We start from the raw sequence: 129459 nt of genomic DNA on the forward strand, positions 1-129459 counted from the left end.
TAAATTTCAGACCAGAATTTGCACTATACTTTGCTAGGTAGCACAACAACTGTAGCGTATTTCAAAAACCAAGAGAGAGATAGAGAGAGAGAGGGAGAGTGAGAGATTATCTGAATAGTGTTTCATATGCCGGTTGTCCTTGGTGAAGTCCCCAGCCAAATGAGTTAACATAGCATCGAAATCAGTCAACCACTTTAACTTTGACATTTAAAAAGAAATATTTTCATGGGGATCTTTGACATGAAAATGTTTATGCAAGTGGTATGTGTTGTGTACCTCAGACACTACATCATAACGTATTATTGCATTATTTTTATTTCATTAGTTTTATTCATATTGTTTTGCACTGCATCAATGCATCGAACATAGTATTTTCAAAGTGTGTTCTATCATTGGATTCTATGCTATAATGAGGCTGTGATGTTTGGTTTGCAATGTTTTGTTTTGTTATGTAGTCTGTTTTGTCGACTCTGTTTACATGTACAGTAATGATTGTGACATGTATCTGTATTGGAGTCCCTCGAAAACAAGATGGTACATCTCAATGTTGTTGTTTTCATCATCAACACTACTAGAGAGTAGACACCCCATTCGGATGTTGTCAATGGGACATTATCACGTTTAATCAGATTATTGATTGGTCTAAGTAGGGCTTCGTACTCACCTACACAACAAATGTTCGGTCCGTGTGTGATGCCTGATTGCTTTTTGATTGCTGCTCCAATTCATTTTCAATGGGAGTCACATGGTTTGACCAAACATTTTGTTTGATGGGGGGGGGGGGGGGCAATCAGCAATCAGCCATCAAACACAAATGTTTGATCAAACCATGTGACCCCCATTGGAAAAGCATTGTGGTGGCCCAAAAAAAAAAAACGAACATTGCTTGATTGGTGTTTGGTACGTGTGAATGAAGCCTAGGGCTGCGTACACACCTAAAGAACAAATGTTTGGTCCGTGTGCGATGCCTGATTGCTATTTGATTGCTGCTCCAATTCATTTTCAATGGGAGTCACGTCGTTTGATCGGACAAACCTGTCCGATGTGGGGGCGGAGGGCACAACAAACACATCGGACACCTTGTAGTCAAAACAGCCAACGAACAGGGTGGGACTTCAGATCGGACAGAAGGGTGGTTTTTAACCGCCAACTAATAGGAGAGAACTTCCGTTCTTGACAGCACTGGGTGGGGTTTAGGCTGTAGTCTTCTGAGTTACGTGACACAGACTATTATATCGCTTGTTTGTATGTCTTCTTTTGGCTACGGCCGTGCGTAACTTGGAGAGTCCAAGTTGCGCACGGCTGTCTCCAGTGAGTGAGTCCAGAAATACAGGACGATAGCCAAAATAGCCGTCGGGCCTCGGCAGTTGTGAGGCTGCATTAATAATTAGTTCTAAAAGCATGTATTTTTTACGGGGACCACTATTGATTTTAATAGTAGGCCTAGACGCATATATGTCTATGAGTAGCCTAGAGTAGAAATGTAATGGCAGCGTACGAGGTTCACATGCGCAAATATAACAGATGTACAAGTTATCGACACGAATGGTACTTACGGTATGGTACACGATGAAAGCTTGTAGATCTGTTTATTTTAAGCATGCGCCGCCGCCACCACGAAAAGTTATGACGCGCGCACATGTGGGGGGAGAGACCCGATATATTTTATAGCTCTATGGGAGAGACGCAGACAGAGAAATATTTAAAATCATCCTGTCTCGCTCTAGCGCACGGCCGCACGCATAAAGAGCCAATGGAGCAAATGTTAAATAAGCTACACAGGTGGTCCTAAATGATTAATTAATTACATCACTATAGCAAAAGACGTGATATAGCTCAACTGCAGCGGAGCTGTTCTGACTTGAAGCTTAACTGACCAGCACGGCTTCAAGTTTAAACCATAAGATGACATGGAAATGCCCGTCGATTTGATGCGCAGAAATAACAGGCCTATATCGAATCAGGTTAAGGTGCACACATGGAAGAAAAGTCCTTTTTATCGGGATTCGGGGATACTTTGTTGTAGGCTATACGTCTCCGGTGAATTGTATGCACCAGCAGCAAGCACATTATTGTTCAAACACCTGCTCCTCTGTTCATCTGTTATTTGGCTAATACAATTATTAAGAATGAATGCAATTTCAAGTTGTTGCTGCAATCATGATTCATGTTGCTGTTCTCTTCTCTCTGTGTGACTGAAGGTTGCGCCCAAAAATTGTAGACAGTGATTTCCCGCACCCCCTCATGTTATTTTTCCCTCGTAAAATGACCTCTTTTCTTTTTTTCACTATTTGGTTCGCTTAACGTGTCCACGTGTCATTTGTTTACATATTTGGTACGCTTTACAGTCCAGTGTGAACACCAAACGGACCAAAATCAAAATGCAAATATGTGGTCCTTGGTCCTTGATCCGGACCTTCTAAGTGAACTTTGAGTGTGAAAAACGGCCTCGACAAACTATCGCTAGCTGCTGCTGCAGTCAAGAAAACTACACTGAACATATGTGCATCTATTTCCGCGTGTCGTAGCACCGCCCAAATCGCGCAAAGCATTGTGGGACATGGAGGCATCAAATCATAAAAATGTAATCAGTGGTCGGTCGGACAGATCTGTGTGTCCGAAAGGTGTGTACGAAGCCTAGGGCTGCGTACACACCTAAAGAACAAATGTTTGGTCCGTGTGCGATGCCTGATTGCTATTTGATTGCTGCTCCAATTCATTTTCAATGGGAGTCACGTCGTTTGATCGGACAAACCTGTCCGATGTGGGGGCGGAGGGCACAACAAACACATCGGACACCTTGTAGTCAAAACAGCCAACGAACAGGGTGGGACTTCAGATCGGACAGAAGGGTGGTTTTTAACCGCCAACTAATAGGAGAGAACTTCCGTTCTTGACAGCACTGGGTGGGGTTTAGGCTGTAGTCTTCTGAGTTACGTGACACAGACTATTATATCGCTTGTTTGTATGTCTTCTTTTGGCTACGTCCGTGCGTAACTTGGAGAGTCCAAGTTGCGCACGGCTGTCTCCAGTGAGTGAGTCCAGAAATACAGGACGATAGCCAAAATAGCCGTCGGGCCTCGGCAGTTGTGAGGCTGCATTAATAATTAGTTCTAAAAGCATGTATTTTTTACGGGGATCACTATTGATTTTAATAGTAGGCCTAGACGCATATATGTCTATGAGTAGCCTAGAGTAGAAATGTAATGGCAGCGTACGAGGTTCACATGCGCAAATATAACAGATGTACAAGTTATCGACACGAATGGTACTTACGGTATGGTACACGATGTAAGCTTGTAGATCTGTTTATTTTAAGCATGCGCCGCCGCCACCACGAAAAGTTATGACGCGCGCACATGTGGGGGGAGAGACCCGATATATTTTATAGCTCTATGGGAGAGACGCAGACAGAGAAATATTTAAAATCAGCCTGTCTCGCTCTAGCGCACGGCCGCACGCATAAAGAGCCAATGGAGAAAATGTTAAATAAGCTACACAGGTGGTCCTAAATGATTAATTAATTACATCACTATAGCAAAAGACGTGATATAGGTCAACTGCAGCGGAGCTGTTCTGACTTGAAGCTTAACTGACCAGCACGGCTTCAAGTTTAAACCATAAGATGACATGGAAATGCTCGTCGATTTGATGCGCAGAAATAACAGGCCTATATCGAATCAGGTTAAGGTGCACACATGGAAGAAAAGTCCTTTTTATCGGGATTCGGGGATACTTTGTTGTAGGCTATACGTCTCCGGTGAATTGTATGCACCAGCAGCAAGCACATTATTGTTCAAACACCTGCTCCTCTGTTCATCTGTTGTCTTATTTGGCTAATAAAATTATTAAGAATTAATGCAATTTCAAGTTGTTGCTGCAATCATGATTCATGTTGCTGTTCTCTTCTCTCTGTGTTACTGAAGGTTGCGCCCAAAAAATGTAGACAGTGATTTCCCGCACCCCCTCATGTTATTTTTCCCTCGTAAAATGACCTCTTTTCTTTTTTTCACTATTTGGTTCGCTTAACGTGTCCACGTGTCATTTGTTTACATATTTGGTACGCTTTACAGTCCAGTGTGAACACCAAACGGACCAAAATCAAAATGCAAATATGTGGTCCTTGGTCCTTGATCCGGACCTTCTAAGTGAACTTTGAGTGTGAAAAACGGCCTCGACAAACTATCGCTAGCTGCTGCTGCAGTCAAGAAAACTACACTGAACATATGTGCATCTATTTCCGCGTGTCGTAGCACCGCCCAAATCGCGCAAAGCATTGTGGGACATGGAGGCATCAAATCATAAAAATGTAATCAGTGGTCGGTCGGACAGATCTGTGTGTCCGAAAGGTGTGTACGAAGCCTAGGTGAGATACTGACCTACCGACGAGCTCAGTAGGGTGTTTTGTCATTATTCTGTGTGATGGCTACTGTTTAGAGAGCAGATGGTGTCACCCTAAACTTCACTATGTCTCTCAACACCCTCAACACTGTCACCTGCTATAAATAGGTGTGTGTGCACCCCCCCTCACAGCCACACACATGCAAGCACGCATGCATGCATGCACACACATGCACACACACACACACACACACGCACGCACGCGCACACCCTCCTTAGTTGCAACCAATCTAACATACACGTGCAGATTGTACCAAACTATATTGTATATCTGCTTTCCACGATATTCATCGGCCAATACAGGAGTGTCCATCCTTTTATGGAGTAGTCACGTGGGCTTATGCATGGTATGTGTGTTTCGCACTCTGCAAACAATCGCTGCTGTGCCTTGCATGCTGTGTTGGCTTGGAAAACGCTTACCGCAGACTATCAGGGTGAAATACTGCACGCCTCCGCGGGAGGCCAAGGGCACTCGGGCACTCGCACCAGGCTTTTAAATCACATGAGCTGGTACACACACACACACACACACACACACACACACACACACACACACACACACACACACACACACACACACACACACACACACACACACACACACACACACACACACACACACACACACACACACACACACACGTCATACATCTAAATGCAATGTATGTGCAAGCAGTATAGCCACACGTGTGTCTCTCTCTGTATATATATATATATATGTGTGTGTGTGTGTGTGTGTGTGTGTGTGTGTGTGTGTGTGTGTGTGTGTGTGTGTGTGTGTGTGTGTGTGTGTCTCAGAGACTCATGCAGCATCACTTGCAAACAGCAGAGGGCAGTCTCTGAATACCAGGCCACGTAATGTGTTTCTCTATGAGGTCCGGGGACCAGCAGGGAGACCAAATGGACCCTTACCGGTCTGGAACTGTGTAGCCTATACACCCTCAGAGTTAAATAAACACTAATGATTTTAGTGTAGATTAGGGGTCCCAGAGACAAAAAAAAGGAGAAAATAAATTGTATCAAATGGGGGTCCGTGGCCTTAATTTATATCAAACCGGGGTTCCGTAAAGGGCCACTTCACCCCTTTTGCAACCAGATCTTATTTTAATGATGTTTGGGAGACAAGAAACACTTTCCTGGGGTTTGAAACATTCGTTCACGTATCATGGACCCAATAACATGCGCAATGAAAGTCAACGGACCAGCGCGGGCGCGAGCTGCAATGACAACTTCGGCCACTATGTCCATTTCGCCTTAGGCTTTCCTCCGGGTGCCGTCTCTATTAATATATACTATAAGATAGAGACTGAACCATCCCGGTCCCCACTAGTTAAAAAATGATTATTATGGGGGTTCATGGCCTGAAAAGGTTGAACCACTGGACTCAAATGTTCAAGCATTCAAGTGACTTGGCGAGAGTACGGATGGACCCAATTTTGAACACACTGACATTTTACATGTCAGACAGACAGACAGACAGACAGACAGACAGAGCACAGAGAGAGAGCAGCTGCTGTTATGCTGACCTTTTTAAGTGAAAATGTGGGTTTACATATACAAGGTTTCCACCCCACAGTGACGTTATGTAACAGTAACAGTGAAGCTGTGTGCCGATCCGCCACACAGGGGTCGGAAAGGGGGGATTGGGTAGTGGGTTTGTCTGCCTCTCATCTTCTTCCCAGCCCAGCCCAGCTGGACACAACACAACACTGAACCCTAAAATCCTCAGTGCTTATTTTATTTTCTTTAACTGCGAGAGTATACAGATGGGACCAAATTAATGAACACTGAGGATTGGTACTGTGTACAGCTAGGGCACTGCTCCATCTCTGCTTGGCTCTATTGCAGCATCCCTCCCCACTCCGTCTCTCTACCCTGCTCCCCCCCCTCTTTCTCCCTCCATCCCCCCCCCCCTCTCTCTCTCTCTCTCTCTCTCTCTCTCTCCATGAAGGTCATTCCATCCCTTGTCTCTTCTTTGTCCCTCTGTGTGACGTTTAATTTGTGTACTTCCAACCGCACGTTGCCAACCCAGACACACCTCTCTGTGCGTTCGGCACATCGCCGGGAGTGGGACACTCCCTGAGGTGGCCCGTCGGTCCCTCCCCCCGACACGCTCGCCTTTTGACGAACCAAACAACGGACCACAACAAGGCAACTGCAGCAGCATGTGAGACGTTTCAGACCCCGAATATAGTCCAAGATGCTGCTGCCGTTGCTGCATAAAAAAGGATCTTTAGAGCAAAGACAAGATCATTGTCAACCGTTAGACATCCTCACAGACACATTATTACCACGTATTATTTCAGAATATTACAGTCCAAATCATCACGTAAAAGCCCTGTGTTCATTTCACTCCGGTAAGAAATTACCCTTGGGCTTGGCTTGGGGTCCATTTCTCGATTTCTCAGAGTTAGTATGACAATGAGGGTTTTACTGTGCAGCTTTGTGTGCCTACATAAATAAATAATCAATCACATTATTTCACAAAATGAGAGGATGGACTACCGCTGTGTGCTGTGTGTTGCGGGGGTGAGTTCTGTTCCTTTTTTTCTGGGTTATAAACGCAGCAGCGGAAAGCAGCCAGGAATGTTAATGGTCCCAGAATCCCCTCTTTGGGCTGCGACGCACTCAGTGACGTCAGAAAGCCCAGCGCGTCGGGCTCCTCCGGTTTGTGGTGTGTGGGTGGGTGTTTAAGTGTGTGTGTGTGTGTGTTTGTGTGTAAGCCTCGTGCTCACCCCCGCATGGCTTAGGGAGGGAGAGAGAGAGGTGAAGAGGGTGGGTACCATATTACATTGTGATGTAATTTCATGGAAGTGCTTATGTGTTGTGGTGCTGCTGCTGCTGCATGATCCTCCAAAAATAGTCCTAAAGCAGTGCTGCCACAGTGCCCCCCACTGGTGGAGGAAGGGAGAGGACAAAGGATCTGGTCTGGTGATGCTATGTGGGGCGACAGAGCTTTTGCCCTCCCTAAAACACTCAGAGATGACCCCACCTCCAAACCCTCAAAACAGTCCTCTTCAATATTGCTTTCCCTAGCTAACTAATGTCACTGTTTTTAATGTTTTTATCCCTTAGCTTTTAGTGTTTATTCCTTTTTCCTAATAAAGTTGTTCTTTATTTTGTTGCTACCTCTACCCCCCCATGTAAATCGTCTTTGGGTACTTGGGCGCTATATTAGTTTGAGAAATGATTATTATTATTATTATTTATTACTAGAGCGGTGCCCGTGGGGCCTCTACGGCGGTCCCCGTTGGGCACTGGCCTACTAGGAACGATGCAAGTTGGAAATGCATGCCCCTCCCAGATATTATGTGTTGGAGCCTCTACAGTGGTGCCTGTTGGGCACTGGCCTACTTGGAATGATGCAAGTTGGAAATGCATGCCCCACCCAGATATTATGTGTTGGAGCCTCTACAGTGGTGCCTGTTGGGCACTGGCCTACTTGGAACGATGCAAGTTGGAAATGAATGCCTCACCCAGATAATTATTGCTGCCCATATATGGAGTTATTTGTCAGGCATGCCCAAATATGGAGTCAGACGTCAGAATGATGTCAGAACAAGCCAGCTCCATATATGGACACTGGGCAGGGGCCCTGTCCAGAGTCTCTGTGACTTACAGAGACTTGGTGCATTTCTCAAGTTAAAGTAGCCTACCTCAAGTTCGTTCCTCAAAATCCTCAAAAAAGGGCACCCGCTGGCCTAGTGGTCGAGGCACATGTCACATAGGCTCTTGCCTGACAGCGTGTTGCGTGTTTGAGTCCCGTTCATGACGACCTTTGCTGCATGTCTCTCCCCTTCTCTCTCTCCCTCTTTCCTGTCTGGCTTCACTATAACTATCAATAAAAGCACAAAAGCAAAAAAACAAATCCTCAAAAAAAGTTATTTTCCACCACTAGTTACATGTAGCATAATAAATGTTGTAAAAAATGCCCAGTCCTAGTTCTATTACAGCCCAACACAGCCTTTCCTTATCCTGCTAACTAACATTGTATTCAGTCATTCATTTGTTTATTAGGCATTGAACAAATATAGCCCATGCTAGTACCCTAAAATGAACAAAGAGCACCATCTGGTGGTAATGGGGGGGATGTGAGAGTACGTGGTTTACACTTTAGAGGTGGTTCTCAACTTGTTTCATGTCGTGATGAACACCCATATATGATATATGCAGCCTATATCGCTAGAAGTAGAAGCCTAGAAGTAACACAATGGCATGGGAAGATGAGGTTCTTCTAGGCTAAAAGAACCTCATCTTCCCATAGCCTACCATTTTGTTTCTGGCAATAATTAATTAATACACATTCATGAATTAATTCATTAATAATTAATTAATACACAAAAATACATAAATACATCTCTTACTCTCATCATCAATGAGAATGGATGTTACAATGGTACTGTCGCTTAAGGTAATATTAGCATGTATGTAGGCCTATAGGCATGCACTTACTATACCCTACCTCTCTCTCTCTCTCTCTCTCTGCTTCACCATAATCGAATATTATTATGGTTTAGCATTGGTAGGTAGGCCACATGTGTGTTATTATAATGTGTCAAAATAAGCTGCCATGAAAAAGTTCCAATTACAATAATATATTTATCTTAAAACCAGCATAGAAAAGTAAACGTTCCATTTCGTACCTTAGTTCGTTTTCTTTAACGTCTCCATTAGGCCAATACGGTATGTTTTCCTGTAGCCTACTTCATCAAGTTCAGCTGTTTGACGTCTGAAGCCCAATAACTTTAGAGTTGAGATCCATGGATGTGTTTTTGTTGGGGTTTTCTTTTCTTTTTTTGAAGAAATGTTGAAATTAAATCAAACTTTGAACTGAAGTTCAAGTAAAGTCTGCATCAAACAACATAAAAAATGCATGTGGTCTCGGAGGCTAAACAACATCTGAAGCCAGGTTTACACTTCGCCGCATGATGGTGGTGTCCCGAGTTTGGAGAAACCGGTAGATAGGCCTCAGGGCAGGCTATAATTCGTGAGCACGTGAACGGTAGGCCTATAGCCGATTTACAAACCCACAACGCATAGCGGATACGGAGTGGGTGTGATATTTTCGTCTCGAGAGTCGAGCGTGACATCGTTTGAAATAAGCGCCACAAAGCACCAGCTGTAATCTGATTGGTGATTGCCTTAAATTATGACGAATCTCGAGCAGAGCTCTCCAAGTAAAGTAAAAAATGTTCTTTGCACAGTGGGCCCAGTAGGCCTAGCCTACTGTAGGCCTTCATGTTCAGTTGTTCACTATGCAGTAGGCCTACCTACTGTACATGTTTACTGTCTATACTATAGCCTACTACAGGGGTTCTCAACGTTTTTGGCCGGGGACCCCCGGAAATGCTTTGGCAATGTCTCGGGACCCCCGCCCCGCCCCCTCCCGACCCTCAATATAAATTGACTGCTACAATAACCTTAAACCATTTTGGGCGGGAACCCCTTTTGGTGTTTTAAGCATTGTTATAATTTAGCTATTGAAAAATAGCAGATCTACAAGCTCATAGCGCGCCACCGAGTGGCGCGCTACGAGCTTGTAGGTCTGCTATTTTTGAAAAATCGTGAAAAAAAATTAAAAAACAAAATCTTTTTTTTTCTTTTTTTTGAAAATAATTTGGGGACCCCCTAAAATAATTTGGCGACCCCCCCGAGGGGTCGCGACCCACGGGTTGAGAACCCCTGGCCTACTAGTACTACAGTAAACAATATGTAGGCTACTCCTGAACTGTACATGTTTACTATAGCCTACTAGTACTACAGTAAACAATATGTAGGCTACTCCTGAACTGTACATGTTTACTGTCTGTAGAGTAGGCTATACAATGCCTAATAGTTTACCAGTTTACTAGCCTACTAAAACACAATTAAATATTTGTATGCATAACAGGATGTGTGACAGTGTCTCTCACACACACACACACACACACACACACACACACCCCAAGAAGCAGGGGTCTCGGCTCAGGGGGTCTGCCCCCACAAACCTTTTAACAGGGTAGATGTCATTTCCTGTGTTCTGTGAATTTTAGGAGTTTGATACTTTTATCAAGCTTGCTTTACTAGCATTGGGAAATGATAGGTACAGTTTCAGCCATTAAAACGCAAAATGTAGGCCTACAGAAATGTATTTGATGACTGAAGCAATGTAAGACCCATCTTTAATAACCATTCATTATTTAAGTGAACATCTCTGCCAGACCCCCGACATCTTAGTATAGTAGGCCTATAGTATAGTAGTATACTATAGTAGATGTAAGTTCCTGTGTTCTGGTGAATTTGGGGACTGTGATACCAAATCCAGGAGAAATCCATCCAATCCAATGGGGAGGGGCCCTGCAGGAAATGTGGACGAAATGCTGGAGACTTGAAAATCAAATAGCAGATATACATCTTCATAGGCTAGGCCTACTTTCGCTATTTGTCATAGGTAGGCTACGACAAATATTAAAAGTTGAAATATGTAGACAGAGACAATAATAAAACACAGGATAACAAAGAAGTCCCAATGAAATTGAGTTTAATAGATTGTTAAAAATAAGACTATGATGTTTCTTTTCTTTTCTTTTTAGCAAACATTGAGCATAAGGAACTACATTTCTTGGTGTGTGACAGCCACAGACAGTTATTGAAACCCGATGGCGCATGAGGCTGTTCTCTGGGTACTACAGATACACTGATGCGTGATGCATAGGCCTATGTACTGTACACCCCACAACCAAATCGGTGGTTCTCAAACATTTTAATTTCAAGGACCTCCTATAACTCTGGGAGTGTACAAATGGAGCAAAATGAAATGGACCCTTACGAGTCCATTTGGTTCCATTTGCACACTCTCAGGAGTTAGACCTTTAAGGGTCCATTTGGAACACCGTCAAGGAACCCCAGAGGTCCTCTGGACACCACTTTAAGAACCACTGTCCAAAATCAAATGTTCCCATACAGTATCATGTATACAGTACAGTATACACATATTCCACGTGTAGGCTCATCTGCACTATCAAATACACACACTAGACAGCTTCTCTCTCTATATATATATATCTCACGCACACACTCGTGCACACGCGCACACACGCACACACACACACACACACACGCACACACACACACACACACACACACACCCCACCCAAAACGGTGGCAATAAACAGATGTAGCCGACAATATACAGTAGCAGTGTTCTCTTAAAAACCCCAAACAAAACAAAAAACATGCATAGCTTAGGACAATGGATTCGCTGTTCAAGGACCCAAATCATGTTTATGCCTGGGTAGATCTTATCTCATGGTTTGACAAATATTTCCAAAGTAAGTTTCACATCATTCAACCTAAATGAACAATTATGTAAACCCACAGGACTAAAATATATATCATTTTTCTTTACAAGAGGTTCCTATTATATCTTGTTCATGTATAAAGTTACATTCTGAAACAAGTCGGGCTCAATAATAATAAAGGAAATAAAATAAATACTGGAATGGCTACAACATGATATGAGGTTATTCCTTGGAAAATGGAGAAGAAATGGGCTCCTCGCCCACTGCCAAATATAAAAACAAATCTACACACACAAATTATTGGTATCCTGCTGTTATGTTAAAGACCCCACAGAATACGGACTACTTAATAAAAGTTCTCACGGACAAGTAGAAAAACAGCACAATGTGCAAAACGAAACTGAACCAGTAATAACAATAAAGATCATGATAACAATGATAAAAATTGGCTTCAGGTCACCAAACATATTTTGTAACGCAACAAAATATGAAAGAAATGAAGGGAGACATGTCTGGACGTCCATTATAGGTACAACATACACATGTTGCTTTCTTCTAGTCCCTGCAAAGCGTTAAAAATATATATCCTTCAAATGATCATACCGACAAGACTTTAACTTGGAAACGATGACTGATAAAAAAAAGAAAAGGATGTTCATGAAATTGTTCAGTATTTTTCCACAATTCTTCTTTCGTCCTTTGGTAAGCAAGGTGACACGTCACTTGAAATAAAAGAATGTGTTACATAGTGTTCCCTCCACGCGGTTACCTAGCATGTCAGCATAGTGTACACATTGCCACGAGTGTTCTTCAAAACTTCAAGCCACTAACATCTTTTGTAAAGTGCCGACAAGATCTAGCATAAAGGAAGCCCCCCAAATTTACTGGCACAGGCAGATTTCCGCAAAACGAGAACAAATCATTAGTTGAGTTTAAAGGTTAAAAAAGGCAGAGCAGGCAGACAATTGACTGGATTTACAGGACTTCCCCATACAAGCTAATGCTGACAACACGCTCCACATGGGCTCCTCTATACACTGGAAACCCTAAAGTGCGTTCGCTTAGATATAACCAACAACACAAACGGAACGTAAAACCACTTAAAATTAGCTGACCAGGATCCCCCAGGGCTCTGCACTTGTCCCCTCCTTTTTCCCCCTCTACACCATATATATGTCTTTGCTTAAAATAAATAACCAAGCTCAGAACGCTTTGCAGAACTCTCCTATTTTCGCAGAATGTTCACCCCCAGATTAGAATAGAGATGTCAGTGTTCATGTGGTTATGTCTCATCTGCTATTTTTTATACTTTTTGGAGATAAGAGCTTTCTGCCCGACAATGATGACAACGATCTGGTTTTCTAAATAAAATCACACTTAATAATTGCTCATTATTTGAGCCGCCTTGGAGCAGCGAGTGTTAAACTATTGTCTTTATGAATGTCCACTGTATATCCGTCAAAGGGTGCTGCAGCTCAATATTCACCTCTAGGTTGACTTGTTTACCTACTGTACCAGGGTTTGTCTGCTTGTAGAATGTAACACTTTTGAAGCTATTCTTTCAAATTGATCTTTACGGGTAAAAAACAACAAAAACAAAAGTTGACACTTAGCCCTAGAGGTACGGTTCACCACAAGTGTACAAATTGTGCAACAGAAAAAAAAGTTGATCATGAATTCACACACATCTAACGCACAGACAAATGTAGACTCGAGGCATTCATAAAATATACACATTCTCACATCACCTTTCCAGTTATTGTTCCCTCTTTTTCATTTCAAGTTATTTGTAGTCTGCTCACGAAATATATCGTCGCCGTTGGGTAGAAACCTTGTATGTTCAAAACCATTCCTTTTTTATCATCAATAGTGAAAATAGTTAACTACCTTTTGTAGAACTTGTAGTTCTCGTTTGAATATTTGCTACTACCACCAAGTTACTCGCAGCGGCTCCACCCTAGCCTGCGCCCTAGGCTTCCGCGCCACCGCGGCGGCCCTCCTACTCGTAGCCCTCGCGGCATTCCGTAGCAAACGACGCCCGGGTATTTACAGAAAAACATAAAAAGTTGAAATATAGAGATGCAAGGTTTCTGCCCTATACAGCAGCGATATGCTTATGACAATGCTCACATTTCTCTGAGATTGTATCACTCCCTATCCCTTTGTCAACAGCTTACATCACAGCCTTTTTACTTGACAATGTAATTACAGTACTTAAGCTATGCTTATCCCTTTATCACACGTTAATGGAATACTTCGCACCAAAATGCCCTTTTTTCCTTCTATCAAATTCTCACCTCGTGAAGCCTTGAATTCATTGCGTGTTCTCTTTGCTTTTGGATTCAAGGCTTCATGGGATGAGTATTTGATTTTTTTTGGGCGGAATATTCCTTTAAGCTGGCACTTTTCCTATGTGCACGTGGGATTCTGCTGTCCTACCAAGACGGAAGAGGGGTCCCATCATTGGACGGATTCATTAACTCACGGTAGAACGCGTGCCAGCTTCCTAACCAAGTCAAAAGTTTGTAAAGAATAAAATATATAAAAAAAAACAACACTAAAAATGTCTTAAAAAAAACAAAAAAAAAAGTTACCTTTACAGGTAATTATGAAATTAAGGGGAGTGGCATGCGAGGGGAGAGGGTGGTGTTTGGCGACCCTGGCGGCGGACGGGGCGGCAGTCTTTTGATTGGCTCAGTCCTGACAGGCTGTGACCTGCCAAACGATAAGATGGCTGCGCTCGGCCTTGGTGGGGGCTGCCTGCGGCCTGCCTGTCACGGGCTCCGACACGCCGTCCAACTCACTGCCCTCGTCTCCTGGAGGAAGGGGGACAAAGGTAGACGTACTAGACAGTTTAAGACCAAGGGTGTCACACTCATTTTAGTCATCACAGCATGTGACGGTTTGAAAAAAACAAAACCAGTTCGATATTCAATAAAAAAAACGGTAAAACCGGGTTTTTGACCAGGGCGCACTTGAGTCATTTTCGTTTTTTTCCATAGCTGTGACAATAGCTATGATGCATGTTGGATTACCGTGTAAAGACCATAATTTGGACAACAGAGTGACAAATTTCACACATTTGTCTTTATGTTTCAATGCTCACACAAATGGAAACAAGCCATAGTATTTTATTGCCTTCTTGGGCTCAATTCTTTAAGCATTGTATTTGTATTAAACTGTACTTTTTCTTACAAACTGTTATAAAGTATTAAATTAAAAAAAATGTTCTCAAACTTCTCAGTGAGTGCAAATGGACGTGAAAACAAACTGTAAACAACCTCAAATACCAATACAATGCTGCTGATACTTAATCATCAATAAACAATTAACGCATCATGATCTGCACGCATGCATCTCATAGATGCATCTGCGTGTCTACCATAATGGATTTAATAAAGACAATTTGGTCTCTCCATTCATTGTTACGGTCGACACTTATTGCAAACCAATTCACTTGAAACCTGACACCTTGTGTGTGTCCTGGGCTCCTGGCCGCTCTGCAGGCTACAGGCTACAGCAGCCAGCACTGCCTAGCAGCAGTCAAGCTTGAGCACCAGTGAGTGCTGAGACTGCTTCCGTCATTAAACATAAAAAACACGGTTCGATCGGTTTAAATAAATTAATCAGGTTTACTAGATGAAACCGGAACGTACCAGTTGAACCGTAAACCGTCACATGCTTGGGCAAAACCTATAGTGCACGCGCAAATGCATGTGCGATTGCGCGTGTGCACCCACAGTTTACGTTGCCTTGTTTTTTCATTCAACATGCTGTATAACTACAGTGACTCACTTTAGGAATTGTGATTATTATGAAGAAGCAAACAGTACTTTTATGAATGTATTAGCAACTTAAACTCTATACTTGGTTGACCGGAGTCGCTCAGGACTGTTTTCGCTCTACATTCAATATCTTTGCTGAAAAAAGCAGATCTACAACCTAGATCTGCTATTTTCTGTGAAAGATTTCCATACAATGTTTAAGTGGTTAACTTATAGTCGAAAGCTACAATACATTTGTAATGAGAGATATATATTTTAAAAAAAAAGATATTTAGGCTGTCTTTGGAGCCACAACCTTTGCAATTGAACAGTTAGCAGTCTGTGTACATTTATATGCATTGATGGTGTCTCTTGTTCTGTACCAGTCAGGATGATTGTATAGGGTGTATACATCTGTATAATTTGTTTGAGGGCATACTGTACTTCTTTGCCCTGTAGATGTACACACACACACACACACACACACACACACACACACACACACACACACACACACACACACACACACACACACACACACACACACACACACACACACACACACACACAGCAAGGGATTCCTTACCCATTCTGAAGTCGATGTAGCCCTCGCCTCCGCTCATGACCAGGAAGGATTTGGGTTCGGAGGTAGCCGTGTCAGAGGACTCGGATGGCGGGTCATCGGAGCCGGAGTCCGTGCAGCCTGGGGGAGGCATCACCTGACCTGGAGGTGGCGCCAGAGCTCATGTCAGGCCCTGGTGGCTATGTAAGGTGCTAGTATAGACAACATTCAGTCCACTAGATGTCGCACTAGGGCTGCACAATATATCAACAATGTATCTAGGGCTGCACAATATATCAACAATGTATCTAGGGCTGCACAATATATCAACAATGTATGTCATCTCAATATCAACAAACATGCACAATAAACATATCACAAAACTAAGGGCAGTATTATGCATGTCTTAAGTACCAGGTCTTATGGCCTACAGTAACTTAAGACCTGGAGGCGTGATCAATGTCATTTGGCTATTCTGAGTGGCCAAACAGCATTGACCACGCCTCCAGGTCTTAAGTTAGGTCATAAGACCTGGTACTTAAGACACGCATAATACTGCCCTAAGACTTTTACATATCACAAAGGGATTGTTTAACTTATTTCCAGGTTTGTATTCATTTTTAACAACCCGGGTATAAATTATGTTTTTTGTTTAGATTTGAGTCATATCGCCATTGCAATATTCAACAATGTTATGCATATCGCATGTTGTTCTAATATTGTGTGGGGTACTGTATGTCAAACTACAGCACATCACAACACCCCTGTGTGGCATAAGGTTCCTCATTTCCCTGAGTAACAGAGCACAAGACAGCATCCATGCAGTTTGTACCACTGAATAAAGGAGCCTGCCTCCAAGAGTTATGGAGGAAAAAAGGGATCATCCCAACGAAGCAACAGGAACAATGGCTGCCGTGAGCCACATAATTAAACATCTTGGTTCATTATTTCACAATCATTATACAGTATACTTTCTTTTTCTTTCATTCAGGAAGCGACACTTTTATTCCGCACCTTTTTAAAATCTGTGGATGCATTCTTTTCTTATTATTACTCATTTAAAATGTTATCAATATCACCTTGAAGGATTTGTTTCTTCCTACCATGGTCTCGTCCCTCTCTTACCCGGTACGGTACGGTTTCTACCTACAGGTACCATCGTCTCGTCCCTCTCTTACCCGGTACGGTACGGTTTCTACCTACAGGTACCATCGTCTCGTCCCTCTCTTACCTGGTACTGTACGGTTTCTACCTACAGGCACCATGGTCTCGTCCCTCTCTTACCCGGTACGGTACGGTAGTGTTTCTACCTACAGGTACCATCGTCTCGTCCCTCTCTTACCCGGTACGGTACGGTTTCTACCTACAGGTACCATGGTCTCGTCCCTCTCTTACCCGGTACGGTATGGTTTCTACCTACAGGTACCATGGTCTCGTCCCTCTCTTACCCGGTACGGTACGGTTTCTACCTACAGGTACCATGGTCTCGTCCCTCTCTTACCCGGTACTGTACGGTTTCTACCTACCATGGTCTCGTCCCTCTCTTACCCGGTGCGGTACGGTTTCTACCTACCATGGTCTCGTCCCTCTCTTACCCGGTACGGCGGCGAAGAACTTGACGGCGTCTCTGTGTCCGTGGAAGCAGAGCTGGGCGTGGGCCATGGAGCAGAAGGGGACAAAGGTTGCGGGAGCGGTGCTCTCGGTGCCGTCATCGATGTACAGCCGCACCGCAGCACCGGGATGTCTGGACACAATGCCTGTCGTCTTGTTGACTGCAATGACACGGGGACACGAGCAGTGGTGGATAAGGTATATCGTTGATAAATGCATCTGCTAAATGCCTAAATTGTAAATTGTAAATTGTTGATGTCATTCCCGTTTTAATTATTGTTTAGGGGAGATATTACATTTTTTGGTTGGGTCCAGAGCTAAAAGGTTCGGGCACCACCGATTTAGACAGAAAGAAAAAGTCCAAATGCCAGGTGAGGCTTGGCTGGTTGAGAGCGCCAACAGGTCAGAACATGAGCATGTTAATGATGCATACATTCTGTACGCACATGGCAATACACTACTGTAACTGTACCACTAGGCCTGTCACTCACAATGATTACACAAATGCCTGATAACAGATTCACAATGGTTTGACATAATCCCAAATATATAAATAAACAGAAGCACAAACGTGTTGCAATTGTGAGCTTGTAGATGGCTATTTCCACTTTTTTTGATATAGTTTTAATTATTAAATATGGCAGTCATTTCTCAGTCTCAGTCAAGTAATTTGTCATATTTGCCGTGTGCCACTGGCACTTTTGTTTATGAAGCCAAACAGAGTTTTTTATATACGTATTTCAGCACTGAATGCAAAACAAAACACAATTAAACCGTTAATCGCAAGTATTTATAGGTCAAGTAAAATGTCATGATCGTGACAGCCTGGTGAGTGCCCAGCCCTGATTCCTCAGCAACCAGACCAACACAAGACCAAGTTATTAGCAGAGATTACACATACACGACGCACACACGCATTAATACACACACACACACACACACACACACACACACACACACACACACACACACACACACACACACACACACACACACACACACACACACACACACACACACACACACACACACACACACACACACACACACACACACACACACACACACACACACACACACACACACACACACACACACACACACGTTTGTTTGTGGTCAGTATTTTGCATTGCCTAAAGCAGCAGGGTATCAGTACAGAGCGATGACTTCATGGTTCCGGACGCTGACTTGACACCTGAGGAGAGGATCAGATGCCAGACCCCAAAACCATGGAGAAGGAGAGATAGAGAGAGAGAGATAGAGAGAGAGAGAGAGAGAAACCTCTTATCTCCATATTTCAATTTCCAGATTAATTTCTATGTAAAGCTAGTTTCTACAAAAGTAGCACTGTGTGAGCTGGTAGATCAGCTATTTTTGCTATTAATTTCTTATTATTCTTTCTTAACCCATTGATGCCTGATGCAACGTATACGTTGTTCTACCCTTGATGCCGGCGCGCTCTCTGCGTCTCATAAGCTATTGCTATACATGTAGCAACATAACTATTTTAAAAATAATTAATCAGAATTTGAAGGTTTTTAGAAACCTTAGGTCAGGCCCTAGAAGGCGTTCCCAGATTCGGCCTCAGGCATCAATGGGTTAAGTCGTTAAGTCTGTTTGTGGGTTTTATAAATATTGAGCCAATGAAAAGCACTATTAGCACGAGCTTGTGACTAAATAAAAAAAACATACTTTGGGTCCACTGTGTACCAGAGGTTACTTTTCCCAACGCTTTTGGACATAGCTACAAGGTTTCCACCGACAGCGACGATATCTAATGGCTGACACGTTGTTCCCTCTCTTTTGAGAGAGAGGGAGAGGGAGAGGGAAGGGGGTGTGTGGGGGGATTGATGTGCAATGGTACAGAAACTCACCCCTAAGACGTGAGTGTCCATGCTGAGGACCTGTACCTTTGGTGAGAAGTGGATGGAAGAGGAAGGAGAGGACAGAATGGAGGATGAGAGGATGGAGGGAGCGGAGGAGGAAATGAGGTTGGTGACAATAAATTGCTTCCCTCCCACAATGACAAATAACATCTTGCGGTGAATCCTGCTCGTTTCGAAAATGAGTTAAAAAAAAAAAATCAGATAAAACAAAAAATATATATAATAAGAGACTGCACATGACGAATTAACAAAGCTCTTAATAATTTACACTGGTGCCGAACAGACTAATCTAAAGTCGAGCCGCTTATCTGTGTCAGTGGAAACTATAGAGGAGATGATGGTTTGGTGTGCATGGTGTCATGTAGGTCTGGGCGATATGACTTCAAATCAACTATCAACTATTTCAAACGTTCTCGCCTCAATTACAATTCATTAATTCATGTTTTTATTTTTGTTTTTCATAGATCCCCAAGCTCAAAAAGAGCTTGTAGATTCTCTATTTTTGAACACCACCAATATACAACAAAGCATAATACAGGGTTAAGTGGTTAAGACTAGGCGATTATAAGAAAAAGTTTCCCCCAACATTCTCTATTATAAGTCCGTTTTCGGTTCTAAAATATCAGTGTAGATATATTTTTGGCCACTTAAACCCCAGCATCTGTATTCTGGGGAAACCTTCGCAGAACACAATAGCTATTTCAGCATGCAACCAAACTCATCGTCATAAAATGACTTGTCTTTTAGTTCTACTGGATCTCTTCTCCACTAGTCCCTCCCTAACATTTTAGTCTAGTTTTTTGTTGACGAAATTGTCAGTATATTTAGTCTTAGTTTTAGCCATTGTAGCTTAGATTTAATTTAGTTTTTGTTTAGTTTTCCTCTGTGAAAACTGGTAGTCGCCAAACATAGTTTGAGTCGACGAAATCAACGCTAGTATAGAGCCGAGGGACACCGCTGGACTGCATATAATGGGGTTCAAGTGGTTAATCGCCCTGCCCTTGTGCGATGATGCCAGTGTAGAGAAGGGTGCGGTTACCTTCGGACAGCGGGATGGAGATGATGACGCCGTTGCCGGTCCCCACCCAGAGCCGGCTGCATGACACACTCAGAGCCGTGATCCTCACAAAGGAGAAGCCCAGCTTCCCGGTGCCTGGAGGAGCATGCACACAAAGACAGGTATATAAAGGTCAATGCTTTATGTCCTTTGTTTTGTGTTTATTCTGTTTTTGTATTGTGGAGGTGTTTTTTACTTTCTTCTTTCCTGCCTTGATCTCCTTACACCCCCCCCCCCCCCCCCCCATCTCTCTAGTCATATTTTCAAATGGGGGTCCGTGGCCAAATCCATAATAATCTGACATGATAAAAGTTGTATTGCGAGTGGTTGGTTACTATTAGCGGTCAGAAGGCGTACCCAGCATCTTGCTGACGTAGGGCTCAATATCCACGTCCTGGAGGTGCTGGAAGGTGTGGGCGTGGAACAGGCGCAGCGTGGAGTCCAGTCTGATGGACACCCAGATGCCGTCTCCCAACCAGGCCAGCTGGCGCACCTGGCTCTCCTTGCGGGGGTGGGCGTCAAACGACTTCTGCTCCACAGGGTGACACAGAAAATGTTAAAAAAGCCCACACCACATCACAACAAGGCAACATGTTGTGAGTTTGTAGATCTGCTCAAATCCCAGATGATTATCTAGTCACCGTATCGATATAATATTGCTATGTTATTGCCCAGTCCTGGCGATTAGGCAACGAGGGGTTGAGCTCTGCATTTTAAGAATTAACGGGGCCATTTCATACAAGTGGATTTCCTGCTCTGTGTGATCCGCTACGCCCAGGGACGGATTAACCCCCACGAGGCCCCTGGGCCGGTCATTTTTGCAGGGCCACCATAGCACGCTCGCAAACTTTGTGTTTTTGCATGTTTTTATCATCTTTTTGACCTAAATTTAACAAAATCAACGGCCAATGAAGGACCCTCAAACCCAGTACAGCGCGGTCCAATTTCCCCAAAGGGCCCCTGGGCCACGGACCCATTGGCCCAATGGCTAATTTGGCCATGGCTACGCCACAAGATTGAAATAAAAGACACCGTCAGAGGTAAATAAACCATGTGAAAAGGACATTTCTTGTGTGCTGGCTATTCCTTCATTCCTTTTTGTAGCTTTGAGCCTTTTCACCTATTGTACAAGACCTTTTGTAGCTTTGAGCCTTATTGCACCTACAGTATAAGACCTTTTGTAGCTTTGAGCCTTATTGCACCTACAGTATAAGACCTTTTGTAGCTTTGAGCCTTATTGCACCTACAGTATAAGACCTTTTGTAGTTTTGAGCCTTATTGCACCTACTGTATAAGACCTTTTGTAGCTTTGAGCCTTATTGCACCTACAGTATAAGACCTTTTGTAGCTTTGAGCCTTATTGCACCTACAGTATAAGACCTTTTGTAGCTTTGAGCCTTGCACCTACAGTAGCTTTGAGCCTTATTGCACCTACTGTATAAGACCTTTTGTAGCTTTGAGCCTTATTGCACCTACAGTATAAGACCTTTTGTAGCTTTGAGCCTTATTGCACCTACAGTATAAGACCTTTTGTAGCTTTGAGCCTTATTGCACCTACAGTATAAGACCTTTTGTAGCTTTGAGCCTTATTGCACCTACAGTATAACACCTTTTGTAGCTTTGAGCCTTATTGCACCTACAGTATAAGACCTTTTGTAGCTTTGAGCCTTATTGCACCTACAGTATAAGACCTTTTGTAGCTTTGAGCCTTATTGCACCTACAGTAGCTTTGAGCCTTATTGCACCTACAGTATAAGACCTTTTGTAGCTTTGAGCCTTATTGCACCTACAGTATAAGACCTTTTGTAGCTTTGAGCCTTATTGCACCTACAGTATAAGACCTTTTGTAGCTTTGAGCCTTATTGCACCTACAGTATAACACCTTTTGTAGCTTTGAGCCTTATTGCACCTACAGTATAAGACCTTTTGTAGCTTTGAGCCTTATTGCACCTACAGTATAAGACCTTTTGTAGCTTTGAGCCTTATTGCACCTACAGTATAACACCTTTTGTAGCTTTGAGCCTTATTGCACCTACAGTATAAGACCTTTTGTAGCTTTGAGCCTTATTGCACCTACAGTATAAGACCTTTTGTAGCTTTGAGCCTTGCACCTACAGTAGCTTTGAGCCTTATTGCACCTACAGTATAACACCTTTTGTAGCTTTGAGCCTTATTGCACCTACAGTATAAGACCTTTTGTAGCTTTGAGCCTTATTGCACCTACAGTATAAGACCTTTTGTAGCGTTGAGCCTTATTGCACCTACAGTATGAAATGAAATGAAATGAAATGATTACTATATTTACCCAGGGTATCTGGGCTAAGCTCAAGAACTTGTTTCCAGCCAGGCCCTGCTCATAGAACACATTTCATCGTAGTGGTTGATGCCTTGTTCAAGGGCATTTCAGCGGTGGTAATTTTAACGTGTCGGACGGCTGGTTCGAACTGGGAACCTTCCGGTATCTAGACCGCGCCGCTATCCGTTCGGCCACCGCTGCCAGTATAAGACCAGTCATCTAATTTGGAGTGTTGCAGGCTTTCTGCTTTTGCAGTTTCTCTTTCTCTAGGTTTGAAAAACAGGACAGCACTAAAGGCAAAGCCAAAGGCAAAGCAAATGATCGAAACAACCTGAAGAAAAAAAGCAAATTTCAGTGACAGAACATGACACCTTGTGACAAAGAAGAGACAGCTGTACCTCTATCCTCATGGCCTTGGGCTGGATGACATAGATCTTGTTCCTGTATCCACACCAGACTTTGTCGTGGACTACAGTCATACAGCGGATGGAATGGTGAGGCCGGCCCAGGTCCAACAGGTGATAGTTGGTCAGGTCCCACTGACCCTCTGCCATGAAAAATACATGGAATTTATCACTTGTCACTTTACATTCTCTTTTCACTTTACACTACAAAGAGAGGAGAAAAAAACTACTACTACTAATCAAATGATTCCCGAGCGCGGCACGGCTGCAGCTCACCGCTCCTTGGCTGCGGCTCACTGCGCCAAGAGATGGGTCAAATGCGGAGAACACATTTCACTGCGGTAACGTGTGTGACAAATCGTATGACTTTGACTTTGAGGAACGAACAATATAGATGCTGGGTGGTAATGTGATGTATTATAAAGATTGTATATAAGTATGTTGTTACCCACTTTCACAAAATGTTGAATACTTATGGTGTGGCTTCTGTCTGTCTGTCCTGAGGGAATCTCACAAACCGCCGCACCGATCAGCACCACATTTCTTATGCAAAGTCACCAAGGCTGCCGTCGAATCCATATTTGTTCACATAATTATGTTCTATACTTTAGGCCACGGATGACATCATCGGCCAGACTCTTTCAGAGCCAAGCAGTTTATAAGGAAGTGATTCTGCCGTCAAATTGGGCCCGATACCTTTGCCCAAATGTCAGACTGGCGACGTGGTGTCCGAGAAGTCACGCCGTTATTGGACCCAGAAAATAGCAGATCTATAAGCTGACAACATAGTCACAAAGTGGCGTATTGTGAGTTTGTAGAACTACTATTATCGGTGTACGACGGTGTATAAATCAGGTCCCTAAGTGGTTAAAAAAAACGACAAATGATGTGGTCTTACCAGCGCCTCTGTGGAATATTGCTAGTGTCCCGTCTGCCAGCGCCACCAGAACTCTCCCTTTCACATGCCTGTAACAAGAGTCACACCATGGTTTTATAAGTTATAAGTATATGTAAATAAAGGAGACACGAATGTCTGTCTGCACCATGAGCACAGGAGAACATGTAGGCTACTAGTACTCACACAATGTTGAGGATGGAGTCCTTCAGCTTGATGGCGTGAAGACACTTCCTCCATCGAGCCACAGCTGAGTGAACGTACAGGCTTTGAAAGAACAAGGAGAAATTAGCTAAATCAATTTTTTTTTGTAATTTATCTTTTGGGCAAGTGAACATTGACCTTTGGACAAGAGTGAACATGACCTTTGGGCAAGTAGAACATTATCAGAGACGTTAGTGTAAACCCCTGTGTGTTTTATACTGCGGGAGGTACTGCCATGGCAACTGAATCCCTTCCTTGAGGTCGATTCTACAAATGCCTTCCAAATCCTAACAGTTCTCTGAAAAATGTATGTTCCTATATCAGTGGTGCCATGTATTTGACCTCGACCCCCCCCATCTCAAAATATTTGGTTCCAGGAACCACCAGAAGCAAAGATTTGAGATAATAATATACTTTATATTCAAAGATTTGCATAACCTTTCACGATCTACAAGCTTAGTAGTGTGACTTGACACACCAAGTGACGCGCTATGAGCTTGTATATTTGCTATTTTCCACACAGATGCTTTAATGTCCCAGTTTTAATGGGTTAAGATCTATCTAGAACGATCAGAGATGAAAATAAACTTTAGTTTTCCACTTTACTGTGTTGCTGCATTGCTGCATTCACACTATATAGGAGCTACAAAGATACAGGGTACCATTCATTTTCAACAGAAGCCGTCGACGTGAAGATACAAAGATACATTCAATGTTTGCAGCTGCTACAAAGCTATAACAGCAACAAAGCTACAATAAAGTTGAGCTGGTTTCAACTTCAGCTACAAAGAATAGATGCAAAGCTACAAACATGCTTTGTATGTAGCTTTGAATCTTTTTTATATCTTCCAGTGTGAACGCAGTGTGACAGTGGCCTCCAGTGGCCTACACCCTACACTACAGCACTGGGTCCTGTTTGTTGTGGACAATTCTTTTATGGGTTGCTTAATTTTTGGTATCCTACATTATGTTTTTAATTATTATTTCAAAAACTTTTTACAAAAACATTTTCATGAAAATTCATTTTTTTCCCAGAAATTTCATGAAGAAATCAAACGAAAATCAAAGAAATTCCATAAATTAGAAAACAAATGTTTAAGAAGTTGTGAGAATAGCCGCTCTACAAGCTCATCCATCATCCATCTTCAACCGCTTATCCAAGGTCGATGTGTTTCCTCCAACTGCGCCTTGGTCTGCCCCGGGGTCTCCTCCCACCCAGTGGGACGTGCATCGACGGCCTCCCTAGGGAGGCGCCCGAGAGGCATCCTAACCAGATGCCCGAACCACCTCAGCTGGCTCCTTTCCAGGTGAAGTTCTACTCTGCTATTTTTACTTGTTTGGGTCCCGGGGGGTGACATCACATTTCTCTTTCGGGTCATGGGCTAAAAAGTTTGGGAAACCCTGCCCTACAATATCCTCACCATCCGTTCTGAGCTCCCAGCCACATGGTGGGCAGGGCGCTGCTCATTCTCTATCTATCCTTACCATCCGTTCTGAGCTCCCAGCCACATGGTGGGCAGGGCGCTGCTCATTCTCTATCCTTACCATCCGTTCTGAGCTCCCAGCCACATGGTGGGCAGGGCGCTGCTCATTCTCTATCCTTACCATCCGTTCTGAGCTCCCAGCCACATGGTGGGCAGGGCGCTGCTCATTCTCTATCCTTACCATCCGTTCTGAGCTCCCAGCCACATGGTGGGCAGGGCGCTGCTCATTCTCTATCCTTACCATCTGTTCTGAGCTCCCAGCCACATGGTGGGCAGGGCGCTGCTCATTCTCTATCTCACCATCTGTTCTGAGCTCCCATCCACATGGTGGGCAGGGCGCTGCTCATTCTCTATCTCACCATCTGTTCTGAGCTCCCAGCCACATGGTGGGCAGGGCGCTGCTCATTCTCTATCTCACCATCTGTTCTGAGCTCCCAGCCACATGGTGGGCAGGGCGCTGCTCATTCTCTATCTCACCATCTGTTCTGAGCTCCCAGCCACATGGTGGGCAGGGCGCTGCTCATTCTCTATCCTTACCATCCGTTCTGAGCTCCCAGCCACATGGTGGGCAGGGCGCTGCTCATTCTCTATCTATCCTTACCATCCGTTCTGAGCTCCCAGCCACATGGTGGGCAGGGCGCTGCTCATTCTCTATCCTTACCATCCGTTCTGAGCTCCCAGCCACATGGTGGGCAGGGCGCTGCTCATTCTCTATCTATCCTTACCATCCGTTCTGAGCTCCCAGCCACATGGTGGGCAGGGCGCTGCTCATTCTCAAGAGCTCCCCCTCAGGCAGGTCTCTCTCTTCAGGCAGAACCACCTCACCGTCCTGGTCTGGTCCTCTGGAATACACAATACAAACAGACAGAAACGCAGCACCTGCTGCTTTTACCAGGGCTAACCTAAAGGTTTCCATGCCAATCACCCCCAAGTGGATAGCGCTGCAAGGGGTTTCCTAAACCTTTTCATTTCAACCACTCCCAAACTGGAACCAAATGGACCTGTGGGTTTTGCTGGTGCATGAGGCATGTTCTCTATGTGATACAGATAGTGAGAATATGTAACTGAGTGTACAAATTAAGGGTCCATTTGGTTCCATTTGTACACTCTCAGAGTTAGTTACCTGTAAGGGTCCATTTGGAAGCCCCTCAAGGAACGCAGAGGGTCCCTGGACCACACTTTGATAACCATTGCCATAGCCTCTTGCTGTGGCTCTTCTATTGCTATAGTTACTTTTTTTTCCTGAAAATGTTTGACGGCACCTTTATTGATTGACTTTGCTCAAAGTCTTTGTGTGTTTTGACCATTACTATTACTCTCCTATTTTACAAATATTTTACAAATTATTATTATAATTATCATGAGTTAAATTATTGTTAAACATCTGCATTGCTTAATTTACAAGAAGTCTACACAATTAGAGAATGTAGAAGAATTGTTATTTTGAGCAACATTACTTGTTATCTCCACTATGGTCATCAATACAGCATGGAATTGTGGACACAATCTTATCCATCGAAAACAACATATTCGAAGTCTTTGGTCTGAGAGGCAAAATCAAATGGTGGTCCGTGGCTCAAATCCCGAATATATAATGGTCCTTGATATGAAAAGGGTTGAAAACCCATGGTATAGACCAGTGGTCTATACCTTTTTCATATCAAGGCCCATTATGTATGGGTGATGACATTTAGACTCTCAGACCCAAAGCGTAGAATATTTTGTTGTCGTTGATCAAAATAACAATTATTCTTGTACATTCTCTCTTCTTGTAAATTAAGTAATGCAGATGTTTAACAATAATGTAATTCTTGAGTGTGTAAAAGGAAACCAAATGGACACTTTACGGGTCCATTTGGTTTCATTTTACACTCTCAAGAGTTAAAGATCTTTAAGGGGCAATTTGGATACCAACTCTCCATTTAGCTGGGGACCACCTGGAACCCCCTCAAGGACCACTGGTGGTTGAAAACCACTGTTATAGACGCTCGACAAAGTCAAATACCCCTCCTCACCTCTGGGTGTCTGTGGGCGAGGAGGAGTCGGTGAGAGCGGTGCCCAGGGGGTCGGTGAACACGTGCTCCGTGTAAATTCCAGGCTGGCTTTGATTGTGAACCTCCTCCTCTCCCACCTCGCCGGCGCCCGCGCCGCTGGCCTCCTCCGTGGCCTCGGTGGCCTCCTCCGCCGCGGGGACCCCCCCGTCCTCCTTGGGGCTGCTCTCTCTGGACAGCTCCACTGCAGGCGGTGTGTGGGTCAGAGAGGGATGACATGATGAAGCAGGGCTGATGCAAGCTACAGAACAGCAGGAAGGTTGCAACGACGAGCCGACTTTGTTTGTCTTACCCTACGTTTTAACAGTGGCTGAACAGCGGCTATAAAAATCTCCTAGTGGGCATACGGTAATGCTGTCATTACCGTATGTAATGTAAAATATCACCGTTCCACGTGGTGGGTAAACAAAGCAAGTTTAAAACAAGAGGGTTGCGCACATCCAGTCCTTCACTGGTGCTGGACAAAGGTTGATACTATGTAGAAGCAGGCACCGTCGTGCCATTATTGTATGTCGGTGTTTTAAACTAAATAAAACGCTGTGGAGCTGAGCTGTTGTGCGAACTTCCTCTTCTTCTACAGGGTAAACAAAGCAACACATGAATTTGATTGGCTATCACCGGACGATGTCATCCAAAAGATAAAATATTTTCATGTTTTTGAACGACGTTCCTTCACCAACATTTAGACTATATCACCTCTTCGCCTGCTGTCGCCAGTAGTTGCCGCCTTGCTGGATCCCATTGACAAATAACGCACTTCTTTTTGGATTCTGACCTCAGCCCAGCACCTGCATGGTTTATTGTGAGTGGATGTGCGTGCTATTTTCAAATGGCCAAAATGTATATAGGGCTGGTGGTAAATTTATGTTTTGTAATAATAATCAAAATCTACAAAGTAACTACTAGTAACTAATTGTAGTGGAGTAAAAGTACAATATTTGTCTATGAGATGTAGTGGAGTAGAAGTATTGGCAATTGGAAATACTCCAGTAAAGTAAAAACAAACACCTCAAAATTGTACTGAAGTACAGTATATGTGTAAATATACTTAGTTACTATCTACCACTGCTTCCTTGTATGATATGAAATGCACCTGAGCTGTTGACGGCACTGATCTCAGCTGGCTGGTCTCCGGCGCCCGCTGCGTTAGCGGTGGTCGTCTGCGGCTCGGCGGTGGTTCCCTCGGGCGCCATGGTGCCGTCGCTGCCCGCGGAGCCCATGCTGGCCACGCTGCCCGCCAGGGACACTCCGTCACCCTGCTGGCTAGCCTCCGGGTGGTCCTGGGGAACCTCGGCACCCGCTGGATAGTCCGACTCCATCACCCCTGAGACAGAGAAGAAGTCAAAACAGCCTGTAGACCGCAGGTAAGCCGAACAGTGCCACGTGATTGAAACAGGATGGGCTTCACGTGGATCCTAGTCTAGCGTGGCCAGACTGTTGCCTCTCGCAATTTTCAAATGCTTCCCTCATACAGTCTGGAGCAACGGAAGCTCTGATCATGAGTAAAATATAAAGGGGAAATGAAGCCTCCTCCCCACTACCGTTTCGTCTTCACAGGCGTGCAAATGTATCCTAATATAAATCACAATCATATAAGCATATAGCTTGCTGCTTAGCAGAAATGGATATTAAAAAAATAAGCTCTAAAGATATTTTTAAAAATATTTTTGTGAACAGAAATGACAAAACAGATTTCTATACAGATTTCTATACTACTTCCAGCATTCAGAGATTGTGGAATAGTTGTCTGGCTACGTGATACTACTTGGATCCAAAACTAGCAATGCATAGGACGTGGGTGCAACCTACCGGGTACACTAGCGATGCACAGGACATGGGTGTTGCAGGCGTAGAAGCTCTCAAGCAGGTCCGAGGGCTGGCTGGCGTCCAGCACCATCACCTTGGTGGAGGAGTGTGTGCTGGTGCACACCCACACCCTGCTGCACCCTGCTATCTCCTCCCTCTCCCTCTCCTGCTGTTCCCCTTTCTCCTGCTCCTGAGGGGAGGAGAAACGCTTCGGTCTCAAAAAGGTATAACGCTCAATTTTCAGGTCTCAATCGAGCCCGCAAAAGGACATTAGATGGGGCAGCACCGCTCTCCATAGGAAAACACGTCATCAGGCACGTCATGTGTTTACTGTGAAAACATCATGTAAACATGTGTTTACTGAACTATGCACGAAAACTACTGCCTTACTGTGAGCCGTGCTTAAGGTTCTATTATTCATCCCTTCACATTTTAAGAATATGTATGGACACCCCAACTCGTTGTTACTGGGCCAAACTTCACAAATGCATATTTAGCCTAAATATGTATCACGGATGCAGGCTATGACAACATGCAATACAGTGCAATTCCAATTCCCCTAAATGTGGGCTTAGAGTAGAGTAATAAAAGGATAGAGACCGAACCGGATAGAGACCGAACCGCACGTTACGCACATGACGTCACGGTCACTGAACGTCCGTCCACCTCCATGAACGTGCTGCAGTTCCACTTTTCGCCAGTAGGTAGTGGCAGCTTCAACATTGGATAGCCTTACTGGGGGCTTTGGCTTATACTCACTGAGGCCATATTGACTCTCGCGCATGCAGCAAAATGCTAGTTTGTGTGAATGAGGAGCAGACTCATTGGTGCAGTGTGTACGTTCTGTCAGAGTGCCTCGCGCATGCACGCGCACACACACACACACACACACACACACCTTGCTGTCTTGGTCCAGACTGCTCAGGGATCCCTTCCTCAGCTTGAAGGTGTCAGATAACTTTCCTCCAGACAGGTTAACGCCTGCAGCACACCACAGCTGGACAATAGAAAAAGAACACCCAAAAAGACACCCAATAATTTTGTTTTACTATTTTCTTTTTTTTTTACTATTTCTTTCAAGGTAAAAAAAAAAGAAAGAAAGAAAAAGAAAACAGTTAAAAAACAGTTTTTCAATTCAACAGGCTGATGTATATTTGCATGTCATTTGACATATGTTGCCAAAGCACAATTACAATGTACCTTCATAGAAGCATCTTTCTGGTCCAGAGGTCGAAGATAAACTGGCACTGGCAAGTTCATTTTGTTCTCTGGCTGACCGCCGTTTACCACCTGTCAGGGTGCAACCAACACAGAGCCACAGAGAACATCCATTTACATTTGAATGTGCTGGCAGATTAGCAGAGTGACTTTATGTTCTGTGCCCCTCGAGCAAGCTGGAAACATTACCCGAGTGGCATTACTCCGGGCATTTTCTCACACTTTCCGCCGCTCGATCTCTAGAGACACAAAACACTTAAACCAAATGAACTAACCCAACCGACCCTTTCCAGGGCATGTTATAATAGGCAAATAATTAAATGTTTTGGCAAAATTAGCAGATAAATGGTAAATGGTAAATGGTGCCTTTATCCAAGGCGCTTTACATAGATTGTGCTTTTACATTCACCCATTCACACACACATTCATACACCGATTGCGGCGGAAGCCATGCAAGGTACCAACCAGCACATCGGGAGCAATTTGGGGTTCAGTGTCTTGCCCAAGGACACTTCAACATGTAGACAGGAGGAGCCTGGATTCGAACCGCCGACCCATGGACCATTGGACGACCTGCTCTACCTCTTGAGCCACAGTCTCCCCTCAGATCTACAAGCTTGCACCCGGCTAGTTGAACGTGGCCTCCCAGTCCCACCTTGTATTTACTGGGCAGACTCCATCCGTGAGCAGTGACCCGACCATCCTCCTTCTGCATGTGAGCTTTGACCTGTCTGTACTGGGCCCTCTTCTGCTCTTTGCGGGAGGGTGAGCTGCATGGGTCCATTCTGGGGAAGACAGCGAGGTGAGATCGGTTAGCCCAGTGATTCTCAACATGTAGGCTGTGAGGATACGGCAAAAACTTTAAAGATGGAGTGCCATGATTCTTTTCCACCCTAAAACATGATCATCAGGTATTATTATAATATAAGGAGGAAGAATTTTTTCCAAAAAGTGTACAGTATTTGTTAAAATCATGCTTTTATGTGGACACGCCCACCAGTTCATTAAGTATGCCTGGTGGGTGGTGATCCACCTGAACTGAAGCCGCACCCACAGCTGTAGTTGTATGATAAAGGGGGAGGGGTTAGGGGAGGGGCTGATAATGTGATGTCACTATATTACTGTTTATTTCATTGGCCCGTTTGACTGTCAAGGGTTTAACCCTAAATAAAAAGTTAATACACCATTGCACATAAAAATGACTCCAGGGTGTCTAATGAAGTACTGTCACCTCATAGACACATGAAAAACTGGAAAAATACAAAAATTGTGGCACTCCATCTTTAAACTTTAAACGCTTAGAGGTGTGCATTGGCACTGCCCTCACGATTCAATTCGTTTACGATTCACGATTTGTGTATGGCCGAATCACAATGCATTGCTGAATCTCTTAAAGTGGTTCAAATCTAAAATGACACAACCGATGCCTTTCCAGTCTTAATGGGTTAAGATTCCAGCGGTATATACTCACTCCTCATTGAGGAAGTCGAAGGTCTTGGACTTCTCGGTAGGGAACTGGGAGAAGGTGCTGCTCCTCTTCACCAGGCTGCCCGGGGCGTTGTACTTCACATTGGACTGGGCCTCCACCTTCTTTAGGGCAGGGGGGGTGGTGGAGGTGGAGCTAAACAGTCTGCTGAAGCTAAAGGGGTCCAGGCCCGGGACGTGACAGAGGGAGAGAGACAGCGGTGCAGACAGAGAACGGGAAATTACAATTTACAACCTAGGGCATTTAGCAGACGCTCTTATGCAGAGCGAACTTACAAATAATGAGCAAGGTAATCACATACAGTAGAATGCAGGGTAGTGCCCCAAGACAATAAACCAAGAATCTAGCATCTATCTAAACAATATGCTATCGAAATAACAAGGTGTGCATTTAAATGAAGGATACCAGGTAAACGATGGACCTACTGTAGTATCTGTTTAAATAACATGCCATCTAGATTTCATTCTTAACATTGTGGTCACACAAACGAACTTAAGTAACAAAAACATGAGAACGAATGGCCAAGACATGTCTGCATGGTAGCCATATCTTGGTCTATCGTTAGCATCAACGAGGAAGGTGGCAGGAAGGGTTACAGAGAGAGTGAAGAAGTGAGTTTTCAGATCATGGCAGAAAATTGGGAAGGAGTCTGGAAAGAGGGGGATAGCAAGGAGGGAATGAACGGAGCAGAAAACCAAGACTCACCCACTGCCACCACCAATCACAGTACAATAATGTTAGGCATGCAGGGAGCCTGGGCAGGGGTTCTCTGTACTCTGTTCTCTGTTTTATTTCAACTTTGGCATATCAAATTCAAACTTTGCTGAAGCTGCACGGTTGGAAGCAATCATACCAAATGTGAAACCACAGTCAATGTCTGCGTTGTTTTGTTTTCTGTTTTGTTTTTAACAGCGATTGAAGCATGGAGAGAAAACATCATGGAGAAGGACAGATCCAGGTTATCCATGACGGAGGAAGTGATGGGGGATGTTGGGGGCAAAGACAGACTGAGATTACCTCATGCTGCCAATTCAACAGCACATCCCCGTGAACAAACAGAAAAGGAAATGTGAAGAGGTTTTTTTATCATATTTTTTAAGAGGGAATTTAACAGCTGCTAATTTGGAATGGGCGTTATACGGCAAGAGAAGCATATTTCAGAAAGAAACAAAAAGTAAGTCCAGTGAGACAAATTAATTTGAGGGGACTTACAACTGCCAGATGCTGGATTTCTTCTTTTCTGAGAGACCAGGGTTCTCCCGAGAGGCCCTGGGAAGAGAAAACAAGGTTATGGCATTACATTATTTTATAATGGCCGTGTATTTCAAGACATTCTCTAGTAGACTGCTTCTTATAAAGTCAGGGGACAGACAGCATGCCATCTGCAGCATGCTGTCCAACATATTAGACAGCAGTTTACATAGGGGCAAAGTTATCCAAAACCGACAATTGTAGCCCAGGAACTGTAATGTTTATTTTTATCACCCTTTCTTTAACCATTCCTTCAAACCTTGTTGAATTGATGTTCAGGTATAAGGTTTTAAATGGCTGTGTTTAAACATTAGGTTAGGGATGGTTAAATGTTGTAATATACAGTTAAAATTGGTTGTGTTCAGGAAAGAGTTTAAACTGAAATAGTTAACCCATTAAGACCTAAGGCTGATTCCAAAAATACCTTCTAAACCAGTAGTTCTGTCAAGATTCTTAGAAAATGTCCGAAAATAACAGATACACAAGGTCGCAGCGCATCTTTCAAAGCTTATATTTTAAATGGCTAGGTACCAGTTCAGGAGCCACAACCACATTTTCATGAATCTAATCAAATCAATCAATCAATGTCATCACCTGATCATCTCTGTCCATCGCACAGCCTCTTGTAGCTCCATCAGCCTCTCCTTGTACTGGTTCCTCTCCATCAGAACACGGGCCATCTCCACCCTGGTGAAACGCTTCCTCTGGGCAGTCGGCACATCACTCTGTGGCAGCATGCACACAGGCACACACAGGCAGATGCACATGGACAGACACACAAGCATGCACACACGCACACACACACACACACGCAAAAGGGAGGCGTTATGCTGCACTTTAACCCCGGCATCCATATTCCAGGGGAACATTAGCCCAAAATTCCAAACTACAAGGTATATAAGCTATTTTTGTCTAAGACAATTGTAAGGATGTTCCCAAACATTAAGCTAAAAATATATAGGAATATCTGAATCACAGTAGTACTATGTTCATGTTGTGTTTACAATAATTTGAAAGTTGTGCATGGACAGGAGGACACAGATCAAATTCTCTCTCTTATTGGCCAGAGAGAGCGCTTTGTCTGACGATGTGCCTATTATTATTTGCACACAAAAAAGACGGTGGCACATACCACGCTGTTGACTGTCTGTTTCATGGAGGCTCTTGATAATAATAATAATAATAATAATATCGGGAATTTATATAGCGCTTTTCTGAGTAGACATCCTCAAAGACGCTTTAGGCTAGCTTAGTAGCTACAAGTTATTACTTTATTGGTGCTTAAAACCTTTTAATGGGCGGCGACACGTTGTGATGTGAAACTAAACTTCACCCTTTTTCTATGCCCCCCAAAGGATATATAATGAATTGCAGCTTGGTAAAAAGCACTCGGAAGAACCTTCGGTGCTCAAAGGTTATTGTTTTTTTCTTCATTCAAACGATAGTTCGGACGTCCGCTTGAAAATCCCTGCCGAAGCTCGAATCCTAAAAACAGGTCTAGGGTACAGCCTTAAAAAATTGGTGTCGACTGCCAAAGGGGAAAAAGCGGTCAAGGCAAGTACAGTTGTAACTCTGTTTTACTAAGACTCGAGGGTTTAATCGGTGATGAGTACATTGTTTAGACCAAAGCGTGTTACTGTAATACACCTACAGTATGTCATTGCAATTACATACATTTGTTTTTATGTTCACTTACCGTGATTGATTACGGTTAAAACAAAGGCCGTATAACAAACAAGTAGTATTAACGAAATATTGTTCTCAGGGAGTAACAGTAAGTAATAAATATAGTAAGTAAGTTGTTAATTATGGAAGTAGTAATGAGATATTTCTTTTTTTTGTGGCTTTTGCCTTTATTTTTTATATATTTTGGGGAGAGATGAGTCGAACCTATGGCACACAGATGCCTAATTACCATGATATCATGTTCATCTGTCTTTCACTTAACCTGAAGTGTAGGCATATTGTATTGAATATGTACTGACAAAAGTGTGGGGGGGGGGGGGGGGGTGTCAAACAGTTTTTTAAATCATAAAAAACACTCACATCTTCATCATCTTTAGATTTCTGCTTCACTTCCTCCATCTCCACTCGAACTCTGGAAAAGATCACGCATTTAATGTACATGTTCATACTTTCATTATTAATAAAAAATAACAATAAAGATGTTTCCCAGGGCAGCAGTTACAAGCAGTGAGGAAAGCTAAATAAATACTGAATAAAATCTAAACTAAGATGACTAAAACTATGACTAAATAAACTGACCTTATTTATAGGTTGTATTTAGGAAGGACAGGGTACAGAAGTGTCAAAGTAAGCTGTTGCACAACTGCTGCGTGATCGTGCTTCCATTTTTCTTTTCAGGTCAAATATACTGACCGTTTTTTAAACAAATAAAAACTAGACTAGAATCATAGGTAGGGACTAGTGAAGAAGAGATTCAGTAGAACTAAGAAAATCATTTTATGCATGGTTGTGTACGGTTGTCACGCTTAGAAAATAGCCGATCTAACAAGCACAGCTCCGACATGTTGTGAGCTTGTAGATCTGCTATTTGCGTCAGCTGAGTATAAATCAGGAATTTTAATCGCGGCCGGCCAAAATACAATTTAGTTGACTAAAATCTCATGGTATTCAGTCAACTAGACTAAAAGTAAACATCTCAGAACTAAATGGAATTGTATTAAAAAGACTATGACTAAATCAAACATTTCTGTGAAGATCAACAGTGGTTCACAGAGGTTTGGAATGCTTGTTGTTTTTCAGACTGACTTCTTGAGTTCCTCCTCCAGCTCTCGGTTCTTGTCCTCCATCTTGGACCTGGCCTGCAGCAAGGCCTCCATCTCCCCGTCTAGCACCTCCTTCTCACACGACAGCTCGTCCACGCGTGCGATCAGGTCATTCTTCACCACGTTCAGAGCATTCCTGTGGAAAGGAAGGGATAATAAAAGGTTTCGTGTTTGTTTGGCGCAAACAAATCAGGCGTAAGACAACTTAAATATAGTATATAGTAATAACGCTCACATTAATCATATCGCAGAGATTTTAATTTGTTGTGAAATTGTCCGTCATCCACTGGATCTGAGTTGGCACTGTACTTTTAACTACTTTTTTTTTGTTTTTTAAAGTTTTATTTGCAATTATTTTGGGCACAATAATCATAACATGACATTTTCATATCGTCCCCTTTTTTATTTTATTTCCTTTTTCAACTTAGGTTTGGAAGTATGAAATACCTTAAACACTGATGGGGAAGGATTCAGAATAGTTTACCACTTACTTTGTCTCCAGCAGTTGCGTGTTTTCCTGAATTAGATTCTCAACTTCACGGCCCATACCTGAACACAAAACATTACAGTATTGGGATTTTATTGAAGGCAAAAATGACAAGTTATTTCACACCAATCAGCTAGACTCAGCAGGGGTTCTCAACGTTTTTGGCTGGGGACCCCCAGAAATGCTTTGGGCATGTCTCGCGACCCCCGCCCCCCCCCTCTCCACCCCAATACAAACTGTAAAAATAACCTTAAAGGTGGTTGCACACTGGGCGCGTTTTTTGGAAAACAGACGGAAAAACACAGCTAAAAATCCAAAAATGCGTCTAGTGTGCAGGGACCTTAATAATAAAGAAAAAATATCATAAATTAATACTGAAACCAGATATAATCATTAAGGAAAGTTTATGCATGTACTATGTGTACTATGTAAACTCTTCATTTCCATTTTCCAGCCATTCAGTTGCAAAAAAAGTACCCCCCCAAAATAATTTGACGACCCCCCGAGAGGTTGCGACCCACGGGTTGAGAACCCCTGAGCTAGAGGAGTGACTACATTCCAACTGAAGCTGTGCAAGTATAGATAATTCATTCATACACTGACACAACATGGAATGTGAAATATCTTCTGGGACAGATATTTGTATAGGGTTCACAATAAAGGAGCTACTGTACAGATACAGAACCAAGCACAACACTAGAACAACACAAGACACGTCACAACACTGGACTGGAGAAGGATGGAGAGAGCGGGTGAGGTCTTACCAAGCAAACTAAGGTCTGAGAAAACCATGCAATCCAAGTCAAGCACGGAGAGAGAGAGAGAGAGAGAGAGAGAGAGGGGAAAAGAGAGATAGATAGAGAGAGATGGAGAGTGTGAGACAGAGGAATGGATAAACTGATGGAGGAGCCAGAGCTATAGATGTTTAGCTGTTGACTCCATAAGCAATGAGGAAGAGAGGCTGTTGAGTCTATAGATACAACAGAGTCAGTAGGAGAACAAATAAACAAAATCACAGGCACAATGTTAAATCTGTCAAAGGAAAAAGAGTCAGGCCTACTTTATGCCTCCGTGATAAAAATCCAAATATAAAGCCGATATAAAAAAACCTCCATTCAAGCGCCTGTTTAGCATTGCCTCAACGATAGCACTTCTGTGAGCTTGGAAGGATGGAGCATGTGCCAAAACAAGTAGTCAGTTGAAAAGCTTTAAGCTGTGCAGCATTTAAACTGATAGCCAACCGCTATGAAGCAGAACACAGAAAGAAGCTATGAACTGTAGAGATGAGAGGAGGATATGTAAGAAAGAAAGAGAGTGGGGCAGAGAGTATTGGCTATAAAGGGAACTTAAAAGAGAAACATTTTGTCTAAGGAGAGGTTGGAGGTCATACACACCAGAGTACTCCACTGGGATTATGGACAAAAGCCACAGGATGACACAGAGGAGAAAGAGAGATGGGGTTAGCAGCAATGGTAGAAGGCTAACATTCTGTTTTATTATAATATAAGAGCTAGTCAAACGTAGAGTAAGTGCTGCTGTGGCACCTAACTGCGGCTGGTAGCATTGCTACAGTTGCTAGAAGCCGCAAATTCAGCTTGTTAACACTAGCGCGTCGGAGCGGTCAGGCTGACCGATTTTGAAATTTTGAAGTGGATTTTCTTTGCCCATGAAGTCCTGAGAAAGTTCCCCTTGCATGACTTTTTCTAAATGTTCGATTCAAACCATCTCTGTTTTTTTTTTCATCTGAAACGTTTTGGAAATATGATTTTAGACATAATTCTACTAAAATGTCTGCTCTTTTGCGGTCCGTGGGACCGCTCTTAGAGCCCTCACCCTTTCTCCCCCACAAGCCGTGCTGTTCACACCTTCCTCCCGGCTGGAGACGGGCATTGTTCAAGCTAATGTGTCATTTGCATTCCAACCTACATGTGGAAGTCCACATGTAGGCAAACTTACATTACAAACTTACATAAACTAAATGTTGTTTTAGATGTTATATTTCTTATATGCGGTTTGCAGAAATAACGATGTCTGACTTTATTTCTCGAAACGGAAAAAGAAATATGTTGACTATACACACCATCTTTAGCATAATTATGTTGGAATAATAAAGTTTATAGCATTGTGACTATGTCGCGCATATTCATTTCATATATCAGCGCATCAAAAATATTTTTACTTTATTTTTCGGAGGGCACGCTAAACGAACAGTGTAAAAATGACATGAATCAATGACATGAATCATTCCTACGCGATAGACCTCCTTCCCTATAATGTATCCCCTCTATATAAAAATGACAATATATAACGCTAATGTCGTATTTATTTTATTGTCTCAATACAAAGATGGACAGTGTAATTGCTGCGCAAGGGTAATTAATTATAGTGACATGTGAGCGCTATATTGAATATATAGCGCTCAGATCGTCACTATAATTATAGTTTCTGAAATGAAAAAGAAAATATGGTGTGTTGACTGACTGGCGTATTGTTTCCACCTATATCTATTGAGCATAGCTAAATAAATACATGTTGACTATACACGCCATCTTTAGCATAATTATATGGGATAATAAAGTTTATAGCATTGTGACTGAGCTGTGCATGACATTTCCTGTTGGCTGTTTTCAATGAAATGACTTGTGTATAATATGAATAAATGCTACATCCTACATTTATTTTGTACCGTAGGCTATAGTTTTTGAACGAATATTACCATGTAGGCCTGAAATGTTTGGTGTTACATCACAAGCATGCATGTGTGACATCAAATCCTTTATACACATTTTTTGCATCGTAGTTGCAAGGTGACAAGAGCAGGAATGTGCAGAATAGCCCAATCAGAAATCCATTCGATTGTTATTGTGTTGATTGTGTTTGAACTATTGAATCAATCAGTATAAATAATTCTGCACATTCCTGCTCTTGTCACCTTGCGCAAGGGTAATTAATGACATGAATCATTCCAACGCGATAGACCTCCTTCCCTATAATGTATCCCCTCTATATAAAAATGACAATATATAACGCTAATGTCGTATTTATTTTATTGTCTCAATACAAAGATGGACAGTGTAATTGCTGCGCAAGGGTAATTAATTATAGTGACATGTGAGCGCTATATTGAATATATAGCGCTCAGATCGTCACTATAATTATAGTTTCTGAAATGAAAAAGAAAATATGGTGTGTTGACTGACTGGCGTATTGTTTCCACCTATATCTATTGAGCATAGCTAAATAAATACATGTTGACTATACACGCCATCTTTAGCATAATTATATGGGATAATAAAGTTTATAGCATTGTGACTGAGCTGTATTTTAGACTTCGTTTCATTCAACTATAGAGGGATTATAAAGGTAAAAGTATAGTGAGTTTGATTGTTGACCATTAATTCCAGTTGGTTAGCTATCGTTTGCCTGATTGGTAAAACATAACCACGAGGAAACAGGCCTACGTTATACATTATGAAAGCGTTCAGCAGGATAACTGATCAGGTACGGTTCAACTCAAACTAAAGCATAAAGAAAGGAGATGTCGACAATGTTAATGTCATATGTGTCAGTGTCCTTCACTGGCTGACTTCACCCAGATGTTTGTTTTTCGTGAAAACCTAAATCCATCCAGTACAACAAAATAGCAATCAGAGATATAACAAGACCTGCTAAGTGCTACGCCATTATTCCGTTACAGTGCCATGTGCTTTTGACAGGACCATGGTGGCTGCCTGTGTGTTCTGTAACTTGTGTAAACTCACCCAGCAGGTCAGCTCCTTCATCCACGTCCCCTATGAGACCCGTGCCTGCAGACGACAGCTCCTCAAACAGGGAGTCTGTGTTGCGGTCAAATGCCATGTTCTCAATGCCTTTGGTAGGAGTGCTGGAAGAATAATCATTTCAGATCAGTTCTTACTGGACATGGCTTTGTTGTTGTTTGCATTAGCAAAATACGGAGGGGGGGGGGGGGGGGGGGGTCCCCTGCAGGGTTTTGGACTACGACTCAAGACAGCATGGTTTGTGAGCAAAACCAATGCGTGCACGTTTACATGTGAGCTCATCGACCGGTGTGGTGACAGTGTATGTTTCTTTTGGTCAAATGGAAATTGCATGATAGCCTCTCTAGGCTATGGGATGTAAGGGTGTTGTGCAATGTGCAGACAGAGAGAGAGAGGGGGGGGGTGGAGGCAATCAAAACCACTATTTAGAAAAGCATTCAGGACCTGCATTGCTACCCCTGATCAGACAACCCTCACCCCCCGCCAGGCAATGCAACAAGGAAATTAAATGTTCAATTCATTATAATTACATATCGGGACAAGGAAATTAAGCGATTAAGTCACACAACGAACCTCTCTCATTGATCATCGTGACAAGGAAATTAAACAATCAACTCTGTTTTCTAACTAAGAAACAGAGTAACAACGTGTACTCTAAGTGCATGTTCATGCATGCATTGTGTGTGTGTGTGTGTGTGTGTGTGTGTGTGTGTGTGTGTGTGTGTGTGTGTGTGTGTGTGTGTGTGTGTGTGTGTGTGTGTGTGTGTGTGTGTGTGTGTGTGTGTGTGAAGGAATAAGCAAAAGTCGTGATGCGACATTTCCTGGTTTAGACGCTTAGAAATTCCTTCCAGAGTGGAAATCTTTGGAAACTCTCCGCCTGGCATCTCCATGTAAACGGGCAAAGCGATGAATCCGCAAAACGTGTGACATCATGGCTCACGTGGGCTCACAACGCTTATGTTTATTACATTGATGCAGAGCCGTAGGCGATATTTGGAGTCCCAAGAATGAGCAAGCGCTCCCTCGCCCCGCTCATCCTACGAATACAAATGTAGCGACTAGCGAGCTGCTGCATTGGTGAATATAAACCAACAAACAGCCTTGTAATAGTAAGTAGAGCAGAAGTGGTTCTAGTACGCTTGTGTGCCGGGTCTATCTGGCAGTGCGCCACCGCCACCTAGCCACCTGCTACGTTTTGCGTGCGTTTTCAGCCACTCTTTTGTCTGTGTGTAAAAGCTGAATAAAAAATGAGAAGGCATTGGGACTTTGCCGTTTTCTCTGGAGACCGTTGCCATGTAAAAGTGGCCTAGGTGTGGTGAATGTCTCCTCACATTCTTAAACACACCAAACCCATATCTAACCCTTACACTACGCGCTTTCATTGTACAGTATGTGCACATTTGTGCTGTGTTCGTTTATGGGTCGGTTGTTTGTTTGCACTACCTGGATGCCTTGTATCCACTGAGATCCATGTCCAGCTCCGGGGTTGACTCGATGATATCCTGCACATCTGAGCTTTCCTCCTTCTCAGGCAGACCTACACACAACCAATACCACAACAACCAATCAATGAGATTATAGGACAAGTGACCAAGTGAACTGACCTGTTATTGTACATGGAAAATAAATTGCTTTTGATTCTCGCTCTGATGATCAAACAATTACTACACAGTCAAATCCCCAGCATTCACTTATCCATGTGGAAAAACAGAGAGTGCGCTAATGTAAACAGATGCACACCGTACAGGTCCATTTGGTCACTCTCGGAGTTACAGGTGCAGTAGTAGACTGCATTGAGCTACTAGATATCACACTTGCAACAACTATGTTTGCCTCAATTGTTCCATTTAGGGAAAGAAAGTACATTACCCAACAAAACACACTGCATGCTTATGCAGGCAAACAAAAAATGGTTCTTTCACAATCATACTTCCACCAATGGGTGCAAAGAGGGGCACAACCATGGGCCGGGACTTGCCAAAGGGTGAATTGGCCCAATTGTTCATTAAGGAAGGAAGCCGGGTGGCGAGGGTGATATGTGTCACTACACGGATACAACAGCAGTGACCAGTCACATCAATGTGTGCAGGGAGGAATCAATTGGCATAACAACTAAATTAGGGAGAAAAAAAGAGGGTACGAGCAAATAATAATAGAAATGTTATAAATATGACCTTCAACACCTCAGAGTTTTACTGTGTAGCTGTTAGATGTTAGGTGTAGGCCTGTCACAATTAGTACATCATTGTCTAATCTCAATTATTTGATATAATCGCAATTACTCTTGCATAATCATCAATCGTTTCCATGTTGATAAGCACGTCGCTTTGTGAGGGTGTTCATTTCTTTGTATATTCAAGTAATTTTTCATATCTGCGAAGGCTTTTAGGCTTTGTGATTACGAAGCCTATAAGCCATACAGAAAATTACAATCTATTCATATTTAATGTTCAATGCCAAAATGTAACCGTTAATGTAATCGTTAATCGCAATTATTTGTGCAACTTAAGTATGTAATGGTGACAGCCCTAGTTGCTAGTTAGGTGTTTGACTTACCCACAGAGATGGAGCGGGTCCCCGGGGCAGCCTGCACCTCCATGTTCTTACTGCTCCCATCCTCCCTCTCCATGTCCGAGGCTGATTTAGAGCCGCTGAAGTCCGATAGCTCATCCTGAAAGGGCAAGGGGCTGATCAGACAGATTTTATATTTCCCAATGCTGACATTAACTTTTCACAGCCAAATGTTGAACACAAAAACAAAGACATAAGAAGCACACATTGGGACGGATACAGGTCAAGTGGGCACCTCAATGTAAAATTGGGTGTTTTGTCCAAATTGTTAAAAAAATTAAATATGTGATGCAATTTGTAGCAATTGTAGAAATAGTAGACCTTATTGTCAAATGTTTAAGCATATAATGATCATGTGTACTACTTTCTTTTACTTAAGATATTTTTTCTAATATTTAATTCTTTAACATTTTGGACAAAATAGCCAGTTTTACATCGAGGTGCCCCGATGTCCACGGTGCCCAATTGACCTGTTACCATTGGGACACCAGGGTGCACAAGACAAAGGAACCACAACACAAGACAATATAGCTAAGAATGGGAGCTGGCAGGCTGAACATTAGAGCTTGGGAGACTAGCATTAAAGGAACTAAATTACACTAAACACACACACACAACACAGTATCACTGTACACATAGAATAAGAGAGTCCAATTTCTACAACATAACTCATTGCAGAAGCACTACTAGTGAGAAAATGCCCCTAAATATTTTGCAAAGATTTTTCTTCCGGGATAAAGTTCCTTATAATCCTGGAGGATCGTATTTAAATGAAACACCAATATCTCTAGGCAGCTAAGCTATGGAAAACTGTTGCTCAGAAATTGGAAATCCGAAGAGGGTAAGAATAAACACGTGGAAAAACAACAGAGACAAAGCACAGAAGCACCAAACAGACTGGAAGACGGAAGGAGAAATGTACAGAGACAGACGTCCACAGAATCAACAGATAAACCTAGAAACATAATCCATGAATACAGTGGGGTGCGCCATTCTATCTTCTATCACTGACACACCACGACAAAAGACTTACATGAACAGAAAAAAGAATGGAAATAGCAAAGACACGGCCTAGTGCCTCACAAAAACAACACAGATATAAACCACTACTATTAACTATTGATGAAAGAAAGAAAGAATGTTGAGAAATGTTAATATGATCGTGAATATAATTAGCTGTGAAGCTAAAGTAGAAACGTGGAGCCAAATGATGACATATAGCATGTGAAAATATAAACTACCATGCAATTTCACGTCAAAACAGCCAGATGCAACCAGCCCATTTGCAACATAATTACTGATAGTTACTCAAAGTGGCACATTCTTTCCTGTATGCCTGAATTTGGAAAGATCTGACTTGGTCCAAATGCAGAGCGTGGTTGCATGTAGCAATGTAGTAGTGATGCTGTTGAAAAGATGAAAGCAGCATAACGGAGGACTCTACTGCAAGCCCACAGACACAAACACTGCGCTGCTTGTGGCACACGCAAGCACGGTGCCGTCAGGTACTTCTACCAGTCAGCATTCACCCATCTACCTTGCAGTCCTCTGCCAGTGAATTCCCCCAAGCATTGTCCTGGGTACTCTTACCCTCCCTTTTCTGTGGAGGATTGTCCGAGTCCAACTGCTTGGGAGGGGGGAGTGGGGGGGAGACAGTTACAATGAGGCACATGTCTAAGGAAGCAATTCAGCAGGGGTGCATGGAGCAGATGTGTCTCTCTCTGTATATCGATATAAGAATTGTCTGCGTGTGTACCGTAAATGTGCTTGTGTATGTATGTGTGTGCTTTGCTTGCTGGCTGAAAGTCAGAACTGTTAGTCATTATTTCACATTTGCCAATTCTTATTCAGAGGCATCCGGATGAGATTTTAACAGTCTTGTTGTGGGATATGTATGCATGTCATCCATTTGAAAAACAATATATCATGTTTAGAAGACGTGAAAGCCCTTTCTTATGTTCACACTGAGAGATGGCAAAACAACGGACAGGTATGGGTTGTTGTTGTTGTGTGTTCTGCTGTGGTTGAGCAGTTGGACCTGTTGTTTTCTTTTATTATTCAAATCTGACTGGCTATCACAATCCGTTGCTGGATGGCGTTGCATATCGTTGGAAACATCATTAATGGCCAAAACTGTTACTTTTCAGGATTTCAGGATTTTCAGGACAAAAATAGCAAAAATAGCTTGTAGATCGGATATTTTTGTGACTACTACCGCTGTAGTGTGAAGTTGAAATGTTGGAGATAAGAGGTTTCTGCCCTAGGCAACATTATAATGTGTTAAACTAATAGTCGCAGTAGTGTTGTTTGACCGTGTCGCAGCAATCTCTTTTGCTCCGGCAATGGACAAGACTTAGGCCCGATTCATACTCCTATTTTAGAGCCGAATAAATGTCGGTTCGGCTCTGTAGAGCCTACAATGTGACGTCATTTGAGGTTCGGGGGGGGCGGGTACCGTCCTAAAGTCGGCTCTTCGGTGCTACTGAAAATTTCTGACGAGCCGAAATCATTTCGGCACTACAGCGCCGAAACAGCGGTAAAATAGGAGTATGAATCGGCCCTTAGTGAACTACATGGAAAAGTGTTGTTGTTTTCGGCATAGCAAGCAAATCTCAGTGTGAACGTAATATGAAGCTTTGTATGAAGCAATTTGCAATGATTTAGGGTGAATACGTTTTCCAGTGTCAAAAGCAATGATGGAATGATTTATGCTTACATCATGACACCAGGAACATCATTGGCCAGTACTTAGTCAAAGAACGCCACCCGTAAATATGTATTTTACTGTATGTCACCGGGACGCCATTCAAAAGGCCACGGCTCAACAAAGAACTTCCTATAGTGCTCATTACATAACAGCCTATCACGTTCCAGCTGTGCTCTTTCTCCGCCAGTGACTGGCTACGAGACACAGTGGCACAGCTCCCATAGTGCACTGCGCCCCGGAGCTCTTGTCCCAGTTTGAAGAAACATGCAATGGGATGAAATACCAGCATCTCCCTCAAGGTCTCAATGACTGGTAAAAGCTGGTTTCTGTCACTGCTTAGGACAGCACATTACAAAACCATCTTTAGAGGTGATAACCAACACGATGTTTTTAAGCACAGTATGCGTACAAACATCTGTATACCATATGTATGGGGGGAGTTCAAAACATACCCTCTAGTAATCCAGCTAAATAAACTGATCTGAAGGCCTATTATTTATGAATTTCCATAACACAAGACATTAATACTCTACTCTGGTTGCTTAATTGGGGAACACATACACCAATCCTTCAATGGTGTGTGTGTGTGTGTGTGTGTGTGTGTGTGTGTGTGTGTGTGTGTGTGTGTGTGTGTGTGTGTGCGTGTTAGAGAGAGAGAGAGAGAGAGAGAGGGAGTGTGTGTGTGTGTGTGTGTTAGAGAGAGAGGGGGATAAAGAGGGGGAGAGAGAGAGAGAGAGAGAGAGAGAGAGAGAGAGAGAGAGAGACAGGATGTGTGAACACAGAGGTCGCCTTGTTAAATCACTACTAAAACTCTACGCTCTGTCCTTATCAAAGGCTCTCTATTTTTCTTGGAACCAAGGCCATCCTCCTCTGCGGGGTTGCTCTGCAGAAGGACTCCCGCTACCCAGCTGGGGACTGGGATTCCACAACAACCATCTGAATTTATGTTGATATGTAAAACATTCGTCTTCATTTCACTTTCATGTGTACCTTTATTACACACGCGCTCTGGAGAGAGTTTGAATTGTGACTGAGGAAGGCCGCGTGTGACCGAAACGCTGCTTCTTAATAAATAGTGTCATGTACCTTGCAAGCGGGCAAGTGTGCGGATCATTTTAACGTTGTTCACCGTCTTGCTTACACACCTTGCTTTTAGACTTTTAATCTAGATGTGAAAACGTTTTGAGAGTCTACAAATGCAACCAAATGAATGGAGCCACGGTCCATTTGTGTTACTGTGTGTGTGGTGATGTGGTCCATGTTTGGACGAGGACCAGAAGGCAACCGTCCACCCACCTTGAGGCTGGCGTTAGAGCGAGGCTGCGCGGCGTCGGAGAACCTCCAGCCCTCCGTGCTCGGTGTCTCCGCCCTGGTGGCCTGGAGGTCGGGGATTAGCATGGAGCCCGCCCCGGGTGAGGGGAAGATACCAAGGGAAAGGGGGCGCTCTTTCCTGGAGAGAAAGGAAGGATGACCAGATTATCGGCCGGTCGAGCTCTAGCGCAAATAAAAGAAGGGATAAAAAAAGCGTAACGCAGAAACCTGTGGCCCGTCGAATGATGTTACCATAGGTGCACGTCGTTGTTTGATGATGTTGCGTAGAGCGGGCCTAATGGTCAAAAGAGGTGGCTGAAATGTCCCTGAATTTATATTAACTATACAATATGTGAAGACATTGAGGGCGGGATAATAAGCCTAGATCATAGACAGAGTGATGAAGAGCAGGTGGAGTTCTGGTCAGCCTGTGATGAGCTGACGCACACAGTGACGTCACCTCTCTGATTCTGGTAGTGGGATGGTGGTGATCAAAGAAAATAAACATTCTAAAAGATTCTGTTCTCAATCACTCGACCCTATCCTTCTAAAACGTCTTTATAACCAAAACAAACCACAGGCCATAGACAACCAAATATAGACAAATATTATTATTATTAATTTATGTTTTTTTTTGGCACAGAAACACATAATGCATGAATGTAAGAACTGGTTCGCACAACAGCCTACTTGTTCGAGAACAATCGGGGCAGTGGTAATCTGCCTGCCCATGCACCACTGCGGAGGTTGCAGGTTCGAAATCCACCGTGGTGCATTTGGCTTTGTTGAGCTACACAATTGGCCCGTCCGTGTTCAGGAGAGGGTGATATTTGTCACTGCATGTACTCCTACAGGCTGGGGCGGGTACTCCTTACCCTGTCAGTGAAGGGGCGGGAGTAGTAAGATGACGGCTCTGCATCATCCCGGTGGGGGCTCCTCACTGGCAGGTGAGTCAGCAGGATACAACAGCAGTGGGGAATTGATTAAACAACTAAATTGGGGTTACACCGACTTCTGATAGTTCTACTTGATGTGAAATGATGACTCGAGAAGCCTACCTGACAGGTACTGTACATTAATCCTGCTTGTGTTTCAGTATCATAAATATACTGTACAGCTCGAAAAGTGACAGTCATTTGAGCACTGGTTGAAAAGAATGAATTTACAAAGGATTCGATAGTGATTACACCGCCATGCGTAAGTTTCAAGACTTGTGGAGGCAATAACCACTTAACCAGCCTCTTTTGTCCGGCACTGAACTGAAGACCATCAGCAAATATATGTTTTCACATTCAAATGTGCATTTATGTCCCCCCACGTTTGACGGATATTTGACATTCAAATATTGTTTTTTTGGGGAACTAATGGTCATTAAACAGACATTTGTTCCTTGCTCTCGTCACTAGCTCCATCTGCCTGTGGAGATGCTCTTTCTTCTGGGGAAGTGTTTCTAAAACACAGTCATAGGGCGTGGTCTCACCTGACACGACCCAGCCCCCCCGATTCTGCGCTCTCGTTCAGCTGCTGTATTTTGATCCTTTCTACGTGTTCCATGTAGTTATGAATCATCTGTGGAGAACACAACAGGACAATGTTACTTCAATGGTAGGTAGTAGGCATGGAACGATATATTGTATATCGATATAAATCGATATATAAACAGCTGGCAATTTAAAAAGAAATTACATTCCTATTAAAGCTTTGTATTGCATCTTTTCCTTTGTCCCCTTCGCCCTCCCCCTCACCTCTGTATGTCGTTGATGGAGGGAGTTGAATTCTTTCTTGAGCTCTGCCTCTCGCTCTTCCAACCTGCCAACTGAGAGACAACACAACGTTCACTCACACACGCACACACAGGGCATTCAGTTGCATTATCAGACGTGCTATGGTATTGCGACTGCAGGTCGCAGTTACTATAGAAACGTGCAGGAAGCATGTAACGCAGGAAGCATGTAACGCAGGAACGCATCACGACTTTTGCTTATTCCTTCTAAATCTCTGTATATAAAATATAGCTAACTCGTCGAATCTCTTAGTTACATCAATATTGTTCATATAAAATAGTTGGTTTGTGCCTAAGTATTAAGATTATAAAGATCGCTTTTGTCTTTGCTGACAGGCACTCAAAAGGCATTCAAATGAGATGTTAACGTCCTGTAAGTAGACTTAGAAATAAAACTAGTGTTGACTAATCATTACAAGTGGCTCTTATTTTGATGAGGAAGTTTCTGCACAGGAAGTCCGTTTCAGTTGTAAACAAGCTACGATGGATGAGCTGTCAAAGTGCTAGTCGCCACGTTAGCGACCATAGGCTATTTACAATATGAAAGCCATGCATGATCTGTCACTTAAACAATGTAGGTTACACACGTTGGAATTAAACATGGAACCTGCAGCATTAGGTGAGTAATTCATATGTGTTGGACGTTTGTGGTTGTGCTAATGATAAACGGACACCTGCTGCTAGTGGGATCCTCCTGCTGCTTAACGACTGCAAATACACTGTGCAGCTTTGTATCTTTTGCATCTGCCCGTGTGAAAGCAGCATAACGTTGTGGCAGGATACGTACAGATGCTCCTTTGAGTACTAGCCAAAAATAATAATGTGTCCAATGTGAAAGTACGTAGCTGCACTTTTCGTGGGCATATGCCTCTGTGTGTGTATGTGTATGTGTGTGTGTGTGTGTGTGTGTGTGTCCACCTGTTTATATACATTATGTTTTTGAGATGCAGCTAACGATTACATATTTTTTGTATCTTCAAAATGCATTAATCCGTCACTTATTTTTTTATTAAATTAATCTATGTGATATATTAAGCCATTATGGCTTAATACTGATAGCCACCCAGGGGTTTTTAATCCACAGTGGTGCATCCGGCTTTGTCATGACAATTGGCCTATGTTCGGTGGACAGAAGCCAGGCGGGAAGGGTGATATTTGTCACTACACGTTCTCCTACTGGCTCTACATCCTCCCGGTGGGGGCTCCTCACCGGGATACAACAGCAGTGACAATACACAAACGTGTGTGGGGGGTGGGGGGGGGGGGTGTGGGAATTAATTGAAACTGGGGCAAAAAAGGGGCAAAGATTTAGTAATTATCCAATTAATAATTTTAGCCCTAATCGTGCGTGCGTGCGTGCGTGCGTGCACACGTGCCAATGCATTATGACACCGGCATAACTTCACTCTACAAGCAGGCGACTGTGAGCACAGAGATGGGGTAATCTCCCTCAAATAATTTTGAATGGGGGCCGATTTAGGAGGTGCCTAATCCCGTATTAGTATGTCAGGTTTAGACTAAGCCAGGCAGACATATGCTGCAACACACACAATTACACAGCATGGATGTATCAATTATAGCAGCTAAGGCCTGTTCATGCTGTCTGATGTCATCCCTATCCGTGTCTGTACTTAAATACTACAGTCATTTTATTACACAACCATGACTCGTCACAATTCAGCTAGACATAATGAACTACATAAAGCGGGGAAAGGCTATGAAAATTGACTTTGAATGAACTTTTCAATTTGGCTATCCTTCCAAGTTCCTACTGTAAGTGAGCAAAGAGCCCATTAATAGATATTTCTCATTAGATAGATGATTGTAGCTATGTTCTGAGTACTGACATAGCGGTCATTAAATACCATGTACAAATTCTTTCCTGGCAGGCTGCTAATTACAAAATGAAGACTTCAACTATCTCCATTTCAATAATACTAATATAGCCTGCAACTCAGCTTGCATCTGCAGGATTGCAGATGCAAGTAGTTAAATAGGAGCTATTTAACACAGATTTAACAGAATTATCACTTACTTACTACACCTGTAAGAAAGTGCTTTGTATAGAAATACGCTGGTAGCTCAGACATCAGAGGGCCTCTGATTTCTCAGTGTATTCCTTTACAGAGCACACCGACATAGAACACACTTAAGACCTTGATAAAACATATTATTTATTATATAATACAATTAGCTGAAGAACTGGTGAACTGGTTTCATTGACCAGTGCTCTACAGCTATCAGCAGTGATAGTTTCTCATAATAGAAGTCACAGCCTCCAGTAGCAGTGGACTCTGTCCTGGAAGGGGAATGCCTGTAGGGAGCAGTCTCTGTGGGTGCAGCGGTTTAGACCAATGAATCATTTACCATTCACTGAGGAGGGTAAGGCGGGTCATCGTGACTCGCCGGTGGACAAATCACGTGGATGAGGCTCAGTGAGTGACTATTCACATACAGCATGAACTGCATTTTCCTTATGGGGGAATATTGGCTGACAATAAGAAAACATTTGACTCTCATGTCCGTGGAACTGACTAGACACCCAAATGTGATTTTCCAGAACGAAGGAAACAGTACCAGTGCCTACGCCTTACCAAGCATGCATCTGTCTGCATTTCAACAAAAGGCTAAGCGTGGAAAAAACGAATGCCGTTTGACGAAGCAGAGGAGAGGCCGGCATTCACCACTGTCCCCCCCACCCCCAAATGGCCAGTGTGAATGAATGCTTCACTTTAACACTGCCAATAGAAAGTGGACCGGTTGCTGTGTGGATCCCTTAGCTCCCACAAGTAAGAGCCAATCAAGTCGCTCCGCTCACAAATCCACCAATAAGACGTGTGATACTGTGCCGCCATGTTAAGAGGATGCCAGTAACTAGAGACCCTATAATCGCGTTAAATATTACTCCCTCTGTGTGTCTATGTCTGTCTGTGTGTGTGTGTGTGTGTGTGTGTGTGTGCGTGCGTGCGTGCGTGCGTGCGTGCGTGCGTGCGTGCGAGAGAGAGAGAAATAAGAACTTTGTAAGTACAAGTCTCATCTATCAGAGCCAGATTATGTCTAACAGAAGGCAAGCCAGATGCAGAAAAAAAACATTCACATGGAGACTAATTCGGTCCACAGTAAAATCCTGAGTTAAATGAACTCGAACTATTAATTAAATCTTGTACACAAATGGATGCATTAACATTGACTGTATAGGTAGTACTAGGTACTACAGTAATAGCATTAGGGAGGTGTGACTTACACATAGCGGATTGTGCTTTAACGAATGCGAAACACTGCAGACTGTATGGAAGGTGGAGATTATACGGAGATGATGTGTGATGGAGCCGCACACTGTGTGTGTGTGTGTGTGTGTGTGTGTGTGTGTGTGTGTGTGTGTGTGTGTGTGGCTGTGCATGTGTAAGTGTAAGTGCATGCTGGATGCTGGTACTACTTACTCTGGTCTGCATAGTTCTTGATCTTAAGTTCCAGCTGTCGAGCATTGGACTCCATTCTATCCACGTGGATCTGCAGGTCCTTCTTCTCCTGTTCCTGGGTGTCCTCAAATTCAATGAACTTCTAACTCACGCACACGCACGCACACGCACACACACACACACACACACACACACAGTCGAGGTAACAGTTAAAGGGCATGGTCAGTGTTGCAGACACGTTTTGTCACCACCTCTAAGAAAGACACAGATGGATAGATTTCAGTCATGTAATCATAAACCACGGGCACGGTGGCACAGTGGGTAGTGCTGTCGCCTCACAGCTAGAAGGTCCTGGGTTCGATGGGGGCGCTGGCAGCGTGTCCTCTCCTCCGCGTCATCAGTGCCCATACCCGAGGCGGGGTTGGCGAAAGGGCCTTTCTGTGTGTGGAGTTTGCATGTTCTCCCTGTGTTCCTTGGGTAGGTACCCTCAAAAAAACATGCAGTAATCCTGGTCTCTAAACTGCCTCCCACTGGCCAGCCGGGGCGCCTGATGGAGGGGAAAGGAACTGGTTGGAATAACGTGTTCCTTCCACGCGCTATGTCCAACCAGGGAAACTCCCCCCTGTCAGGTGTAAAGGAGCAACTTGGACACTCATGAGTTCAAGTCCGTTGCTCTCCCCAGGTTGGCGGAGGGTGTGTAGAGCCCAGGATCACATTAGATAATGTACACAGGGGTGAAAAATGGGTTACAAAATCGTGGGATAAAAATTATTTAAAAAAAATGTAAATGGTAAATGGTAAATGGTGCATTTATATAGCGCCTTTATCCAAGGCGCTTTACATAGATTGTGCATTACATTCACCCACCCATTCATACACCGATTGCGGCGGAAGCCATGCAAGGTACCAACCAGCACATCGGGAGCAATTTGGGGTTCAGTGTCTTGCCCAAGGACACTTCGACATGTAGACAGGAGGAGCCGGGATTCGAACCGCCGACCCATGGATCATTGGACGACCTGCTCTACCTCCTGAGCCACAGTCGTAAACTGCTAAGAAACTGTAAGTACAGCTAAGGGGTGCCAACTAAATACTCCACTGTATTCACTATAGGCCAGAGAACAACCCTCGTTCCATTCATTTTAATAGGATATACTGCTACATTCTGTATACAGACTTATCACATATTCTGTGGCTCTGGACAGATTTGACATCACTCAAATTTGGCATCATGGACCATGCATTCGTTTTATTCTCTGACAGAAATAGTAGCCGAGAACTAAAGCGAGCCTGAAATATAACTGGAGGCACAAGAACTTTGGCAGCCTATTGTTCACTCTGCAGTTCCGGTTCCTGTCGTACTTCCCTCTGTTCTGTGAGGCGATGAGCGTGTCCTGTGCGGAACCATGAGCAAAAGGAGAATGTGTGTGTGTGTGTGTGTGTGTGTGTGTGTGTGTGTGTGTGTGTGTGTGTGTGTGTGTGTGTGTGTGTGTGTGTGTGTGTGTGTGTGCGCATGCGTGCGTGCGTGTGCGCGTGCGTGCGTGCGTGCGTCCAGCTGAACCAAACAAGGCCCTGATCTGGCTGCCCTCCTTTGCGTGCATTCGTGCGTGCACGCACGCACGAATAATGCATTATCTATGTGATGCATAGCAAGTGTTAGCCATAACTCAACCATGTTGCCAGTTGCCACTGCGACCAGTATATAGAAAAGGGGAGCGCACTCACGCATTACTAGTTTGTATTGCACAGTGCGCTATATCCAAACACACCCTATGACATGAGTGGCCTACGAGCCTATAACCAATACTGCACTGCATTAATTTCAATATTATTCAAAATCAGTATTGTATGTTTGGCTTTCCTAACAGGCAACAGCACATCAAAGTTTAGCAAGTAGTTTAGCAAGTAGTTTAGCAAGTAGTTTAGCAAGTAGTTTAGCAAGCAGGCCAGTGAGCAGTTTGTCTAGAACAGTATAGTTTAGGTTCTGGGCGAATGTCTAATCATTTCCCTTTTGAGTCACAGGCTAAAACGTTTGGGAACCACTGGTCTCTAGACTAGAGCTGCCACAGAGATCTGCTATGTCATCTATCCTGTGCCCTAGTCCCACCTGTGACCTCATCGCTGTAGCTGGGGAGGGGAGTGGAGTGGGTCTGATAGCATTGCCATCCAGAATTCGGGGGTGCCGGCCGGGCACCCGGCCTGTCGGGTCAAAACATTATATTTGTTGAGGGGCACTAGCCCCTCCTATAGTGAGCTTTAATGTTTGTGTCTGAACTAAAAATGCCATTGACAATGAACGGAGAATGTTTGTGTTGTCTGAACAAACATTAAAAATGCCATTGACAATGAATGGAGAATTTACGGCATTGTGTCTGAGGCTCTGAGCAAATGGGCATATGTATGTCGGTGGGAACCCTTGGCCAATAAGGGACCACCATTCTTGATGATTATGTACGATGATGTACGATGATTAGAGCGCACGTCACTTCACACAGGTGTGATTTCTTTTACCTATATTTTCCATATCAAAAGTGTAAATGTTTTCTTCTCGTCATCCAGTAATGAATGCTGAGTCACATGCTGTTTCCTCGGTTAAGGAGCTAGGGCCCCACATGGCTATAGGACATTAGAGCAACAAGCTGGAATGTGGCAGCGGTGGCCGAACGGATAGCGGCGCGGTCTAGATACCGGAAGGTTCCCAGTTCGAATCAGCCGTCCGACACGTTAAAATTACCACCGCTGAAATGCCCTTGAACAAGGCATCAACCACTACGATGAAATGTGTTCTATGAGCAGGGCCTGGCTGGAAACAAGTTCTTGAGCTTAGCCCAGATACCCTGGGTAAAATATAGATTTCATTTCATTTCATTTCATTTCATTTCAATCATGGAATGTATTATTCTTGTGTGTTAATTAAATTACAGCTTTTAGGGTTGTGCCTTACGCACATGGGAAAGCTATCTCGCACTCCCACTCAGCATCCCTCCCTTGATCTATCACTTTGTATCATATCATCATAGCCTAACCATCTCGGTAGCTACACAGTAACATCCGATTCCTCAGTGTCAATGTATCCATTTTTGTAACACACTGACCAGAAGTACAAACGTAACCGAATGGACTGGTCATTTGGTTGCATTGGTTCCACTGTGCATGTTTACATCCTAGAACGATATGGGATCGAGGAGGAGGACGAGGGTGGATGGGATGGGCCGGATTCTACCTCGCCACGTGTGATGATGATGCTTTACAGGTTGCTGAGGATGCTGGGAGGAGGACCCACGGGTCGGTGGATGGATGGATGGATGGATGGATGAGGGGGGGGCTTGATCCCAGAGCAGATGCTGCTGCTGCACACAAAGTGCACAGCGCACACACACGCCACACTACTAGTGCATTCACTCACATCCCTCGCTATACATCTCGGCGGCGGGACTTTTACCTTTTCTGTATTTGGGACGTCGGTACCGACGTCCCAAATACAAAAAAGGTAACCTAGAGGATCCCGAAAGAGGCTATTCCTCTCCTCTCTTCGCCTTGCCTCCCCCCAAACCAAAACCTCGACAACTCACTCACCTCTTCGGCGTGTTTCCGTAGCGCCTTCTCCCTCTCGTACTGCGTGATGAGCTGCTCGTTGTCCTCCTTGAGCAGCTCCAGCTCCACCTCGTGCTCCTGGTTCTCGGCGAACACAGAGTCCAGGTTCTCGAGCACGGCCACGACCAGCGGCATCAGCTCCTTCACCACGTCCTCGTCGTAGCGGCCGATGAGCCGCTCGAACTCGCGGTAGATGCTGTTGGCCAGGCCCGACACGCGCTCCGACATCATCGCCGACGTGCCCGGGTCGTCCTGGTACACGACTCCCCCGTCCTCCACCAGCTCCATTTTTTCCTCCTCCTCCTCACTCTCTCTCCCCTCGATCTCTCCCTCTCTTCCTTCCTTCCTCTCACAAACAAGGACCGATCGAGCTCCACCACACCAGTGTGAAATACTGTCCCACTTTATCCCTCCAGAAAGATCAATACGGTAATCCTTTTTTATAAAATTATTATTACATTAAATGTAAGGTGTCTTCTTCATAACAACAACACTGGGATATTCCGAACGGCTCTGATAGATGCTACGTGGATTTCTCTCTCTCTTCTGTCTCTCTCTTCCCACAACAGCTGAGTTGTTGACCAGACGATCACGTGATGACGTAGTGTCGTCTGACGGTGTCGCGCGCGGGGAAATAGCCGATCTGCAAGCCCACAACGCGTCGCCGTGTGGCGCGTTGTGAGCATGCAGATCGGATATTTTCCCCGCGCGCCACTGACACCGCCGAGTATAAAATAGACGTAAAGTGAAATAGTGAATAATAGGGTTTTTTGTGTGTATTTATTTTATATAGGAATTTACCATTGTACTGTACACTGTACACTGTACACTGTACACTAGTACTACAAACTGTATTATCTGGGCTATTTGGGCGTTCAAAATGTATTTTATTTGATTTGATTGAAAACAAGACTTGTTCATATTTTGGTTGTCATAAACACATGGTTAACACAACCAACACAAGTAAAATTCATTGGCAGCCAGGTAACATCAATATTTGAGATGTAGGGCAGGCTAGGTATTCCATAGCCTCGGAAACCCAGACGTTTTTATTTCCAGGGAGAAAAAAAAGTCTGGGTCCGAGTCCACTTCAAATTGGCATAGAGTAGCGCAAACGTCGATCACTCTCTGCTGATTTCTGATCGTCTGCACCTTTGTTAAATTGACACACACGCGCACACCCGTACACACACACTCCTCTCTGTCGCTCTAAGTAATTAGTCTCATGTCCAGCAGCTGCGCACAGTTTCTGGGAGCTGCCTAACAGTGCCTATGCCATAGAAAGCATAGGTGAGTCCAGGCTAGGTATTCCATTACAATAGATAAGACAAGACTCCTCATGCGTGTCCAGAACCTCTCATGGAAGGACCATCCCACTAAAGCTCAGATTTATGGAGGCTGGAGGCATAGTATACAGGACAGTATACACTATACAGGTTAAAAGTATAAGCAAAGGATACAGGAGACCATAGGCGGCGGGTGTGTAAGGCTAGGGAAGGCTTAGCCTTCCCAAAAATGTTGCTGGGTATTTTTTAAATATATATAATATATGTGCCCAGCATTATATAGAAGGCTATTGTGTGTGTGCGTGTGTTGTCGCTGCCCCCTGGTGATCGCTGATCGGGTCATATGATTGGCTACTTGGTAGCCTTTCTATAAACCTCTTCCTTCCAGTCGCTTTGTAGCAAACAGACTAGTAGCGCGCGCTGGTTTGTTTTGGAAAACAGCAAAACGCAAAATGGATATAGCCTACGCCCTACGGTCTTTTTCAAGGCAAAGATAAAGTAATTCAGAACTAAGAAGAAGCTGTGAGTCGGCTCGGCTGTCAGCAGTCAGCAGCACCACCAGTGACCGTCTGCACGGTTCACAGTTCACACCACTGCAGCAACACTGACACGTTCAGCGGAGTGGCTGCTGTCTGTGTGCCGTCTGTGAAGAGCCATGAGCCGTGAGGGGCAGCAACACCGCCGGGTAATCTCCACACTGACTCGAGACTTGAGAAAAAGACCCATATCGGCCAAAATATCCCAAAACAATGCCCGGGGAACTTTAATTAAAAGTTAGATGCAGTGTCTATAATTGGGTCAAGGGTGTTGCTTTCGTGAGCAATGGTGTACGAGATGGGTAATAAATTGGTCAAAGTAACTCATTTTTAGACCATCTGGGGGAAATAAATAAAATAAATAAATTTGCGCGGCCTCGCTCCGCTCGGCCGCGAGAGTTGCCCCCCCCCTCCCCCCCACGCAATTCTAGCCTACCCAAAGGTAAAATCCACCCGCCGCCTATGCAGGAGACTAACACTTTCCGCTTTATTGATCAGCATCCCGGGGACCCCCTCCCCTTTCCTGTATCCATGACTGTTGCATATATTTAAGGATAAGGTTGTTGCATATATTTAAGGATAAGGGAAGGATGGAAGACCAATTTGTTGGAAAGATGGCGAGAAAGGCCAGTTAATGGATATAAAATAAATTATATCTATTCTGTAATGCTAATTAGAAAGGACTGTAAATATATATATACCTTCAATAACCCAGCAGGGAGACCAAATACCGTGCTGTATTTACCTTACAGTGAGTAGCCCTTTAAATCTTGAATGACAGCCACGGTACCATAAAAAATAGAAGGATACCTTAAAAACGAATTGGAGACAGACGAAATAAACTTCTGAGAGAAAGTTTAAGGTTTTAACTGTAATTTTTAGTAGGTAATAAAGTCAATTTACATAGAGAATGTGCTACATGGTTCAGATAATAATAGTACAATACATCACTATAATTTAGAGTATTCAATTGTTCCAATATGGATCCGAACTGAACCTGAACTCCCCTTCACAGTATGTCCCAGGCATTAATACTGTAGATCACGTCAGTTGTTGATAAACGTTCATTGGCTGGTAAATAGTTCATTTCCGCAATATCCCACGGTGGTGCTGGTTGTCGAGCACTCATTGGACCAGCACATGGATGATGAGACTGGTATCGGGACATCTTCCTTGGTTCCGTCATTGAGGGCCATAGACCGGGAAAGCACAGAGGCTGGCGTTGCTATGGCAACCTGAAGATAACATTCTTTCCCTGCTAGCTGTACATTTTCGACAGAGAGAAACACTCCTATCTACTTTCTCACTAGGCATCAAGGTCAAATACATGTAGTCTCAAATCAAAATAGACCTTTCATTATGGCAAGTTTACTTGACTGGGGACAGACATTATGGAGACCGAATAAGGAGTCAACAAGATATAAGATATTAAATCTGAATGTGGCGTCAGGAAATCCATAATATAAATATGATAAAATAATATAAAGGATAAGATGAACAATCCTGTGTAAACAGGCAGTAGGCTATGAGTAAAATGATGATAAAAGGGCAAGATGACAAAATATGACCTATAAGGAACACGGTCTGGGCCAAAATTCTATATGTGTTGACCAACAGAATATGATGGAGTGGCCAACTTGACATGACGTGTAAACAACATGTCAGAATTTATCTAACAATGACTTCCCATTTGATCATGTCAAAATATATAATTTTGAGTAGTGTTACAATGTCAACGATGTTTCCTTCCAATCTTCAATAATCTTTATTGATTGAAAATGTATTAACAGTATGCAGAATGGGTACATTTCAAACGAAACCACAGGTAAATACAAAAACTGATGTTTTTTGTTGCCTGGACGACAGTAACAGAACGACACCATGATAAAGCATTACACTTGTTTATACCATACAATGCCCTCCTTTACTGAAGGTTTCACATGATTCTGTGCTGCCGTTTTGCCTAACACACACAGTAGAAATGTGTCGTCGTCCCCACCCCCCATTCATTAATGATTAAATAACATTTAACATTTTACCTTAAATCTTGCTGACAAGGCCCTTCAGCCCCTTCACATGAATTGACTATTTCACTATAAACTTCTTGCCAGTATCAATAGTTATTTCAAGTGCCTTTTCCACAACACATTTTTTACATCTGCCACAGACTTCTACCATAGGACTTGGTTTCATTTAAACTGCAAAACTGAAAGTAGATTTCTAATACAGCTTAAATAGTCACACAGACACACACTCACTGAACCCAATGTGTTACAGTGTTTTCATCAGTGAAAGAAGTATTCAATTATTATAGCAATGGCTCCCCCTATTGATTTGTGTGAGGCTTGCTACTTGATACTGTTACACATGTAGATCTGTTTGAGTACTTATGCGTTGGTACTCAAAGTACATTTGCTTATTGCCGTCTTGAGTCTTGACACTTGAGTCATGAGTATGAGTCTTCAAGAATGCTGCCCCCCCCAGACACACACACACAATTAAAACTGACTGATGGATTTATAATTAAGATAAAACCCATTAGTTGCATATAAAATGCAGAAGGGACAATTAATGATTCACCAAGGATAGAAAAGGACTGTATTATACTGAATTACTGAGCCACACAGGGCTATAACTATAAAAAAATACTTCTAAGAAAGTATTTAAAAGTACGGAGGAATACTCAGCACCACAACTAGGCAGAGAGCCTATGACCAAGTTAACCATTAGCTTTAACAGGATTACTTTAAGCAGGAAATACTCTTTTAGAAAAATACCTTTAGTAGTCAATTAAAAAGATGAGTCCACCAGAAGAATGATTGTCGAGTCAGAACAATTATGGTTTAGTTAATTCATTTTCAGATCAGAGAGACAGGACAGATCCACACACAGCCAAATTACTCTCCCCTGTACCACCAAAAGGGCACAGGGTAGTCTCTGACGAACAATTCATTTCAAAGGCATTAATACTGTAGAATTACAATTGTTGATACACATTTCATTGGCTGACTACACAGTTAATTTCCACTATGCCACGCGGGCACTGCTCATTGGACCAGCACATAGCTGATGAGACTGATATCGGGACAGGCATTAATTCCGTCCATAGACCGGGAAAGCACTGAGGCTGGCGTTGCTATGGCAACCTGAAGATAACATTTCTTCCCGGCTAGCTGTGCACTCTTTACAGAGAGAAATGCTCCCTGCGCAGCTATCTCTTTTCTCACTAGGCATCAAGGTCAAATACATGCAGTGTTTATCCAAATAGACCTCTCAATATGCCAGCTAACTTTTGTGGCTACAGGCAGACAGTAAATCTTAACTTGGCGTCAGGCAACCCATAATATAATATGATATAATAATATAACGGATAATATAGGTCTGAGATGATTAGGCCTGTGGAGGGTGACATGACATAAATAGGATAAGGAGAACAACCCAGAGTAAACAGGCAGTAGGCTGATGATAAAACCGATGGTCAAAGGGCAAGATGAACACGGTCTGGGCCAAAAGGAAACATATTGACACCAGTCCACAAAAATACCAAAGTAGCAGATCTACCAGATCCATCAACTCCATCACGTTTTGTGGATGAAGTGTCAAATGTGATCAATAATCAATAATCAATCTTCAGGGAATTAAATTAAAATAATATAAGGGTCAATTGGGAGATGAGAAATAAAATTCACTCTATATTAAGGATCAGGAGGGGAATAGAACCAGATTGGAAACAGGAACAATGAAAAATAAAAAATAGTTTTGACTTAAGACTAGGCAAACAATCACTCCTTATTTAGATGGTACTGTGGGAGAGAGACAGAATGACTTTTCTCTCTCGATCTTCGGTCTTCGGGGTTCTCAAAGAACTCAGCAATGTTGCAGCGTTCCTACGCCGTCGAAAGTGTCAGAGTTTGACAATGTTCATTGTAGCTCATCAGAGCAGACACTGGATGGTTTTCTCTTGGCTCGTTGTCGGAGCCGAATCTTCGCCCGGCCCCAGGATGGGTGACATAACAGGTGACCCATAGGTGACAATCTCAGCCTATACTTTCTCATTGACAGATACTTGATCTCTGTGATTCAAACGGGAGAAAACGGCCGGAGATGCCCCTAACAGTTCTTATACCAAGCAGAGCTTGGAGAGGGGGGGACAGGGTAATTGATGATGTCGTGTCGCTTCCTGGCGAGTCCATTAGTACCATGAAGGCCAAATATAGAATCAAGTCTATTCAGGGGAGGATATATGCCTAATCAAGTCAAACATAACAAAATGAAATGGAAGGGGAAGGGGTCCCTAATACTAAATATCTCAATGTAAGGTCAAGGGGTGGTTCGGGGATAATAAAGATTAAATGTTTACAAGGGAGGGATATTCCAAATTCAGAGGTAAAATATGAATCAAATTAAAAATAATAAAAATATGATGAGGTGGGATAATGAATCCTAATGGAAGGAAATTTAGATTGTCCAAAGATGGGATAATTCAGTTTACATAATCTATATAATGAAGCAGATCTGGGATCTGGAAAATGAATAGTCAAAATACCATATTAATCAATTGAGGGGAGAAGGAATGATCAAATGAATCCTAATACTAGGTAGGGAGGGGTAACAGCGTTTTAGCAAAATACAGTGTCTTAGTAAAGAAAAACATGGAAGAAAAACAGAAAACAATTATGTGTATGGTGAAACATGAGTGGAATTCTAATTTGTTCCCGATGGGAAATCTATGGGCAGATGGCATAAGGTCCTATTGTTCTAGGGGGTCGGGCCTAATACTGTCTCTGAGTGGTTCGGGGTCTAGGGGGCAAACCCTAATAAACTTAAGGGAAAAGGGATCTCGAGGTCGACAACACATTCCTTCACTCTATTCTCCATCACTTTTTGTTGACCTCTCGATTACTCTGTCCTGGGTTTGTTCCCCACCCCGAAACCACCAGAGATCCGTATCTGTGAGATAAAAACAGAAAGACAAAAAACAACTGGTGAATGAAATGAAACAACAATTATAAACAATTCATCAACAGGGTAAACATCCACAGGGTATGGTTTTAAAAAAATGAAAATGAAAATGACTGATCTACCAACCGCGCATGTTACACAGCTATGGTGAAAGTAGGGCGTGTAGGTAGACAGGGTATGGTTTAAAAAATGAAAATAAAAATAATAATAAAATATTAATATTTGTACTTCTCCTGACCGTTCTTACAGTACGTATTTACACATTTATATGGAGGGAGGGTACTTAGAGAGACAGACGTTCTCACAGCACGCATTTACACATTTATATGGAGGGAGAGTACTTAGAGATAAGTCAAGGAGAGAGAGAGAGAGAGACCCAGCGTTCTACGTACGCATTTACACAGTTGTAAAATGGAGGGAGGATACGCAGAGAGACAGAGTTCTCTAGCGCATGCATTTCACATTTATATGGAGGGAGGTTACGTAGAGACAGGTAGAGAGAGAAAGATATCTCAAAAAGAAAACAAAGTATTCTATTTTTTTTCTATTTAATTCTTCTATTTAATTGTTTTCTATAATAATGTTGCAGTGATTAATCCGTTAACACAGGAAACACAGCTTGATGATGACAGAATAAACGCACAAGTCTATTTTGCCCTGTATTTGCACTGGACTTTAAGACTATCATGCATAATATGGCATGGCATTGCAAACACGGACAGAAATAAACAAAATGTAGGTCATCACTCCTAAAAAAACACATGTATGCTAATGTACTTATCAAATACGCTATTAATGACGTAGCTAATGTCACGTATAAGACGCCAAAAAAGAAATTGTGAGATCACAAGTTCTACCTGTAGGAGCCTATAGTTACTCGTTCCAGGCAGAGAAGAATAGAGTAGAGTACAAATAAAAATAAAATAATAAGTATTATAATAATAGGGAATAAAATGTCTTGGGAAAGAATGGTTGACACCACTCAAAATAAATAAATGAAATGAAATAATAACAAAATAATAAATGAATGAAATCAATAAGGGGATTGGTTGAAATCAATAATAAATTGTCATGATAATGGGCATTTAAATGTTGAAGGGGACCTATCTAAAATTGAAAAACCATGGCACAGCCACTAGGCAATTATGAAATGATGATAAATGGCGGAACACGGAGCCTGACAGATAAATAAATCAATAATAAATAGTCGTCACGCATCCCTAATATCATACTCTTCAAAAATAAGTGTTTCACTCACACACATACGCACGAACACGGACAAACACATATGCACGCACACACGCACATAGACAAGGGCAACATATCCGCCCACACGACTCACTCAGTCACTCTAAATACAAATAAAATTATATACAATATATGAAGGTGACATTGAACAAATGGTACGTTACACACACATCACACACATCATTCAACTATTAAAAGAAGAATAACTGTTCTACGGGACAACACACCCATCCATATAAACACAAGACAGTGATATACACAGCTACGCACGAACACGCACGCAGACAGACAGAGAGGAGAGAAGGAGAGAGAACAGATGGAGCCATGCGTTCTAACACGCACGCACACGCACGCACTCAGTCCCAGAGAGGGAGTGAGAGACATGGAGAGTACTCCTTCATAAATTCCTTAGATAAGGAGCCTACACACTCTAAAATCATTAGTGTCATAAAAACCGAACACTACTATAAGGTACAATGTAAAAGGGGTGATAAAAAAATAATGTGTAATCAAATGGTGAAAGGAATCACAGACCTTTTTACGGTATAAAAGAACCTTTCTACTCTCGCACCCTGGCCGAGGTTTGAGAGAAAGAAGACTATAAAAGTAATATCTATGGGTTCCTACAGCGATATATCAATAAGGGGATCAAGCAAACGATAACCACATGTAGGAAGGCAAACATATTATAAATAGATAAGAAATCGAAGCAGAAAGTAAAATAAAGAGTGAGGATGTTGTGCCCATCGATGGTTGCGCTACATCCTGAAAATCTAAAGTGGAGGAAGAGTAATGTGACTGAGACATGTTCAGGGATTAAGTCCCAGACATGAATTTACGGCAATAAATAATAATAACAGTATAATCTAAGAAAGATTACAGAAAGATAAATTACTTAACTTCAGAAAAGCAAGCTGGGAGAATCAGGCAGGCAGGAGGTGGTCCCGGACAGGGTCCACCGAAGCGGAGAGGAACCGTCGTACGGACAGACGATCCAGATGGGGGGGGGAAATCTGTGGAGGACCGTTCAAGCTTCATGCTTCGTCCGTTCGTCCACAGATCCGCGGCTTGTATGTTCCCAAAAATGGGGAGGATCGGTTCCAGAACTGAACATGCATCGACAAAACCACTGCTCCAAAAATATGACTATGGACTTTGTTCTTCCGGCAGAAAAAAAATAAATAAAATGGGGATGGGGCTGGTTCCTTTTGTCGGAGAGGCTAATTAAATAAATTAGACTTATACTCGGAAAAAGACGGTTCGAATAAGGACCAATTTGATGGATTTATAATTAAGATAAAACCCATTAGTTGCATATAAAATGCAGAAGGGACAATTAATGATTCACCAAGGATAGAAAAGGACTGTATTATACTGAATTACTGAGCCACACAGGGCTATAACTATAAAAAAATACTTCTAAGAAAGTATTTAAAAGTACGGAGGAATACTCAGCACCACAACTAGGCAGAGAGCCTATGACCAAGTTAACCATTAGCTTTAACAGGATTACTTTAAGCAGGAAATACTCTTTTAGAAAAATACCTTTAGTAGTCAATTAAAAAGATGAGTCCACCAGAAGAATGATTGTCGAGTCAGAACAATTATGGTTTAGTTAATTCATTTTCAGATCAGAGAGACAGGACAGATCCACACACAGCCAAATTACTCTCCCCTGTACCACCAAAAGGGCACAGGGTAGTCTCTGACGAACAATTCATTTCAAAGGCATTAATACTGTAGAATTACAATTGTTGATACACATTTCATTGGCTGACTACACAGTTAATTTCCACTATGCCACGCGGGCACTGCTCATTGGACCAGCACATAGCTGATGAGACTGATATCGGGACAGGCATTAATTCCGTCCATAGACCGGGAAAGCACTGAGGCTGGCGTTGCTATGGCAACCTGAAGATAACATTTCTTCCCGGCTAGCTGTGCACTCTTTACAGAGAGAAATGCTCCCTGCGCAGCTATCTCTTTTCTCACTAGGCATCAAGGTCAAATACATGCAGTGTTTATCCAAATAGACCTCTCAATATGCCAGCTAACTTTTGTGGCTACAGGCAGACAGTAAATCTTAACTTGGCGTCAGGCAACCCATAATATAATATGATATAATAATATAACGGATAATATAGGTCTGAGATGATTAGGCCTGTGGAGGGTGACATGACATAAATAGGATAAGGAGAACAACCCAGAGTAAACAGGCAGTAGGCTGATGATAAAACCGATGGTCAAAGGGCAAGATGAACACGGTCTGGGCCAAAAGGAAACATATTGACACCAGTCCACAAAAATACCAAAGTAGCAGATCTACCAGATCCATCACTGACCCTGTCACAATTACATTCTTTATTTTCACAAGTTCACTCTTCCATGTTTCTATTTCTTTTTTTTCCCCTAAATTTTATCCCACGATTTTGTAACCCATTTTTTCATCCAGTGTCAATTATCTAATAATCTAATCCTGGGCGCAACCTGGGATGATGACGCGGAGGAGAGAACACGCCCCCAGCTTCCACAGCGTCCCCAGCGGGAATCGAACCCAGGACCTTCTAGCTGTGAGGTGACAGCACTACAGACTGTTCCACAGTGCTCCCCCATGTTTCTATTCGGGCTGGTTTGTAAACTTTGTAGGCTATGTTTGTTCTTTTGGACACGAACGGGGACGATAGCTGGACATAGCTTGGACATAGCTGCTTCACTTCAGAGGAAACTTTAAAGGGGAGCTACTCGCCACCACTGAATGATGGAAATGGAACATTAACAGTCTAACATGAGCTACATAAATCCATTGAACAGCCGTTCTCACTCTCACACAGACACACACTGAACCACAACGCGCGCCGCTGCGCTGGCCATTAAAGTGGCGTGCTTTATCGGGCTTCGGGCCCAACATTATGGTAATTTTTAGTTATTTAGGGCCGGGCCGGGGCCTTAATTTTTGGGCCTGTTGAGAACTTTAGGACTTACATTGGCTTGCCCACTTCCAACCCATGCCCAGTTAGCCCATGTGTAGACCATTTTGGAACTACATGGGCTTGCCCAAGTCCAACCCATGCCCAGTTATCCCACGTCTAGCCCACGTGGGACCCTCATAATTCGCCCAGTTCAAGCCCATTCCCACATGGTAGTGGTACCCGTGTATCCCGCATTGAAACCACATGGGCCCCAAGTGGGCGTGCTGGCTGGGGAGGAGGGCCATTTACATGTAAAATTGCATACGTCTTATTTGTTCTTATTTTGTTCATATATTGTAGCCTACCGGTATTTATTTATATAGATATTCCACTGTTATGTTCTTAGCTTACGCACGTTTCATGATAAATGCTTTTTATATATGTGATGTATTCCCCTGCTTTTTTTGTTCTTGCTTAATGTAAATCGCTCTGGATTAAGAGCTGCTAAATGCCTAAATTGTAAATTGTTTATGTGGTATGTTGTAAGGCAGGGCGTAATATGAACAGGAAGGATTGTTCCTATAGTTAATTGTGACCCTGGGGGAGGAGTCCTAGGGTTAAATTGAGGAAGTGCAGCACATGTTCAGTGTTTTGAAACTGAATGCTACATGCTTCCACCACGTTTATAAAGGTAGGAGAAGAAGCTGGGTTTGTCAAATGCTCAAATCTTAGACAGACTGTGTATTATTTATGTTTTACATGCTAGTGCTACTGTTCAGTGTTGAATCTAGAGTTGCAATAGGCTACCCTCAATTGATCAAATTGAAATTTCCGATCTGCTTGTATTAAATGAAGTTAAACTCACCAACTTAGAAAAAGAATCACCTGCAGAGAATGTCTTGACAGAAAGTAGCTCATGAGTCATAACGTGGATTTTTATGAAACAAAAGCTTGGCAGATTGAAAGATGATAATTCAAGCTTGGCCTAGAGCTGCAATGTTGGTGAGTTTAAGGTTGTTTAATACAAGCAGATCACAAAAGCGACTGGGGAGTCAATGGAGGGTATTGCAACTCTAGATTCATCCCATTATAAAAAAAATCTTTTGAGTTGCAAATTGCGGCTACTGTGATACCTCCTTACATTTATGGTAATCGTATCAATAAAATAATTTTACATGGCAAACACACATTTGGCTCTATAGTAGTTAATTCACTATGGACAAGTATATAATCTTAACCACCAGGTGCTGTAATGTACAACCTAATAATTTGTAGCCTACTCAGACTGTATATAGTTTGGATTCCTTGGGGGATACTTTAACATGTTTTGTTTAATGTATCTATCTACAACTAACAAACAGTAGCTTTTAAGTTGCATAACATACATGCTTTATGTTCTTACTGTCTAGATATGGCAACTGCAAGAATTCTCTCAGAAGAGCAACTTCGATGTCCGATATGTCTGGATGTGTTCATCGAGCCGGTCACAACAACATGTGGACACATCTTCTGCAAGGCTTGTATTCGGCACTGCTGGGACATCAGGGGCATTTGCCAGTGTCCTATGTGTAAGAAGATATTTACCACGAGACCTGAATTGCAAGTTAATACGTTCATATCAGAGCTAACTGTTAACCTTCTGCTCAATTCTGCTCAGGTGAATCCCTCAGTTTCAAACTTTGGTGTGCTTTGTGATTTCTGCTCTGAGACAAAGCTCAGTGCTGTTAAATCTTGTCTTATATGTTTAACTTCTTTATGTGAGACACACCTGGAGCCTCACCGGAAATTTGCAGGCTTCAAGAGCCATACCTTAATAGACCCTGTATCAGGTCTTGAAGACAGGATGTGCAAGAAGCACAGCAGGGTCTCTGAACTCTACTGTAGGACAGACCAGACTTGTATTTGTGTCATTTGCCTTAAAACAGACCACAAAAGTCACCAAATTGTACCACTTGAGGAAGAAAAGGAATCCAAGCTTGCAGAACTGCCTGAGACAATGACAAAAGTGAAGGATATGATCCTTGCACGTTCTCAGAGGATCAGTGAGATTGAACGCTCAACTGATGCCAGCAAAAAGGAAGCGGAGAGGGAGATAACTGAGAGCATGCAGGTCTTCACTGATCTGATCCACTTGCTTGAGAAAAGCCGGGCAGAGCTGGTTGAGGTGATCGAAGACCGGTATAAATTAGCAGAGCAACAAGCAGAGGCTTTCATGAAAGAACTAAAGATGGAGATCACAGAGCTCGACAAGAAACGCGTTGAGGTGGAGGAACTCTCACACTCTGAAGATCACCATGGCCTTCTCCTGCTCCTGTCACGGCTGACCACTCTGATAAACAAAGACCAGAAGAACAACATAGTTCAGTGGAATCTGTCTGTTTCCTCTTTGAGAGGAGCTGTGTCTCTGCTCCTGGTGACATTCGATCAGGAAATGGAAGAGCTGCGTGAGGAAATGGAAGAGCTGCGTGACATCAAACTAAAGAGGATTAAGGAATATGCAGTGGATGTGACCTTTGACCCAGACACTGCACATTGTGACCTCATCCTGTCTAAGGATGGAAAAGAATTGAGGCTGGGAACAAAGCCTCAGAATCTCCCTGCCAATAAAAAGAGATTTCAGGCATGTACTGAAGTCTTTTCAAAGGAAGGGTTCACATCAGGGAAGTTTTACTATGAGGTTCAGGTAAAGGGAAGCACTCACTGGATTTTAGGAGTGGCTAGAGAGTCTGTTGAGAGAAAGAAAGACAGCAAACTGTCAGTTGAAAATGGATACTGGGCCTTATGGCTGGATGAGGATGATGGTAAATATCGAGCAAATAGCAAACCCGTGGCCAAACTGTCACTGAGAGAGAAGCCCCAGAAGGTGGGGGTCTTTGTGGATTACGATAAGGGACAGGTCTCTTTCTATGATGCAGATTTAAAATGTCATATCTATACATTCACTGGCCAATGCTTTATAGAGAGACTGTATCCTTACTTCAGCCTTGATAACGCAAACACAAACTGCATCCCCCTTATCATAACTCCTGTACATCCCCCAAATCTTTGCACCTCTTAAGTCATACTTTGTTGTATGACAAATGGCAGTTCTACAAGCTTGTGTCATGTTTGGTGAGCTTGTAATTTTGGAAAATGGGGATGTCAGGGTTAAAGTGGCACTGTTGAAAGAACAGATCCGCTGTCTAGAAATATTATTCATTTGATTTGTTATGTCTTTTAAGTGTTAAAAGACGAGCTTACGTTGTTGTATGGCAGATTTACAAGCTCTGGTATTGTTTGAAAATGTCTAAATATTGGGATTTATTCAATGTGGGGTTTTTTTATGTTTTTGTTGATGTGTTTCATCTATAATGACTCAAGGTTAAAACGTTGATCTGCTGTCTAACTATTGGTTTGTTTGTTGTCTTTTAACATTGAAGTATTCAAAGACATGTCTTGGTTAAATTATTATTTTGTTTTTCAAAATTTCAACTTGTGGTTAATGTCTGGATTATGCCGACAAATTATTTTGTTGAGACGAGTACATTTAATAACACGTGTGTACATAATTGTATAATAAAATATAATGGTGCTATTTGGATGTACATTATACTGTTTTGCCTCTTGATTTAATTATACAAAGTGATGTCGCTACTATAAAAGCGGGTCTATTTTTACACTGCTAAATTAACACTCAGGATTTTACTGTGCAGTTACAAATATGAAAAATGAAAACGGATCTATGTTGAACGCATGACTATAGAGATGGTGTATACCGATTTGCGTGATGTATGGATAAAATCTGCGAGTAATATAAAGATGTGTGTTTTGCAAAAAATCGGCCTCATTAGTAGGGGAGCCTATCACTTTCCGTGATTTTGGAATGTTAATTTTTGGAGACAGGTATATCTTGATTCTTGGGGTTACCAGAATGCCAAAAAAACATGTCTCCAATTTTTTATGTCAGGTTTAGCATGTTTAATTAGCATAATTAGCTAATAAATTGTCAAAAACGGAAATGGCATTAACTTTGCTTCTAGGTAACTTATAAAGGTGATCTAAGAGTCTGAGTCCATGTTTGTGATGTCCAGAAATGCATCTGTTACCATTGTGAAGTCATACAAGCTTTCCTAATTAGCATAATTCCCATAAATTATGCAAAAACGAGGTGAACATCAGCAAATTGCTGCATGTTTTACTTTTAGTCAACTTTGAAAGCTTCTCACAGACTCCATGTGTATGTTTACAACTCCAGGAATAATTATCATCCTATGAATAAATCATGCAACCTTTTGTCTATGTAATAATTATGTAATAATCACACCAAAACCAGAAATAGCTATATGTCGTTGCTTTAAGTTAATTAATAAATGTGATCTTACAGACAGTAAGTCTGTTTGCATGTCTAGAAAATATTCTCTTTCCATAACTAGGATATGCAACCTTTCCATTATTAGCTTTATATATATATATATATATATATATATATATATATATATATCCCTCATAAAATAAAGAACAATATGAGAAATGGTCACAGAATTATCACATGATTTTTATTCTAATATTTAAAGAAAGTTTTGAAAACACATTTAATTGAAGGGTCTTCGTCATCGTCAATCCCCAACAGATGTGCCTTGTTTACATTACCACACACCTCTAATCATCGGCCCTACACATGCACATCTCAGAGCAGTTCAAATTTTGAGATCGACAAGAACAATGTGATATGCACTGTGATTTCTTGCAGACACATTTTATCAGTTGGGTAATGGTGGCTGGGCCGTGGGTATCCCGTGTTGTGACTGGCACCAGTTGATCTCCCTCAGCCTCCCATCCATTTTTAGTTTCTGGTGGCATCTGTGGGTTAGGTACGTGGTCCTGATCCCATACCATTGCCTGATAATATGCATGGGTAATGGCTTGATTTAATGCTGCTTGTGTAGGTGGCAGCTTCTCGGCTTCTAATTGTTTCTTTGTGAATAACCTCCACCTGAGCTCATCAACATCCACAGGATTTGTACCGGGCTCGTACAGCTGGCAAACAAATGCTTCAATCTTTTTTGACAGTTGTACCCTTCCAGCTAAGAGTGTAACTGTCATAGATGGAATGGCATTGGTACAGGCAATGGGAAAGCCACCATGGATCAAGACATGTTCCCAGTAAGCTGACCACTCCATAGCCACACTGGACAGGAAGACCAAAGAACATAGTGAGATCCATGTAGTATTTGACCGACGCCAGGGTGGAAAGCCCCGGGCCCCTACCACTTATCATGTGGAAGACAACACACCGATAGGGAAGTGTCAGAAAAACAGTTCTTGTCAGGTATCAGCACCAAAGATGAGCTGACTGTCTTATCTTGCTAAGAAAGCCCTCCAACACTTCCAGGTGAAACCCAATGTTTTTATAATCACGTCAAGGCAGGCTGTCCACTCAAACTCTATCGATGTAAAACATCTCCACAGCGTACAGGAAGAGGCTGACACAAGGATAATCCTGCACAGCCTGGATGCTGTCCGAAGAGGGGCAACACAGCTCTACATTGAGTCCCCTGACACTGATGTCTTTGTTCTTACAATACGACGGTACCATCAGCTGTGCAAGGACATCTATTTCATCACCGGTGTGGGGAACAAAAAACGTATCATCGCTGGAGCCAGTAGTGCAGGCACTGGGTAAAACGAGGACTTCAGCCTTACCAGGGTTCCATGCCGTCTCTGGAGCTGATCAGACAGCTCCAGGGAATTTAACCTGTTGGCCAGGTCTAAACAGGTGTCCTGTGGAGGTGGTATCTGCAGTTGCTACTGTATATACTATGAGCTACAAAAAGGCTCAGTTCTGACGCAGCACGTACCTAACCCACAGATGCCACCAGCAACTGAATATGAATGGGAGGCTGAGGGAGCTCAACTGGTGCCAGTCACAACACGGGATACCCACGGGCCAGCCACCATTACCCAACTGATCAAATGTGTCTGCAAGAAATCACAGTGCATATCACATTGTTCTTGTCGATCTAAAATTTGAACTGCTCTGAGATGTGCATGTGTGGGGCAGATGATTAGAGGTGTGTGGTAAGCAAGGCACATCTGTTGGGGATTGACGATGACGACGAAGATGGAGACCCTTCAATTTTCAAAACTTTCTGTAAATATTAGAATAAACAATCTGATAATTCTGTGACCATTTCCCATATTGTTCTTTCTTGCGACTGCAGGTCGCCTTTAGGAAATTATGGACGGGCCTGCCCCAAAGTTATTAGTTCTCAACAGGCCCGAAAATTAAATTAGATCTCTATATGGAGCTGACCTGTTCTGACATTCCATATGTTGATCTGACCTCATCAAACCCTGTACACTCAAGACACGCTCCATATATGGCCAGTTCAGAATACATTCCATATGTTGATCTGACCCCCCATGCCAAAGCACCAGCACTCGCCCAGCAGTCTGTCATGACCCAGGCAGATATGTTGATCTGACCCCCCATTCCAAAGCACCAGCACTCGCCCAGCCCTTTAGTGCGAGGTCGCTTCTAATATTTTCTAGACATGCAAACAGACTTACACTGTCTGTAAGATCATGCGTATTAATTAACTTAAAGCAAAGAAATACAGCTATTTCTGGTTTTGGTGTGATTATTACATAATTATTACATAGACAAAAGGTTGCATGATTTATTCATAGGATGATAATTATTCCTGGAGTTGTAAACATACACTTGAAGTCTGTGAGAATCTTTCAAAGTTGACTAAAAGTAAAACATGCAGCAATTTGCTGATGTTCACCTCGTTTTTGCATAATGTATGGCAATTATGCTAATTAGGAAAGGTTGTATGACTTCACAATGGTAACAGATGAATATCTGGACATCACAAACATGGACTCAGACTCTTAGATCACCTTTATAAGTTACCTAGAATCAAAGTTATTGCCATTTCCATTTTTGACAATTTATTAGCTAATTATGCTAATTAAACATGCTAAACCTGACATAAAAAATTGGAGACATGTTTTTTTGGCATTCTGGTAACCCCAAGAATCAAGATATACCTGTCTCCAAAAATTAACATTCCAAAATCACGGGCATCAAAATTTGATTGATAGGCTCCCCTACTACATGGTTGAGTTGTGGAAAATTTGGGGCAGAAGTTCGTAAAAAAAAAAGAAAAGACTGCTTCTCTATTTACCAAATTCCAGAAGAGTCAAGAGTAGAAAGCATTTGGCCAAGAATGTAGCAAACCAATCATAAGAACTTTTTTTTGGTGTAGAAATGTATAAAAACAGTATACGATGAATTGAACATGGTGGGCCCTATTGAACATGGTGGGCCCTATTGTAAACAAGTGTAATACTTTATGGTGTCGTCCACAGTTAACAGTTTTGTATTGAGTTGTGCTTGAAATGTACTGTAATTCTCTAATTTATTAATAAATTCATACCTTTACCGTTGAGTTAACACATTAACTACATAAAATGCGATCAGGGAACTAAAAAGTAAATTATGTTTAGAGACTACTCATTTTAAGATGAGTGTATTTGGGAGTATATTGTTGTAATTTCCACTGAGTATGTTAATGTACAGTAGGCCTATGTGTGGGTCTCTCTTTCTTTTCTATTTTCCTAATTCCAAAGAAAGAGTCAAGATAAGACTAGAAACCATTTGGTCAAGTGCTGAACAGAAAATGTTGATTTCTAAAGCATGTTTAAAACATTTCAGCAAACCACCTAAATGAGACTCAGGACCACCCCTCCTCATGAACTCACACACAGAATAGGTGGAGAGCCAACATGGCCCTACATTTTTTATGGAATAGCTCTGTAGGAGGATAGCCATGTACAGGTATAAAAGTGTGGGTCTGTCTGCCCTTTGGAATCAAGTATCCGATACGCCACTGATGACCTAAGGGGCAAGCTGTCTACTGTCTAGAATGTCTACAAGGCCCCATTTACACTGGCAGCCAAATCTAGCCTGATTCAGATCATCTGTGCCACATGCCAGAATGTGAACCCGGACATTATGAGTATCCTAAAGTTTTATGTTAGTATGGGTTCCCAGCATTTAGAAACTGCTGGATGCTAACTTGCATATATTATAGGCTATGCATAAATGAGCATTTTCATAATTAGCATACTAAGCTGGGGTACCATTAACAACCTAAGGCATAAAAATATGATGTGTCAAACTAGGGTTTTTTCATGATACTGAATCAATTGCAAGCATTAGTTTTGCATGAAAAACACTCCTTAATTGGGCTAAATTAGGCCATAGGCACTTGCCCAAATGTGCTGACATCAGACCTCATCACATTTGCGATGACGTCTATGGACGTTTTTAGCCAAAGGAGTATTTTTCGTGCAAAACTAATGAGCAACCCCTAGTTTGACACGTCACATCTGCCTTATATAGGTTGTTAAGTTGTTAACCAAAACACCATGCACGGGTCTTCTGCTACTGTTCTGCGGCCTTTTCACGACATGTTGACAATCTTGAAACAAGAACATCTTGAGATTCTTGACCGTCCACGTCTGTCACACCCCCTTTGTGTTGGGCATGCGCAGTTGCAGAGGAGGCTCAGTGTGCTGTTGAGGGAATGCTCATGCTTGTGCTCAGTGTGCTGTGACTGGGATGAGGAGGAATGATGGCGTCCTCAGCCGTTCGTAGTTCCACACGTTGGATAACAGTCGCTGTGTTCTCCGGACAGCAGCGCGCTGCTCGCGGCGGGCTTATCCGCGCCGCTCACGGGGGATCGCGGACTGTTTGCTCCGTGGGAGGCCTCCAGAAAGGATGGCAGGGACAGGGAGGCAGCTTGTTCCGCAGGGGGACGGCGAACGGCGGCTTGACATTGAGAGGAGTGTCGGGTGAGTGCCGTGTGAGCAGCATTCGGCCTGAATGTTGTGGAGTGTGGACCTTCGAAGATAGATTCACTGAGCCGCTTGCAGATCCGGTCTAGAGCGGATACGGAGTCGGTCCGTGTAGCGTGCATTTGTGTGCGTTAAAATGACCGGATCCGGTAGGCGGGCTCTAGGCCAGATCTGAAAACAAGCCGGCTGTGACGCTAGGTTAGCACAGAGCACTCCGTGGTACGACGGTGTCGCTCGCCAAAGCTAGGCTAGGCTACTAGTAGAATGCTAGTTGTAAGTTCACGTTTCTCCATATAATCATGTCACAGTCACACGGATTCCTATGTTGACTTACTGGACCTGGTGTGTTCTAAATAGATGGAACTCAGTGGCATATATTACTACCTGCCTATTTCAGGTTGAAATGTGGCTTGACAGCCATGCACTCATGCAGTCACTGACTGACCTACCGTGCATGTATGGTGTATTTTATGCAATGTTTGGTATGCGACAGTGCTTGCTTTTATAGATATTGTAATTGTTTACTAATGTCACATGTTGACATGACATAATGTTTAACTATTTAGCTCTGTGTTTAGATAGAACCTTCCATCAGATTCCGTTAGATGTCAGCTGGCTCAGTGTTTTGAAAGGCTAGCAAGAACAAGGTAGCTGACAACGCTTGATGTTATGTCATCTGTGGCGGTGATTCTCAAAGTTTGGTCTGAGGACCCTCAGGGGTCATTGAGGTTACCCAGGAAATGTTACCTGTAGGCCTATAATTTTTGTTTACAATCCATAAATGTGCCCCAACATGTACATGACATATAGACAGTTTAATTTCAACCAAATTGTATAAAGCTCATCATTTGGTATCAGGGTTGACCAGAGCTAATCGGGGTCCCTCATAGAGTATATATATAATAGAGACTGAACTAGCGCGAAGCTCCGCCCCCCCAGCTATTCATGTCAGTGGAAGTTGCTCAGTGGCGTTTTGAAGCACCCGGAAGACTGCCGGAAGTCCCTCCCAGGACCTCAACTTTGAGGTCCTGAGTGACGTAGGGCAACCGAGCGCTCAACGTTAAAGCCCAGCTGCACGGGGTTTCCCGGTCATGAATCCACGGGTCCGCCTGTAGTCCCTCCTCCTACCACTAGGACCCAGAGCTTCAACGTTGGAAAGTCTGCCTGCCCCCTTGGGGTCCCTCCTAGCCGCAATTTGCAACTCTAGATTTTTTTATAATGGGATGAATCTAGAGTTGCAATACCCTCCATTGACTCCCCACTCATCATTTTGCGTTTGCGATCTGCTTGTCTTAAACGACGTTAAACTCACCAACATTGCAGCTGTAGTCCAAGCTTGAATTATTCTCTTTCAATCTGCAAAGCTTGTTTTTCATAAAAATCCCCCGTAGACATGTTATGAGCTACTTTCTGTCAAGAAATTCTGTGCAAGTGATTCTTTTTCTAAGTGCTGGAGTTTGGAAGCGCTCGTCGTAAGTCACTGAACGTCCCTGCATGCATCTGTTTCGCATTTGCACATAATGCAGGAGGCAGCAGCGCGACCCCTTAATAAAAACGAGCGCTTCCAAACTCCAACATTTCTTCTTCTTGACAGAAAGTAGCTCATAACATGTCTACGGGGGATTTTTATGAAAAACAAGCTTTGCAGATTGAAAGAGAATAATTCAAGCTTGGACTACAGCTGCAATGTTGGTGAGTTTAACGTCGTTTAAGACAAGCAGATCGCAAACGCAAAATGATGAGTGGGGAGTCAATGGAGGGTATTGCAACTCTAGATTCATCCCATTATAAAAAAATCTAGAGTTGCAAATTGCGGCTAGGTCCCTCCATGCACAGAATAATTTTTTGAGGGGCACTAGCCCCTACTATGTATAGCTTGTAATGCAAACATTGAAGACAAAAGTGTGTAAACAAACATTGAAAACAAAAGTGTGTAAACGCAAACATTGAAGACAAAAGTGAGGACACAAATTCTGATATGGCCAGAATGAGATGATGTTTGATGAAGAGGCAGAATTTCTTACTAAACTCACCATTCCTTTAGTTCCAGGGTCGCTGTCCTTCCACACAAGTGTCTCTTCCAACAACAAGCAGGATTTTTACCAGATTCTGGGGGTTCCTAAAACATCCACCCAGAAGGAGATCAAGAAAGCATACTATCAGGTCTGCTTCTTCCTGTTCGAGCACTACACTGTGATTACTAGAGCCAGACCGAATGTATTGTTGTGGCCGATGATTCAGCCATTAGCATACTATTTTTTTTCTACACTTAGAAAAAGAATCACCTGCACAGAATTTCAGTCAATGGAGGGTATTGCAACTCTAGATTCATCCCATTATAAAAATAATCTAGAGTTGCAAATTGCGGCTAACTATACCTGAAGAGTTGGAAAGACTCTGTTATTGAACAAACACTCTAGCAATGATTCCTGATCATGGAATATAGAGATGTTTAACATTTAATTTTAACAAAACGTATCACGGCACTCCATGCAATTAAGCCCAATTCAAACATTTTCTAAAATAGCTGGCATACAGGCTCACAATGCATCACATTGCAACATATAGACTTGTAGATCTGTTACTTTTGAAAGATTCTGATAAGCACGCCAGGTTGAAAGAGGTTAAAACACATTGGCTGTATAATTGCCGATACCGATTGTAGTATAAAAAATGTTTTTGTCCTATCGGCATAGATGATGACAGTATACTCTCATTTGTTGTCCTTCATCAGATGGCCAAGAAGTATCATCCTGACACAAACAAAGAAGACCCTCAGGCTAAGGAGAAATTTGCTCAGCTGGCTGAAGCTTATGAGGTTTGGACCCAGTCTTACTACAAAGCTTCCACTTTGCACCTACTTTCCCTTCTACTCCCATCAGGACACACATCCCTCATCTAGACTGAGTGGCAAAACATTGAGCAGCATGGAGTGTTGGAGTTTGGAAGCGCTCGTTGGAAATCACTCAACCGTCCTGCGTACCACCTGTTTCTAAATGTCACAGGATGCAGGAGGCAGCAAAATGTTGTGTTATTGAAAACAAGCACTTCCAAACTCTGACACTTAATAATTAATATTACTTAATAATCAAATGCGGGGCATTTCTTGACAGAAAGTAGCTCATAACGTTTCTATGGTGGTTTTTCATGAAACAAACTTTGCAGATATAGGATAATTCAAGCTTTTCGTTCAGCTGCAATGTTGGTGAGTTTAACATTGTTTAATGCAAACAGACAGTTCCTGCATAACTTCCAGGTACGATGATTTGCGCGTGACATCATCATCGTACCTGGAAGTTATGCGGGAACGCCCACTGAGTGGCAAAAAACGACTTTCTGGCCTTGACAGCCCATTCATCCAAACAGAAAAGTCCTCTGATTGCATTAAACAATGTTAAACTCACCAACATTGCAGCTGTACGAAAAGCTTGAATTATCCTCTTTCTATCTGCAAAGTTTTTGTTTCATAAAAATCCACCATAGAAACGTTATGAGCTACTTTCTGTCAAGAAATGCCCTGCATTTAATTGTTTTCAAGTACTTGTTTTCAATAACACAACATTTTGCTGCCTCCTGCATTATGTGACATTTAGAAACGTAAAGGTGGTACGCAGGACGGTTCAGTGATTTCCAACGAGCGCTTCCAAACTCCAACACTCCATGCTGCTCAATGTTTTGCCACTCCTTTCCTGATGGGAAAATCATGCATGTGCATACTCTCTATTGCTAACTGCTCTCAGCCTCTCACCACACCATTGGATAGTCTGAGTAAAACTGTGCAGTGGTAAAAAATCACACCCATGTGAAGTGAGGGGCGCTGTTATCATCGTACATCATCATAACGTAAATTCTCCATTCATTGTCAATGGGAATTTAAGTGAAACATACCTTAGTTACGTCACCAATAATAGTGGTCCCTTATTATTGGCCAAGGGTTTGCACAGACAGCCGATTTGCTCAGACACATATGACGTTAATTCTCCAATTCATTGTCAATGGCATTTAATGTTTGTGTTCAGACAGAATCTACACTATAGCTTTTTATAGGAGGGGCCCTCAAAAAAATCTTTCCAAATGTATTAGATATCATGGCATGCTTCAATCATCGTGGATCATTTAGTATTTACGATCCTCATCATTGTTAGATGACACGTTTTAGGATTTAGCCTTTACAGATGCAAGAGTAAGAATATCTGACAGCTGTAGTTAGTGTGGAACGATATAGACAAAATCAAATCACTTGTCTTTCTTTCTTTCTTTCTTTCATTATTAAACAAAAAACAACCAAAATAGCCAATCTAAAAGAAACAAAAAACGATGTGAGGTGTAACCCCCCTGTGACCATATCATATCCCTTCAGGTGTTGAGTGACGAGGTGAAGAGGAAGCAGTACGATACATATGGCTCAGCAGGCTTTGATACCGGCCAGGCAGGAAGAGGTGGAGGCCAGCAGTACTGGAGTGGACAGACCACAAACGTGAACCCAGAGGAGCTTTTCCGCAAGATATTTGGCGAGTTTTCTGGAGCCCGGGGCTTCGGAGACTTCGGTGCCATATTTGATCAGCCACAAGAGGTCAGTGGTGCAGAATATTGCTGTGGAATCCTAATCAGGTTGGGGTTCATAACAGAGTGTAAATATTACAGGCAAATTATACAAATGTTATTGGATCCAAAATGGCATCTGAATTAAGTGTTTGTTTTGTTGCAGTACATCATGGAGCTGACATTCACTCAGGCGGCAAAGGGAGTGAACAAAGAGATGTCTGTCAATTTGGACGACACCTGTCAACGTTGTGACGGCAAGGGCCACGAGCCCGGGACCAAGGTCCAGCACTGCCACTACTGCAATGGTTCTGGCATGGTACGTGAGTCCTGTTATATAACCACTTTTTAGAGCACAACAGATACCATTTATTTTTGTCCGATGTCGATCTTGATTTTGTAATAGTCTTGCGTAGCCAGACTATTATTCTACAATCTCTAAATGCTACACAGTCTGTAATTACGCCTCCTGAAATCTGATAACAGGAAGTTGTCATTTCCATTCTCAGTTTTTAAAATATCTTTCAAGTAATAGTATATATTTTTAATTGTCATTTCTGCTAAGCAACAAGCTTAGTAAATACTATGGTTTGATTCATTGAATTTATATTGGGACAAATTTGCTCGACTGCAAAAACTAAACGGAATTACTGGGGGAGGAGGGTCACCTGCTTTACTCCCGAACTATTTTCAGCATTTTAGGACGGAGGCAGTGTATTGACCAAGTGCAAAATATTTGATTCATTTATTAAAGTTTCTATAAATGGCCGATCTACAAGCTTTACAACTAATTTTGATGAGACGCATTGTGAGCTTGTAGATCAGCTATTTTGGAAATATGTTGAAAGTTGAAACACATCGGTTGCATAATTGCTAGGGATGCACGATATTGATTTTTTTAAAACTGATATCAATAACTTCATGCTTCTCAAGATTGATACTAATAACCGATTGATGAAAATATATACACACAAAAAGACGTAGCTTTGACCTAAGCAAATACAGTACATCATACCTATGATACGCTGTGTGCTTTGTCAGCAGATGAAACAAATAATCATTTAGCAGTCAGAACTGCAAGCATATGAAATTATAAATAAAGAATATATATTGTACAATATATTATCGGAGCTATTAATAATGTTATCAGGCTGCTAATTATGAGTTAACTAATAATTCCTGATATTGGGCCGATAATTATTGTGCATCCCTAATAATTGCTGTTACCAATGTCATCCAAAAAGTCAAACGATGGCCAATATATTATGCGCCAAACCTTTTCTTGCTAAGCTACCCAAAGGCGCAGCATGTTCTGTGTGCAGCTTTGCTATAAAAAAAAAGACTGCACGTGTCTTGTATAGGAGACGGTGAATACAGGGCCCTTTGTGATGCGCTCGACCTGTCGGCGGTGTGGTGGAAAAGGCACAGTAATCTCCCACCCTTGCAACTCCTGCAAGGGGAGCGGACAGACCAAACAGAGGAAGACGGTGGTTGTCCCCGTGCCTGCAGGTGAGAGCCACTCACCTACTGTTGGGTTTCACTCCGAATTCTTGTGCTAATTACCTAATGAAAAAAAAAAGGTTAGCTAAGTAATGACTATTTATTGTGCACATCAATGTACATGGTCCCTAGCAGTGATTGTGGTTTTTTCTTATTTTTTTATTCCTTCTTGTTTCTTTTTTTTAGGGGTGGAGGAAGGCCAGACGGTCAGGATGCCTGTCGGCAAGAAAGAGGTGTTCATCACGTTCCGGGTAAGAGTCTAACACAAATCATAGGAACCTCCACATACTGTGAGACATTGAGCTGTCTCACTTCTGCACTTGGATTGGTGCTTTTTTCAGTTCTGAATTCTGATGCTTCCAATCCATAAATCGGGGGGGGGCGGGTCCAAGTTTTGCTTTGTGCTGTCACCGAGTGCCGTGTTTACGTTGGCTTTGTGCCGACTCGAGCACTGCCCGACGATGCGTTCATGGACCGCTACAAAGGGTGGCAAGTTAACCCAAGATATCTACAGCACGTATAGCGCAGGCCTACCGTAGTTAAAATGGGCAATCGAACTATAAAAGTGTGGAAGACAAGGCAAATACTTTGACTAGCAGCAGCCTGCACGTAGAAACTGCAGTGGTGGATGTCTCGGAGTCAGAGTCAGACGGACCTACAGCACTGTTGCTGCAGGAGTGCCAGTGAAATGATACGACACCCAAAACACACCAGTTAATATGATGCGGAAACTGGGGTCCAACTAATTGGAGTGGGTGGGCAGAGTGAAAATGAAGCGTCTCTGAGCCAAGGAGGAGTAGCCTACAGACAGTGTGATACAGTACTTGAATGAAACCCATATAATGATGATTTCAACCGTGCATCTGACAACACATAGCGTAGCCTACTGTAAATAGTACAGCCGTAACCAATTCAAGCCAACTGCATTGCGCATCGCAAAAGCCGCGGTAAAAATGAATTCTCATAACATAATGAAAAAATTCTCATAACGCTGGTCTAAATAACATACTTTCATTTGTGGACAAGTAATCCACTTACATATTATAACTAGCTTGTATGACATTAATACAAGTGGAGTGCTAAGGGGTGAGAGTCTGAAGAGATGCGTTTTCCCTTTCAGACTATGATGGAAAATGTGGTTCTGCAGTCAAATTAATGGGGGGGGGGGGGGGTCATTCCATAGCAATATCTTTTGTTAGAATGGTGTTCCATAGATCGCTCCAGTTGCTTCAAGTCTGAAGTCTTTCTCGCTATAGTCTCCACAATGGTTATTGCCTTGCCTTTCCAACAATATTGCTATTTCTAGAAATGTCACTGGCTACAAATTATATTCTTCTTAGTAATACATGACGGTATACATTAAAATATACTATAGGAACCATACAGATGTGGTAACTTTAAAATACTATAATCATAATGGAGAAATGTTGATTTGCTGAAGAAATAAAATCAACTGTAAATCAAGCATTATAGCAAAGATTTGCCAGCACGGTGCAGAGTGCTGTGTGTTGACTCCGTGGCTGTCAGGCACACAATGTGATGCTGACAAGGGAGGGTTCCTGTCATTTTCACGAAATTCTCTTGATTTTGTGCCCATCTCTGAAATGTACACAGATTTGTGACTGGCTGTGTGGTATGATGTGTTTTGGTGCCCAGGTCCAGAAGAGTCCGGTGTTCAGGAGGGACGGTGCAGATGTCCACTCTGACCTGCTCATTTCTGTGGCCCAAGCCATTCTGGGAGGCACAGCAAGATCACAGGGCCTCTATGAAACACTCAACTTATCGGTAAGAACAGACACAAACACACATTAGAATACACTAGTTATGATTGTGAATTTGTTTAATTTGACTGTCATCTTAATTTCTTGGATCAGGGATGAAAAAAACCCCAGCACTGATGGGAATTGTGCATGTCATTCTAAAAATGTTCTAAAATAGCGAGCGCCCATACACGGACGAACGCCTTTTGGTGTTTTAACCCTTCTGGATGGGAACCCCTTTTGGGGTTCTTGTTGCTATGTATTTGTATAGTATATAGCACTAGCAGCATAACATTTTTGGAATTAAATATTTGAAGTTTTTCAGAAAACTTAGGTCAGGATTTAGAAGGTGTTTTTAGAATGAACCTCAGTCCAAAATGGGGTTTAAAGTTGAACTGGACAGTAATATAGGATCGGTGTTGGTCCCAGATCCCTGCAGGCATCCAGGCAGACCAGAGAATCCGTCTCTCTGGGAAGGGAATCGCACGTGTCAGTGGCTACGGCTTCGGAGATCACTACGTCCATGTCAAAATCAAAGTGCCCAAGTAAGACAACACACACACACAATTTTAGAAATTATAAGATTTCACTTCAGAGACGCTGGTTTGCAGCAAGACTTTGTGTAGATGCTCTTCTTTGTGTCACTCCTCTTCACTTCCTGCTGTGCAGGACCCTGACAGACAGACAGAGAGCTCTACTGATGAGCTACGCAGAGGACGAGGCGGACGTGGAGGGGACGGTCACCGGCATCACCACCACCACCACAGGTAGGACGTCTCTGTTTAAGCTCCAGACATGCAATAAACACATTATTTGCCTTTTTTGTTTTGTCAGTTTCCTGCTATAGCGGTTTGCCTCTCACCGGGTAGGGGCTTAATTGCAGAGTTGATGTCACGTATCGGTATGCAGACATACAGCATATGCAGACATACTGTAGTGCAGTGGTTCCCCAACAATGGGTCCCGACCCATTTGTGGGTCATGGACAAATTGTTATGGTCCCTTTAATTATTGTTATTTCAAATAAAAAAAATCATGAATTGATTAAAGAAAAATCTAATAAATTCCTTAAATTAGAAAACAAATGTTTAAGAGCTGAACAGCTGATCTACAAGCCCACAACGTGGTGCACGCCGCGACAGGTTGTGAGCTTGTAGATCTGCTATTTTCACTAGTTTGGGTCCCAGGCAAACATCTAATCTCTCTTTCGTCTCTAAAATCGTCTCTAAAAAGTTTGGGAACCACTGCTGTAGTGTACATGATCTGCCTCCTTGACGCAGTGCTGCTCTATGTCCAGGTGGGGGCAGCAGTGCTAAGCGTTCTGAGGCAGGGCAGGAGGTGGAAGAAGGGAAGCAGGGAGGCTTCTTCTCCAAGTTAAAGAAATTGTTTAGCTCCTCTTGACAGCCACAAACTAGGTAGGATTAGTGTTGATTTATTCTGAATGTCTCCCTCTTGTGCACAGTGAGTTTACCCTGTGGTACACTTAATGTGAAGTCTTATGCTGGTATTTCATTTAATGAATGGTTTGTGGCTGGTCTCATTTGTAAATATATATGGGAGGCATGCACACTTGAATTCCTCTGTAGTTTTTTATCCATGTATTTATTTCACACTTCTCCCGTGAAACTCCCTCGTGTCTGACCTTCAGCAGGTTGTTGCTGTCGGGTGGAAACCATTGCTTTTATGTCCAAAAACATTCAGTAAAGGGGGGGGGGGGGGGAAGAAAGCTGTGTTCCAACTTCCAATGGATCCAATATAGTTATGTTTAGTCACAAGCTCTAGTTAATACTTTTCATCTGTTTAACACTTCACAGACATACTATAATCACTTTCACGACCACTTAAAGTATTAAAAAGAGCATTGTGAGCTTGTACATTGTACACAGCTATTTTTCCTGCTTCTGTAAAAAGTTGAAATACGAGGTTTCCGCCCGACAGCAGCAATGTTATCCAGCTGTCGTGCATTGTCCTGACTGCAGCACGTCGGGACAATGTCCAGTTCTACAGGCATTCATCTCTTTTGTTTCTCCCTCAACCAATACAGGTAAAAGGTCGACTGGGAGCTGAGCTGCCACCGTCAAGAGGGACCGAAGCAGAGTGGAGATCAGCAGCTACGAGGCTATGGTCATACAAGGAGATGCAGCAGTGTGTTACGGGGTGTTGGCTGAGACCTAAAAGGTCTCTGGACTGATCAACACAGATTTACATACTGTACCTGTCCCAGTGACCCTTCTTCACTAGCAGTGGATAATGGACTGAACGCTTCTTGCCCTTTGTTCTACTGGCCAAGTGAATCCTGCCCCATAGGTTCTTCTCTTGTCAAAGCCAAATTGGCAACAACAAAGTCCATTTAATTTATAAACTCAACGCGTGTTGTGTTGCCCTGCGGATATAAATTGCCAGAATGTGTACATCGCTCGCTGTGATAACACCATGTAGACAGAAATAAATTGTGATCGAAAAAGGCTTCAGACAGAATTAAATACTTAAGGTGGCCTTACACTAGCCGATTTTTTTCAATCTGCAATCTGATAGCACCACACACTACAGGATAGCAAATATCAAACATGCTTGATGTTGATCGGGCCGATCCCGCTTTGAGCGGTCGGGCACCCCCCGAGCGTCAAAAATGCCCGATTATCGGCTAGTGTAAGGCCACCTTTAATCTTGGCTGAAACAGTGTTCCTCAGCATCGTTGTTGATTTGTTTTATCATGTTCATTTTTGACCGGTATGTTTTAGGCATGTAACGATATATCGTATATCGATATTAATCCTGACGATATGAATCGATTTAATAAAATAAAAAAACAATTTAATCATATTCCATCATATTCAAGTGCTTTTGGGGAGAGATGAGACTGAGTCACTTTCAGTAATAGAGCACTGTAGAGGGGAGCTGTGTGTCTGTGTGACTGTGCCCAGGTGATGATGGTGGTTGATGCTCATTAATACATCAAGGAAGTCAATTATGTTTCTGCACTGTCAAAAGTAATGCTACTTCTTTTGCAATGTAGTTAAATAAAAAAATGTGACAAAAGCTTGGGGGGGAGAAATTATATAAAATATCGTGAAAAATCATATCGTGATACGAATTGTATCGTGAGTTGAGTGAATTGTTACATGCCTAGTATGTTTTCATCCCTACTTACAAGCCGCTGTACTTTGGTCATTATTCAGTTGAACATTGACAGATTATGGGTTTACCTTTGAATTCTAGTGGCCGAGTGTATGGAACACCTGATCCTAATAACTGTGGTGTCAGAATTCAAAGATCAACCCAATCTTTCCCTTTCGGAGAAGACATGGACCCGTTTTTCCCCTTTAAACCCCATGTCATTGTCAGAGAATTAACTCAGCTACATAGTTAACCCATTCATAGTTATGTAAATAGACAGCTGTTAATTATGCAGTTGTATCAATGTGTCACATAGATATATTACTGTATGTACTGTACATCTATAATAAAATGTATGGTCTGGGGGAAAGACTAGTGTCTTGTATAAATGACTTAAGGGAGCACTTCTCTTACAACTGACAAAGACAAACTGTTAATGGTCCACTATATTTAGAATGTTGGTAAAATAATCTGTCTTACTGATTCTTATCCTTTGGCCCTCATTATGAATAGAAATAATATATTTATACCCTTGATGCAAATGTTTGTTTTCTAAAGCGTCTAAAGGAAATTGGGCCAAATTAACACATTAGATAAAACTTTGATAGAATGCTTGAGACTGCTAAACATTTATTCATACTGAGCGTTGCCCCTGAAGAAGTCACAGACGAACAGGAAATGTACCTTTATTCAGTAATAGTCAGCACAATTAATTCCTGCAATTGTCAGCTAATATCTTACTCTCAAGGACATGTCAGTCACAGAAAAAGCTTAATAGGGTTGAAAAAATGGTTAAGAATGCAAAAAAAGTAAAATGGACATTTACGGGCCAAACACCAATGCTCTACAAGGCTTCAAATATTTAGTGTATGACCAGCGATTACATCCATTCCTCCTGAGATTCAAGTCACTACTTCTTTAACATGTCCAATATACTGGGACTTCATTATATCATACTGACATCTTAAAGGGGGGAGACATTCATCTTTACACATTGTGTTAATGGTTTTTAAAGGTCATAAAACATTGCCATCTAACAGCGCTAAACGTACATATTCAATGCAGTTTTAATACCTTGCAAAAATATTATGAATACCCTTCCAATAATGTTCTAATTTTGGAAACTTCAAAATGTCACCTTTTTGTAATCTAGATGGTAGGTGCACAAAATAACCATGTCTCCTAATTAGTGAAGTGTCCCTTCCTCTGTGCAATGAGAGACAATGTGCATCAGTGATCAGTCAACAATTTCTGAAGTTAAGGTAAAAGCCCACATATCATTTGCAGTGAAGCAAATAAAAGATGTGGTTGGATCAAACAAAACTGTTTTATCTGACTCATCAAGATGTGTTTGCCAGATAACATCCCCAGCGAAGCATCTAATGTTATGAGATTGCTTCTCTGCATCAGGGATTGGAAAGCTTGCTATAATTTAAGGAGATAAATGGGAGCAAAGCAACCACATCAAAGTCAAAGCTCTCTGTCAACAGATTCAAATACTGAAAGACCTGAAATCACCTAGTAACTCGAGAGAGAGAGCATGACACGTCCTTTTTCCGATTACTTAGACATTTACATTACCATGCTTGATGCTTTCCTTGGAAATATTCAATTCCAGCTGTCAGGCTTGAAATAAGACATTCAATCGAGAAGAAAACGGGTACAATAAAGTAAAGAAAAACCTTGATATGCAACATTTTGCTATTTCTGCAAATGAGACATAATTAACATGAATACATTTGCCCTGCAAAGTGACAATGGGTAATACTCTGGCTTTCAAATCTGGGTCCAATAATATGATATATCATCAGCTTGTCTTTTAGTCTAATTGCTAATAAAAGGAAAGTTTCACATCTGGTTATGGAAACATGAAATGGACTAGATGTATATGTATTAAAAATTAAAATTAAAATAAAAACAAAACAGTTGCTTGAACTGTGTGTTCCATATATGTGGTCCTTCAGGTTAATGTCCTTTGGTAATCAGTCTCAATCAACATCTCCAAACATGAAATTAAACAAAAGGTAATGGCAGTTTGTTAAAGCAAATCAATCAGTGGAAATGTCAATACAATGACATTAAGCAAATAGTTGCAGAATAGTGCAACATGATAAACCATGTGCTGTTGTGGAAAAATGCTATCATGTGCCATCATATGAGTAACACATTAATAGTCACATATTGCATCTCCATGTACAGTATATTGCTAATATCCATCAGACATGGATACAAAAACAGAAGCAGGGCTGGTTATACCCAGTAACCTGTAATCAGTGTTACCTGATGTGAACTGTTCTCTAGCCAGTAACCTGTAATCAGTGTTACCTGATGTGAACTGTTCTCTAGCCAGTAACCTGTAATCAGTGTTACCTGATGTGAACTGTTCTCTAGCCAGTAACCTGTAATCAGTGTTACCTGATGTGAACTGTTCTCTAGCCAGTAACCTGTAATCAGTGTTACCTGATGTGAACTGTTCTCTAGCCAGTAACCTGTAATCAGTGTTACCTGATGTGAACTGTTCTCTAGCCAGTAACCTGTAATCAGTGTTACCTGATGTGAACTGTTCTCTAGCCAGTAACCTGTAATCAGTGTTACCTGATGTGAACTGTTCTCTTCGGTTTCAATAAAACACTAAACTGAAGTGCTTGTAGCCTTTGTGTCAATTGAACTTTGCATTCGTCACTATGCAGACAAGCCTGTCAGCTTGGAGCCTTGTTTTGGTCACATTTTAGTAACGAATTTTAGACTCCATCGAACGATGAACTATAATTAGGCATACATTTGCATTATTGAAGGACGGATGTCACAGTATAATGAGTTAAACAATTAGTTTTGTCAGAATTAGACTGTTAGAAGTTGTACAATGAAACCCAACATGAAGCAGCTTGGACAGATTTGTGTTGGCAAAAAAAAGAACTATTATGTCATTTCAAGAAACACCAAGGTTATATTTGAGCACGCACTTGTCATAATAAATTGCATTATTACTTATTTGTCATTCTAAGCACAGATGTGCATTTGCGGTACTTTTAAATGATAGAAGTTTATTCATCACATAGATGTTTAGATGTAGGGCTCAAACGCCTGCCTTCCAACCACAAGTCTAATTCTGTAGATGACTACTGGGTGTATTGATAAAGATTACACAGGATGGAATATGAACCAATTAAAATACAGTACTTATTTTGTAAAGCTGTGCATGTGCAAATACTTTGAACTACATTCTAGGTGTAGAGGAGAAAAATAACGTTGTGAGAACCGTTCATAAGTTTACTATTTGATGTCTGGTCTGTGTTAATTAGTTGGTTCATTAACGCTCAGCTCCTCTTCTTCCAGGTCTAATCTACTTGTACAACAGACCTGAAAAGTGTCATAGAAATCATAACTGTTAGAACACAGCCGTCTGCCCTGAATAAAAATAACTGCTGTCTCACAAATTAAGAATATGCATAGTATTTTCTTTTTTGGAAGCTTGTCATTTACCAACTTTGACAGATGGATCCACCATTTTAACGCATGCAGCATCTGTGCAGCCAAGTATAGAAGTCAGGGCAGGGGTCTTATAGACGTTTATCAGGGCCGTCATGCTTGTCAAAGCATGGCCGTCAAGTCAAGCCTTGGCTGTTTGGATCTGGCGTTCATCAAAAATAAGCAGGCAAAAAAAGTCAGCACACCAACCAAAATTTCAAGTGAGGTTTCAAGGATTACTCAGCATCAACATCCCTCCAAACTATAAACACACCATGTGTGTGTTTTCATAGTGCCTCATCTACAAAATCATGTCTCTGGTTCAATCCTGGTTGGAGACCTGTGTTGCATGTCCTTTCCCCCTCTCTCCTGTCGGTTTCCTGTCTACATTCTGTAGGATACTAAAGAAACCCCCCCCCCCTCCTCCTCAACCCTCAGAACAAAGTATAAACCTGGGACAATACAGCTACAAAAATAAGGGCTTGAGAGATGACTAACCATGCCGGAAAGCCAATGCAAGGGAGGTGGGGAACTTAAAAAGGAGAAGAGGTGGTTACAGGGTCTGGGGATGAATGGCTCACAACAACGGTCCGAGAGCTCTGTGGGATCACTTTCCTCCTTTGTGTTTTCCCTCCATGTTATACCCCCAGCCAGCAGCACAGCAACTGAGGGATGGATCACATGAAGTACCATGCAGCCAATCCAGCCAGAGCAGCGACCCACGCAGCAAACAAGACCTGTCCCGTAGGATGTCTGAGAGCGGCCATGGCTAGCTGACCAGCATATGCAGTTCCACCACCAGCCGCTGTGGGAAGAGATGGAGAACAGGAGGATCTTGTTTATTGGCATGTGTGTTTGCTTATACAATAAATCTGTCTCTGCAACAAATTACATCACAAACGCTTAACAGTCTGCACCAAGACACCATAGTTGTGGCAGCCATAATGTGTGTGGCAGCATTTCCATAACATTGTTATTATCTCATCAGAGCCGTATGACTGTCTCTGTCAATTCTATGTGCTCTACGTTACCTAATTACTAGTATTATGTCATACAATTATAGTAGAAAGCTGAGTGGAAGGCATACCCGTTTTGGCCTGGTAGAAGGGACATTTGTTGGTGTCTCCATCCATAGCTCCATGGACAGGCATGCCAGCATCTAAAACCTCTTCCTGGATGGTCTTTCCCATCTCCTCTAACTCGTCAAACACCTGCCAATGCAAACACAAGGGGGACATTATGGTACAGACAAGAAGAATTCTACAGACCTAACTGACAAGCCATGATGAGTGCATGAAGAGAACCAACATGCAGGCAAGTCACTAAGAGAAATGAGAAATGGCATTTCCAAATGTTACAGCTATGGCCTATATATAATCAAGAGACAGGAGTCATGTCACTGTGAAATTAATAGCATGAAATCAGCGTGAGAGTGAGAGTGTAGAAGAAAGCCACCATTTTACTTCTGGCAAGAAACCTACTCAAGAAACAGGGTAAAATAAAACAACAAAATGTGGTGCAGATTTCACAATAGTGCAGATTTCACAATAGTGCATCCAATTTTCATAGTGCATCCACTTTTTGTCCTTCCTCGTCTAACACTTTCTCTTACTAAACCTACCCTCCCTTTCTCACCTCCATGTTGAACTGGAAGGCTTTGACCGCCTCTGCCACCAGTCTCTGCTTGGTCTCTGTGTCCAGGTCCAGCTCATTCATCCGGCTGCGGTATAGCTGCTTGAAAGCCTTGGCGCTGTGGATGGCGTCGAACTGATAAAAATCCAAGCCTTCTCCAGTCACCGGGAGTTTCAAGGCCCGCTGGGCCACCTTCTTTAGCACCTGGCCCCCGGATAGATCGCCCATGTAGCGGGTATAAGCGTGGGCCACCAGCAGCACTGGGTCCTCCTCACCCACCTGGTGGATGCGATCCACGTATTGTTGGGTGGCGGGGGAGCAACTGACCTGACTCTGCCAGTCTGGACCGTAGAAGTATTCCAGGTCACGGCCCAAGGCCTCGTGTCGATGCAGCTCTGTAGGGAAATAGAGAGGGGCAAACTGGGGGTGCTCTTTGTTCTTTTCAATCTCCTCCTCCATGGCAGTGTACGTGTAGTAGAGCGCCACCGCACCAAGCTGCAGAGAGCCAGAGGAAACAGTTAGCAAATATGCCAATGTGAACCAGATAGATTCATTTGAACACATTAAGCCTGGGGCCGGTTCTACAAAATATGCCTTCTAAATCAATAGTTTTTGTTGACTAAGACTAAATGATTTCAGATGACTAAATAGGACTAAAACTAAATGGTGTGTTATTCAAAAGACTAAGACTAAATCAGAATTTGCTGTCGAAATGAACACTGGACACTTCCAAGATTTTACAAAAATGTTCAAAAGTAGCGTACAAGCGGCGGCACGAAGTGACGCACTGTGAGCTTGTATGTCTGCTATTTTGAATCAGCCAACACTAAAATCTAAAATGACAGATGCTTTGGCTTCATTTTGCAGGCCTTCCACCTTCCATGAATTCAAGCAATGCTCTACCATCCAGTGTGTGAATGTATAATCAATATGTGACATTAACTGTGTTGATGAATGCGAAACCTTTTTACATGCAACACTTGCTAAGAAAAGGCACTTCTTTGGTTTTGAATTCCTGCTTCAGAGATACTTATAGGGTTGTCGAACTTAGATATGGGGATATGGTAGCAAAGAGGAGTATTCCTTTTAACCTTCAAGAGCAATACTATTGTAGAAGCTATGGCCTCAGAAAGCAACACATTCTCTGTTCCTCTGCAGACTGACCTTGAACAGCTCTTTGCGGATTCGTCCCCTGAGGAAGTCTTTGACAAACTGGGTGTTCTCAGCCTTCTCATGAACCTCTTTGGTCCCTGCTGCCAGCAGCTCAGACAGGTCATCGGGACTAGAGACAAAAACACAACAGGGTTTAATGTAGCAGTCTAAATGCTCTGTTGCCACCGAGTGGTCTTTCAAGGACCACACCACACATGATTAGTGGAGGACATACCCAAGTGCGGACTCTTTTTCTTCATACACTGGCCCTGCTCCGTTGGAGACTGTCACACTCTTCTCCATCCTCTCTGTCGACATCGTCTTCCGATCACTCAAGACTCTGCTTACTGAATTCTGTCAAAAACATCACACCTACACACTTAAACACTGACTCACTCTTGTTGTGTAGGTGGATTGGTGGACTCAAGCACAAGTGAAGGCAAAAGCACAGCTCAGGCTAGTAACAGACTATTATCCGTCTCTAAAGACAGTTTATCCTTGGCTTCCGCTGCAAACCTGATGATACAGAATGTCCAATATATTGGGGGAGATGACAAGTGAACATAGACGGTCCATTGAGTTGCTACATACAAGTTTATAGCTGTATTAATAACACTGTATTCTTGTCTACATCGATCAAACTTATTGTTAATAGGACACTTGAAGAAGAAACATGTTGAGTAAAGTCTCAAAGGTTTTTTCGTTATTCAGTGCAGGTTTTTTTCTTTAACAGTGCAGAAATGTGCAGGAATTAGGTAATTGAAATAAAGTGCAGAGTAAAGCCCAAACCACACCAAAGGGTCTCCATGCAACTCCTTGGGTCCAACCGTTTCGACCCTTTGGTGTGGTTAGGGCTTTACACTACGCTTTTTTGGTGGGACCAGCATCATACTAACATAACATGGAGCTACAGTGTTCCATTATAGGCTTAGCAGCACCAATTATGTATGACAGAACCTCGCATCAAGCTAAAATGTCAAGTTTTAAACCAATTTTACCAACATTATAGCATTTATTGAATTACTGGAGATTCTGAACCTTATAACTTGATTGCCGCTGCCAGTGATTCCTTTGTTCTCTAGAATCTCTTCTACTAAAAGTGGCTGTGTGAAAAGTGAGCTCTGCAAACCAGTTTTGCTGCTCAGTGGTTTCCTGTATGTTTATGTTGAAATATGTGGACAGTACAGGGAAGCAGGTGGGAAAATGTCTAATGTCATGTTCTATGTGGCGTGTTTGTTTTTTTGTGGCTGCCAGATTGCACAGTGACATACAGTCAAACAAAAAGAGAAAGATTATCAGGGTCAACACTAACCCAGAGGGCTAATGGTTGTTGTATAACCATTACTATAACAACAGAAAAGCAGGACACATTATCATACTAAAAATTACAACCAGAAGCCCAGCGATTTCAATCCGCACGTCACATAACAGAAAAGGTGATGGGAAATCTCAACAAGCAAAACACTGACAATGACAGTATATTATCAACACAGTCAACATGCCCATCATAGTCAATTAAAGGGTAATAACTTTAAATAAATTACCGGTTTGACTCGACTGTTGAATACATACAAATACTAATACCAAGCAGTATAGTTATACTGCTAAGTTATACTGTTTGATATTGTATTTGTATGTATTCAACAATGTTATACTGTATAAGCCTTACAAGATATACAATAATTATTATTATTATTTATTTTAAAAAGGTCCTACTGTGGACAGACACACATGTCCAGTTATTTGGATTTGTTTTTACATCCAGATAGGATACCCGTCCAGGAAAGGCTTCCGAGTAGACGCGCCTCCTCAGGAAACTTGGCTCAGATCTGAACCCATTTAATTTGGCGTTTAGGATAGGAACCTGTTGCGATCGCATGACCTTGACCCCAGGCAGGGTTCAAACCCACAACCTTCCACATGAAAAGCCACTACTAACCACTACACTAGGGCAGCCCTCATTTATTCTGAAGGAGATTTAGATTTTGGGGGGAATGGGGCATTTGTGCCAGTCTGTGCTGAAATTACTGTGACCCTCAGCCACACGTTTAAAAGTAACAGCTGGTACAGCCTGGCATGGACTGGCATGGTTTACATAGGATTGGCATGGTTTACATAGTAAACAATGAGCATCTCTGGAACTACATGGAACCAGCTCAGCTGAACAAAGCATTTCACACAACACACCCCATCTGGTGTTTGCTAGTAGGGCAGCAGCTGTTCCATGGAATGAATACAATTTAGCTGGATCATTTTTGCTTCTCAAATATAGATAATCAAAAATAAAGACGTAGCTTATTGGTTACATATGAGAATATTTAACTGATATCTGAGCTATCAAATCGTGATAGTAGTATAATAACAGTTTTTAGACTAGTAAACATACTGACACCAGAACAGAATCACAATCTGATTTATTGGCCAGACATGCTTTTACACATGGTTAAGGAGTTTGTCTCCGGTTAACAGTGACTCACATTACATTATGTAATAAATTATATCTATGTATTTTATACCCTCCTCGGCTCACAGCCTACAAATTTACATCATTAAACTGAATCTGCTACCATAGTATCGTTAGCTCTAGCTAGCTAGCAGTTTTGATATCAAATCCTAATCTGTGATTCGATAGCTACCCTGTAACCCTGACATTACAATGTTGACAATTTCATTCATTTCACCACACAGTTATGGACATTGTTGATTTTGCTTATTTAAACAAAGCTTACCTTGACTGTGCGGCGCTCTCAGTTTAATACCCCCCCACACAGGAAGTGCTGAGTGTCCAAACAAGAGGTCACGTGACCACGACAAGTTAAAGTCTGTATTTAATTACAATACTATTACACAATGTTTACCAGACTACACTACCAGACTACACTACTACTACCAGATAAACTATTCACTAACTTTGAAGACGTATCGTTTAGAAAGAATCTCTGGAAACTCAATCAATATACATTATAACGAATAAATATATTTTATATGCAGTCAACTGACAGTTAACAAATTAATGCAGTATTATTGCATTTTGCAGAATTGTGAAATCACCCGTCAAGGGTTTCTGCCAGAACAGAACAGTCAGTCTTTGTTGCCTCCCTGTGGCCGTTATACAGTGCCACCTATTGGTGACATGGTGTCAAACAGTCTTACATTTTAAATCAGTCCTTTACAGCTCCTTGTAAAAAAAAAAAATGAATATTTTGTAAAAGTTAATTTACAATCATAATTAAAAAGTGAAACTTTCATATATTCTCAATTCATTGCACAAAAGTATTTTAAACCTTTTTAATTATGGCATACAGCTCATGAAAATCTAAAAATCCTATCTCAAACTTTTACGAGACCACACAATTTAAGCATACTTTCAAAAATGCATTGCAAATCCAATTTCTTCTCAGAATTAAGGGTTCAGGGTTCAGTGTTTCAGCCCATGACTTTGGGAGCTTGCATTTCAAGGTTCAAATCATTTTGCTTTTAGATGAACACTAGCATTTCACCCGTTACTGAAATAGACAACTGTAGAATGTACTGTTTAAATGCACATATGGCATGCAAGGAGTAGCTGATAAAGAGCTTGCATGTATAGGTTAAACATTTGACAACTCAAACCGTCAATTTTTAGAACGTAGACATTCCAGGTGCTGTGACATTTTACTCTGTACCTGTCCAACACAGGCTACCACAGTTGGTCAATCATTAAAAAATTCAGACGAAGCCAAACAGTGTCATTACATCGTTTAATACAACTTGGCCTTAACACACTAACACCTTTTAAAAGATTACACAAACAGACAAGTGATCAAGTTCAAAATGACAGGAAAATGAACAAGTTCTCAGAGTGGCATTCTAGTACTCTTCTCCTTCATCTTCCTCATCACCAACACTGTCAGTACCCACCTCTTCATAATCCTTCTCCAGGGCAGCCATGTCCTCTCTGGCCTCAGAGAACTCTCCCTCCTCCATGCCCTCACCAACATACCAGTGCACAAAGGCCCTCTTGGCATACATCAGGTCAAACTTGTGGTCAAGACGAGCCCAGGCCTCAGCTATGGCCGTCGTGTTGCTCAGCATGCATACAGCCCTCTGGACCTTGGCCAGGTCTCCACCAGGAACCACTGTGGGAGGCTGGTAATTGATGCCCACCTTGAAGCCTGTGGGGCACCAGTCCACAAACTGGATGCTGCGCCTGGTCTTGATTGCTGCGATGGCAGAGTTGACATCTTTGGGCACCACATCTCCACGGTACAGCAGACAGCAGGCCATGTATTTACCATGACGAGGATCACACTTCACCAACTGACTGGACGGGTCAAAGCAGGCATTGGTGATGTCTGCAACAGACAGCTGCTCGTGATAGGCCTTCTCGGCAGAAATGACTGGTGCATAGGTGGCCAGGGGGAAGTGGATACGAGGGTACGGCACCAAGTTGGTCTGGAACTCCGTCAGGTCAACATTCAGGGCACCGTCAAAGCGGAGAGAGGCAGTGATTGAAGAGACAATCTGGCCAATTAGCCGGTTGAGGTTGGTGTAGCTTGGTCTATCGATGTCCAGGTTCTTCCGGCAGATGTCATAAATGGCCTCATTGTCCACCAAGAAGGCACAGTCACAGTGCTCCAGAGTGGTGTGGGTGGTTAGGATAGAGTTGTAGGGCTCCACTACAGCTGTAGACACCTGGGGAGCTGGGTAGATGGCAAACTCAAGTTTAGACTTCTTCCCATAATCGACAGAGAGCCTCTCCATCAACAAGGAAGTGAAGCCTGACCCAGTGCCTCCACCAAAGCTGTGGAAGATGAGAAACCCCTGGAGGCCAGTGCACTGGTCAGCCTGAAAGGAGAAACAACGAAAAATCATCTTTAGTCTGTCAAAACTGAAGCAAACTACACAAACAAAGCAGTTGGCCAAGAACAGCCAAGTTAGAGTTCTCACCAGCTTGCGAGTTCTGTCCAGGACCAGGTCAATGATTTCCTTGCCAATAGTGTAGTGGCCGCGGGCATAGTTGTTGGCAGCATCTTCCTTTCCTGTGATCAACTGCTCAGGGTGGAACAGCTGGCGGTATGTTCCTTTACGCACCTCATCTGTAAATGGAAAGTTTAGGGTTAGTTGACTACTTTGTTCAAAGTTTTGAAGAAAATGGCTTCTTACAGTACATTTTGTTAATGAAATGAAAGTCTTACTATAATGAATTATACAATTGACAGTAGCTGCCTACAAGTGGTAAATGGTTCATTTATCGTGGTGCTGCTGTGACACCTACTGACCAATGACAGTGGGTTCCAGGTCGACAAAGACGGCCCTGGGGACGTGCTGTCCTCCTCCAGTCTCGCTGAAGAAGGTGTTGAAGGCGTCGTCTCCTCCACCAAAAGTCTTATCACTGGGCATCCGTCCGTCAGGCTGTATGCCATGCTCCAGACAGTACAGCTCCCAGCAGGCATTGCCCATCTGGACTCCGGCTTGGCCCACATGCATAGAGATACACTCACGCTGTAGAGGAAGAAGTGAAAACCAAAAAAAATAAATGAGAATTCTCAATTGATTGTGGAGAAAAAAATAACTGGAAATTGTAAATACAATGTCAACAAATACAATAATTAAAATAAAAGTAATGTCAGCCACTCCCTAGGCACATTGGGCCTGATGACTTCACTCTACCATTGTATGATGTGGAGTGAAGCTATGTAGAAGTACATCAAACAAATGGTAGAGTTTTAATAATGCAATAGGAGATTTGAGACTTTATTTTTGCCAATAGACAAACTACCCAACATAACAATGCTTTAGGGGCATGAAAGCCTAGGCCAGTTGTACAACTACAGAAGGGTAAACACAAAGTTGTAGCTAAATCATGGGTGGGTTAGGTGTGTGAATGACAGTCGGGCTTGGACAATAAATGCCAGGCATATTGACGTCAAGGGTATAATGCTACATCCCATTACAGGAGTTACTGTTCCCTTTAGTGTAGCAAAGCCCACAGTGAGCCTACAGATCTAATCTCCTTCAACTGATTAACAAACTTCTACATTGTGACATTTGTTTGTCATCTAGTTCAGGTCTCTACTGCAGCAAAAAAAAAGAACCAAATCTAGCCGCAGCTGTGACCTCACCCATAGCTAACTCAGCAGGGGGGGGGGGGGGGGGGGGGGGGGGGGTGCAGATGGAGCTAAATCTTAATATGCCCGAACCTCGCGTCAAATCAAATGACCATATACTCATTGTATTACCTCGGCCTGCATTGCCCTTTCTCTCGTGTTTTTACCCTTGTGCATTTTGTTTTAACATATACTGGGAAAGGGAAAGAGAATCTACAAAATCAGGCCCTGGGGAAACAAGTCAGTCGCAGTCAATTTGAGACCAAATGAAAGCGTTTCGGTTTCTCTTAATTTATCCCAAAACAACACATTCCGAAAAAGAAAGATAGAATTGTTTATACTCACCATTTTGTCTGTTCGATGCTGAAACCCACCACGTTGACTTGATTCAGCAGCTGTATCACTTCCTTCCTCCAGTCACTGGTCACTACACGTGATTAATACTTGGTTGCGGCCGTGTAATAGCCGATCTACAAGTTGTCAACGCATCGTATCGCGAAGCGAATGACCTTGTAGATCGGCTATTAATCGCAGCATCATCAGAGCATCTGTAACGGGCACGCAACTAATCAAACGCGTTGATTTCATAGATACGCACTGATTGGTTCTGCCTTCTCTTCCGGTCTGTGCGTCTAGAGCGGAAACGGAAACGGTGTGATTCTAGATCGGATATGGTCGGAAACTCTGTGTGTGTGTGTGTGTGTGTGTGTGTGTGTGTGTGTGTGTGTGTGTGTGTGTGTGTGTGTGTGTGTGTGTGTGTGTGTGTGTGTGTGTGTGTGTGTGTGTGCGTGTGTGTGTGTGTGTGTGTGCGTGTGTGTGTGCGTGCGTGTTCGATTGAATTGAAAAACAAGCTGTTCAACTGTTGACCGTGGACGACAACATAAAGCATTACACTTGTTTACAATAGGGTCCACCATGTTCAATTCATCATAACATTTAGAGACGTACAAATATACACTACTATATATCCAAAAACAGGAAATAATCATAGAGGAGGTAATGTGTAAAAGGGGGGAAAAAAACAAATAGGCCTAAGTGAGGGGAAAAAGGGGTGGGTGGGGGATTTATGGGGGCCAGTTTCGAATTGCAGCCGTCCGTAGGTGCCCTTTGAGAGCGATTTTGAAGGAGTCAAGGGATTCACATGTCTTAATGACTGTTGGTAGGGCGTTCCGTGCACATTTTGGTGGCATAGAGCGAAAATAATTTAGCCCCTTGTTTGTGCCGAATCTGGGTTGCACATGGTTTGTTGAACTTCCTCTGGTGTTATGGGTGTGGACTTCGTTGGCAGGTTCATCGTTCATCGTTGGCATACAGGTTCATCGATGGCATCCAGGGAGTGTGTGCAAATTGTGGCATTGACCGGGTTGACGGTGCCGGAGATTAGCTGTACACGGACGGATGAACAAACGGACGGACAGACACACGGACAGAGTGCAAAACATACTCTCTCCCCATGCATTCGGCCAGGTGGAGACAAAAAGGGCAAACAAGTCAGTATAGGCATGATCTCACAATACTGAGACTTTCAGAACATTCCATTCATGTGTGGTGGTTACAATGTTAAAATAGGAGTTTCGCATAGATACAATAAAAAAACCAAAAGGCTTTTTCATTTTAAAATGCACATTGTGACCTTCAAGTTGGGTTTTTCCATTTTAAAAATAAAACATGCTTTTTTTTCTACTGGGAAATGGTGACTAAGGGTGATTTGTATGCATGCCAGACCAGTAGCCTACCATTTGCGCACACGCACGCACGCACGCACGCACGCACGCACGCACGCACACACACACACACACACACATACACACACACACTGAAACTGAGCAGTACCTTGCTAACTGCTTGGCTCTCCTTTTGGAAAGGCCGGCCATGCCCCTCACAACCAACTTATGCACATGCCCTAGCTGAAATGTTAGAGAACACAGAATCATCATTACACAGGTTAAACATCCTCGGCTTCACAGTAGAATGCTTATGAAGCATGATGGAGGACCTGAAAATGGAAGAGATGTCTTTCGATATCAAATCCACTATTCTGTCATGCCTACTTATGTAGAGGCCCCTGTAAACATGGCAACCATTTAAGATGTGGGACATGGTTTCATCTAAGTAAAAACAACAATGCACTCATCAATGGCAACATTTTTTAACACAGAGTGAGAGACAGAATGGTCCGCAGCAGGAAGATATGCAGTCTTTCCTTGTAATCTCAACTCAGTCCAATGTTGTCTCTGTCTTTGTTGTTGTGCCCATAGGAGGCGACCTCGGGCATTAGTCAGTGGAAGTTTCAAAATTGGGGACCCCCAGATAAGACCACCCTCACCTTTACTGTGGAATATAATGTCACATGTTGTGTGTGTGTTTAGGCCAGTCCATTGTCTCACTAACTGTACAGTTTTGTCAGTCAAATCACGTAGTGACTTTCGTGGAACATGTACATTGGAGAATAGGTGTTGTACTTTGGCTAATGCCAAATACTCTGACTGCCTCCAGCTTCATGATGAGTGGCAGGGGCGATGCATGGATTGAGTCAAGTCTGCTGGAGTACTCAGAAATGATCACACACACACACACTCACACACACACACACGCACGCACGCACGCACGCACGCACGCACGCACGCACGCACGCACGCACGCACACACAGCTGGAGATGACTGAGTTCTGGATAAGGTTCTGGACCGACTCCTTGGAGAGGAAGGGTCTCTTTCCTGATGAAATTGGCAGCTCACCTGAAAATTTCTGTTTCTGTTTATCAAACACATTATACCACATACTATAAGAATAATAGAAAAAATAAGTCAGATCATTAAAGTAAACATTAACGTTGGTCTAAAGATTTCAAACAATGCACTGCATCTGTGTGCATAAAGGGGCCAAGGGCTATTTTGCTAATGAAATACGTCACCTTTGGAAAGCTATTGATTTAAAAAAAACATAAATCCGCAAATACTCTGCCTACTCACATTAAATATGATAACCTGGTGCTTGGAGATCAAGCGGATATCTGCCATGCCTTTAACAAACACTTCGAAGATGCAGGGAATTTATTTGAAAAAACGCATACAGGACCCCTTGTAAACGTTCTAGATATCACTTACCAATTGGACCATCGTCAATCTTTTTCTTTTAAGCCCTTCACCCCTCGCTCTGTATTAGACGAATTATTAAATATGAACGCAAAGAGCTCACCAGGGGAGGATAACTTGGATCCATTTTTCATTAAATTAACTGCCCCAATCATTGCAGAACCTCTTGCCCATATCTTTAACCTCTCAATCAGTGAAGGTGTTTTCCCCAGTTTATGGAAAATGGCCCACGTAACCCCTCTTTTTAAAGGTGGGGATAGATCATTGGGAAGTTAAGCTAACTTCCCAATGATCTGTAGGAAAAGGGTTGTTGATGCTGTTTTCATGTCAGTTCTGGACTACGGTGATGTTATTTATAGAAATGCTGCCCTTACCACTCTTCTACCCCTAGATACAGTTTATCACTCAGCACTAAGGTTTATTACAGGTGAAAACTATAGCACTCACCATTGCACCCTTTACGATAAAGTAGGTTGGTCTTCCCTCTCTGAGAGGAGAACCATGCACTGGCACCAGTTTATTTTTAAAGCCATTGATGGGAAGCTACCTCCATACATCACATTGCTGTTACAATGGAAAAGAAATACTCGCCAGACCCGTTCAAGTGAATGGCTTTCTCTAGAGGTCCCATCCGTCCAATCTGAATTAGGTAAATCAGCTTTTTGCTTCGATGCCCCCACCACATGGAACACTTTACAACAAACATTGAAATGAACACCCCAATATCCTATGGTCAATTTAATAACCTGCTTTTGAACCTCCCTACCTCAATATGTAACTGTTTTTAACTTGTGTTTTGTCTCAATGTCTGTATAATGATGTCTCTCCTTACATGAAGTTTTGATTTGTGTTTTATGTCTTAAACTGTTTCATAAAATGTATGTAATCTCGGCAGCATGAGCTGTGACAAAAGATCTAATTTTCAAAAAGTGTAAAACATTTGGAATCTATTTTTTGTTTTTTCCTTAAAACACAATTCCTGTATGGGGTCTCTGTCACAAAACATTTTCAGATGGACATCCGTCCGGCCAAATACGTGACGAGAACAGCTGCTGTAAACAGTACTTCATTGGCATAACTGAATTGCCACAATAGTCTTGGAAAAACATGTGATTTGTGATATCGCCAGCAGTGACACATCATTTTGTGTCCCTATTTTGCGATGCAATGTAACACTTGACAGTAGGCGTTTTTGATATGAACGTGTATAAATTGTTGTTTTCACCGTCTCGTTGTGACACGATCAGACAGACATCATGGCTGTCTGCAGCATGCAAGGCTCTGAGCTTGAATTGACTGACAATATGACAGATGGTAAGAGATTTTACTACGACTAGAAAAATACTACAAAATAATGCTAATATTATATAATGGTAAATGTAACTACCTTTTAATAGGTTCAAATATTTTGCACCTGACCTTGCTTTTCTAACTCTCTCTCTCTCTCTCTCTCTCTGTCTGTGTGTGTGTGTGTGTGTGTGTGTGTGTGTGTGTGTGTGTGTGTGTGCGTGCGTGCGTGCGTGCGTGCGTGCGTGCGTGCGTGTGTCCTCTCCAGTTCTTCATCCAGCCCAGTTCAAATGGTGCAATCGTTACGTCTGTGCTGTTGGAAGTCTGTCTGCCATCGTCGGCTTGATCGTTGGCCTAAGCTGTGAGAGTTTCATAACAATGTGTTTTATTGCAATGTTTTATATATCTACATAATGATGATCCAACATGTGTTTTTTTCCCAGTACAATAGCATATATAATAACCTGTAATATATTATTATTAGTATTAAACTGTAGTGTGGTACATTTAGCACTGTGTAGAGCAGCTTGCTTATGTGTGTGTGTGTGTGTGTGTGTGTGTGTGTGTGTGTGTGTCAGTGTGTGTGGGTGTGTGTGTGTGTGTGTGTGTGTGTGTGTGTGTGTGTGTGTGTGTGTGTGTGTGTGTGTGTGTTAAACGTTGCACCATCTCGCACATCACATTCCCTCCCTGCTTCCTTCCCTTGGTGTGAATATCTATGCCAGAAACACCCCTGTTTACAAGGCCAGGTGAATTAAGGACAGAACAAGCTTGCTATATTTCACCTTTTAACCCTTGATTGGTATATAGCAGGCCTAATACTTTGTGACTGTAAATGTAATGGAGTCCAATACCAATACTATGTATACATTATGTTATATATCACTGATCTCTCCAGGTTCTGGTACAGCTGCTCCTGGATCTGGTCCATCCTTCAACACCTCTGACATTATAGTTGGAGGTGAGGATGCCAAGGAAGGAAGATGGCCCTTCATGGTCAGTGTTCAGGAGTATAATCACCATAGGTGCGGTGGTTCCCTGATCAACAGTGAATGGGTCCTCTCTGCTGCTCACTGCTGGCAGAACAGAAGGTAAATGAGACAGACTTCATTACAGTACGTAATTTATAGCTTAATCTTCGGCAGCAGGGCCTGATAGGACAAACAACTTCTAAGAGCAGCGGTTCCCCACATTTTTCAACAATTTCTATTTTCAGTTCAGACGCAAATTATCTAAAAGCCCACAACGTGTCACAATGTGACACGTTGTGAGCTTGTAAATAAGCTATTTCACAGTTTTTTTACGTTTTCGAAACACACAAAAAAAACTAAAAACATTGACACAGAAAGACAAGCAATATAAATGTTCACTGGGATGTTTCTTTTTTCCAGCCCAAAACATGTGAATGTTGTCTTGGGGAAGCGAAACCTGACTGGTCCAAATGTAGTGTCCAGAGCTGTTGCTGAAATTGTGCTTCATCCGGCATATGCCCCTGCGACTAATGCCTACGCCTACGACATGGCTCTGCTCCGGCTGGCTTCTCCTGTCCCGTTCACTGACAAGATCAGACCTGTGTGTTTGGCAGCCAATGGCAGCGTGTTCAGCCACGGCACTCCCAGCTGGGTCCTTGGCTGGGGGGCCATCCACGAGGGAGGTGAGCATGACATCACATGTCACTTGAAATGGTGAAAATGGCACCCTGGTGGCCAAGTCATTGAATTTGGCAAAGTACGGTAGAATTCCATTGAATAATGTTTTGACAGCCGAGTTTTAATACAACATGCCAGCATGATTGAAAGTGATCAATACTATACCTAACTGTTTAAGGCAGTCACTACAGTGAGAGGCTGCAGACTGATACGTTGTTCTACTGTCTTGTCTCTATCTACAGTCCCTCTGCCGCGCCCTATGGTTCTGCAGCAAGTCCAGGTTCCAGTTGTCGACAACAAAGTCTGCAACCATAGCTATCCAGGACTAATCACAGACGACATGATCTGTGCTGGTTTGCTGGAAGGAGGCAAGGACTCATGTCAGGTATAATGCCATTCAGATGCCATTTAAATTTTAGCCATACCTGAGTATAACTGAAGAGTAAAACAATGTTAATTTATGTCTTATCAGGGCGATTCTGGAGGTCCAATGGTCAGCAAATACGGCTCCGACTGGGTCCAGTCTGGAGTTGTTAGCTGGGGTTGGGGCTGTGCTCATCCCAGTCTGCCCGGCGTCTACGCCAGAGTGGACCACTGCGAGGAGTGGATCGAGTCCATTGTCAAAACTGGCCTGTGCTTCATCCGCTTCGAGTCCACAGTGCCAGACACTGAGAGCAGCTCTAACCGCCCCAGCCTGCCAGCTGCTGTTGGCTCAGTACCAGAAGGTGGGTTTGGAGTAGCCTAATAAATACACAGTCCATAGACCAGTGGTTCTCAAACCTTTTCATTTCAAGCACCCCCAGAGAACATACAAATGGAAGAGTACATTTCACACTCTCACAGTTAAAGACCTGAATGATATGGCTGATAAGGGCCAATGCGATTTCAGTCTTTAATGTACTCTGTTTGTAGTAATCGGACTTCCACCAATATAGTGTGGTTTGTCTGTTTATGGTTTCATGATCAGGTACACGGTCTGTGAAGGCTGTCATTTGTGTGTTACAGTGTTGTCTCCCGCTTGTCTCGTCCTCAGACCAGGTTGACCTTGATCTGGAGTTCAGTGTGGAGGAGTGAATGGTGGGAGGCGAGCGGAAGGTGCATGGGAGGCAAGGTAACGTTTTGCAATCTCGTTCAATATGTACACTTTCAGAGTAAGATTAACACTGATGATTTTATTGTGTACATTCCATAACGCACGCACGCACGCACGCACGCACGCACGCACGCACGCACGCACGCACGCACGCGTGCACACACGCGTGCACACACACACACACACACACACACACACACACACACACATGCACACACACACACACACACACACACACACACACACACACACAGTAGTGCAGGCATGAGGAACGGCAGAGACACATAATTCTGTGATGCTCCTGACAATGTTCATTCATGTTCAAAGAACGTCAAAGATTCATGACTGTAGATGCAAATTCAAACAGTTCACTCCATGTAACCCTTAAATCGCAGGTTACACCATTTACTTGTACAAATAAATATTATTTATGGATTAATGGTCTAGATTAAATTAGATGAATAAATACATGCTCTTTGTCTTGTTTTTCTGTTTCCAGATCATGGACTAAGGAGGAGAAGAGTCCTTGACTACTGCAACTCCAACATGTTCAGCACATTACATGTGCATTCGCTCCAAAGACTACAACACAGCATGACCTTCACTGGCTTCCGCTCAAGAAACCTACAAGGGCCCTCAATAACTTCCCCCCTAACTATCCGCCCTTCTCCACCAGCATGAAGCAGTGAGGCAAGAAGTACAATTTTAGAATAAAGGCTCATACATAGTCTGGATTTTCGGTGGTTAGGTGACCACCGAACTACAACATGACGTCACGAGCCGCGGTGAAGAGCAAACCACCGCCACCGCTCCAGCCCTTCTCTCTGTTTTTACTCACCACCGCTCAACGTTATTTCAGCTCCGGTGGTCAGCTCACCACCGGAGCGGTGGTCACCTCACCACCGAAAATCCAGACTATAAATAGGCCTTAAGTCATGTACATGAACCACCATGTAGACATACTCTGTTACAAGTAAAAGTCCTGATTTCAAAACAGACTTAAAGTACCAAAAGTAAAAGTATGTAGTGATGCTCTTAGGGCATAATTCAACAGGGTTCTTTTAAGGGGATTGGGCGGGCTTTGGGGGGAAGATCGAGGTGTGTGTTGTTGTGTTGTCAGCGTGAGTGTGAAATAAATGGACACGCCATACTTTCAATTCCTCCTGCAATTCATTATTTTCATCATTTATTCAACATGCCATTAATTCATTAATGGTTTTTATGGCCTAACTATTAACTAATAGTAAGTAAAAGTATGACAAATAGCTCAGAATAAGTTGATTATTAACTAGTTAACTACTAGTTAAAAATAAAGTTGACATTTTTAATAAAGCAATAAAAGCTTACAATGTGACAGGCTGTGAGCTTACAGATCTGCTATTTTGGAAATGTCTTTATGTGTTTTAAAACTGTTCACCTATAATGACACCAGGTTGAAAGTGGTTAATAAATCCAATAGGCATTCAAAATTATGGAATAGTTTATGGAAAGGTTTCAGGGCTGACATTTGATGAGAGACACCGCATGCAAAACCACAGCATTCATACTTTGTGGCAGAATGTTGTTTATTCTGACAATAACCAATTTTGAAAAATGTGAAAAATGTGATGCAATGCATCACAGATATCAAGTAAATGGTCAAATCCGCAGCGTTCATTTATCCATGTGTAAGTCTTTAAACCTTACCCTTTGGTTACATTTTCCTCATACAAATAAACATTTCGACACAGGATCAGAGAGAGGAAAGGAATGTTTCAAATACATTACATTCCTCAGGATATGAGGAAAAGAATTTGACCTGTTGGCTTGAGAGACGCAAGTTTGGTACGTCTCTGCAAGAGCAAACAGCCAACATGTCTGGCTTTCTTTTTCTTTTCATTTTTTTCCTTTGCTGCTACACGCCGTGTAATAAATCACTCATCCTAATCCTGTTAATTGTGGTTTTATAAAAAAAAACAAAGTCGTCCTAAATCTGCTTGTCTGATGATTTCAAAGAAGCTGCAAATAGGAAAGGAACATTTAAGAAATACAGCAAGCCTTGAATTGCTTTCATAAGATGGGTTTTTCATTCCCTAATCATTTTTGCATTTTATTGATCAAAAAAATGTAAAAGGGTTATTATCTGTGCATTTAGAGGCAGATGCAATATTATTTTTGTTTTGTTTTGAGGATAGGCTTTCTAAGGTTAGGTGAGAGACAATAGCAGCATATACTGCACATACATACAGCACATACTGTACAATATGTATTCTGTGTAGTCTCAGCTACCCCACATGGGTATACTATAGGGTTCAACTGAATGTATATATTTTAATATTATAATGGAAACATGTAGCCAATTGTGACTTTGTGGAAAAAACAACAGTAGACAAATTGAGGAGTGACTAAAAACAAGAACAGTTTAAACTGGTAAAAGTTATGTGATATTTGTCCTAGCAGGCCAGTATTGAGGGTATGCGCGTGACATCTTTCTGGCCTTGACAGCCCATACATCCAGTCAGAAAAGTCCTATTTGATTTCATTAAACAACGTTAAACAATGTTAAACTCACTTTGCCACTCGATTTGCCATTCACTTTATGCATGTGCATACCCTCTGTACTGTCCCTCACTGAGTGAGAGAGAGAGAGAGAGAGAGAGAGAGAGAGAGAGAGAGAGAGAGAGAGCGAGAGAGAGAAAACACTCAAAGTTGGCTGCATTTACGAAATATTATTTCACTTTTAACTTTGAGACTATAAACCTAACAGTGTTATTAGATAGGCCACCCTGACCCCAAAGGGAACTCTCCTTCAGACAATGATTAATTTGTATATTAATACATAAAGCCTGATATTACAACGCTTGAATCTGTTTTTGCAAAACATAAATAAACTAGAACTGCACTCTGTCGAGTGCCTACTTGCTTGTTGCACACAAGTAGGCAATAAATGGCCTACGCAAGCAGAGAGCGCAAGTACTGTCGACCGCTACAAACTGTCAAATCTCAGCTTCTCTTTGAAAGAACGATTGAAATATTGAATTATTAGGTTTAGCCATTTGCTACGTACCTACTTTTTGCACGTAAAAAAGTAGTATTATGAAGTATATCGTAATAAAGATGTCGATTAAAGGACTACTACTTTTGATGCGTATGCACCGTCCCAGCATATGACGTCAGGGTATAACTGGTATAGCTAGCTCTCAATGATGACTAGCTCTCAATGATGACGTAATAAAGATGTGGATTAAAGGACCCAATGCCTTCGATGGTGACGTATATCTCGATCAATGTCGGGTGGCTTACAGGAAATGCCTTTATGTATATGTATATGTAATTTGTAAGTTGATTAGTGGTATACTGTGGTTACTTTTGATGCGTATGCACCGTCCCAGCATATGACGTCAGCGTATAACTGGCGTCATATGCTAGCTCTCAGCCTCTCAATGATGACTAGTTCTCAATGATGACGTAATAAAGATGTGGATTAAAGGTCCCAATGCCAATGAGTGTAATTGGTTTTCGATGGTGACGTAATGACGATATGTTTTAGTGTCGGGAGGATTAGAGGTAATGCTCCTATGTATACATGTATGTAGTCTGACACCACTGCCGTATCAGGCACAAGTAGTCATTACGTCATTTGCTGGGACGGTGCATACACATCGTCCTGGGCGAAACTAGTACTTGCACGCTAATAAAATGTGCAATCTATTACCAGTAAAATGTATTGCCTGCATAGGTCCACTCCACACACCATAGACCCCGTCCACTTCAGTCTGAGGCAATCAGGCTAAGTAAAATGGGCAGTCATAAAGTACCAATATTATGGCAGATCCCATTTGGACAGTTAGGAAAACACCCTGGCTCTATGTCCAGTTTACCCTGTGCTAGCTAGAGTATTCAGCCAGGGACAGTCTTACAAATGATCATTTAAAGTGGGGTTTTCATCTGTTTGTGCAGTTATACAAGTGACAACGTGCGTGCGTGCGTGCGTGCGTGCGTGCGTGCGTGCGTGCGTGCGTGTGTGTGTGTGTGTGTGTGTGTGTGTGTGTGTGTGTGTGTGTGTGTGTGTGTGAAAGAGAGAGAGAGAGAGAAAGAGAGAGAGAACAAGTCACTGTGTGTACAGCCTGTTATTTGTCTGGCAGCCGGCTGCAATGTCACATGCTCACTTTGCTCAGTTGGTGGGGTGGCCGAGCATCCTGTGGAGCCACGGGGGGTTGGTGGTGGAGAGGCAGAAGAGCTAATGAGATGATTCACTGCCCTCTGATGGAGCCGGTAACTTGATGCTATTACAGCTAATTGCTATGGGAAGTGTTCCGTGGATTGGTCAGATAAATCAGACTTCAGTGAAAGCCTGCATGGTTGAACACAATACACAATACAGTACATACACAATAACACAACCTTAGGTTTGCGTTGGATGCCAGTGTCACCATTGCACCAACAACAGGATAGGTGTCAGCTTAACCAGCTGGATTCAAACCCACATGGGAAACCAAGCATTGTACCACGGTACCACCACTCAACCAAAGACAAATCTTCCCTTAAATAAATGGGGCAGAATTATGCAGAATTAAAGCTTGATTATACTTTGTTGCATGTCACAAACCGATGCATCACAGTGCATTGTGTGAGAGCTCTGGTAGATCAGCTATTTTGGTAGGGGAAGACAAGCCCCCACTTGATTTCGAACCCGAGATTGTAGTGTTTTTTATTCAAAAAGAAACCTGTAAGATATCTTAACATTGTGAACCATAAGACCTATCACTTATCCAGGGGAACTCTGGTTAGGGAACCAAGCAGCTAGGGAACTCTTCAAGAGTGTCTACTCTTCTGCATCGCAACTCTAGTTGACAACTATGCACCGTCATCCATGTCTACTGACCTGACCACCATTGAGCATCCTGCTGCTGACCTTTCACTCTGGCTAGACGGGGCTCTGCTGGGCTTTTTCAGGACACTGTTATGATGTAGGACTGCTTGGCCTCAGATCAACCACGCACGTGACGCACATACACACTTATACACACACACATGCAGCGGCTGTTCAAGTTTCCACAGCAATCTCTGGTATATCACTTAGCACCTCTGGGAAAGTGCAAGAATGAATTAATATGAAGGCGAGAGAGAGAGAGGGAGGGGGGGAGAGAGAGAGAGAGAGTCAGTCAAGGATTGATGTGCAAACTATACCCAGGGAAAGCACCATAATAACAGGTTAAACCAGGTTAAGCCTCACTGCCACCTTCAGCTCTCAAAGCTTTGTTGTGTTTAATCCTTTTGACAGATACTGTATGTACGGTAGGCTACATATTCCCATGCATATGCATTCAATCAAACAAACAAACAAACAAACAAACAAACGAACGAACAAACAAACAAACAATAAATCAATCACCCAACTAATTAAAGCTTTCCAGGTTCAGACTTAATTGTTTTTATAAGGCTATGTTGCACTGGAGGCAGGCAGAATACATTTTATTACGGCAATCTGATAAACCAAATGTTTTTTCTGAATTTGGTGCTTTTCTGAAAAACATTCTTCCTCTGTTCAAATAGAAGGCATTTGTAGAATCTGCATGCCTCAGGTCTTAATGGGTCAAATAAATGATGATGAGAGAATAACAGTTTGGCCAAGAAAGTCTTGCTGTTTCTGTAGGCCTAGTTGTACAGTCTGCACAGTCACTGAAAATAAGCAATGCAGGTTACAGTGGTGTTGAATGCCACCCATAAGCCACTCGACAGCTGTTCATTCTGAGTCACCAGATGGTTAGTTAGTGTGACACATGTAATTAAAAGTGCTGATAAGGTATGTATAATTGGGTACCGTAACATAAGCTGTAAGTGATATTTTGGAGAAAAAATAAAAATAAGTTATATTCAGCTATATTCTGATAGTAATCATTTCTATAGACGTGCACATTTCTATACATTTTGTATGTAGGTAACAACAAATTATATCCAATCAGGAGAGAGAACCCATTCATCAGTTTAAATCTGATAGTGTTTCAATTGATTGATTGATTTAAGTATTTATTAACAGATTGGAGAATTACAGTACATTTCAAGCACAACTCAATACAAAACTCTTAACTGTGGACGACACCATAAAGCATTACACTTGTTTACAATAGGGTCCACCATGTTCAATTCATCATAACATTAAGAGACGTACAAATATACACTTCTATATAGCCAAAAACAGGAAATCATCATAGTGGATGTAAAAAGGGAAAAAACATATACAGTGAGGGGGGAAAGGGGTGGGTGGGGGATTCAGATTTTACGGGGGCCAGTTTCGAATTTCAGCCATCCATAGGTGCCCTTTGAGAGCGGTTTTGAAGGAGTCAAGGGATTTGCATGTCTTAATGACTGTTGGTAGGGCGTTCCACATTTTGGTACAGCATCTTGCAATGGGTCTGGTCCACAAGATTCGATACACCACCAAGATACCCATGTACCTGTCTAGATACTTCCTTAATGTTAACAAAGTCCACACCCACAACACCAGAGGGAGTGCAACGAACCAACAACCTAATTACTGGAGGCGAGAGAAAAAAGTAATAAGTAAAGTAATAACTAATAAGTAACTAGTTACCTTTCTCAGGGAGTAATAAGTAGTGTAACTTTATTCCTTTTTTTAAAAGTAATAAGTAATAAGTAGTATATTACTGTTAAAGTAATATTTTGACAACACTGTAGGTCAGGTAGGTAGTGGTAGGTAGGTAGAAATAGTTGCCAATGGCAGTTATTTTCAGTCAACGACCAGGTAGTCTGAAAGAGGGCGCTGTTTTCCCTTTGTTTTGCAGATGGGTTCCCGGATTGACGACCAGGAAACAGCGTCCACGTTTCCATGGAGACTGAACAGCATGCACTCGCGAGAATTCGAAAAAGTTGGTGGTTCCCTCTCAGTTGTTTAAAGTGAGCTAACTATGGCGATGCTAGTTTAAAATTAGCCATGGTTTATGACAGTCATATGTTTCAGCGCCTTTTTGTCTGTCATACGCACAGACTGTTAGAAGCGTTTTAGGGCTAATTTCACCCCGCTGCCGCGAATGTTTTCAGAAACAAAATACTTCCGTATCCGTTCTATTCCCTTTCGCGCGTCAGCAAGAAAAACAAACAAACCAGGATGGATTTGTGGTTCCCGGTGGTTCCCATAGAGTATGGTGGTTCCTCAATGCGATCCTCATCCAACTCATCCAAGGACATAACTTTATTTCTGAGTATAACAACCGGGGCTTCAAGATAGCAAGTGAGTGAGTCTGCATGACTACACGCTGCTGCAGCCCAGCCCGGCGGTGGTTGTTTTATATTGACTTATCAGTTGTCATTGTCACTCAGCTTTTGATCACAGCTAGGACGTTTATCGGTCATATTAATATTATATAATATATTACTTGTTGTATCAAGGATATGTAATGTCACTGCACAACAATAGCATGATGTCACTGCTCACAGCGGTGGAGGAAGCCATCAGTTTGACCAAAAAGGAACAAGCCACGTTAAAAGACGATATTCAGCTCTACAGGGAAATTCTGCAGTCCTTGTAAGTCTCCTTTTAGTTATTGCTCATAGTTACGGAGTGAAAAGTTCAGCTCGCCTGTGTTTTATTTTGGGCATCGTGGGCGAGGCAGTCGACACGACCAAGTAGGCTGCACGCTCCATTCTGTGCATCGGCGCTGTGGCTTAGTTGGTTAAAGCGCCTGTCTAGTAAACAGGAGATCCTGAGTTCGAATCTCAGCAGTGCCTTTTCTCGCGCGATTATTGCGCTTGTACTTAATTGGTGAAGAATTAGAATTGATTGGTGCGTACACCAGTCAATATTAATTATAATGCATAAGTCGCTTCACAGTTAAGTTTGTTTGTACTCAGATTGTTATTAGCAATAGCATAAATTACGATTACGACAGGGGAACCGTGAATCAGTCAATATGAATTAAATGCAATTCAATTAAAAGTGGCTTCATGATCACAGACAAGTTTGTGGAACCGTGTGTCGGTGTGTGTGAGTTTGTGTCCTTGTATGCATATGCTTTGTGTGGACATAAATACATGGTGTGTGTGTGTGTGTGTGTGTGTGTGTGTGTGTGTAGTGATTTATTGGGTTTAGCATCCTATCTGTGCTTTTTTCCTTATTTTTCTTCTTACTGTTAATAAACGTAATACATTAATGCATTGGTCCCCAGAAAACCACAAACCAAGATTGTTTCCAAGGACTTGGAATTGGCAGATAATTCCAATAAAGGTAATAATAAAATGTACATTGTTCAGTTATTACAAAACACATTGTAGCCAATGAGGTGGAGTCAGAAATCAGTAATAACAACCATGTGTGCTTTCATTTTCAGCCCCAGAACTTCTACCAGAGGAACAAGAGGAAATAGAATTATTGGAACAAGCACTGGAGAAAGCCATGCGCATCCGCAGTGGTATAGGACCATTTAAAGAACCTCAAAACAGTGACGGACAGTCTGGAACTAACAAACAAGCAGGTTGCACAGTGGCCAAGAACAAGGGAGGTACAAAGGCCCCTGGAAACTCTAGAAACAACCACAGAAGTAGTTCTGCTTCCAGGTCAACCAGCCTGGTCAGAAAAGAACCCACAAAGTCTGGAGCATCATTATCCTCCGTGGCTGGTGGAATAGGTACGACCGATCGCTATCCCGGACAAAGCAGAAGCAGAGTGAATAATAATAGCAAGTCTATCCAGAAATATCCTGTATCAGACCTTCCTCGCCCGTCAGCTGGGAAAGAAAAGCAGAGTTCCCCAAACAGTGGGTCTGTTCAAGGCCACCTGCTGAGTGATGGGGGCCTGGACAAAGCTGCAGGCGGCTCTGTGCTCTCTCATACGCAGCAAACACCTGCCTCAAGCTCAGGCAGCACTGGAACTCCACAGAATGAGTATGCTTTTAGATCCATAAAGATTTTAAACACCTGTCAATGTCAAGCCCCATTATAAAGTTTGACTCTGTTTTCTGTGCTACTTACTTTAACAAATCTGTTTGTCTTTATTTCATGGCAGGATATCCTCCGAAGAGATAAGGAAATGGAAATCACTAAGAAGCAAGAAAGACAGGTGCCAAACATGTATTTTTATGAATGTCTATTTCACATGACGCCTTTTCTCAGGTCAGTTATGTGATTTGATTGCGTTACATTTTATCTCTGTCTCCAGGTTGTGGGACAAAGTAATGGCTGTACAAAGCAATCCTGTGCCTGAGAGAAGTCACTTCATGGAGAGAATGAGGGCTACGGTATCCTTCCTTCCTTTATTCTTGACCCAAAAACAACTTAAAAAGTGATCAGTGAAGCATTGAATATGTTTTTTCATGTTGTATCATTACATTTAGAAATATAGTTTTGTTAGCCAAGATTGCATCCACCCACCACCCTTACTCCTTCCAACACATTTATATAATCTATTTAGTTTTAATTAGTACAGAACAATATAATGTCTGAATCACACTCAGGCTGAATCCTAATTCATTCTTCAGTGACAAAGTGTTGTGCGAGTGCGATAATAATAGCAGAAGACTCATTAAAATGCATGTCAATGCTTTTGTCGGTTGAAAACATTCTATTTCTGAAGTATAAAGTAAGCTTAAGACTTATATGAATGACGTGCGTTTCTCCTTGGTGCACCCCCCCCTCATCCCCCCCCCCCCCCCCCCGACTGCTCTAGTTCTCCAAGGATTGCCATCCACATAGCAGCCCGGATCAGACCAGGGCTCTGGTGGCCAAACTGACACACCGGGCGGAGGCCCTGCTCCACAGCTACCAGAGCCAGCAGGTCCTGGCCAAACAGACATCCGCAGCTGAGACAGTGCCAGGTAACAAGCCTGCAGAATGTCTCACAGGAGCACAAACAGACAGGGATGGGAAGAAGTGTGTGGGTCGAGACAACAATAATCTGGAATGGAACACTGCAGGGCGGGTATTGAGCGTTTATTTATGCTTCATTTAGGCACCGGCGTACACTGGTGTCGCACACCGAAAATAGCTGATGTGCAAGCTCACAATGTGTCACATTTGCGACATGTAGTTAGCTTTTAAATCCATGATTTTAAGCTTTTGATCTGCTTTAAATCAGACTTTTAGACTGATGTTTAAAGGCTGTGATTAATTCCACAGCTTAGTGCTGCCAAATCCTCCAAACTGATTTACAAATTAACTCATTAATTCGTTTTTCATAATTGGATTGGGATTTTGTCCTTTGTTCATATATCTATATAAATTAATTTCACAAAAACCTGATGAATGTAATAAACCCAAAGCATTTAGAATATTTTCTTAAATAATATTGACAATATGTTTCCAATTATCTTTTGATTGCCTGAATCGTAATTCTTTAATGTGTTTTTCTTGTTTGTACAGGCAGTGGGGAAAACAAAGAAACTAATGTGACACCTGAAAGCCTGGAGATAATGGCCGCAGAGCTCCGAAAATCGGCATCCCAGGTGAAACGAGGTAGGGGTTTTGGCTCATTATAACATAATAATTACACTCTACCTCATGAGACAAAGACTCCCCTTGAACAGTTATGGCTTTGCAGAGAAGTAAATGGCAAATTAGTTTCAATAAGAACGCACAATAAAGAGGTCTGTTATAGGTTGCTCTTTTGGAAGGAGGTAGGCACACCATTCTTTTGGTAAAGAATTACTTTATTGAATTAATAAACAACGTTTCGATCTTGACAGACAGATCTTCGTCAGGTCAGTATGAAGTACGAAGATCTGTCAAGATCGAAACGTTGTTTACACCCACTGTCGAGGTGCGTGTAAATAGGTATGCTCTGAAATAGGTTGCTCTTTTGCCACAACTTTCCACGGAGAGAGAGTTATGTAACAAAGGAGACATACCGTAGGTGGTGAAATTGTGACCCTGTGGTTCAATGTAGCCCCCCAGCTGTGTTTGAATTAGCATATGTGGGGTATCGGGTTATTACTAATGCAGCAGCGCACGCACCGTGCATGGTGTAATTTTCATTGCCTCCCAACATATGTGACCAGATTTGACTAAGAGACTGCCATCGCGCAAATTACAGCTTTTCACCAGAGGAGAAAAACTTTTTATTTTTTTTCAAAATGAGTTAATAGCACAGGCAGACTCTTCACATACTGTACTAGAGCATGTCTGAAATAAGTGTCAGAGCTGAAATCGACATGTAAATATGAAATAAATGCCCAAACATGTAGCTAGGTGTAATGTTAGAGACCACAGAAGTGAACCTTTCAAGCCTGTTTTCTCAACTTTCTGTTTTCTGCAAGACATTACTCTATAAGGCATATCTCCAAAACTGGTGGGTCAAACTGAACAACCAATATGTCAATTTGAAGCTATGATTCCCTGCTTTCATATGACATGAAAAAACAAAAATTCAAAAAAATCCAATGGCAGTCCCTCAGTCAAATTTAGTCACATTTACCATTCTCACCACACAAATGTTGACCTGCTACCCCCAGAGGTTAAATATATTTTCCGGTTTCAACGCTCTCTGTGCCAGTTCCAATGTGTGCCCTGAAGCCAACCTGAGTCCTCATTTTGTATTATAGGCGATTGTTACTAACTAATATTCCAGAAACATTCAAAAATAGCCAGTATACAAGCTCACTGCGGTGGCTATTTCTTGCTATTTCTGTAACATTTTGAAAGTAAAAAATAGCCATTAACTTTGAGTTATTTTATTTAGCAATATTTTATTTTTCTGAGAAAATGTCTTTGTTATTGTCGCATTTGAAATGTAAGATTGTAATAGTGTAATTTCTGGCAAGTTGGGCAAATTTGCTCTTTGCGGAGTAAATCAGAGGGGGAGCGTGTTAACGAGCTAATTGAGCCTCTCCGTCTTGTCGTATGGAAAATGAAAATAGAGCTGCCGTGTAACCTCGGTGCCAGACGAGTACTTTCCTTGGCTTCTGCAGACCCCACCTCCCCCTCGCTCCCTGTAACAGAGGGGTTTTAAAGCTGTCCGCCCTGATGAGGCAGAGGCGAAGTTCCCGGCTATTTAAAGCTGAGGCAGCACAGCAAGAAGGAAAAAAAAAGAAAAGGAAAAAACATTTTAGGGTACAGTTGCTCGCGCTCACACTCTAAAGATAGCCCTATTTTCCGTCAGGGTGGGAATCATGGGATCGATGGAGGCCAGAGGGAGGCTGTCTCTGCACGATCGGGGTAAAGGGTGAGTGGGGAGAAAGGTTAGACGCGCCCCTGCCTCCCACCGTCACCTACAGCACAGAATCGGAGCTGAGGGAGCTAGAGAGGCTGAGGATGAGGGTGACACTGCTACAACAGGACATGTACCTGCAGCAGGTAAGGATCACCATGTTCTTCTACTGTATGAACCTGACCGGTTTCACACCTGGCTAGGATAAGCAAAAAGCTTTGAGGGGGTTCTATAGGGCCTATAGAACCCCCTCAAAGACCCCTGGTGGTCCCTGGACCACACTTTGAGAGCAGCTGGACTAGAACACAGATCTCTCATTCAGGAAATGACATAGGCCTATAAACCAACAGGAGATGCAGGTCGCTCAAATCTGGCAAATTAAATCTTTACTTTCGGGCATCCGGGTGGAAACTTCCTGCCCACCACCATGGAGATTATATTAGGAGTTTGATTCCTCTAGGGCGGGATTTTTAGTCGACTGCGAATCGCTTAGTCGATTAGTCAATGTTTTTTCTTTTCTTTTGCATGATTTCACTTAAGGATTGGCCTCATTTGAGCGGACTAGACCGGTGCCCGTTGGCCATAACCTGACTCCGCCAGATGGGGCAGCAGAGAGTACACTGGGTTCCCCCCTCCTGCTCCCATCTGGGAACTATCAGGCAGACTTGATGCCCGGCCACAAAACGGCCTGGCCAATCAGCGGCAGCTAGAGGCGGGCACAGTGCATACACAGTGCTGCCTTGATCCCGCCTCTAGCTGCCGCTGATTGGCCAGGCCGTTTTGTGGCCACGCAACTGAGAGGGATAGCATGTTCCTCCACATGTGTTACAGCCTCCCGGTGAAACTACTCACTGACAAGAAGTGACTAATGATGTGTGTATCGGAGGAGTGGTTGTGCTCAGGCAAAGTGAATTGGCAAAGTGAGTTTAATGCCGTTTAACGTTGTTTAATGCAATCGGATAGGACTTTTCTATTTGGCTGTATGGGCTATCATGGCCAGAAAAGTAGTTTTTTGCCTGTGTTCCCGCATAACTTCCGGGTATGATGATGATGTCACGCTCATACCCTCTATTCATCGTACGTCAAAGTATACATGTAGGGCGTGGTTAACACTCTCATTCCTCCATTTGCCAGGCTCTGTCACGCAGCCTGCTCCCTCAGCTCTCCTCAGTACTAAGTGGCCCTGGATGTCCCCAGCCCAGTGTGATTAGAGACATTTATTCCATTTTGGCAGACAATGGAGAGAAGTTCCCTGCCCTGGTACTGGACAGCGATCAAGACTGACTCCAGAAAATGTATCACCTATAGGTACTAGAACCTAAGAACTGTAATGGGCTCTATGAACACAGAATAACTTCCTACTTCCGGGCCCCTTCCCTACTTCCTTCACAGGTGTTACCGATGATACTAATTAAGGCTCTGTTCCATTGAATGTACAGTGGTTGTCAAACTTTTCAATTTCAAGGACCCCCATACAGGGCCATTTGGAACCCACTCAAAGACACTTTGAGGGGGGGCATACGTTAGTCCAACGTCCCTATAGTCCGACATACGTACGTGGCCGGTTAAGACTAAGACTCACCCGTGTCTTCTGTGTGCGGTTAGTGTTAGGGTTAGGTTAGGCCAGGTTAGGGGTAGTAGGGTTAGTAATATTGGATTATTGGGACATGTTTCCAGTGAGCCAACATGCACAATATCAGTACCCTGACTCTGTTTGACCGGAATGGAACAGAGCCTGAATAAGTAAGTATCATCTGTAACACCTGTGAAGGAAGTATGGAAGGGGCCCGGAAGTAGGACAAGTTATTCTGTGTGCATAGAGCTTGTTGGTAGGAATCTATCTTTTAGTGCATGTATTGTTACATGGTATTTATTCAGGTCACAGACTCAAATTTTGTGTTCAAAATTCAGTTTGTGCTTAATTTTTCTTTCACACTCTTTGAGCAGAACATGCCTAATTTAAAAAACATAAATCATATTTAATACACATTCTATTTTCATCAGCATAGAATGCATTCTACAGTCATTGCATGTCTGTAGTTTGCTTTTTTCCTTTGAATAAATCAACGACTCTAATCAACAACTATGAATGCTAATGTTTGGTATGCAAATGTTTTATGTCTATTTAGATTAGTTTTTATTGTGATATCTGCAATCATTGTAGTATCATGGTGTGTTTACATTATTACCTTCAATGACTAACATTGTGTAGTAATCACAATGCCAGCAGGGGGCACTGATTTAACCAGAATATATTGAGAAGAATGAATAAGTCTACATGCAGAATGAATGCTCACAATGCACTACTACAGCAACAGATATCTTCTCCAGTCAAAGACAAAGTAAACAATCAATCTCGTTTGAAAATACACATAAAACCCAGAATCCAAAGTTACCTTAAAGTGGTGTGTTTGTCATCAGTGGTGGCACTGAATTAGCCTGGCAGATTCTTGAGGTTAGTTCCCAGGCTAGCAGCACTAAATAGGAGAGTCACTGGCCTAGCAAGGGAAGCTAGGGGATTCCATAGTTTAACCACTTTCAGACCGGATATTAGTTTGGGCATTTAAAATCCTACTCCAAATTCTACTAGGTGCATGTTATAAGTTATGTGTGTATCTTGAAAATGGGGCTTGTATAGGGCTTAAGTGGTTAATGATTATTAAGTATATTGTATTATTTGAAGATCACTGTGATTAGTGTGATACAATGGGTCGCAGACTCTCAATCGACTCTCTCTAGTAGTGATCACTGATCAGTGTTCAGAGAAAACCCTACTTCCACCCTGAGGTGTGAATGCCAGGGACGCGTGTCAGAAAGGGAAATGTAAGGATTTCACTTGAAGATAAAAGGAAACACATTATGTGAGTGAGACAGAGTAATACACATTACATGATGAACTGCTAGAGAGCATCACACCTTCCCTCCATGAATGCTCATTATTCATTGTTTAGAAACACAGCAGCTCACTGGCTGATTCCATACTTCGCCACAAGCTTCAACACATCTGAGACTCCCGAGCCTGACAGCCTTTGCCACGTGTCACTCCCCATCTCTCTCCTCCTTTCCTGTCTGACTACTGTTCCCTATCAATAAAGGCATAAAAAGCCCCAAAACAATTCATTAAACAAAACGTTGATTTGTTTGATTAACTGTTGCTCCATGCAGTGTTGGCTCAGGCTGTCCATGCATGATTATTTTTTTCATGCCTTTGGCCCACTGCCTTTGGCCGATGATGTGCGAATGGCACAGCCTGTTCCAGACTGGGCGACAGGTGGCGCTGGGTTCACACAGCAGGCCGTGGGTGTCTGCGCCCTGCTGCAGCAAGCCCTTGTGCACACAAACACCCCGTGGCAGCTGAGTCACAAAGAGAACACATTCTGGGCAGTGGGCACAGCTTCACTTGAGCAGTGTCAGCTGGAAATGGCACGTTTCCCTGATGACACAAGGGACATATATGTGTTGCTTCAGTTCAGTTTTGAAGGCCTTGCCTTCAAGATCTCATCAAGATATCAGATATGTTGCCTGCATGTAATCTGTTGTTTTTAGTCTCAGGCCAGGCCACTAATGGCTTGAGTGGGAAACGAGCTAAAACCTCATCTCATGCCCTGCTCCTACTAGGTCTACGTCAGTTTCCCAAACAATGGGTTGGGGCCCATTTGTGGGTCACGTACCAATGTTTGTGGGTTGCAAGTAAATATTCCCTTTTTTCATTTCCTATATTTAAAAATCCAAAATCTAACCCTAACCCTATATCTTATTTCGAAAGATTAAAAAATATATGTTTAAACCAAAACAAATCACAACTTCTCATCAATTGCAACATTTTTCAAAAGTAGTTTGGGTTCCTGGTAAAATGTCTAATTTCTCTTTTGGGTCTCGAGCTAAAACGTTTGGGAACCACTGGATTATACGTGATCCAAGTCGTACCGGATTCCAATGTTTGCAGTGTGCTGGTGGCTGTGGATCCGTTCATAGAGTCTCGGGGCAGAGTGTGTCGAGAGCGTGGTCGATGAGCAGGCAGCAGAAACATTCTGCAGATCACGTCAACACAACACACTCAGGTCCCTGTGGGAGAGGAGCCCACGCATACGCAACTCAGCCTTCCTGTGACCCTGCGGCATCTGCTGCCGCTGAGGCCTGGCGCTGGCGACACACACACATGCACTGTCATGGCCCAGCCCAACCCCGGGTTCCTCGTGTCTCACGCCGTGCTGTCATGCCTTTTGAATCACATAATGGAACTTTCTTTGTGACATGTCTGTCAGGCCTGGAACTGAGTAACTGATACTTTCCCATGCTCTCGCTCTCACTCACACACATACGCCTTTTCCTCCGAAACCTCTCTCTAAACATCCTGCTGGGCTCTTCTACTTTCCATTTCTCTTTCTTTTGGAATCCTTTATCTCTCTAATTCCTGTAAGCCTGTAGTAGTGCGTGTGGTTTCAATTTAAGGGAAAAGTAGGCTACGCCTACGTCACACAGCACCCACCACTTCTCATGAAAACCATGCAGCACTACCAACAATGCACTTTCCTTCCACACATATAAGGCCACCCACTCATCGCTGAGAGAATTCCTTTTTCTCCCGCACCCTGCCACCCTCTCACACACTCGTCCTCTGATGATCCTCTAGCTACAGCTCTTCTTTTTCATTGAGCTACGGTGGAGATTTAACTACTTAAGTCCTATACTATATAATGTATATATATATATATATTTATATACTGCCGAAAATAACACATTCAGCACACAACGTATCACATTCCAAACCCGTGAGTTTGTATATTTTCACTTATTGCATACCCAGAATAGGGACCCCAGGTTGAAAGTGGTTATATGCTAAGCGTGAACAGTGCATAAGGCAGAGTGCATGAAAAATGCATGTGGGTCCCTCTTCAGAGGCTGACGACCAGCTACCCTTTCTACTGTAAATGTGGCTCCCTCGCACGTACAAGATGTTTTATTCATTTCTATTTCAAAATGTCCAGTTTATTTCTGTAAATTTGCTGGTATTATCCCGGACGCAGGTTTTCATCCATAATTCACCATTTTCCATACTCTCTAAAATCAAGAAACACATTTAAAAATCAAAACACTAGCATTAAAAAGCATTTTATCAATACAGACAAGCAAAATGGCAAAACCGGAGCACCAGGGCAGGTCAAGAAACAGGGTAATTTGTTAACAGACAGATGAAGTTGGGCTGACAGATTTCATGACTTAGTCACAGAATTCGTGTAGACCTGTAAGTTTAACTGTCTAGATTAGAAAATGTATTTAAACTGTCCAGAAAATTACCTGTGAGTGGCAAGTTCCCTGATGGGCTGATAAAGCATTCCATCCTTGTGCTCGTTTAATTGAGAAGGCAGATGGTAAGAAATAATACTTGTTTTAATGGAATAATGCAGCCAGTCTCATCTTGTGTCCCCTCTTGTATTATCTGCTATGTTTACGTTATCTTCCATTCAGCCAAAACTAACTGACATATGTGTGGGTGGCGAGCAATGAGTGAGTTTTGCTGCTGTGATCTATCTGCAAGTGTGTGTGTGTGTGTGTGTGTGTGTGTGTGTGTGTGTGTGTGTGTGTGTGTGTGTGTGTGTGTGTGTGTGTGTGTGTGTGTGTGTGTGTGTGTGTGTGTGTGTGTGTGTGTGTGTACATACATCCTCCTTTGTTATGGCCCAAGAGCCAGGTCATAATACTATAGTCAGACCATAGTTCACATAACAGGAGGCGTGTGGTTGCATGTCCAGTATGTGATGTGGTCCTGGGGGAATGGATAAAGCACATGGAACTTAAGAACTATGGTTATGTTTAGCGGGTGAGGGTCTCCCTTCTCTCCTCATTCCTTGTAATCCATCACGTATAATTGACTTTCCATTCCGGTAATATCACAATTTTATTACTCCCCGCTGCCGAATAAAAAGACAACAGAAAAGGAAAGAAAAGGGAGACTGATGATGTGTTGGAATAGAGGGTGCCGTTAACTCTTCTTCACCCCTCCTTTTTGTCTTGTTTTTTGCTCTGCCTACTCCAGCCTTTTGACATCACAAAGGAGGGAGCCAATCGCAGAGCTTGGACTTGCCCCCCTTTTCCTTCCTGGCTCCGCCCCCGAAGTGGCCCCTTACATATATGCCCCCTCGCTCCGTTCAGCAGTGTAAACTATGCTGCCAGAGAGCCAGCAGGCAGTGCGCCGACATACAGTCAGAGAGGGAGGGAGACAGAGGACGCCGGGAGAGGACGCTGAAGTGTGAGTGGATTTCTGCGCAGACTTAAGGGACGCTTCAGCCATTCTGTTTCCAGGATCCTCTTCTGGGCTCACAAAGACCTCCTTCTGCTCTCTGTCTCTCTCTCTCTGTCTCTGTCTCTCCCTCCCTCATTCTGTTCTCCCTTTCTTGCCTCTTCCCCTTGTGGCTCTCCAAGCCAGAGCTGACTACGGAGGAGATCACAGACCACCACTACTACAGCCCCCGTCTCCAGACCCTGCATCAGCAGCACACGGCACGAGGATGGGCGGCACCACAGGTAACCTCGCCTGTCAGCCCCAACCCAACTCGGCACAGGATGGACAGTTCCTGGAGGCGGGCGGACCCAAGGTCCCAGACGTGCTGTCCTCGCTCGAGCGCCTGTCCCAGGCCACCGGGGGCATGGAGAAGTCCTGGTACCGCTGCATCTTCCCCTTCGGCATCATCTCCCTGGTGATCGGCGTGGCAGGGACGGGGGTGACCTACACCTACAACGACTTGCCTCAGACCAAAGTGGTGTCCGTTGTGTTGCTGGTCGCGGGCCTGGTGCTGGTGATCACGGCCACCGTTTGCTGGGCCGTGCACAAGAAGAAGAGGAGGAAAAAAAAAGAGGGAGGAGGCTCCTTCACCTCAGAGCAGTGTCCCCTGTGAGATACGACAGAGAGGGGGACACAGGGACACGGAGTGAGGAAAGACATGCCCAGAGCCGGGGGCTCACAGACGGGCTAGACGAGCCACCATTCCAACCCCTCTACGCCCCAAATCCTCTCAAATCTTTAGCACGATAAAGTTTGGCTCCGCTCGCACAGAGGAGAACTTGGGGTTCAGAGTTGATGGACGAACAGAGAGCGGGAAAGAGAGAGAGGACAGATGGACACACTGAGGATCTATTGGAGCCTGGTAGCACTTTTTGGATTGCCACCATTGGAGGGATCACCACCAGCTCACACACACACACACACACACACACACACACACACACACACACACACACACACACACACACACACACACACACACACACACACACACAGCTTTATCATCAGACAGCAGGTGTCCAGTGTCAAAACAACTTCCAAGGAGACACATACATAAATATGCACCCCACACACACACACACACACACACACATATGCACCAGCCACACACAGTGGGAAATCTCACACTCAGCGCGCTATGCGGAGCGTCTGTCAGAGTTGGTGCGGACGTCACTGGGCACGTCAGTCGCGGCATTCCTCCAGCCAGGATAGGTGACCGTCCGAGAGGCCAGGAAGTGGGCCAAAGACGGCAACCCGACACTGGGCCGAAAGAGGAGTGCACCCACGTCAGCGGCCCGCGTCATTCACTCGTCCTGTGACACCGCAGCAATGTGTTGGGGCTTTTTTTACGCAACGGGAAAGTGGAACCTGAGTCCAAAAGGCTCTCACTGGCAGCTGTGTGGACGAGGAGTTGGAGAGGGTCTGCCGGGGGGAAGTGTAGGCCGCATGTGTGTGTATGTGGGCACACGTACTGTATGTAAAAGTATGCATAACGTGGACACCTATTGGGGGGGAACTGAAACTTTACAAGAACCTGTGCCATCCGTGTAAGCATCACTATTAAGGAATGAAAGAGTCACACACAATCACACAAGTGTATGCGTGGCTGTCCCCCCAGCACAGCCCAAACTATTGTAATAGGCCCTGTCCAAAAGGGGCAAGCAATTTCCAGTGGAGCAACTTGGAGAGGAAAGAGACAGACTCTCAAAGGCCTTTATTTTTGTATTCATTTTTCTCCCCTGTGTCATGTGTAGGCCGATGACTTTCTGACTGACTTACAGATGCCTTCCCTCCTGACTATGTGTGCCCACTGCCCAGCATACATGCGCACGTGGGGGACCTCACCTCCAGGCAGGGCAGGCCAGGATTACTGAAGGACACTGCCTGAGGGCTGAGGGGACATGCCGCCGGCCGCATTGATACTTTGACTCAAACAGCCCCTCCTCCCATGCTGCTTACTTTATACTCCCATCGTACAATGGTGTTGCTCGACGAAAATAGCCGCTATTTTTGGCAAGCGACACCGCCGTACCACGAAGAACACATCGGGCCGCTCTGGTGCCTTGAGCGAGTGGCTCAGTGGAAAAAGGCTCTGCGGGCGTTCCCCAGTTTCCATCTGCTCTCCTGGGAATTTCTCCCCTCTCTCTTTACCCCGACCCGACAGTACTCTCTCCCCAACACCCCCCCCCCCCCCCCCCCCCCCCCTCTCTCTCTCTCTCCGGTGCCCACCATTTATACACCTTCCCTCATCCTTCCATACCACCACCCTCACCACCCCCGCCACCTCCGCCTCCTCCTCACATCTCATTTCACTGTCAGCCCCATTATGATAGCCCCGGAGCAACTGTGTGCTGCAGCACATCACACTCACTTTAAAAGCCACACGTCACACAGCCCTGCCTGGGCTCAGCCATGTTTATTTAGTTATCCACCTGTTCGCCATATAAAGCAGATTATTTTAATGTTTTATAGATGAGAACCCATTGGCTGAGAGTGAGGGGCTAATCCCTTTGTTGGTATGCCTGCCAGGACAGGATTTGAATGAGAGAAGAGAATCTGTTGTGGGGATTCCCTTTCCTCTCCTTTGCCACTAGCTGTGCTCTTTGTCTTGCAGGGATGGATGTTGTAGCTACTGTTGCAGCACTCTCCGTTCCGCATCACTGACTGCCAGGAGTCTCGCTGTCTGTGTGTGATCTCACTAGAGAGAGCACATTTTATTCATGTCTTAAAGAAAACTACAGTATGTTCCTGAATGTAAGTAAGCGGGGAGAGAACACAAAGGAAGAAAGTGCATGTGCAGTAAACACAGCAGAAAATAGAATGGAATTTAACACCATTGTGTCTATGTGTGATGGAGCGTGCACCTAGACCTAGAGATTCTGTTACCTGTGACATTGATTTCTCTGTTGTATTGATCCAGGCTCCTGCATTAGTGCCGGCCGTTACTGTAAAATGTGTCTATGCATAATGTGGTAGCATTTGACAAACTGTGCCAAAGGCCATCCCAGGTTCATACTTCATAGTATTCACATTCATTCAAAGCAAATCGGTGATTACTATCATTAAACTATTGCCCATGAGCTGTGGCATTGTGCCAGATTGTATGGAAAAACATTTCAAGAGAATACTATGAATTGGTGTGTTTTCCAATAGACAGGCATGGCCTGAATTCTTGGGTTGTGTAGAACACAGCAAAATCTTCAACGTTGATAAAAAGAAATGGCTCCATTTGGGTCCATTTTTACGCTCTCAGGGTTAAATTAATGCTGAGGATTTTCCCCTCTCACTCTTTGCCTTGCCCTCAATATGTTGCAGATCATTTTACGTTGGATGCCCTGTTGTGTGGTGTTCTCATTACGGCAGAACAGGAAAGAGAGAGAGAGAGGGAGAATAAAGAGGAAGGGGAGGATGAACAGATAAAGATGGAGAGCCCCGTGACAGCTGCCTTGCCTCTTAACTTTTAAGTGACAGCGGAGAGCCCAGGCTGTGGGCTGAGATTGGGATCAGCCATCCCGAACAGAACACAATTATATTCTGAGGGGATGTAATGCATTACGGGAAGGAACAGCGAAAATGTCAATTCTCCCAGAGATTGGGATCTGTGATTGGGCCTCCTTGGGTCTTTGAGCTGGGACAATGACAGAACCCACAGCACAGAGTCACGAGGGAGAGGCCTTCCTGTGCCTTTTCTTATTGACAAAGGAACAGAAGCAAAACAAACAGGGCCTCCTTTTTGTCTATATAGGGAGACATTCTTAAGAAAAGCCAGGTTAGGTTTTATTTTAGGTTTTTATTTTATGGTTGCGTTTTTATAGGGGGTGGGGAGGGGGTATTAAAGTAAGTGTGGAGAATATTTATGATACTGTTTTTAGCTCCAGTGTGCGAGCATATGAGACAGAAACCCCAGGTGGGATTAAATTACATGTTAATGATGACGAGGTAGCAGCCTAGCGCACTTCTCTGTATTGTATTGCAGCCCAGCCGGGGCACCCATCCATAACTGCTCGGCCTAATGAAAAACCTGTTTTATTTTGGGATGAAAGGTCAGATTATATACAAGTTGTGCGTAGCACCTCACCTCCAGTGAGGCATGGCCTCAATTAACTCTCAAGAGATCACGAGAACAACGTGATAAGATGACAGAGCATCCATATCCTGGCAAGTGTTTTTCTCAGAAAAAAAGATAGATTGCTGTCCAGGCTTTAGAGAGAGTTGTGCAATTTCATTGAGAGAAGCAGACCGCCAGGAGCCAGCAACGTGATGGGAATACAGATTTACAGTCAGTCAGGCCACCAATTTGACCACAATAACATAGCTTTAGTGTAAAAAACACACACACACACACACACACACACACACACACACACACACACACACACACACACACACACACACACACACACACACACACACACACACACACACGATTGAAGCCACACATGTTCATAGCTGTTCATGTGTGTTGGACTGGAGGGGGCAAATGCTCTTGTGTAACATGAAGTTTGCCTATTTGTTCTAGCTGTTTGTATACAGTGCCAGAATTGTGTATGTACAAATGAAAACTGATGGCAATTGGCCAGATATTGTTTTGTAGCGATTCAAAAGTGATTCCCCCTGCAGCAAATCTACCTCTCTCAGCTCTGGTGAGGGAAATCTTTCTTTTACACAGTAGGCAGCCTCTTCTAATCCACTGATGCTGTTGGTCACTCTAGTGAGTGACAAAAATCGTTTGTCTGTTATTTGGTGCTGTGTGTATATATATATATATATTATAAATA

The 129459-nt window shown here is 42.9% G+C and overlaps 8 protein-coding genes across 17 annotated transcripts; 5 read left to right on the forward strand and 3 right to left on the reverse strand.

Moving 5' to 3' along the window:
* Positions 1-10930: 10930 nt before the first annotated feature.
* Positions 10931-56670, reverse strand: spag9a (sperm associated antigen 9a). 5 transcript variants are annotated; one of them, XM_079521697.1, is made up of 31 exons: positions 56079-56670; positions 52524-52644; positions 49046-49116; positions 48781-48869; positions 47286-47439; positions 44820-44906; positions 43268-43382; positions 42155-42248; positions 40694-40815; positions 36937-36994; positions 36429-36581; positions 35703-35754; positions 34251-34381; positions 33618-33674; positions 32391-32558; positions 31575-31704; positions 30902-30991; positions 30600-30698; positions 29705-29885; positions 28989-29219; positions 27860-28079; positions 26570-26686; positions 24343-24423; positions 24160-24227; positions 23256-23404; positions 20919-21090; positions 20544-20657; positions 19493-19528; positions 17603-17779; positions 16032-16169; positions 10931-14497 (listed from the first exon to the last, which is right to left on the reverse strand). In XM_079521697.1, exons 1-31 carry the CDS (start codon positions 56382-56384, stop codon positions 14376-14378), a joined length of 3903 nt encoding a protein of 1300 aa, XP_079377823.1. In that variant the 5' UTR covers positions 56385-56670; the 3' UTR covers positions 10931-14375. The 5 variants fall into 5 exon arrangements, with proteins under 5 accessions (XP_079377823.1, XP_079377822.1, XP_079377825.1 ...); XM_079521696.1 differs by having other exon boundaries at positions 29705-29891; XM_079521699.1 differs by lacking the exon at positions 44820-44906 and having other exon boundaries at positions 29705-29891.
* On the forward strand, positions 56437-70856 carry LOC306937759 (E3 ubiquitin-protein ligase TRIM39-like). 2 transcript variants are annotated; one of them, XM_079521703.1, is made up of 2 exons: positions 56437-56525; positions 68450-70856. In XM_079521703.1, exon 2 carries the CDS (start codon positions 68452-68454, stop codon positions 70096-70098), a length of 1647 nt encoding a protein of 548 aa, XP_079377829.1. In that variant the 5' UTR covers positions 56437-56525; positions 68450-68451; the 3' UTR covers positions 70099-70856. The 2 variants fall into 2 exon arrangements, with proteins under 2 accessions (XP_079377829.1, XP_079377828.1); XM_079521702.1 differs by lacking the exon at positions 56437-56525 and adding an exon at positions 67641-67731.
* Positions 70857-75520: 4664 nt separating this feature from the next.
* On the forward strand, positions 75521-86506 carry dnaja3a (DnaJ heat shock protein family (Hsp40) member A3a). 2 transcript variants are annotated; one of them, XM_079521336.1, is made up of 12 exons: positions 75521-75884; positions 77932-78050; positions 78622-78705; positions 80248-80460; positions 80596-80748; positions 81791-81938; positions 82116-82180; positions 83586-83714; positions 84119-84234; positions 84359-84456; positions 84986-85103; positions 85733-86506. In XM_079521336.1, the coding sequence occupies exons 1-11, from the start codon at positions 75662-75664 to the stop codon at positions 85087-85089; spliced, it is 1452 nt and encodes a 483-aa protein (XP_079377462.1). In that variant the 5' UTR covers positions 75521-75661; the 3' UTR covers positions 85090-85103; positions 85733-86506. The 2 variants fall into 2 exon arrangements, with proteins under 2 accessions (XP_079377462.1, XP_079377463.1); XM_079521337.1 differs by lacking the exon at positions 84986-85103 and having other exon boundaries at positions 75525-75884.
* Positions 86507-87475: 969 nt separating this feature from the next.
* On the reverse strand, positions 87476-95822 carry hmox2b (heme oxygenase 2b). The gene is made up of 7 exons (XM_079520310.1): positions 95787-95822; positions 93293-93411; positions 93070-93187; positions 91909-92400; positions 91361-91484; positions 89385-91078; positions 87476-89069 (listed from the first exon to the last, which is right to left on the reverse strand). Exons 2-6 carry the CDS (start codon positions 93373-93375, stop codon positions 90951-90953), a joined length of 945 nt encoding a protein of 314 aa, XP_079376436.1. The 5' UTR covers positions 93376-93411; positions 95787-95822; the 3' UTR covers positions 87476-89069; positions 89385-90950.
* A 961-nt stretch (positions 95823-96783) lies between these two features.
* Positions 96784-99642, reverse strand: LOC306937474 (tubulin alpha chain-like). 2 transcript variants are annotated; one of them, XM_079521260.1, is made up of 4 exons: positions 99492-99641; positions 98319-98541; positions 97987-98135; positions 96784-97884 (listed from the first exon to the last, which is right to left on the reverse strand). In XM_079521260.1, exons 1-4 carry the CDS (start codon positions 99492-99494, stop codon positions 96907-96909), a joined length of 1353 nt encoding a protein of 450 aa, XP_079377386.1. In that variant the 5' UTR covers positions 99495-99641; the 3' UTR covers positions 96784-96906. The 2 variants fall into 2 exon arrangements, with proteins under 2 accessions (XP_079377386.1, XP_079377385.1); XM_079521259.1 differs by having other exon boundaries at positions 96784-98135; positions 99492-99642.
* A 5399-nt stretch (positions 99643-105041) lies between these two features.
* Positions 105042-106246, forward strand: LOC306937027 (testisin-like; the record flags this gene model as incomplete). The annotated part of the gene is made up of 4 exons (XM_079520701.1): positions 105042-105177; positions 105415-105557; positions 105645-105897; positions 106206-106246. 4 exons carry the CDS (start codon positions 105042-105044, stop codon positions 106244-106246), a joined length of 573 nt encoding a protein of 190 aa, XP_079376827.1.
* Positions 106247-113210: 6964 nt separating this feature from the next.
* tedc2 (tubulin epsilon and delta complex 2) lies at positions 113211-120473 on the forward strand. Of its 3 annotated transcripts, none has more exons than XM_079520443.1 (9): positions 113211-113790; positions 114431-114489; positions 114593-115145; positions 115267-115320; positions 115420-115498; positions 115927-116074; positions 116619-116711; positions 118354-118547; positions 119536-120473. In XM_079520443.1, the coding sequence occupies exons 1-9, from the start codon at positions 113663-113665 to the stop codon at positions 119683-119685; spliced, it is 1458 nt and encodes a 485-aa protein (XP_079376569.1). In that variant the 5' UTR covers positions 113211-113662; the 3' UTR covers positions 119686-120473. The 3 variants fall into 3 exon arrangements, with proteins under 3 accessions (XP_079376569.1, XP_079376570.1, XP_079376571.1); XM_079520444.1 differs by having other exon boundaries at positions 113211-113496; XM_079520445.1 differs by lacking the exon at positions 113211-113790 and adding an exon at positions 114019-114048.
* A 4100-nt stretch (positions 120474-124573) lies between these two features.
* On the forward strand, positions 124574-128683 carry LOC306936037 (transmembrane protein 100). The gene has a single exon (XM_079519454.1). It carries the CDS (start codon positions 124908-124910, stop codon positions 125292-125294), a length of 387 nt encoding a protein of 128 aa, XP_079375580.1. The 5' UTR covers positions 124574-124907; the 3' UTR covers positions 125295-128683.
* Positions 128684-129459: the final 776 nt, after the last annotated feature.

The sequence above is a fragment of the Electrona antarctica genome (genome assembly GCF_951216825.1).
Source record: "Electrona antarctica genome assembly, chromosome: 14".
NCBI lineage: Eukaryota > Metazoa > Chordata > Actinopteri > Myctophiformes > Myctophidae > Electrona > Electrona antarctica.

Bases quoted from the DNA above. Each gene is read 5' to 3' on its own strand.
- spag9a (XM_079521696.1), bottom strand. From the start codon at position 56,384: ATGGAGCTGGTGGAGGACGGGGGAGTCGTGTACCAGGACGACCCGGGC. The intron at 52,645-56,078 runs GTGAGTGAGTTG...TGCGTGAGTTAG, and splicing joins TACGGAAACACGCCGAAGAG to AAGTTCATTGAATTTGAGGA. The intron at 29,892-30,599 runs GTGTGTGTGTGT...TCCTCCCCTCAG, and splicing joins GTCTGGACCAAGACAGCAAG to GAGCAGGAGAAAGGGGAACA.
- LOC306937759 (XM_079521702.1), top strand. From the start codon at position 67,680: ATGTTCAGTGTTTTGAAACTGAATGCTACATGCTTCCACCACGTTTAT. The intron at 67,732-68,449 runs GTAGGAGAAGAA...CTTACTGTCTAG, and splicing joins CTTCCACCACGTTTATAAAG to ATATGGCAACTGCAAGAATT.
- dnaja3a (XM_079521336.1), top strand. From the start codon at position 75,662: ATGATGGCGTCCTCAGCCGTTCGTAGTTCCACACGTTGGATAACAGTC. The intron at 81,939-82,115 runs GTGAGAGCCACT...TCTTTTTTTTAG, and splicing joins GGTTGTCCCCGTGCCTGCAG to GGGTGGAGGAAGGCCAGACG. The intron at 83,715-84,118 runs GTAAGAACAGAC...TGTTGGTCCCAG, and splicing joins ATGAAACACTCAACTTATCG to ATCCCTGCAGGCATCCAGGC.
- hmox2b (XM_079520310.1), bottom strand. From the start codon at position 93,375: ATGTCGACAGAGAGGATGGAGAAGAGTGTGACAGTCTCCAACGGAGCA. The intron at 93,188-93,292 runs GTATGTCCTCCA...TTTTGTCTCTAG, and splicing joins GAAAAAGAGTCCGCACTTGG to TCCCGATGACCTGTCTGAGC. The intron at 92,401-93,069 runs GTCAGTCTGCAG...GGCTCTCTGCAG, and splicing joins TCCGCAAAGAGCTGTTCAAG to CTTGGTGCGGTGGCGCTCTA.
- LOC306937474 (XM_079521259.1), bottom strand. The intron at 98,136-98,318 runs GTCAGTAGGTGT...TTCCATTTACAG, and splicing joins CCTGGAACCCACTGTCATTG to ATGAGGTGCGTAAAGGAACA.
- tedc2 (XM_079520443.1), top strand. From the start codon at position 113,663: ATGTCACTGCACAACAATAGCATGATGTCACTGCTCACAGCGGTGGAG. The intron at 114,490-114,592 runs GTAATAATAAAA...TTTCATTTTCAG, and splicing joins GGCAGATAATTCCAATAAAG to CCCCAGAACTTCTACCAGAG. The intron at 115,321-115,419 runs GTGCCAAACATG...CTCTGTCTCCAG, and splicing joins CTAAGAAGCAAGAAAGACAG to GTTGTGGGACAAAGTAATGG.
- LOC306936037 (XM_079519454.1), top strand. From the start codon at position 124,908: ATGGGCGGCACCACAGGTAACCTCGCCTGTCAGCCCCAACCCAACTCG.